The 144,179-nt window shown below is 42.1% G+C and overlaps 3 protein-coding genes across 5 annotated transcripts in view; 2 read left to right on the forward strand and 1 right to left on the reverse strand.

The window, feature by feature from the left end:
* Nucleotides 1–11,936: 11,936 nt before the first annotated feature.
* On the forward strand, nt 11,937–23,073 carry pax10 (paired box 10). 2 transcript variants are annotated; one of them, XM_034194569.1, is made up of 8 exons: nt 11,937–12,083; nt 12,707–12,928; nt 13,047–13,235; nt 15,662–15,744; nt 15,823–15,979; nt 16,233–16,306; nt 19,558–19,690; nt 19,777–23,073. In XM_034194569.1, exons 2-8 carry the CDS (start codon nt 12,823–12,825, stop codon nt 19,875–19,877), a joined length of 843 nt encoding a protein of 280 aa, XP_034050460.1. In that variant the 5' UTR covers nt 11,937–12,083; nt 12,707–12,822; the 3' UTR covers nt 19,878–23,073. The 2 variants fall into 2 exon arrangements, with proteins under 2 accessions (XP_034050460.1, XP_034050461.1); XM_034194570.1 differs by having other exon boundaries at nt 19,573–19,690.
* Nucleotides 23,074–38,351: 15,278 nt separating this feature from the next.
* Nucleotides 38,352–69,576, forward strand: mmp25b (matrix metallopeptidase 25b). 2 transcript variants are annotated; one of them, XM_034194562.1, is made up of 11 exons: nt 38,352–38,382; nt 38,500–38,588; nt 44,572–44,704; nt 45,644–45,788; nt 52,838–53,136; nt 53,225–53,404; nt 60,079–60,166; nt 62,730–62,812; nt 62,925–63,077; nt 63,993–64,286; nt 69,307–69,576. In XM_034194562.1, the coding sequence occupies exons 2-11, from the start codon at nt 38,508–38,510 to the stop codon at nt 69,543–69,545; spliced, it is 1,695 nt and encodes a 564-aa protein (XP_034050453.1). In that variant the 5' UTR covers nt 38,352–38,382; nt 38,500–38,507; the 3' UTR covers nt 69,546–69,576. The 2 variants fall into 2 exon arrangements, with proteins under 2 accessions (XP_034050453.1, XP_034050452.1); XM_034194561.1 differs by lacking the exon at nt 38,352–38,382 and having other exon boundaries at nt 38,402–38,588.
* Nucleotides 69,577–108,914: 39,338 nt separating this feature from the next.
* Nucleotides 108,915–144,179, reverse strand: part of LOC117530597 — a 93,338-nt gene continuing 58,073 nt past the window's right edge. Inside the window, exons 4-19 of the mRNA XM_034193485.1 lie at nt 143,791–143,994; nt 143,593–143,688; nt 140,896–140,940; nt 140,708–140,780; nt 140,462–140,625; nt 133,419–133,574; nt 123,985–124,174; nt 122,385–122,476; nt 122,055–122,127; nt 121,928–121,954; nt 121,674–121,844; nt 120,289–120,437; nt 120,108–120,200; nt 110,184–110,262; nt 109,736–109,899; nt 108,915–109,649 (exon numbers count right to left, since the gene is read on the reverse strand). Coding sequence (XP_034049376.1) covers nt 109,464–109,649; nt 109,736–109,899; nt 110,184–110,262; nt 120,108–120,200; nt 120,289–120,437; nt 121,674–121,844; nt 121,928–121,954; nt 122,055–122,127; nt 122,385–122,476; nt 123,985–124,174; nt 133,419–133,574; nt 140,462–140,625; nt 140,708–140,780; nt 140,896–140,940; nt 143,593–143,688; nt 143,791–143,994 — 1,962 coding nt within the window. The 3' untranslated portion in view covers nt 108,915–109,463. The remainder of the gene's footprint in view (nt 109,650–109,735; nt 109,900–110,183; nt 110,263–120,107; nt 120,201–120,288; nt 120,438–121,673; nt 121,845–121,927; nt 121,955–122,054; nt 122,128–122,384; nt 122,477–123,984; nt 124,175–133,418; nt 133,575–140,461; nt 140,626–140,707; nt 140,781–140,895; nt 140,941–143,592; nt 143,689–143,790; nt 143,995–144,179) is intronic.

Raw genomic sequence — 144,179 nt, forward strand, 5'->3', positions numbered from 1 at the left:
CCGGACGAGAGGCTCACGGTGGCCCCCAGTTCCCTACAGAAACTCCTCCAGACTTGCAAGGAGAACTGGGGACCACGGTCAGAGACGACGTCGGATGGGATCCCATGCAGACGTACGACGTGGTGGACCAGGAGGTCTGCAGTCTCCTGGGCCGTCGGGAGCTTCGGGAGGGCCACGAAGTGGGCCGCCTTGGAGAACCAGTCCGCTATCATGAGGATGGTGGTCATGCCCTGGGACGGCGGGAGGCCCGTGACGAAGTCCAGGCCGATGTGGGACCAGGGGCGGTGAGGCACAGGTAACGGCTGGAGGAGTCCCTGTGCCTGTTGGTGGTCAGCCTTTTCCCTGGCGCAAGTGGTGCAGGCCTGGACGTACTCCCGGATGTCGGCTTCCATAGACACCCACCAGAAGCGCTGCCGGACCACTGCCACAGTTCTTCACACCCCTGGATGACAGGAGAGCTTAGAACCATGACAGAAGTCCAGGACTGCAGCTCTGGCCTCTGGTGGGACGTACAGTCTGTTCTTTGGGCCAGTCCCCGGGTCTGGGTTCTGTGCCAGGGCATCCCGGATGGTCTTCTCCACGTCCCAGGTGAGGGCAGCCACGATAGTGGACTCGGGGATGATGGGTTCCCGTGGATCTGACAGCTCGACCTTGACTTCCTCTTCATGGACCCGGGACAGGGCGTCAGATCGCTGGTTTTTGGTCCCGGGGCGGTAGGTGATCCGGAAGTCATAACGCCCAAAGAACAGTGACCAGCGGGCTTGTCTGGGGTTCAGACGCTTGGCGGTCCGGATGTATTCCAGGTTCCGATGGTCCGTGAAAACCGTGAAGGGCACCGTAGCTCCCTCCAACAGGTGTCTCCACTCCTCAAGAGCCTCTTTCACCGCTAGGAGTTCCCGATTGCCGACGTCGTAGTTCCGCTCTGCCGGGGTCAACCTACGGGAAAAATAGGCACAAGGCTGGAGAACCTTATCGGACTCTCCGCTCTGGGACAGCACAGCTCCTATCCCTGAGTCAGAGGCATCCACTTTGACTACAAACTGGCGATTGGGATCGGGCTGCACCAGAACGGGTGCAGACGAGAACCAGCATTTCAACTCCTTAAACGCGGCTTCGCACCGATCCGACCAGGTGAAGGGGACTTTAGTGGAGGTTAGGGCCGTCAGGGGGCTAACTACCTGGCTATAGCCCTTAATAAACCTCCGGTAGAAATCCGCAAAGCCGAGGAACTGTTGCAGCTTCCTACAGCTTGTCGGTTGGGGCCAATCTCTCACCGCCGCTACCTTGGCCGGATCAGGTGCGACGGAGTTGGAGGAGATGATGAACCCCAGGAAGGACAAAGAAGTACAGTGGAACTCGCACTTCTCGCCCTTCACAAACAGCCGGTTCTCCAACAACCGCTGCAGGACCTGACGTACATGCTGCACATGAGTCTCAGGATCCGGGGAGAAGATGAGGATATCGTCCAGGTATACGAAGACGAACCGGTGCAGGAAGTCCCGCAAGACGTCATTAATGAATGCCTGGAACGTCGCAGGCTCATTGGTGAGGCCGAACGGCATGACCAGGTACTCAAAGTGACCTAACGGGGTGTTAAATGCCGTCTTCCACTCGTCTCCCTTCCGGATCCGAACCAGGTGATACGCATTCCTAAGATCCAACTTTGTGAAGATTTGGGCTCCATGCAAGGGCGTGAACACAGAATCTAGCAGAGGCAGCGGGTATCGATTGCGAACCGTGACTTCGTTCAGCCCTCTGTAGTCTATGCATGGACGGAGTCCGCCGTCCTTTTTGCCCATGAAAAAGAAACCTGCACCCATTGGGGAGGTGGAGTTCCGGATCAACCCGGCAGCTAAGGAGTCCCGGATGTAGGTCTCCATTGATTCGCGTTCCGGACGTGAGAGGTTGTACAACCTGCTGGTTGGGTACTCAGCGCCCGGGATCAAATCAATGGCACAATCATACGGACAGTGCGGGGGAAGAGTGAGTGCCAGGTCTTTGCTGAAGATGTCAGCAAGATCATGGTACTCCTCCGGCACCCCCGACAGATTGGGGGGGACTTTAACCTCCTCATTAGGTGTCACACCGGGTGGAACCGAGGATCCTAAACATTCCCGGTGGCAGGTGTCGCTCCACTGCATCACTACCCCAGACGGCCAATCAATCCGGGGATTGTGCTTAATCATCCATGGAAATCCCAAAATCACTCGGGAGGTAGAAGATGTCACATAGAACACAATCTCCTCCCTGTGATTCCCAGACACCACCAAAGTCACGGGTGGTGTCTGGTGTGTTGGGAAAGTGTAGTGACATGGACCCACAACAGGGGGCGCAAATGAACGGCCAATAGATGAGCCAAAAAGTAACAATTTAATGTTGTGAAATGTGCACAACGAATATACAGACAATCTCAGAATATCATTACAGTCAATCCACAAAGGTGACGTGTGGGCAGGCTCGAGGATAGAAGACGTCAGTCCTGAGAAGAGCCGGAACCACACGATTTCCGCCGCCACAGAACCTGGTGAATACTGGAGCCGCCAAGTCCCGAATTCCCAGGTGATCACCGTCCCCGACTGTCGGATCTGGTACTGCTGGCGAGAACAAAGACAGTCAAGTGTGGGTGTGTGTACACCCAGTAACAACAACGGTGGGAATGCCACCTCCACCTCTCACTCAATAAGTAGCAGAGTACCGCAGTGATTCCTCAGGGAAAAAGAGTGCCGTCCTGCACTCACTCAGCTCCACTGACAGAGGTACCGGTACTCCTGCAAACACTCACAATATACAGATATATTGTAAAACAAATGGCTGAGGATATTACCTCCAATGAAGTATGATATCTCGGCAATGAGGTGGAGATGACGTCTGGGTTTTATGGAGTAAGATGATGAAGAATGAGTGACAGCTGTCAGGAAGTAATGAGTAACAGCTGTCACTCCCGGCTGTGTCCGTGGCGGCAGCGCCCTCTCGTGCATGAAGCCCGCACTTCAGACAGGGCGCCCTCTGATGGTGGGCCAGCAGTACCTCCTCTTCTGGCGGCCCACACACAACATGGTGTGTGATTAATGGGAGAAGGGTGCCATCTAGTGCCCGTACCTTCAATGGTGACGGTAGAGCCACTAGAGGGAGCCCTACCTCCCTGGCCCATCTGCTGTCCAGCAGATTCCCTACAGACCCCGTGTCCACCAGTGCTGGAGCGTGAAGGGTAAGATCCCCACAAAGGATCATCACTGGGATGCGTGCTGATCTACGGGCTTTCCCCGCGTGGATGTTATGACCCACCCTTAACCCAGTCTCTAAGGGCAGGCGTTGAAGTTTAACCGTTTGGGGAAGTTTCTTTGTATGTGCTCATTAGAACCACAGAAAAAACATTGTCCGCGAGCCACCCTCCGTTGTCTGTCATGTGATTTTACTTTAGCCCTGCTCGTGTCCATAGCTTCGTCAGCAGGGGGAGCTGTGGCTCCACGGAGCTCTCTGACTGTGGAGCGTGCGGACGGTGGCACCCTTTCGGACCCCGAAGGAAGAGGGACGGCTCGCGCCCAGCCATGCCCTTCGCCCCGCTACCAACGGTGTTCTTCCAACCGGTTGTCTAACCGTATAACCAGGTCGACAAGCCCGTCAAAATCCCGCGGCTCATCCTTAGCCAGCAGGTGCTCCTTCAGGACCGGAGACAGTCCATTTACGAAGGCGGCGTGGAGTGCAAAGTTATTCCAGCCGGACCTTGCAGCCGCGATGCGGAAGTCGACTGCATACTCGGCTGCACTCCGACGTCCCTGTCTCATTGACAGCAGCACGGTCAAAGTGGTCTCGCCTCTGTTGGGATGATTAAACACCTGTTTAAACTCCCTCACAAACCCAGTATATGTCGTTAGGAGCCATGAATATTGCTCCCAGAGCGCCGTAGCCCAGGCGCGTGCCTCTCCTCGAAGCAAATTAATAACATAAGCCACCCGGCTGGCATCTGATGCATACATGACAGGACGTTGTGCAAAGACGAGCGAACACTGCATTAAGAAGTCCGCGCACGTCTCGACACAACCTCCGTACGGCTCCGGAGGGCTTATGTATGCTTCAGGGGATGGGGGGGAGGGGGGTTCGTTGAGTCACCACTGGAATGTCTGTATTCAGTGCTTGGTCGGCTGGAGGAGGTGCTGCAGCAGCGCCCTGAGTGCGTGCTTCCACCTGGGCGGTGAGGGCCTCCATCCTCCGATTGAGTATAACGTTCTGCTCGGTTACCAAGTCCAACCGAGCAGTGAAGGCGGTTAAGATGTGCTGCGGTTCACCTAACACGCCTCCTGCCGATGCCTGTGCACCCTGTGTTTCCATTGGCGGTTCAAACGATGGTTGATGCCCCTCGGGATCCATGACGCTGGCCGAGAAATCCTGTTGTGAAAGTGTAGGGACACGGACACCACAACAGGGCGCGCAAATGAACGGACAATGGAATAAGCCAAAATATAACAATTTAATGTTGTGAATGTGCACAACAGAGCAACAGACAACACAATTGGGATCAACAGTCAATAAGTTACGGTGACATGTGGGTAGGCTCGAGGATAGAAGACGCCCGTCCAGGAAAGAGCCGGATCACACACTTTCCACTGCCACCGGATCTGAAGCACCCCGGAGTCACCAAGCAAGCGCTGAGTCCCCAGGTGGCCACTGCCTCCGGCTGTCAGATCGGGTACTGCTGGCAGGAAGAACAGACAGGTGATGGTGGGTGCGTGAACACCCAGCAAACAGTCAGAACGGGTGGGAAACACCTCCACCTCTCAATCACAGTCACAGAGGAACAAAAACGTGCAGCGCCTGAAAGACTACTTATCCGAGGAACGAAGATGTCGCCTCCTCCCAGCTTCCAGTTGCTGACCAGTCAAACAGGTACGTCTGCAAATGTTCAGAAAATTGTATGACACCAAAACCACGGCTGAGTGTTTACCTGATAGGTAGACGATTTCTCGGCAGTGAGGTGAAGATGCTGCCCAGCTTTTATGGAGATGTGGATAGTGGTGATGATGAGTGACAGCTGGTGCTTGTTGATGAGTGACAGCTGCCACTCCCGGTTGCTCCGGCGCCCTCTCGTGCCTGAAGCCCGCACTTCAGGCAGGGCACCCTCTGGTGGTGGGCCAGCAGTACCTCCTCTTCAGCGGCCCACACAACAACAATATTCTTATAAAATGCACAAGACCACCAAAAATAAATCATCACATGAAGGAAATGCATTTATGTAGCAGCTTTTCATTATTATTTTATATTTTTTAAATCATTGTTTCATTAATTTTCCATTATTTTAAAAAGCTTTAAGTATAGTAAATGTGCAGGTTTTTTAGCACATTACTGTACATAGTACATTGTATTGCTTGATTAATGATATATTGTGACATCAGTTTATTTTTTAATATAAATCCCAAGATCAACGAGAAGGGCAAGACGTACAATGTCCCATTATTTAAAATGTCACGGTTCTTTCCCTTTTTATGGCTCTATCCTGAAATCTAAATCGTCTGTTTGAAGCCTGGACCAAACCTTCCACCATTACTTGTGAAAGTCACTCTATTAATAAAACAGCACATTATGCAATAAATAAAGCTATTTATACATTTTCTGTCCTTTTGTCCACATCCAGCAAAATATATTATTTCTGTGGAGGCCCAATATTTGTACAACATTTTTTGAAAATACCTTCTGTGAACAGTTATTGTTGTTGTTACAATATTTACAATTATTCTGACTGCACCCCATTTCAAAGATTTAGTCCAAAGTCTAATAGTTTGTAGTCTATCTTAGTTTCAGCTTTCTCACAAATGTGACAGTTACAGCTCATATATTTACATCTGCCAACAATGAAATAAAATTATCGTCTATCTGTCTGTGAGCAGGATTCCATCAAAAGTACTGCACAGATTTTGACAAAATTATCACCACAAATAGATATTGGTCTAACCCTAACCCATTACATTTTTGAGGTGATCCGGATCCGCATTCTGGATCAAGAATTCAGTTTATATAGGCTGAAGGGTTACGTAAAAAAAAAAAAAAAAAAAACTACATCACGGATTCTGACCAAATTTGCACCACAGATTGATATTAGGTCATGGAAGACTCCATTAAAGTTTGGAGGTGATCCAGATCTGGATCTGGATTCTGGATCAAGATTTCACTTTGTATAGGCTTTTAAGGATTACATCAAAGGATTACATTTTAAGGATTACGCTTTGTTGGATTTTAAGGATTACGTCAAAACTACTTAACGGATTTTCACCAAATTTTTGCCACACATTGGTGTTAGGCCTCGGCAGACTCCATTAAATTCTGGATGTGATCTGGATCCGGATCTGGATTCTGGATCAGGATTTCATTTTGTAGACTTTTAAGGATTACATCAAAACTGCTTCATGGATACTACATCACAATGAAAAACCAAAGACATTATTTTGTTTCATCTTGTGTATTAAATATTATATTGCAACATCTAGATCAGTCGGACCATTTTGGCAATTATTGCATTGTGTTGTAGAATCTGGATTCAGGTAAAGTCCAGGTCACAGTCACCAACCCTTGGCGAATGTCAGAAATCTCAGATTGCTGTTGTTTTATCGGTCACAATTCCTCCCCATATCTGGAGCCACATCAGAATGGGACGGACCAGAACCAGTGTTGTATTTGTAACACGCTGTATTTTATGAATTTTTTTTAAAGACATTGCTGGCTCCGCCCCTTCATGTACTAATTGTACCTTCATGTACAATTTTTTTCACCTAATATTGTGAAAACTAGTCTATGTTAACAGATTAATGTGGGTGAAAACATACTTTGGCTTATTGACAGAGGTTATTATCGACTACAGTATTTTAACGTGGATTTTTAGATTTTAGTTATTCATTTGATATCTCTGTATTATTAGTAGATTAAAATGTTTTTATCATCTCACTGTTATTATTTTTTTCAGCTTGCACATAACTGCTTTTTATCTGATACATACTATATCATATTTTATTAATTATCTGCTAAATTATAAAAGCTGATAAAATGTTTTTATCATCTCACTTTTATTATAATTTTTTCAGATTATACCTCATTATACCTAATATATGTTTATATCTGATACATACTATATCATAAAAGATAAAAATAACTGGTGCAACACAGAAATAAGTGCCAGACAATTTCATAAGGTGCTGAAAGCAAAAATGTACACGGGACTAACGTTTCAATGTGAGACTCACATCTTGCTCAGAGTCCTGCAAAGACAGAGATGGTACAGCTTAAATACTAATAAGAAGCAGGTGTCCTGATGCTTCCAAAGGGGCATGACCATCCGTCAGACACAACACTCACTCAATTAGTAATCAATTCATGATTAGAAACACACTGTCCCAAAACACACAAAACTAAAACCAGACTAAAAAAACAATTATTAAAGAAAACAAGTAAATTTTAGATCTTCATTCAGACCAAAAGGTTCCAAAGTGCCTAAAGTGTAAATCCAAAATACTTCTCTACATAAGAGTTTTTTAATAATATTACCACCTCTGGGTGGAGCTATGATTCTCTCAATCCCCCAAAATTTTAAAGATGCTGGAGAGCCATGACTGGCCTGTTTATAGTGCCTTGCCATGGCATAGGTTAAATTCTGAGTATGGATTGCTGTTTTATGTTCAGCTATCCGTAATTTAAGTTGACATTTTGTTTGGCCAATATATGCCAATCCACAAGGGCATTTTAAAATATATACTACATGAGTAATATCACAATTGATAAATGAAGAAATAAGATATTGCTTACCAGTGCGAGGATGAGAGAAACATGAAGCGTTAGTGGAATTTGAACAATGTGCACAATTACTACATCTGAAGAAACCTTTTGGTGGGCTGGAGGGCCAGGCAGCTGAGACGGGACTGATCATATCTGAATGAACAAGTCTATCACGAATATTTCGGGCACGCCTAAATATAAATTTAAGCAGTTCGGCACAGATGTCTTTAAGTGTGGGATCACTCTTCAAAATGTGCCAATATTTATAAATTATGTTTTTTATTCTTCCCGCAAATGGAGTATAGCAGGTAGAAAAAAACAATTTAGATGTTTTTCTTAAGTAAAGAGGCACGATCAGTATTTAGAGCTGTGTCCTATGCTTTACCAATATCAATTTTACTATAACCACGTTGTTCAAACAGAGTTGCTAGATAGGCTGCTTTTGACATGAAGTCCGTGATAGAACTACAGTTTCTTCTAACTCGCAAGAACTGACCCAGTGGTATGTTACGAACTAAATGGGGCGGATGATTACTATCTGCTCTCAATAAAGTATTTCTGCTAAGGGGTTTGTGGTAAATAGTTGATTGCAAAAAATGATTGACATCCTTATAAATAGTGAGATCTAAAAAATCTATGGAATGAGGATTATAGTTCATAGTAAAAGATAAATAATCCATAGTGGAATTAATATAGTTCAAAAATTGATGTAATTCATCAGATGTGCCCCTCCAAATTAAGAGGATGTCATCAATGTATCTGCGCCATAGTGATATTTTTGAGTGAAAAGGGTTATTTTCAGTACTAAAGATATGTTTCTCTTCCCAAAAACCCATCACTATAAGCAGGCATATGATGAAGCAAAAGCACTCCCCATAGCAGTCCCCTGTAGTTGTAGATAATATTTGTCTGAATATTTAAAAAAATTATTCAATAAGACAATCTCAACCAATTTAATCAAAAAATCTGAAGGTGGCAGCACATCAATAGGACATTTGGCAAGATAGAAGTAAATGGCTTCTAAGCCTGTATGGTGAGGTATGCACGTTTATAGACTTTGTACATCCAAAGACACAAGGATATCATCACCTGCACAATTCCGATTATTGATAAGATTTAGAACATCAGTGGTATCCTCAAGATACGAAGGTAATTTATGAACAAACTTTGCCAGAAAGAAGTCAACAAATTGTGAAAGGGGCTCAGTAAGACTCCCTATTCCAGAAACAATAGGCCGTAATGGAGGATCATCCAATTGTTTGTGAATTTTGGGTACACCATAAAATACTGGACAACGAGGGTATTCACTTAAAAGGAAGGCCTTCTCTTTTTCTGTTATCCAGCCTTTCTTATGAGATGAGTCAATAAATTTGTGAATCATACTATTAATATTGGAGGTGGGATTGGAAGATAAAAGTTGATAGTGTTTGATATTATTCAACAGTTTCAATATACCATTTTCATACTTCTCCAACCCCATAACAACAACAGTACCCCACTTATCGGCAGGGTGAATGATGATATCCAGTCTGGATTCCAAAGATCGTAATACAACTAATTCACATCCAATTCACTCTTTGGCATATTGTTATTTTTAGATGGACATAAAGCCCCTAATTTAGCAAGTTGTTATTTTTCTCTTTTACAAATTAGTCCTATCTGGTTGCACCAGATTTGTTTGTGCTATACAGAAGCGCTGTGAACTCTTTGTTTTTGCTCTATACACTACATCATATTTTATTAATTATCATTATATTACATCAGCAACTCAAATTGCTGAGTTCGCTAAATTATAATAGCTGATAAAATGTTTTTTTATCATCTCACTGTATTACAAATTTTTCAGATTATACCTAAATATGTTTATATCTGATATGTATATATCATATTTTATTAATTACCATTATATTACATCAGCAACTCAAATTGTTGAGTTCTGCTAAATTATAAAAACTGATAAAATGTTTTATCATCTCACTGTTATTACAAATTTTTCATATTATACCTAAATATGTTTATATCTGATGCATACTATATCATATTTTATTAATTACCATTATATTACATCAGCAACCCAAATTGTTGAGTTCTGCTAAATTATAATAGCTGATAAAATGTTTTTTATCATCTCACTGTTATTACAAATTTTTCAGATTATACCTAAATATGTTTATATCTGATACTCGTACTATATCATATTTTATTAATTACCATTATATTACATCAGCAACTCAAATAGTTGAGTTCTACAAAATTATAAAAGCTGATAAAATGTTTTTTATCATCTCACTGTTATTGCAAATTTTTCAGATTATACTTAAATATGTTTATATCTGATACATACTATATTATATTTTATTAATTACCATTATATTACATCAGCAACTCAAATTGTTGAGTTCTGCTAAATTATAAAAGCTGATAAAATGTTTTTTTATCATCTCACTGTTATTACAATTTTTTCAGATTATACTTAAATGTGTCTATATCTGATACATACTATATTATATTTTATTCATTACTGTTATATTGCATTAGCAACTGAAATTGTTGACTTCTGCTAAATTATAATAGCTGTATTTTAAGATAGTTCATAAACACAATCATTATTTTTATGGACAGAATTTCTAGGCGCAGCCAGGGTGTAGAGGGGATCTGGTTTGGGAACCACAGAATCTCGTCTCTGCTGTTTGCGGATGATGTGGTTCTGTTGGCTTCGTCAAATCAGGACCTTCAGCGTGCACTGGGGTGGTTTGCAGCCGAGTGTGAAGCGTCCGGGATGAAAATCAGCACCTCCAAATCCGAGGCCATGGTTCTCGACCGGAAAAAGGTGCTTTGCCCTCTTCAGGTCAGTGGAGTGTCCTTGTCTCAAGTGGAGCAGTTTAAGTATTTAAGTGTCTTGTTCACCAGTGAGGGACGGATGGAGCGTGAGATCGATAGAAGGATCGGTGCAGCATCTGCAGTGATGCGTTCGCTGTATCGGACCGTCATGGTGAAGAGAGAGCTGAGTAGGGGGGCAAAGCTCTCGATTTACCGATCGATCTACATTCCGATCCTCACCTATGGTCATGAGATTTGGCTCATGACCGAAAGAACGAGATCGTGAGTACAAGCGGTCGAGATGAGTTTCCTCTGCAGGGTGGCTGGGCTCTCCCTTAGAGATAGGGTGAGGAGCTCGGTCACTCGGGAGGAGCTCGGAGTCAAGCCGCTGCTCCTCCACGTCGAAAGAAGTCAGTTGAGGTGGCTCGGGCATCTTTTCCGGATGCCCCCTGGATGCCTCGCTGGAGAGGTGTTCCGGGCACGTCCCATTGGGAGGAGGCCCCGGGGAAGACCCAGGACACGCTGGAGGGACTACATCTCTCGGCTGGCTTGGGAACGCCTTGGGGTTCCCCCGGTGGAGCTGGGGGAGGTGTGTGTGGATCGGGAGGTCCGGGCGGCTTTGCTTGAGCTGCTGCCCCCGCAACCCGACTCCGGATAAAATTGAAGAAAATGGATGGATGGATGGATAAACACAATCATGATTAAAACAAATAACTTAAAGCCTATTTGATAATTAAAGAAATCCCCAGTTGTAACCCTGAATAATGTGTTTTAAAATGTAAATTGCTGCCTACCTAATAAGAAATATCTGAGGATTTTTAATTTTTATTTTTGCAATATGACATTAGCGGTTGAAATGGGTCAAAAAGTCAAATTAACGATCCGTCATATGTTTCTTTATGCAGCCACAGAAAATGTGAACTTGCAGAGTGAGAGTCATCAAAGTTCCTCACTTTAATGTGGATCAAGAAAAATGAACACGTGTGATCGTTGACGTTATTCTGACAGCGTGTGGCTGCACACACACATACGTATGCAAAGATTGAAACACTGCCAATTATTCTCAATATTAACATGCGTTTTTATGGCTATAATTGAACACATCTTCTGTGTCTCCATTATCTGTGCTTCATGCTCTGCTCCTCCTCCCCTCCTCCTCTTGCTGGCATTAAGTTCAAACTTGACACTGATGTTGACTCACTTTGTCACCCCTCCATGCCTCTCTCTCTCTCTCTCTCTCTCTCTCTCTCTCTCTCTCAAGAGTGCCCGCAGACGCATTTCTCTCCCGCTCCCCCCCACTCTCCTCTCTCACCCTGTCTAACTCCCTCCATTTCTCGCTCACTCGTTCCTTTACACACACATACACACACATAGTATTGTCAACAAAGCCGGACAAGGGACGTGTGGGAATAACAAGAGCAATACACAGGACCCTTCATCTTTTTTCCTTTTCTTCTTCTTCTTTTTGTTTTTGTTTTGTTTTTGTTTTTTACCCCAGACTCTTGGTAAGTTTGCGATAAATTCTAAGTGTGATAAGATCAGCTTGTTGGGATCTACAAGTTACAAAGCTGCCCATTTTAAAATAACTCAAAGTGGATGAACTGGAACGACCTCTTTCAAAGGCATGCAGGTTTGACCTTTGACACCATGCTGCTGAAGTCATATGTGAGATTTTCTGGCGCGACATTCCTTCGTAGGATTTCACAACATCCCAGATAGCAATGGGAGAAGATATTCACGAGCCCTTGCGCGCTGATTTAAACTGATAACACAGACAGATTTTTGCATGTGCACGTGCATGTGCATGTGCACGTGCACATGCTGTGATATTATCTTGAGCTTGTATGTAATATATATGTCTTTCTATATAGAAATGCCTCCATGCTTGGGGTTTACCTGCTAAAACCACCTAGCGTAATAAGTGTCATGAGTTTCAGAGTGGGTTCTAATGTACCTCGGCTCCCCGCGGTATACTAGCGTAGCGATGTATAACACACACGCGTTACGACAGCGGGCATGTAACTAACTCCATTTCTATCTGTCACGGTGAAGCTAATTCGCCACAATACCGACCATGTGTGAACTCATGCGATATGAACCCCCTCCTTCTTGTGTCCGCTCCTCTCAGAGCTCCGCCAGCAGGAGGAAGAAGTAGCGCACAATTGGAGGAGGGACGCAGGAGCCAGAGGTGACAGCAAGCAGGACTCGTCCGTTTCTCTTCATGGTGGTTCAGATCCTCGTAGCATGTATGAGAAGTTAACCATGCTGAACCTGCAGAGCGGCTCAAACTGGAGCGGGCCCAACAACTGGTACCACGACCCCACCGGGGTTCAGACGCAACACAGCACAGGTGAGAGGGCAAACTTTCACCTCCAGAAATGCTGATGGAGGATTATCAGTTCCTGACATCAGCAGATTATAGTTGCTCTACAGTAACCCGTCTCTTTTGTCACATCCCGCTCTGTCAGTAACCGAGGGCTGTCTTCTGGATGGCGGCATGGGGGGAGACGCAGGGGGAGGAGGAGTGGGCAGAGGAGGAGGCGTCCCCGTGGAGCGAGACGATGGCGAGGAGTCTCAGCTGAGGCTTCAGCTGAAGAGGAAGCTGCAGAGGAACAGGACCAGCTTCACACAGGAGCAGATCGAGGCCTTGGAGAAAGGTCAGGTCGCGCGTGCATGCTGAGCGCGCAGCTGCTTCAGGCAGTCGTGAGCGTCATATATCACATCCTCATGCAGTCTCAACAGTTAGAGTCCACACATAAGTCAATCCGTGCATCACCGCCTGCTGTATTTTTGTAAAACATATCTCCAGAAATATTTCTGATCCGTCGGCAGCATGCATGGTGGAGTTTGTTTCACAACTCATTGCTGTGGTTGCATATGTGAGCGAGCTCCGGCCCTCGGAAACTGAACTCCAGTGAGGGGGATCAGGGAGGCACCCCTGAGTGGATGTGGCTGCAGCAGCCCCTCGAGCTAAATAAGGACTCAGTGTCCACCGTGCAGCCGAGTGGAAATGCATCACTGCGCTCAGTCTGTGCAAATGACATTAATGAGGTACACTGACCTTGGTGCAGGGCCACGGCGCAATAACAATCATGTGTTGACACTTGTGTACCAATTAGCACAATTTGTGGGACGGAGTTAATTTTAACACCTTTGAGATGTTTTACTGACTTCTTGTACCTTTTTAGTCTTTAACTTCTTAAAGTTTATGCACAAAATGAGAAAAGCTGAGTTTCCTGCACTGCTGCCATGATGTCCCTCTTACATAAAACAACATATGGTTTTTTTGGCTGACATGTTTTTCACACACTGATCTGACATTCTGCAGCTCAAAATACTCAACCTGAAATTTCTTTGAGTTTGTTAGGATGAGTCACCTTGTCGGTTAAAGGGTGAGGCGGATTCTGGTTTTGACTTGTAAACAGGCCGAATGTCAGCAGTTTGTCTGCTACAAATTAACTGCCACACTGAAAAAAGCCTCATCCAGCTGAACACTGCTTTATTCAAGCAGTCGCTGAGACAACAGACACCTACAGTGAATTATTAAAAGGGTGACGTGCAAATATTTAAGCATATTGTTATTAATTAATGAAAAGTTGCAAACAATGTAATCTTTATATATATATATATATATATATATATATATAAACCAAAATGTGTAGCTGTTATCACAATGTACAGTAGTAAAATTGATGCAGAATATAGTGTGCATGCAACTGTACAAAGGTCTTTTAGGTACATTTGCAGTGCCTAAAACCTTTTTTAAAGAAAATAATACAAATCTGTCATATTCAAGTCATATTCAAAAATACAGATATAAATAAGTAAAATGAGTTCTTACTCTCTCTCTCTCTCTCTCGCCCTCTCTCTTTCTGTGTGTATATATATATATATATATATATATATATATATATATATATATATATATATATATATATATATATATATATATATATATATATATATAAGTAAATAGTGTGTGTCTATATCTAATATTTATAGGTAAATACAATGTGTAATAATAACTTGTATAGGAATATAGCATATGCAGTACTGTTCAAAAGTATGAGGCATATTTATTGTGTGTAAATCCACTTCAAAATGAGGGTAAAAAATAAGAAAGATAATGAAAAAAAAAACTGCTAAATATCTAATATTTGTAAACAAATTTTTAAAAAGTAAGTAAAATGTCTGGCTGGTTTTTACTTTTTAAAAAAAGTATTATTATTTAGAAAATGCACTCAATAAAACCTTGTAAGGTATGTAATTTATAAGATTAGTTTGTATTCAGATGTTTACTGCAGTTTGAATGTTGACTGATCATCAGCAACTATCTTTGTGTTGTCATCTACCAAGGAGTACACATGCAAAGATTGTGATTATTATTATTTTATTTATTTATTCTTTTGAAAGTGATGTTCACAAACTTGATAATTGTGTAATTTCTTTAATTAAAAATGATTTTATTTATTTATTTATTTATTTTTGAAGTGGAATGGTTAAGTATTTCAAAATAGAATGGATTGTTGTTGATGGCCAATGAAGAAGACACACACACACACACACACACACACACACACACACTAAAAGCTGGGTTTTTATTACACATTTTTATAAAATTAAATAAAAATTCTAGGTTACCTAAAACTTTTGTACACTGCTTTATATACCATTAAATAATGTTTTTAAAGAAGTTTTACTTTTGTTTAAAAGAGGAAGATAATATTTAATATTTCTTTTTTATTCATTTTGTTTTCATCATCCTATTTTGAAATAAAGTGCTTCCACAGCTTAAATTTTTCCATTTGAACTTTCTGTTCATTCCATAACTATGAATAATTCATATAAAGTGCAACAGATAAATATTTCAAATATGGTTGTTAAGTACACATCTTAACTTGATGGATTTGGATATTCCATGGGAACATAATTAGTGATGCTAATGCTAAATACTACAAGTCTGGGTAAAGTAAACTGGCCATTTTTTCACCCCCAATAATATTTATGATGTTTCCCTTGCAGGAATGTGAAATTGATGAGTCCAGTAAATATTGATGATGACATGAGCTCATTTCCTCCGCAGAATTCGAAAGGACGCATTACCCAGATGTCTTTGCCAGGGAGAGACTGGCGAACAAGATCGACCTACCAGAGGCCAGGATACAGGTAAGACAGCGATAACAAATGGCGTTTCTCATGTGCAAACACTGTTCGTAAAACACATCATGTGTGTGTGATTGACAGGTGTGGTTTTCCAACCGAAGAGCCAAGTGGAGGAGGGAGGAGAAGCTGCGCAACCAAAGGAGATCAGGGGGAGTGAACTCCTGCTCGCAGAGCCAAGCGCCGCTGACCACCTCCTTCAACACGTCCGTGTATCATCAGCAGCATGGCGGCGGTTCAGGTAACGTCATCACATCTTCAGCTGGATCAGAATTACAGACCACAGAGCTCCACTGCCTCACAGCACAGGAAAACCAGTGGTTTGTGCATTATGTTGCATTTATATTCCAGCATCAGTCTGTGTGTGTGTGTGTGTGTGTGTGTGTGTGTGTGTGTGTGTGTGTGTGTGTGTGTGTGTGTGTGTGTGTGTGTGTGTGTGTGTGTGTGTGTGTGTGTGTGTGTGTGTGTGTGTGTGTGTGTGTGTGTGTGTGCAGGGTCCATGTTGAGTCAGGCTGAGTCGTCTCTGCCCAGCTACAGTTCCCTGTCAGTTTTCTCATCCGGAGTCCAGGTTGGATCATCATCATCACTCATCACTCATCATTTAACAGTAGCATACACACACACACACACACACACACACACACACACACACACACACACACACACACACACACACACACACACACCCTTTATGAGAGTATGTATTTGAACCTGATCACTCACATCTTTGCTGCACCTTTAGAAAGACCCAGCACTATGCAGCTTTTCAATCCTGCTGATGTTGCAAAAATTTTTTAAAGTGGAAGGTAAATGAAAAGCTGGCATGAAAACCTGCAGACAATTTACGCTCCACCTTCTTAATCAGTGACTTTGTATCCCAAACTAGAATGCACTCAGAAAATCTACATATTTCTGAAAATGTCATCTGGATCCAGAATCCAAAATATGTTTCAGATCTCATTCACCAAATTTCATCAGCATCCTCTCACAGCGTTTTGCGTTAAATGTTGCTATGTACCAAACATTCTTCTGGATCTCAGTTCCAGACTATATTTTAGCTCGCCTTCAAAATTAAACCACTTACTTTCTGGAATGTTATCGACCTGCTCACCAAGGTTTTTTGGAACCTGTTTGTTTCTTTTTGAGTTATAATCACAAAACAATTTTTCAGTTTGTGATAAAAGCATGGAATTTGGCAAACATATTCTAAATGAACTAATGTTTATGTTCAGATATAGAGCCATCCTGGAGCTGACCTCTAAAGAACTACAAGGGTCAATAAAGAATTACACAGGGGTCAAAATTGAAAAATGCTCCAATCATGTTGAAAACTATACGACATTATTTGTCTGATTATAACAATTCCAAAAAGGTATAGTTTGGACTATCTATGACTGAATGTTTTGGAGTTATGGGGTAAAAATAGCAAAAATGGTGACAAAGATCAGTTTCAGTTTGTACAGGGGTCAAAAGATAAAGTTGCTCCAATTTTGGTAAAAAGTGATGCAAATTATTAGTTGAAATAAAAGGATTAATAAATGGAATTGTTTTGACGGTGTTGAATGCTTGGTCTCCAAAGTAAAGGTCAAACAAGGTCGACAGATTGACAGATGGTGCAAACTATTCCTTTTTAAAATGCTATTAACTCAACCAATAATTTGCATAATTTTTTACCAAAATTGGAGCAACTTTAATTTTTGACCTCTGTACAAACTGAAACTGACCTTTGTCACCATTTTTGCTGTTTTTATCCCATAACTCCATGGAATTCAGTCATAGATAGTCCAAACTATACCTTTTTCGAATCGTTCTGATCAGACAAATAATGTTTTATAGTTTTCAACATGATTAGAGCATTTAAAATTTTTCACCCCTGTGTAATTCTTTATTGACCCCTGTAGCTCATTAGAGGTCATCTCCAGGATGAAAATCCTGAAAATAAATATTAGTTAATTTAGAATATGTGTGTCAAATTCCATGCTTTTATCACAAACTGAACAATTTTTATGGAAATTTTAGCTAAGCTGCACAGACAAGCACTAGTGAAAATTTTACCTTCTTTGCAGAGGTAATACACTAAAACTCTATAGGGGTACTTCTCCCTTACTATGAAGGGTTCACTCTACTTTTCATAGAACAAAAACATGACATGGAGGTCCAGCAGTTTGCAGGTTTTCAATCGCTTCAACAGCACATTTCTTTGACTTTTTTGTCTGTTTATATGGCGCTTTTAGGAGATTTCAAAGTGCTGTCCATGATAATTCACGGAAATACAGTAATTACCTGAACACATTTAAACATCCACATGAGCAGATTAAAATTTGATACCAAATAACAACATCTCACAATTTTCCAGATTAGAAGTCACAGTATTTTTATTTATTTATTTACTTGTTTGGGAGGTCCTGCAATTTATGCTCCAGTGTGATTTATGTGTTTAAAGGTTAATCCCAGAATTGCATGGGGGAGGGCGAGTGTGTCTAAATGACTGGTGTTACAGGGGTTAAAGGTCAATGGGTGCACATGTGTTACTCATCTTGTACTCACCACAGTTTGTCCACAAATGCAACTTCGCCGAACAAAATGATGCAATGTGATGCTTTTTAAAGGTCAAGGTCAGTGAGGTTCAACATCACCAAGAACAAAATTCGCCACAGTGTCAATATTATTCATCAAAGCAGATTTAATTCCAAAATGCTTTAGAGTACAAACAGAATTGACATCATCCCATAAATATCAAAATCCAAGACAACTTACTTTTTGTAGTTATTGATAAAAAAATATCCAGAATATACAAAGTAATCATACACTCTTGAATTATTTGATTGGTTCTTATAACAAATAGTTCAATAAAAAAAAAACAGGAAAGGACGGTACTCTGTTCTATTTCTCTTTGAGAATCAAACATCCACTAAATAGATGGAAGAGAAATTAGAATTTCGTGCGTTCCTCTTAATTTTAATTTATGAGGTTTCAGAACACAAATTGCACCTTGCTTTTTTAAGCAATATTCCTACCAAATTGAATAAAAATCACATGGATAGTTTAACTGTGGTCCCGAAAGTAACTGCAAAATAGCACAAGGCCAAATAAATAAATTAAGCCCTGAAATATGCTGTGTGTATTGGAATTAGAAATATGAGTGCCTGTTTTGAAGACTCCAAAAAGTGTCTCCTCATCTCTAAAACCTGTAATGTCTTTCATCAGTGCACAGAGTCCAAATGTGAGGGTGAAAATATCTCCTTTATAGTCCAAAGTCAATTTGATTAACACACAAGATATAAAGCAGCTTGTTTAAGGGAATATTTTATTTATCAAGATTTTTTTTTTTTTTTTTTTTTACATTTTTATTCAAATCACCCAGAAACAAAATTGGAGAAACAAAATTGTTAGCTCTGTTTTTTTTTTGTTTGTTTGTTTGTTTTTTTTTAAGTAAACATTCATCACATCATTTTCTGTTAAATCTGGTAATTCCAGGGGTGGGTTGCAGTGATGTACAGACAGGTGCTGTGAGGTCAAAAGGTCAACTTCACCTGTGGTTTTACAGTGTTTCTCACTCACAGCAGAGCTCTGCACAACCTGGAGACGTTTGTAACCGAATAAGCGCTTAAAATCAAGATCAAAAGTCATGCAGATATACCCTGTAAAAATCAAACTAAAAGCTTGAGGCTGTGGCCTCTTAATACATCCAGCTGTATTCTAGCACCTCCATGTGGTCAAATGAATCAATGATCCTGGGTGCAGCTCGGCATCATCCCCTAATAAACTTTTAATCCTCTTGCTCCTCTTCTCCTCACATGCCCGTGTGCCCACGCTCAGTCTATTCCTCCACAGTCTGCCTCCACCTACTCCTGCATGTTGCCTCCATCTCCTTCTGCCCCACGCAGCTTTGACTCGTCCGCGTACTCCTCCCCTCACCTGCAGACTCCACCCTCAGCCAACACTAACACCGGTAAGTGTTATTCAAGAAAACGTGCACACTAAGGTCACTCCTATGTCACACACTGATGTTTGTTCTCTCCCCTCCACCCTTTCCAGGACTCATATCACCTGGAGTTTCAGTGCCGGTGCAGGTTCCAGGAACTGAACAGCAGAGCATGAGTCAGAACCTGAGTCAGTACTGGGCCAGATTACAGTGAACAACAGACAATTGCTGACATCACAATAAGGGGACGGGGCATTTAATAAATTAAAACAAACTGAAGAAAAAAACATATGGGACACAGTGGTTTAAGGAAGCACAGGACTGAGCGATGGAGGGGCCATGCTACACTGCAGACCCTGACATGCATTAAATGTTTACAGATTCAACCAAGATCAGCTTTGGTTGCACTTAACGATATTCTGGTCACGCTGCTGTTTGCTTAGTATTAATATGTAGTAGGACAGCATGTTTGTTGGACGCAGGACTAAGGTTTGTGTTAGAAATAGGATCAGTTTGAGGTGTATTTAGGATTAAAACTAAGGGCCCTATCTTGACAATCAATAGCACACAGTAAAATGCATAACACTAGTGCATTTAGGGCATGTGCAGCTCCACTTTCCTATTTGCGAGGTGCATAATCTAAATTATTAAGAGATGAAATACATCTCTTAATAATTTATGGGTGTGTTTTGGGCATAACTAGAAATCAACCAATCAAATTATCATCTGTTATCCCCTTTAAGAGCCAGGGTGTGACAGAAAGTGATGCAGTGCTATGTAGATGGTGTGCTGGAGGTTCTTCTAGTGAATTAACAGATCTGAAAATCAGTCAGGAGGGAAACAGCCACCAAAGCTCCCTGAGGTGAAGCACTGAAGCACAAAGATCTTTGTTTGTTTGTTTTGTCTCAGTTAGTGTCTGTGTGAGCTTAGAAAGCGACATACGGTTCTATTCATCACCTTATGTTTGAGACTCTTTAATTCAGTTATTTTAAGACCTGAAGTGGTACACAATAAATTTTGCAGAGTACATTTTGCCTCACTCAAAGTAACTAAACTCTGTTATAGCATTAAATCAGATATATCAGAGTGTTAAATCAAGATGTTCACCTCAAGTAAGACCCATTTATATTATGATGCAGTTGATTTTTACGCTGTGGTAGAGTTAATTTAACTCTGATTGCGATGACACCAAATTACGTACAGGCAGCGTCCACTTTACTTTGCAAAATTTATTGCTGTAATAGTCCAAAAAATAAAATGAGCAAGATATCATGAAATTGGCAAATAACTTTTTACAAATTTCTACTGAGCTCAAAATTCTCATGTGCACAATACATGCAGTGTACACCAAAAAGTATTGGCATCAAATTGGATGACACCAGCTGGCTAAATTTATGTTATAAAAATTTATGTTATGTTATGTGTTTGTAATCGGATTTAAAAATCATCATGTTTGGACAAAGTTGCTCACAGAGCAGAGACTGGAGAAACGAGGCACAGATAGAAGCAGAAATACTGTACCTGCTCATTGAGGCCCCCCCCCCCCCCACACACACACCTTTTATGAAAATTGATTAAATGGTCATCTTAAATTAAGTGAATTTCATGACCCACATCCTAAAAGCCAAAAATTAATCAGCTTTGACACAGTTGGAGTTGCTGCCGCATCTTACCCGTGACAGCATCAATAGTTTTTCAGAGTTTCGTAAATGTATGTATGGGGTGACCAACCAAATTTTTTGTTTTTCATGGGGATATTTTTTAATTCATTAATTACTTGCCTTTTTTTTATGTTTTTGTTGTTGTTGCTTTTTTCATCAGTACCTCAGTCTGAGAGTTTGCAGTCCAAGGTGGAACAAATCTGGCAGTAAACGTGTGAGCTATTTGTTATGAAAGCAAACATTTTTTTTTTTTAATTTTAAATCTATGGCGGGGTGGACATTCTGTGAGCATAATATTGGTGCTCGGGCATCTGCCCACCCCTTTTTCAGACAGAATTTTGAGCGGCATGCCCAGGGGTTCTAATGTGAGAATACGGTACTAACCTCTTACTTTTTTGTTTGTGTATTTTTTCTTGTTCTTCTTCTTGTTGTTGCCCCAAATTTTTGACACGTGTTGGAAATCTGTTGCCCCCTGGTGGCAGTATGCATGCAGTGACAAGATTCGGGCCTTGATGTGACACTAAACTTCATCAGCTCCTCGTACATAAAATACCTGTTTGTTTTGCTAGTTTATCTTCCAAATACAGACTTAGAATGAATAATAATGTAATATTTTTACAACTGTAACCTTGAAAATAATCAGATCCAGCGGAAAAGCTAAAACTCTTTTTATTTTTTCACACTTGAATGCCGGGTTTGATATGCTGTTGTATCACACAGAAGACAGGCTTTTTATAGTTTGTTATTAATGCTAAGTAAATAGCAGCTGGTGACATCACTGTGAAGTATAACCACAGTTTCCTGTTACTTGAGCGGCTCAGTGACGTTGTGATAATTTTATTGTTCCCTTAACTACAAGCCGTGTCAGGCTGTATTCTACTGTGAACGTTTTAGACCCGCTTACGACAATCACTTTTGCTAAAAAGAAAAAAGAAAAGAAAGAAATTCAACCAGTGTAAATCCTGCCAGCAAGACTCGACTGAGCCTAATTGCGTATTTTTGTACAGATAACTGTGGAATATATCACTGTTCATGGAGGGAGGAATGTAGCAAAATTTGGAGTCACATTATTCTCAAACTTAATGTGTCAGTACAAGCTTTCGCTGATGACCCTTCGATATATTATCCTACTGGTCTTATAGATTCTCTCCCCAAAACGTTTCTTTTTGAGACAGTTTTCTATTGAATGAAAAGTCAAATACTAGTAAAGCAGTTTATATGGTTTTGTGCTTTAGTTTTAATGTGTGGACTGAAGATTAGTGGTGATACTGGGATTAGCAGTACCTCATGATAAATAATCAGCCAATGACAATCAAGCATCATTACAGTACAAACCAAACAGAGAGTATGCTGCCTTCTGTCAAAAGCTTTAAAAAAATGAGAATCAAAGCTGGAGGAAAAGTTGTGCAATTGTTTCAACACTGTCTGTACAACAGCAATCGCTTAACTGTGCATGACCAACGACAAGACAATCAGTGATGTGGACCTAACCATATTTTGCGGAGTTTCACCTTCTGCTTGCTTTCTTCTGATGATCGGATTCAGTGAAGCATCTCGGTTGAAGCTAAATGTCTTTCAGCACCTCTTAATTTGTCATTTCACTCGTTCACATAAGTCCTCTGTGTGGTTTCGGTTGTTGTGTGACTTTGTTGTGTTAGTACTGTATAGCTAACAAGAGTCAACCCTGTTGTGAAGGCATTGGATCCCTTTAATGAAAATAAAACTATGCGTAAGCAAATACAACTTTGAGTTTTTGTGGAGGTTTTTTTAAGACGTGGCACATTTCACTCATCAAATGTTTCGTTGAGGAAACTGACGCCATAATTCCATCTGGGTCAGGTCACCCTTACCAAAAAATAGTACTAATAAGTATATAAAAAGTAAACTGGAAGTATACTTGAAACATACTTGCATGTACTACTTTTTGGTAAGGGCAGGGCTGGTGCCATGTGCTCGTGTGGAACCGGCTTGGGTCCTGAATGGCAACCAGTCCCCATCACCAATTCTCCAGCCAGATGAAACGTGCATGTCATCTTGGTCTTGTACAGTTGCTGCACTCCTCAACACTGAAGATCCACATAGATGCTGAGAATGACAGCCTCAACACTGCATTTAATCTATTGTTAGACTCGATTGGCTTTGCTCAAAATGTAAATGAGTCCACCCACCACTTTAATCATACCTTAGATCTTGTTCTGACTTATGGTATGGAAATTGAAGACTTAACAGTATTCCCTGAAAACCCCCTTCTGTCTGATCATTTCTTAATAACATTTACATTTACTCTGATGGACTACCCAGCAGTGGGGAATAAGTTTCATTACAGTAGAAGTCTTTCAGAAAGCGCTGTAACTAGGTTTAAGGATATGATTCCTTCTTATGTTCTCCAATGCCATATACCAACACAGGGCAGAGTAGCTACCTAAACTCTGTGAGTGAGATAGATTATCTCGTCAATAGTTTTATATCCTCATTGAGGACAACTTTGGATGCTGTAGCTCCTCTGAAAAAGACAGCCTTAAATCAGAAGTGCCTGACTCCGTGGTATAACTCACAAACTCGCAGCTTAAAGCAGATAACCCGTAAGTTGGAGAGGAAATGGCATCTCACTAATTTAGAAGAGCTTCACTTAGCCTGGAAAAAGAGTCTGTTGCTCTATAAAAAAGCCCTCCGTAAAGCTAGGACATCTTACTACTCATCACTAATTGAAGAAAATAAGAACAACCCCAGGTTTTTTTTTTCAGGACTGTAGCCAGGCTGAGAAAGAGTGAGAGCTCTATTGAGCCGAGTATTCCTTTAACTTTAACTAGTAATGACTTCATGACTTTCTTTGCTAATAAAATTTTAACTATTAGAGAAAAAATTACTCATAACCATCCCAAAGACATATCGTTCTCTTTGGCTGCTTTCAGTGATGCTGGTATTTGGTTAGACTCTTTCTCTCTGATTGTTCTGTCTGAGTTATTTTCATTAGTTACTTCCTCCAAACCATCAACATGTCTATTAGACCCCATTCCTACCAGGCTGCTCAAGGAAGCCCTACCATTAATTAATGCTTTGATCTTAAATATGATCAATCTGTCTTTATTAGTTGGCTATGTACCACAGGCGTTTAAGGTGGCAGTAATTAAACCATTACTTAAAAAGCCATCACTTGACCCAGCTATCTTAGCTAATTATAGGCCAATCTCCAACCTTCCTTTTCTCTCAAAAATTCTTGAAAGGGTAGTTGTAAAACAGCTAACTGATCATCTGCAGAGGAATGGTCTATTTGAAGAGTTTCAGTCAGGGTTTAGAATTCATCATAGTACAGAAACAGCATTAGTGAAGGTTACAAATGATCTTCTTATGGCCTCAGACAGTGGACTCATCTCTGTGCTTGTTCTGTTAGACCTCAGTGCTGCTTTTGATACTGTTGACCATAAAATTTTATTACAGAGATTAGAGCATGCCATAGGTATTAAAGGCACTGCGCTGCAGTGGTTTGAATCATATTTATCTAATAGATTACAATTTGTTCATGTAAATGGGGAATCTTCTTCACAGACTAAGGTTAATTATGGAGTTCCACAAGGTTCTGTGCTAGGACCAATTTTATTCACTTTATACATGCTTCCCTTAGGCAGTATTATTAGACGGCATTGCTTAAATTTTCATTGTTACGCAGATGATACCCAGCTTTATCTATCCATGAAGCCAGAGGACACACTCCAATTAGCTAAACTGCAGGAATGTCTTACAGACATAAAGACATGGATGACCTCTAATTTCCTGCTTTTAAACTCAGATAAAACTGAAGTTATTGTACTTGGCCCCACAAATCTTAGAAACATGGTGTCTAATCAGATCCTTACTCTGGATGGCATTACCCTGACCTCTAGTAATACTGTGAGAAATCTTGGAGTCATTTTTGATCCGGATATGTCATTCAATGCGCATATTAAACAAATATGTAGGACTGCTTTTTTGCATTTGCGCAATATCTCTAAAATTAGAAAGGTCTTGTCTCAGAGTGATGCTGAAAAACTAATTCCTGCATTTATTTCCTCTAGGCTGGACTATTGTAATTCATTATTATCAGGTTGTCCTAAAAGTTCCCTGAAAACCCTTCAGTTAATTCAAAATGCTGCAGCTAGAGTACTGACAGGGACTAGGAGAGAGCATATTTCACCCATATTGGCCTCTCTTCATTGGCTTCCTGTTAATTCCAATTACTTATAAGGTTTTGAATAATCAGGTCCCATCTTATCTTAGGGACCTCATAGTACCATATCACCCCAATAGAGCGCTTCGCTCTCAGACTGCAGGCTTACTTGTAGTTCCTAGGGTTTGTAAGAGTAGAATGGGAGGCAGAGCCTTCAGCTTTCAGGCTCCTCTCCTCTGGAACCAGCTCCCAATTCAGATCAGGGAGACAGACACCCTCTCTACTTTTAAGATTAGGCTTAAAACTTTCCTTTTTGCTAAAGCTTATAGTTAGGGCTGGATCAGGTGACCCTGAACCATCCCTTAGTTATGCTGCTATAGACTTAGACTGCTGGGGGGTTCCCATGATGCACTGAGTGTTTCTTTCTCTTTTTGCTCTGTATGCACCACTCTGCATTTAATCATTAGTGATTGATCTCTGCTCTCTTCCACAACATGTCTTTTTCCTGGCTCTCTCCCTCAGCCCCAACCAGTCCCAGCAGAAGACTGCCCCTCCCTGAGCCTGGTTCTGCTGGAGGTTTCTTCCTGTTAAAAGGGAGTTTTTCCTTCCCACTGTCACCAAGTGCTTGCTCACAGGGGGGTCATTTTGACCGTTGGGGTTTTTCTGTAATTATTGTATGGCTTTGCCTTACAATATAAAGCGCCTTGGGGCAACTGTTTGTTGTGATTTGGCGCTATATAAATAAAATTGATTTGATTTGATTTGAAGCACTTATGTGTTGGATCACGCAAAGGGAAGAGCACCACATGGTCTAACTGTTGAAGCTGAAGTAGTTCACCTCCAATGAGATTCCCCAACAGTAATTCCAGTGGCACTCATGGATTAGTACCAAAGATGCCCAGTCATCGCCTTCAAAAGTTAGTGTCCTGGTCTTACAATCACACAGTCCAACTGAAAGCAGTCAAACACTTCGACCATCGTTCTTCTGCAAAGATATAACCATCACCAAACACCTCTGTCCAGCAATGTCATGATTCCAAAACTTCTTCCATTCTCTCGATGTCAAATGCGAAGCTCCTCAGGCGCTGAAGTGTTTTAGCCATGCTAATGTTCCCCAGCAGAACCATTTTACTTAAAAAAAAGTCTGAAGGTCCTCAATGACATGGTGAGATGATGAGTTTCGCTCATTAGTGTCAGCGACATGAAACATATTATTTACTGTTATTATTTATTGTTGTAAATTACATTGATCAATCAGTAAATCTATCAATCTCGAGAATACAGAAGTTTCTGTTCTTGATATTCTACTTAGCAATGATATTTTCATGAATGCCTTTAATAAACCCATATATATAACATATACCTTTAATAAACCCATATATATAACATATATATGGGTTTATTAACGGTATTCATGAAAATATATATAACCCATATATACTCAACAAAAATATAAACGCAACACTTTTGGTTTTGCTCCCATTTTGTATGAGATGAACTCAAAGATCTAAAACTTTTTCCACATACACAATATCACCATTTCCCTCAAATATTGTTCACAAACCAGTCGAAATCTGTGATAGTGAGCACTTCTCCTTTGCTGAGATAATCCATCCCACTTCATAGGTGTGCCATATCAAGATGATGATTAGACACCATGATTAGTGCACAGGTGTGCCTTAGACTGCCCACAATAAAAGGCCACTCTGAAAGGTGCAGTTTTGTTTTATTGGGGGGGGATAACAGTCAGTATCTGGTGTGACCACCATATGCCTCATGCAGTGCAACACATCTCCTTCGCATCATCCGTGAAGAGAACACCTCTCCAACGTGCCAAATGCCAGTGAATGTGAGCATTTGCCCACTCAAGTCGGTTACGACGACGAACTGGAGTCAGGTCGAGACCCCGATGAGGACCACGAGCATGCAGATGAGCTTCCCTGAGACGGTTTCTGACAGTTTGTGCAGACATTCTTTGGTTATGCAAACCGATTGTTTCAGCAGCTGTCCGAGTGGCTGGTCTCAGACGATCTTGGAGGTGAACATGCTGGATGTGGAGGTCCTGGGCTGGTGTGGTTACACGTGGTCTGCGGTTGTGAGGCTGGTTGGATGTACTGCCAAATTCTCTGAAACGCCTTTGGAGACGGCTTATGGTAGAGAAATGAACATTCAGTACACGAGCAACAGCTCTGGTTGACATTCCTGCTGTCAGCATGCCAATTGCATGCTCCCTCAAATCTTGCGACATCTGTGGCATTGTGCTGTGTGATAAAACTGCATCTTTCAGAGTGGCCTTTTATTGTGGGCAGTCTAAGGCACACCTGTGCACTAATCATGGTGTCTAATCAGCATCTTGGTATGGCACACCTGTGAGGTGGGATGGATTATCTCAGCAAAGGAGAAGTGCTCACTATCACAGATTTAGACTGGTTTGTGAACAATATTTGAGGGAAATGGTGATATTGTGTATGTGGAAAAAGTTTTAGATCTTTGAGTTCATCTCATACAAAATGGGAGCAAAACCAAAAGTGTTGCGTTTATATTTTTGTTGAGTAACATTAAAGCCTACAATAGTTTATCATTAACAAATCGTGTCAGTCTGTTTACAGTACCTTCATCTCAAGACCTTCATACACTCAAACAATTTTGAACTATGGTGTATCACATACAATCGACATGATATATTGACATCAACCTACGCTGATGTTCGGTACAAGGCTTTGCCTTAGTTATATTATTAATAATGATACACAGTTTTCCAGTATGATCATACTGTAATGTGAGATGAATATGCTTTCATTAAAAATAAAATAAAATCCTCAAAGCAAATTATTTCAGCTATTATAGATAACCAGGTATTTCAAAAATGGATATTAAAATTTATAGGCTAAAATTTAACAAGAAGGAGTGCTAGTCCTCCCTGATTTCTTTTTTTTTAAAGTTTGAATTCTGTTTGTTTAATGCAAAATTTCAACCCTACTAACATATGAGAAGAAAAAAGTAATTTTGCACAATATCACCCTCATAAAATAAAGATTACAATGATGAATAGAAATGGAAAAAGGTGCAATAAGAGGATGGGATGTCCAGCTTCTTCACCACCACTCGTTCCTAGACGACTGTTTTCGGTTGCTGCACAGACGCGCATGCAGACAAACTAACCATTGGCACAACAGCATTTTGTGTTAATGGTATGACTCACTTGGACTGTGGAAAACGGATAGAGAGAAATTAATGTAGTGGAGGAAAAAGGGAGGCAGAGGGAAAGATAATGCCTGTGTTGATTTGCTGATGCGTGGCCGTAATGGGTCTGTAACATGGTGTGAGAGATGCCTGTGCACTTCATCTTAATGCAGTGTCATCAGTTTCCTGTAGAAGCTCAAATACATCACAAGGACCTTTGGTGGAACACCAACACAAAACAGCCTCATGTCACAAGCCTTTGTCATTCAAGACGATTTCACTGAATTGTGTGTAAACTCTGCATTCATGTACGTTTTAGTTCTTTTGTTTTCATCAAATGCCTTTTTCTTCATCTTCATCCTTATTTTGTTCTCCTCTTAAAGTCTCTCTGATCAGTTCCTCTTTAATTGTGTGCAGCAGTTTGCATTTCTGGGGCAGCACAGTGGCTTAGTGGTTAGCACTGTTGTCTCACAGCAAGAAGGTCATGGGATTGATTCCCGCCTGTGGCCTTTCTGTGTGCAGTTTGCATGTTCTCCCCGTGTTTGCATGGGTTCTCTCTGGGTGCTCCAGCTTCCTCCTACATCCAAAGACATGCAGGTTAGGTGGATTGGAAACTTTAAATTGTCCGTAGGTGTGCGTGTGGTTGTGAATGTGTTAGTTTGTCTATATGTGGCCCTGTGACAGACTGGTGTCCTGTTAACGGTGTACCCCACCTCACACCCTATGACTGCTGGGATATGCTTTTTTAAGATGTGCACAAGATGATTGACAATATTTCACATAACTCTGAGTAACTGAAAAAGTCTGAATAACTCTGTTCATTATGTATTCATCTTGCAGAAGGAGGAGGAATTATACCATTTGATTGCCACAGGTAAGAAAGAACTCCTACAGCGTTCTGTGATGCACCTGAGTGCTCTCAGTCTGTGGCTGAAGGTACTCTGATAGGATGTCAGTGTGGTATGCAGGGGTGGGAGGTGCGTTCCCATATGCTGAGCAGTTTCCTCAGCATCCTCCTCTCTGACACCTCCACCATAGACTCTAGCTCACCCCCCAGGACAGAGCCAGCTCTCCTGATGAGCTTGTTGAGTCTGCTCATGTCAGCTGTCTTCAGTCTGCTGCCCCACCACACTACAGCGTAAAGGATGATGCTGGAGACCACCGAGTGGTAAAACATCTGCAACATATTTCTGCAGACACTGAAAGATCTGACCTTTGTGAGGAAGTACATAGTACAGAAGTACCTATGTGTTGGATCATGACCAGAGAACTGCACCATATGATGTAATCAATTATTTGTAATCAAATAATTCCAATGGTGCCCAAGAATCCTCCAAAGAGACCAAGTACCAAAGATGTACAGTTGTTGCCTTAGGTCCCTGGCTAGCATCCATGTCTCACAACCATACAGTAAGACAGGAATCGTCAGGATCCTAAAGACTTGGGGCTTCATTCTGCCACAAATGTACCTACATCACCAAACACCTCTATCCAGCAGCCTCATGCCTCCATAATGCTTTCCCAGGTGTCTCCTGGCTTCAAATTGGCCCAGAGATATGCGTCTCTACAAGTTCAACATTCTCAGGGCACATAGAAACACTTTTAATGACTAAGTCCAGAAAGTCACAGAAACTGTGGATCTGAAAAATGTAAACAATTTCTGACAAAATAGGATGTTCCGCCATCTGCTCTGTTGGCTTTGAAGGACCTATCTCCAAAGGAAGTCCATGAAAAAGGATAAAGTGTGTCTTCTTGCAACACGGCAAAGAAGTAAATTACTGGATGCCAATGAGGCTGAGTGGCTTTGGAAGGTGATGCCAGTCCAGATTTTGAAATGTAATGTTTTCCTCAAAGTTTTCGAAAGAAATGTTTAGTTCTGCAAAGGAGACACCTTCACGACAGACTAAAGAATGCTAAAGACAACCTGGAGAAAGAAGGGAGAGGCGTATAGCTCAAAGAACATCGTCTCCACAGTGAAACACGGTGGTGGGAGTATTGTGTTGTGGGTATGCTTCAGCGTGTCTGGAACTGGGAATCTTCTCAAGGTGGAAGGAATCATGAAGAAAGAAGCATATGTGAAGATTTTAAAAGAAAACCTCAAGCAGTCAGCATAAAAACGTGGTCTAGGTCCTCATTTTGTCTTCCAACATGACAACAACCAAAACATACGTCTCTCCTGGTGAGGAACTACCTCCAGAAAACCAAAGTGAATGTTACTGAGTGGCCTGCACAAAGCCCTGACTTGAATCCCATAGAAAATCTGTGGGGGTGAACCGAAGACCAAGGTCCATACCAGAAGATCATCAAATCTGGATGACCTTGAGAGATTCACCAAAGAAGAATGGGCTGGGATTCCTCAGGAGACATGTCCGAGACGTTGAAAAGTTCAACAAACAACTGCAGGCTGTTATCCAGCAAAAAGGACACACAAGTGACTTTGAGCATCTGGATGGCTAGTAATTTTGACCATGTTAGTTTTGGGTTTTGTGAAATAATTTTGTTTCTGTGTGCAGAATAAAATAATGTAAGTGTTCACAATAAAGCAAAGATGTTGATGTCCCTATATATATATATATATATATATATATATATATATATATATATATATATATATATATATATATATATATACAGTAGTGTCCAGGTTTTTTAATCCAGGTTTTGAGTATATTTCTTATTGTTACATGGAAACAAGGTACCAGTAGATTCAGTAGATTCTCACAAATCCAACAAGACCAAACATTCATGATATGCACACTCTTAAGGCTATGAAATTGGGATATTAGTAAAAAAAAATAGAAAAGGGGGTGTTCACAATAATAGTAGTGTGGCATTCAGTCAGTGAGTTCGTCAATTTTGTGGAACAGCAGGTGTGAATTAGGTGTCCTGTTGTGTGGGCCGCCAGAAGAGGAGGTACTGCTGGCCCGCCACCAGAGGGCGCCCTGCCTGAAGTGCGGGCTTCAGGCACCAGAGGGCGCTGCCGCCAAGGACACAGCCGGGGTGACAACTGTCACTCATTATTTCAGGACAGCTGTCACCCATCTACACTTCATCAGTCCACACCATAATACCGGACGTCATCTCCACCTCGTTGCCGAGATATCATCTACCAGTAAAGGTAAAACTCTCAGCCGTTGCTTTTGTCTTTTCTGACAAGTGTTTGTTACACAGTGTTTGCAGTCAGTTCCGTGAGTGCTCGCAGCCGGAGGCTGAGTGTGAGAGACGTGGAGAGCTGACGTCTTCGCTCCCCACGCTATTCTGTGATAAGTACTCTCAACTGCTGCACGTACCTGTTTTCTGGATAGGAGGTGGAGGTGGGATCTCCACCAGCGTTGTTACTGGGTGCACACACCCCCACCGCTGATTGTTTCTGCTCCTCGCCAGCAGTACCAGATCTGACGCTCGGAGACGGTGGCCACCTGGGGATTCGGGACTTGGCGGCTCCAGTATTCTCCTGATTCGGTGGCGGAGGAAATCGTGTGGTTCCGGTTCTTCTCAGGACAGACGTCTTCTATCCTCGAGCCTGCCCACACGTCCCCTTTGTTGATTGACTATTATCTGACATTCTGTAATCTGCTGTACTTGGTTGTGCTCATTCACAACAGTAAAAGTGTTCATATTTGACTCTTTCATTGTCCATTCATTTACTCCCCCTGTTGTGGGTCCGTGTCATGACACTTTCCCAACAGGATATCTCGGCCACGTCATGGATCCCGAGGGGCGTCACCCATCTGTTGGACAGCCAATGGAAGAGCAGGGTGCACAGGCGTCTGCAGGAGGCGTGATTGGTGAGTTGCAGCAAATCCTCACCGCCTTTACTGCTCGGGTTGGATCAGGTGACCGAGCAAAACATCATCCTCAATCGCAGGATGGAGGCTCTCACCGCTCAGGTGGAAGCGCGCGCTTCAGGGCGCTGCTGCAGCTCCTCCTCCTGCCGACCCGGTGCAGAATATAGACGTTCCACTGGTCGTCAATGACCCCCCCCCCACCTTCCCTGAAGCATACATAAGCCCCCCAGAGCCATACAGGGTTGTGTGGAGACGTGCGCAGACTTTCTTATGCAGTGTTCGCTCGTCTTTGCACAACGTCCCGTAATGTACGCGTCTGCGCCAGTAAGGGGCTTATGTCATTACTTGCTTCATGGTGAGGCACGCGCTTGGGCTACGGCGCTTTGGGAGCAAATTCACGGCTCCTTCTCCGTATGCTGGGTTTGTGAGGGAATTCAAAACGGTTTTTGATCACCCTAATAGAGGAGAGACCGCTTCAACAGTGCTGCTGTCAATGAGACAGGGGCGCCGGAGCGCAGCTGCTTATGCAGTCGACTTCCACATCGCGGCTGCGAGGTCCGGCTGGAGTAACGCTGCGCACCGCGCCGCCTTCGGTCCTGAAGGAGCACCTGGTAGCTAAGGACGAACCGCGAGATTTAGATGGGCTTATTGATCTCGTTATACGGTTAGACAATCGGTTAGAGGAACGCCGTCAGGAGCGAGACGAAGGACGTGGCCAGGCACGCGTCGTCCCTCTCCCTTCCGGTTCCGAACGGGTTCCGCCCTCCCCACGCTCCACGGCCTCAATGCTTCGTGGGGTCACAGCTCCCCCTGCTGACAAAGCTATGGACACGAGCAGGGCCACATTTCGACCACCTAACAGACAGAGGAGGATGGCCCGCGGGGCGTGTTTTGTCTGCGGCTCGATTGAGCATCAATTACGAGATTGCCCCAATCGGTTAAACACCAACGCCCACCCCTAGAAATTGGGCTTAGGGTGGGCCAAGACATTCACGTGGGACACACACATATTTCCACATGACTCCAGTTACAATCCTGAGCGGGGATTTAACCCTTCAAGCCCCAGCACTGGTGGACACGGGGTCAGAAGGGAATCTGCTAGACAGCAGATGGGCTAGGGAGGTAGGGCTCCCTCTGGTGGCGCTTCCTTCGCCATTGCAGGTGCGGGCGCTAGATGGCACCCTTCTCCCTTTAATCACACACAAGACACATCCTGTAACTCTGGTAGTGTCTGGGAACCACCGGGAGGAGATCGAGTTTTTTGTGACACCTTCTACCTCCCGCGTGATTTTGGGCTTCCCGTGGATGTTGAAACACAATCCCCGGATTGATTGGCCGTCTGGGGTGGTGGTTCAGTGGAGCGAAACCTGCCATCGGGTGTGTTTAGGATCCTCGGTTCCTCCCGCTTTACTGGCTAAGGAGGAGGTCAAAACACCCCCCAATCTGACAGCGGTGCCGGTGGAGTACCATGATCTTGCTGACGTTTTCAGCAAGGATCTGGCACTCATCCTTCCCCCGCACCATCCGTATGATTGTGCCATTGATTTGATTCCAGGCGTGGAGTTCCCGTCCAGCAGGCTGTACAACCTCTCATGACCTGAGCGCGAATCAATGGAGACCTACATCCAGGACTCATTAGCCGCTGGGCTGATCCGGAATTCCACCTCCCCGATGGGTGCAGGTTTCTTTTTTGTGGGCAAGAAAGATGGCGGACTCTGTCCATGCATTGATTACAGGGGGCTGAATGAGATTACGGTTCGCAATCGATACCTGTTACCCTTGTTGGATTCCGTGTTCACCCCCCTGCATGGAGCCAAAATCTTTACAAAGTTGGATCTTAGGAATGCGTATCACCTGGTTCGGATCCGGAAGGGAGACGAGTGGAAGACAGCATTCACCACCCCGTTAGGCCATTTTGAGTACCTGGTCATGCTGTTCGGCCTCCCTAACGCCCCCACGACGTTCCAAGCTTTGGTAAATGACGTCTTGCGGGACTTCCTGCACCGATTCGTCTTCGTATATCTGGACGATATACTAATTTTTTCTCCGGATCCTGAGACCCATGTCCAGCATGTACGTCAGGTCCTGCAGCGGTTGTTGGAGAACCGGCTGTTTGTGAAGGGCGAGAAGTGCGAGTTCCACCGCACCTCTTTGTCCTTCTTGGGGTTTATCATCTCCTCCAACTCCGTCGCCCCTGATCCGGCCAAGGTTGCGGCGGTGAGAGACTGGCCCCAACCAACAAGCCGTAGGAAACTGCAACAGTTCCTCGGCTTTGCAAATTTCTACAGGAGGTTCATTAAGGGCTACAGTCAGGTAGTTAGCCCCCTGACGGCCCTGACCTCCTCCAAAATCCCCTTCACCTGGTCGGATCGGTGTGAAGCCGCGTTCAAGGAGTTGAAACGACGGTTCTCGACTGCACCAGTTCTGGTGCAGCCCGACCCTAGCCGCCAGTTCGTGGTTGAAGTGGACACCTCAGACTCAGGGATAGGAGCCGTGCTTTCCCAGAGCGGAGAGACCAATAAGGTTCTTCACCCGTGTGCCTACTTTTCCCGCAGGTTGACCCCGGCTGAAAGGAACTATGACGTCGGCAATCGGGAACTCCTTGCAGTGAAAGAGGCTCTTGAGGAGTGGAGACGCCTGTTGGAGGGAGCGTCTGTGCCGTTCACGGTTTTCACTGACCATCGGAACCTGGAGTATATCAGGACCGCCAAGCGGCTGAACCCCAGGCAAGCCCGCTGGTCACTGTTCTTCGGCCGTTTTGACTTCCGGATCACCTATCGCCCCGGGACCAAAAACCAGAGATCGGATGCCTTGTCCCGGGTGCATGAAGATGAAGTCAAAACAGAGCTGTTGGATCCACCGGAGCCCATCATTCCAGAGTCCACTATCGTGGCAACCCTCACCTGGGACGTGGAGAAGACCATCCGGGAGGCCCTGGAACGGAGCCCGGACCCTGGAACCGGGCCGAGGAACAGACTCTACGTCCCACCAAAAGCCAGAGCTGCGGTTTTGGACTTCTGTCACGGGTCCAAGCTCTCCTGCCATCCAGGGGTGCGAAGGATCGTGGCAGTGGTCCGGCAGCGCTTCTGGTGGGCGTCTATGGAGGCCGACGTCCGGGAGTATATCCAGTCCTGCACCACCTGTGCCAGGGGCAAGGCTGACCATAGGAAGACCCAAGGGCTTCTCCAGCCACTGCCTGTGCCTCATCGCCCCTGGTCCCACATCGGTCTGGATTTCGTCACGGGCCTCTCACCGTCCCAGGGCACCACCACCATCCTCACGATAGTGGACAGGTTCTCCAAGGTGGCCCACTTCGTGGCCCTCCCGAAGCTCCCAACAGCCCAGGAGACTGCTGACCTCCTGGTCCACCACGTCGTCCGTCTGCATGGGATACCAACAGACATTGTCTCAGATCGTGGTCCCCAGTTTTCCTCTCAAGTCTGGAGGAGTTTCTGCAGAGAACTGGGGGCCACCGTGAGCCTCTCGTCTGGGTACCATCCACAGACAAACGGACAGGTAGAGCGGGCCAACCAAGAGCTGGAACAGACCCTTCGCTGTGTGACATCCGTGCATCCGACGGCCTGGAGTAACCATCTGGCCTGGATCGAGTATGCCCATAACAGCCAGGTGTCTTCTGCCACCGGCCTCTCCCCGTTTGAGGTATGTCTGGGGTACCAGCCCCCATTGTTTCCCATAGTAGAGGGGGAGGTCGGTGTGCCCTCGGTCCAGGCCCACCTGCGGAGGTGCCGTCGGGTGTGGCGCACCGCCCGTTCTGCCTTGTTGAAGGCCCGGACGAAGGCTAAGGCCCATGCAGACCGCCGGTGGTCCCCGGCCTCTGCATACCAGCCCGGGCAGGAGGTGTGGCTATCCACAAAGGACATCCCCCTCCAAGTGGACTCACCCAAGTTAAAGGACCGATACATAGGACCATTCAAGATCCTCAAGATCCTCAGTCCTGCCGCAGCGAAGCTCCAACTCCCGGCTTCGCTGCGGATCCACCCCGTTTTCCACGTCTCCAGACTGAAACCGTACCACACCTCACCCCTCTGTGCTCCCGGTCCGGTGCCGCCTCCTGCCCGCATCATTGACGGGGAGCCGGCTTGGACCGTGCACCGGCTCCTGGACGTCCGCTGGATGGGCCGGGGGTCCAGTATCTGGTGGACTGGGAGGGGTATGGACCCGAAGAATGCTCCTGGGTAAAAAGGAGCTTCATCCTGGACCCAGCCCTTCTGGCCGATTTCTACCGCCGCCACCTGGACAAACCTGGTCGGGAGGAAACCTGGTGGCGGAGGAAATCGTGTGGTTCCGGTTCTTCTCAGGACAGACGTCTTCTATCCTCGAGCCTGCCCACACTTCCCCTTTGTTGATTGACTATTATCTGACATTCTGTAATCTGCTGTACTTGGTTGTGCTCATTCACAACAGTAAAAGTGTCCATATTTGACTCTTTCATTGTCCGTTCATTTACGCCCCCTGTTGTGGGTCCGTGTCACGACACTTTCCCAACATGTCCCCTATGTAAGGATGAAGCCAGCACCTGTTGAACATGCTTTTCTCTTTGAAAGCCTGAGGAAATGGAACTCAAGACATTGTTCAGAAGAACAGCGTAGTTTGATTAAAAAGTTGATTGGAGAGGGGAAATCTTATACGCAGGTGCAAAAAATTATAGGCTGTTCATCTTCAATGATCTCCAATGCTTTAAAATGGACAAAAAAAACACAGACGCATGGAAGAAAACAGAAAACAACCATCAAAATGGATAGAAGAATAACCAGAATGGCAAAGGCTCACCCACTGATCAGCTCCAGGATGATCAAAGACAGTCTAGAGTTACCTGTAAGTGCTGTGACAGTTAGAAGACACCTGTGTGAAGATAATTTATTTGCAAGAATCCCCCGCAAAGGCCCTCTCTTAAATAAAAGTCATGTGCAGAAGAGGTTACAATTTGCCAAAGAACACATCACCTGGCCTAAAGAGAAATGGAGGAATATTTTGAGGACTGATGAGAGTAAAATTGTTCTTTTTGGGTCCAAGGGCCACAGACAGTTTGTGAGACGACCCCCAAACTCTGAATTCAAGCCACAGTTCACAGTGAAGACAGTGAAGCATGGTGGTGCAAGCATCATGATATGGGCATGTTTCTCCTACTATGGTGTTGGGCCTATATATCGCATACCAGGTATCATGGATCAGTTTGGATATGTCAAAATACTTGAAGAGGTCATGTTGCCTTATGCTGAAGAGGACATGCCCTTGAAATGGGTGTTTCAACAAGACAATGACCCCAAGCACACTAGTAAACGAGCAAAATCTTGGTTCCAAACCAACAAAATGAATGCCTCGCAGATGTGAAGAAATCATGAAAAACTGTGGTTATACAACTAAATACTAGTTTAGTGATTCACAGGATTGCTAAAAAAGCAGTTTGAACATAATAGTTTTGAGTTTGTAGCGTCAACAGCAGATGCTACTATTATTGTGAACACCCCCTTTTCTACATTTTTTTTACTAATAGCCCAATTTCATAGCCTTAAGAGTGTGCATATCATGAATGCTTGGTCTTGTTGGATTTGTGAGAATCTACTGAATCTGCTGGTACCTTGTTTCCCATGTAACAATAAGAAATATACTCAAAACCTGGATTAATCTTTTTAGTCACATAGCACTACTATTATTCTGAACACTACTGTGTGTGTATATACATAGAATTAAAGTCTAATATTTTCTAAAGCTATTTTTTTTATGAAGATATAACTGAACATAGGAAGGCAATGATAAGTATAATACTTGTATCATCCTACATTCTGCACATACCAATGACAGAGAGAGAGAGAGAGAGCGGGGGGGGGGGGGGGGGGGGGGGGGGGTGCTTTGATTGATCTGCCCTGCCTAGTCCCCAGAGGACGCACTGAGGCTCCACACAAGAAGAAGAAACGCTTAAGGGTGAGAGCTTTGTTTCAGTTCCCTTGCGCTGACAGAGGTTTACTATAATTCCTGAATAAAAATGTCACTGTTTTCTCAAGCTGCTGAAGGTGTTAACAGTGATGCGTGTTTGTGCAGAGGTTGGAATGGAGTTTAGGTTTGTGATCTGGATGCTTTTGACTGCAGCCTCCTCAGCTCCAGTACCGGACCAGTACAGCAGAGCAGTGGTGAGTGGATTATGTTTCCCACACAGCCATGATAATTCAATGTTTCAATAATGGAATGTGGGATTGATGGTACTTTTATGCATTTGGAGACATTAACCACATACAGACTGTGTTGACAGTGGCGTGTACACTCTTGGGTTCTAGGACTGGGGTGACCTGGAGAGCACTGATTGTGTGCACACAGTAGATTTTGATCTGGAGAGTTTTTAGTTTCCCATGTGAAGAGCTGATGGAAAACTTGGAGAATGTACCGGTATTATGAAACCTTAATTTTTTTATGAATGAATTTCAAACCCACTTGGTTGACAATGTGAAAAAAGGGGTAGGATCAAAAAAGTGAAACCTTCTTCCTGGCTCTTTTCAAGCATGTCATTTGTTATAATTAAATGTAACTTTGTTATTATTATTTTTGTATGCCTTTTGTAAAATTTTCTTATAAAATTGTGTATTTTATTTTTTCTTTTCTATTGTTTATGTGTTCTAATAAACCTCAATTCACTCATTCGTTCATAAATTTTCATACAAATCTGATACAGAGTTTTAAATTTAAAGTTTTTAAAATTTTGTTTCCTTCTCGTTTTCATGACTCGTTGACGTTCAGGCAGAATTATGCAAATGTGATGTGGCTGCTGATGACTCGTGATAATAATCATCACAATAAGACACAATATTTGATAGTTTTTACTTCAGTCATTTCAAATTGGAAGAAGTATCTGCATCAACAGATATTTACAGTATTACTGAAATGTTGAAACACAGGGTTCATACTCCCCCCCAAAAAAAGTTACAAATACTTTTGGCTTATTCCTCATTTATTTTTCTTTCTTTAAGAGTGAGAAATATCTTCCAATTGTAATCAGTTATTCCTAATCCATCCAATTTCAAATCTAGAAAAGAATATGAATAAATGTATAACTTATGTTTTGGAAGTGAATTGTGCAAGTAGATTTTACTGTTTCAAATGAAAAGGTTTAACAGAGAACAAAAAAAAAAAAAAAAAAAAAAAAAAAAATCCAAAAGAACAGCAACCGCTGTGGCTTTGAGCCAACACCTTGCCTTTTAACTGCTGCTGTGGTAGAAGGTTCGAGGAGAGCAGGAAGTGCCGCTTTCAAAACCACAATGAAGCAACAGATTTTACTTGTTTTGTCAGACTGATAATAATATCAATAATAAACTCTGTTCTGGGGCTTTTGCATCATGCAACTTTTCCATGTTACTGTTTCCACATTAGTTCCATAAAGATCAAGTTGGACCGTATGAGTATAACTTACAAATATTGTTGGCCCTGTCAACTTTCAGTTCTTTTTTCACTCATTTGTTCATTGTTTGGGTGTGTGACCAGAAATACTCAAAGCTAAACAACTGAGTCAGATCAGTTAAATTTTCTCCGCAAAGCATCTAGAACTATCAGTAAAGCTGCATTCACATTACTGCAGAACAGCACGTTTTCAACTAAATTTAATTCATTTAATTTAAATTTATTTAATTTCTATAGTGCCAAATCATAACAAAGGTGCCCCAAGGCCTAAGATCTAATCTTACCAACCCCAAGAGCAAACACATAGGTGAAAGTGGTAAGAAAAAACTCCCTCTGATGATATTGAGGAAGAAACCTCAAGCAGACCAGACTCAGAGGGGTGACCCAGTGCTTAGGCCATTCTAACAGTTACAAGGCTTTTACAAAGTTTTTACCAAGCTGAAGAAACAGAAAACAGGAAATCTAAACAACATGACATAATAACAAAGAATATGTATTTGATGAGAAGTCCGCACAGGTGGTTATGCCACAAGCAGGGGTCATCCAGCAGTCCTCATGCTGTCAGTGGGCCTGTTCCCGCGGCAACGTTCATTCCAAATGCAGACTGCAGTGTGTTTTCTATGTGATGTGTTTTGACAAAGCAGTAAATGTATTTTGACACTTTTTGGAAGTCAAATGTATTGCAGTTCCTTGATCGGCCACTTGAGGCTGGCTTCAAAATGCAACACATTCCCATAGGACTCCATGTTAAAATGTCCAACACACACACACACACACACACACACACACACACACACACACACACACACACACACACACACACACACACACACACACTCATCTTCATCTGCTTATCCAAGATGGGGTCGGGTCACGGGGGTCTCGAGCCTATCTCAGCAGTCATAGGGCGTGAGGCGGACTACACCCTGGGTGGTAAAATTTAAAAGTGGCCTTAAAAGTGGCTGTTTTTGATTTTTTTTAATTTATTTTTATTTTTTACATTTTGTCAGGGCGTGGCACAAATTGAGTGGACACAAATGCGAACTCTCATAGCAGATGCAGTTAGAATAAGGTTTAATGATAGTAACAGGCAGAGATTCGGTACACAGATGGTCCAGCAGTGAAGTAAAGGTACAGACAGACGTAAGGCTGAGGCTTGGTCGAATAAACAGGCTGAAGTCAAAATACACGGAGTGCTGGCAATCAGAGGCAGAGACAAAAAACGTGGTCAAAGGCAAAACAAGGTCAAATACCGACAGGCAGATCAACAAGCAAAACAAGGCAGGACGTGAAAGCTGGAAAGTGAAATACATTCAACAATCGAGCAAGGGACTGTGAGGGCTTATATAACTGGTGATGTAATTAGTGGAACAAGACACAGGTGTAGGTGAAGGATCTGGAAGGGGGCGTGACCAGGGAAGACAAAGGTTAAGCATGATCAAGATAATGGGGAAGGGAGTGCACAAAGTGGAGTGATGTCAGATACAAAGATGCGTGAGCAGGTGCAAGAGCGGGAGTGAATGAAAATGCAAAAGACAATCAAAGTGTGGGAGACAAAGACACAAGGCGGGTGCAGGAAGTGGAATGAACACAAACAAATGAGGATGACGTGAGAACAGAGCAAAAACAGAACACGACACTAGGGACCAGGACAGAGCAAGAATCATGGGAACTAAAAGCAAACCAAGATATAATATGTACAAAAGAAAAACTACATTACAACTGATCAGAAAATCAATACTGAAGCAAAGCTCAACAGGAACTGGCTAATTAACAGAAAGCAAAACCCGATATAAAAGTACAAAAGAAATGAGAACAGCAGATAAACAAACTGGTGACTACAGAATAGTGCAATAAATAAAAAGAACTAACTGATGAAAGTGACAAATAGAACATAATCAGAAGAAACACTTTAAGATAAATAATAACCAAAACCTGTGACTAAAGCATAATACAAAAATGTGATAAACAGAACTAAGCTATGAATACAAAATGTTCAAAAGAAAACTGAACCAGTGACCAAAGCATAATACAAGAAATGAAGTAAACAGAATCAAACTAAGACTGGAAGAACTAAGTGACCAAGAGAGAACAAATACAAGGTTAACTGACAAAAACAAAACCAAAGATAACATAAAAACCTGACAAGAACAAGAAACAAGACCAGCTGAAGCATGACTAAGATACATGGCATGCAGAGCCGGCCCAAGGCATACGCCAACTACGCAGTCGCTTAGGACCTCCACGCCACCAGGGGGCCCCGAGAGCACCGAGACGTTGTGATAAAAAAGTAAATATATGCATGAAATTAAAATAATATTGAATAATTTAAACGAAATTGTATTACACCCGAAAAAATTAATTCATTTTGACAAAATACCAATACTAGGTTAATTGATGCCTCCTGTTGGCTGCTGCCACCGTTGGGCAAATTTAGATGCACCGCTTGGGTCAGGTGATCGATGACTAATCGTGAGGAAAGAAGTGAGTGTAAGTCATGTCTCAGAAAAGAAATTATCCCTCTGGAGCGGAGAAAGAAAAAAAGAAGTTGGAAGACAAGAAAAACAACAAGACAAAGGCCGGTTTGCATGTCCAATATTACAATTTTTGTTGTCATTATTTGCGAAATGCTCCGTTCGTTTAGTGTCAAGTGCTTGAGGTGTCTTAAAGTCAGAGGCGATTGGTCTAAGACTGCAAGTGAAGCTCAGCTTCCCCTAAAATGTCAAAAAAAAATACATGTACATGTCATTGACTAAATATGCGCTACAACGCGCTCAACTTTTGTTCAGAATCAGCTTCTTATCAGTGGTAACGACGCGGCTTTCCTCTCACTCAAACCCGCAGCTTCACAGTGCTTTAAACTGTGGACGCTGATCACACACTTCAATAGCGACACAAAGCATGCAGCGAAACGAGACGAGTCATTGGATAAATGCTGGGCTTTGTCCCGCCCATCGCACGCTCAGCGTGTCTGGGGGTCTATGGGGCAGTGGGCTGGCCCTGGCTGGCTCCGGCTGGCCCGGACGCTCAGCTTCTGCATGATGATTGGATGATCTGTCTGAGGCTGAATGCCTTTTTGATTGACAGCGAAATCAGCGAATCAGCGATCTTTTGGTGTAAACATCCGTGGGAGCATTTTCATTGTTCTGAGTTGAACCGGAGACTTGCCTAATCCTCTTAGCGGCATTTTCTTTGTTTAAAAACGACTAGCGACAAATCGAGCTTCTATTTCTGGTGTTTTGTTTTTTTTTGTAGCTGCTTGTGTTTGGAGACTGACTTCTATCACTCTTTCTGACTTCTATCGCAGTTTCTGTCCCTACCGAGCAGCGGGTGCTGCTGAGCTCCTCCACCGTCACAAAGCACTCACAGGCGGATACACTTAACACGAGCCTCCCGCCAGTCCCAGCTAGCGAGCTAGCTAGGTAGCAAGCTGCACATAATGGAAGACAATTTGGATGTTGTGGACCGGATTTTGGCGAAGCCATTTGATAGTCTTCCTTACGAAGAAAAACTTAGAGTTAAACAGCAGGGCAGATCAACTCCTCAGATTAATTTGGTGCAAAAGGTGGGGAAAAGTAGCTCAGCTCTCAATGGTTTGCAGCCAAAGTTAAAGCAATAGCCCCCAGTGCAATGTTTGTGCATTGCTATGCACACACATTGCTGTAATGTGGATTTCTATGTTCATTTTGGAGATTATTTAAGTATTGTATTTATTTATTTTATTTTTCTGTAAGATAATGTGAATGTCATTTGATTCTATTTTGTATTTGGATATTGAACATTTTGCACACCATTGCACATCTGAAAGAAATTAAACTATTTAACGTGTTTACTATAAATGTAGTCCATACCTATACATCACTCTGTATGTAGACGTTAATTAAAACATATTTATGAGTTTGCTACCCCTTTGAGGTTAAAAACAAGAATGACACCTGTATGATGTAAGATAATTACAAATAATGCTAATGATTGTGGGTACGTTACACACATAACAGTGTAGCCTATGGAATAATGAGGCATCTGGTGCTGAGGTGATGGTAGGGGGCCCCCAAATTAAATTCTGCTTAAGGCCCCATAAAGGCTCGGGCCGGCCCTGATGGCATGATTAAAAAATACAAAAGGCTCAGAACACAAATGTGAAAAAAGAGTTCAAAATAGTAACAGCCGGGCCCAACAGGGCTGGATCATGACACATTTAAGTGATTACATGAATATTTGTTTAAAATAGAGCTACATTATGACAAACTGAAAAACTCCAGCATCTCATCTGAGGGTGACACAGCGCTGTTACGCTACATATGCTACTGTTAGCCTCATGGGGCTGAAGATATGTGACTGGAAGTGACCAAAAAAAAAAGACATAAAATGGAAAGACACGGCCAAAGATCCCGTTGGGATGACCAGATAAAATCTTGACATATTTCACACATGAGATTTGATGGATATCTGCTGAAAAGATAAAAACGGTTCACATTTTTTAAACGCTTGAGACCCAATCAACCAATTGCTTCATAAAATGATTCAGTGGTTTAAAATTCTTGAAACACTACAATGGGAGCATTTAGTGGACAGCAAGAACCCCCAACTCATCTTGAAAGAATGATGTCATTGTCACACCACTCCCTCAAGCCACAAATAAAAAACAAAAATAAATCATCAAAGTTATCATTTCCTGTGGAAATCGCAGATGACTAATTCTCGTTTTTCTTCTTCTGCATTCAGGATTGGTTGAGCAGGTATGGCTACCTCCCTCCTCCAGACCCACGTACAAGTAAGCTGCAAACCAAAGATGGAATTGAAAAAGCCATCCGTGTCATGCAAAGATTTGGAGGCGTGAAAGAAACCGGAGTGCTCGGTAACCAACTCTCAGCTCCATCACAACAACAAAGCTGTCAGCTCTATTAATGACTGTGAATCATTACAAGCTGATTTATTAAGGATACAAGAATGGGCCACTAGTTGGCAACTAAAACTTAATGCAAACAAAACCAAGTATTTACGGATTGGCAATGTGAAATATCCATACCGCTATAAGATGGGCAATGGCGTTACTGATAACTTTGACAGTATTTGTGATGTTGGGGTTGTTATACAATCTAATTTGAAATTCTCATACCACTGTAATTCTATTATTCGAAAAGCTCAGTTTGTAATTAGAAATATTTTTAACACATTCAAGGGGCACAATTATACGTTTTATGTATCTTTGTCTAAAAGTTATGTTCGGCCTATCCTGGAAACTTCCAATTGTGTATGGTCACCTAGGCTGAAAACAAATGTAGACAACTTTGAAGCAGTCCAGCGGTATTTCACTCGTAGATTAAATGTCTGTACAGGGTTCTCTTACCCAGATAGACTTAGACTTTTGAAGTTGGAATCCTTGCATTGCAGATGCACTAAAGCAGATTTGTTATTGTATTTTAAGGTGTTGAATGGTCTCATTACACTAAACTACAACAATTATATAAAACCTTACAGAAGTAGTAGAGGTCATGAACACAATTTGTTCCATTTTTATAGTAGAACTGATATTCGTAAACATTTTTGGGCTAATAGGATTGTAAAAATCTGGAAGTCTTTAGACAGAAATATTGTGAATTGTAATAATGTCATTTCATTTAAGAATGCTTTAAGAAAGTTACATTTATGAGGTAGGGGGAGTTACATGTCAATACACCCCTCGATTTTATATTGTTTTTTATGGTAAATAAAGTATCTATCTTCTATGGTGAACCTACAAGTTCTCCACCCATTCTGCATATTTTAAGAGATACGAGTATGTTCTCATTTCCAGACAGTGAAACCCTGAAACTCATGTCAACACCACGCTGCTCCCTGCCCGATATTGTCGGGGATGAGGACATGCTGAAGAAGAGGAGGAGGAGGAAGAGATACGCACTGTCTGGCCTCAAGTGGCACAAGACAGACCTCACATGGAGGTGTGTTTCCTGTCATGCTGCGCTGCGGTTTCATCCATGTCTTGTGTCAGTCACATGAACTATATCTCAATTCTTTTATGATGAATGTTTCCCGTCTTCATTTTGCTCCCATGATACACCATGACGTACTTGTAAACCTATGCAGTAATAGACTTTTAATAATAGACTTTAATTTTATGTTCACACACACACACACACACACACACACACACACACACACACACACACACACACATATATATACAGTAGTGTTCAGAATAATAGTAGTGCTATGTGACTAAAAAGATTAAACCAGGTTTTGAGTATGTTCCTTATTGTTTCATGGGAAACAAGGTACCAGTAGATTCAGTAGATTCTCACAAATCCAACAAGACCAAGCATTCATGATATGCACACTCTTAAGGCTATGAAATTGGGCTATTAGTAAAAAAAAAAGTAGAAAAGGGGGTGTTCACAATAATAGTAACATCTGCTGTTGATGCCACAAACTCAAAACTATTATGTTCAAACTGCTTTTTTAGCAATCCTGTGAATCACTGAACTAGTATTTAGTTGTATAACCACAGTTTTTCATGATTTCTTCACATCTGCGAGGCATTCATTTTGTTGGTTTGGAACCAAGATTTTGCTCATTTACTAGTGTGCTTGGGGTCATTGTCTTGTTGAAACACCCATTTCAAGGGCATGTCCTCTTCAGCATAAGGCAATATGACCTCTTCAAGTATTCTGACATATCCAAACTGATCCATGATACCTGGTATGTGATATATAGGCCCAACACCATAGTAGGAGAAACATGCCCATATCATGATGCTTGCACCACCATGCTTCACTGTCTTCACTGTGAACTGTGGCTTGAATTCAGAGTTGGGGGGTCGTCTCACAAACTGTCTGCGGCCCTTGGACCCAAAAAGAACAATTTTACTCTCATCAGTCCACAAAATATTCCTCCATTTCTCTTTAGGCCAGTTGATGTGTTCTTTGGCAAATTGTAACCTCTTCTGCAAATGTCTTTATTTAACAGAGGGACTTTGCGGGGGATTCTTGCAAATAAATTAGCTTCACACAGGTGTCTTCTAACTGTCACAGCACTTACAGGTAACTCCAGACTGTCTTTGATCATCCTGGAGCTGATCAATGGGTGAGCCTTTACCATTCTGGTTATTCTTCTATCCATTTTGATGGTTGTTTTCCATTTTCTTCCACATGTCTGTTTTTTTTTTTTTTTTTTTTTCTTTTTCCATTTTAAAGCATTGGAGATCATTGTAGATGAACAGCCTATAATTTTTTGCACCTGCGTATAAGTTTTCCCCTCTCCAATCAACTTTTTAATCAAACTATGCTGTTCTTCTGAACAATGTCTTGAACATCTCATTTTCCTCAGGCTTTCAAAGAGAAAAGCATGTTCAACAGGTGCTGGCTTCATCCTTAAATAGGGGACACCTGATTCACACCTGTTTGTTCCACAAACCTGACAAACTCACTGACTGAATGCCACACTACTATTATTGTGAACACCCCCTTTTCTACTTTTTTTTACTAATAGCCCAATTTCATAGCCTTAAGAGTGTGCATATCATGAAAGCTTGGTCTTGTTGGATTTGTGAGAATCTACTGAATCTACTGGTACCTTGTTTCCCACGTAACAATAAGAAATATACTCAAAACCTGGATTAATCTTAGTCACGTAGCACTGCTATTATTCTGAACACTACTGTATGTGTGTGTGTGTGAGAGAGAGACAGTATCACTGAGTCCCCCTTCTTATTTTTATTCAGAAACGCATGTGCTTTCACACCCACACCCACTAGAACATGCACATATTAATGCTGATTAGTTGCACAATCAGGATCAAAGCACATGGTTCAGCCCTCGATTCTTATTCCTTTCACCCTTATTACAGGATCAAAGCAAAACAGACAAATGATGACAAAAGGATAAACGTCTTGTGAAGGTTCAAAGTCCAAAGATCAGAGATGAGGGCCAAAAATGACTGATCAGGATTAAAGGTCAGGATCAAAGTCCAGCTTCAAAGATTAGTGACCAAAAATAAGTGATCAGCTCATCAACTTGGGATTGATTTGATGGATTCAACTTGGGATTGATTTCTTTGAGCCAGGATCAAAGCAAAACAGACAGACAAATAACAACAACAACAAAAAAACCTCCTTGGTAAGTCCTAACAGCAGAGATGATGGTAAAAAAAAATACTATTCAGGAATAAAGATCAGGATCAAAGGCCAGTATCAAAGATTAGCAATTAAAACATGAATGATCATAAACAAAAATCAGGATCCCAGGCCAGCAATCAGAAACAAATCTCAGCATTCAGGATTTAATAATGCCAAAGATTACATCAAGGGAATGAAAATAAATAAATAAATAAAAAATAATAATGTTAAAAAAAACAGAAGGTAAACTTTCTGAGTTCCCTTCCTGTAATCTATAAATTTCTAGAATGTTTTCTAATTTAACTTTATATTGTGATCTATTTTGGCAGAATAAAATATTGTCCCATGAAAAATTGTTATAGCACCTTGTATGAGGTCTATTAGAAAAGTATCCGACCTTATTATTTTTTTCAAAAACCATATGGATTTGAATCACGTGTGATTACATCAGACATGCTTGAACCCTTGTGGGCATGCAAGAGTTTTTTCACGCCTGTCGGTTACGTCATTTGCCTGTGGGCAGTCTTTGAGTGAGGAGTCGCCCACCCTCTCGTCGTTTTTTCATTGTTTAGGAATGGCTCAGAGACTGCTGCTTTGTTTGATCAAAATTTTTTCAAAACTGTAAGGCGCAACTGAGTGGACACCATTCGATAAATTCAGCTGGTTTTCGGTAAAAATTTTAACGGCTGATGAGAGATTTTGGTCTGGTAGTGTCGCCGTAAGGATGGCCCACGGCGCCTGATGGCGATCTGCGCTTCGAGGCAGCAGCGTCTCGCCGTTTCAAGTTGAAAACTTCCACATTTCAGGCTCTGTTGACCCAGGAAGTCGTCAGAGAACAGAGAACTTTCAGAAGAAGTCGGCATGAGGAGTTTATTCGGACATTCCATTGTTAACGGACATTTTGTAATGAAAGAACATGCGGGCAGAGTCGCATGTCGGGCCGGACCCGACCGCGGGGGGTTGCGACAGGAAAAACACCTCCGTTGGAAACCTTAATGGGCAAGTTGGAACATGCCCAAGCTGTTAAACAATTTCTCAGTTACTCACTTGTTGAAAGCCATCAAAAGCCGCCTGAATTTTACAAATGGTTTTCAACACGGAGGTGTTTTTCCTGTCGCGGCGCACACAGATTTGCCGAGTCGTCACGGAAACGACTCGGCAAATTTGCGCGCACGTCTTTCATTAAAAAATGTCCTTAAACAGTGGAATGTCCGCATAAAGTCCTCATGCCGGCCTCTTCTGAATTTTCTCTGTTCTCTCACGACGTCCTGGGTGAATTAAGCCTTAAATTAGGATGTTTTCAGGTCGAAACAGGCCGACGACGGCGCCTGGAAGCGCTGCAGGACGTCCCGCTCCATGGGAAGTCCTTACACCGACAGAAACACCCCATAATCTCTCATCAGCCGTTAAACTTTTCACCGAAAACCAGCTTAATTTCTCAAATAGTGTCCACTCGGATATTCCTCACAGGTCCAGAAAAAATTTTGATAAAGCAACGCGCGCGGTCTCGAGCAGCGTGTGAAGCAAAGGAATTCAGCCGAGAGGGCGGGACCACATCTCACTCAAGGCCTGCCCACAGGGAAATGACGTCACCGACACGCGTGAAAAAACTCACGCATGCGCACGAGGGATCAAGCATGATTGGTGTAATCGCACGTCATTCAAATCCATATAGTTAAAAAAAAAATAAAATCAAAGGGTCGGTTTATTATCTAATAGACCACGTATTTCATCTTTTTTAACTCACATTTTTAAAATAATGTGTAATAGAAGTATTTTCATATCTTATTATTTAAATTTATTCAACATTGTAAACATTTTTAGTCTGTTCTGCCCTTCTCATTTACGAGGTCTGTCCATAAAGTATCGTACCTTTTTATTTTATTTTTTTAAACTATATGGATTTGATTCATGTGCGCATGCGTGAGTTTTACCACGCCTGTCGGTGACATCATTCGCCTGTGAGCACGCCTTGTGGAAGGAGTGGTCCCGCCCCATCGTCGGATTTTCATTGTCTGGAAATGGCGGAATGATTTGGGTTTTTCTTCCATCAGAATTTTTTCAGATGCTGTTAGATACTGGCACCTGGAAACTATTCAAAAAATTTATCTGGCTTTCGGTGAAAATTTTACGGGCTTCACAGAGAATACGGTCTGTTAGTACAGCTTTAAGGACCCCTTTAAGGACGCTCAGCGCGCCGCGCTCCGAGCTGCGACGACGTGGCACAAGCCACCGGACCATTTCTGAGCTGATGGCTCTGTGGATACGAGACCGTCGTGTGCTCTCTCTGGTTATCACAAGAGCTGGACATCAGCCATTTTCCCGGCAGATTTCACTTTTAACAAGAGATTTTGTCATGGAAAGCCACGCAGAGGCTTCGCGCGTAAAGACCGATTTGCTTTGGAAGTGAGACAAAGGAACACCTCCGTTTCGGTGTGTCAGAGGACAAGTTTGGACATGTCCAGCTCTCCACAATTTCACTGATACTTACTGGACTGGTAAGCATTGAAAGCCGAGATAGACATGTCCAAACTTGTCCTCTGACACGCCGAAACGGAGGTGTTCCTTTGTCTCGCTTCCACAGTGAATCCGTTGTGACACGCGAAGCCTCCGCGCGGCTTTCCATGACAAAATCGCTTGTTAAAAGTGAAATCTGCCGGAAAATGGCTGATGTCCAGTTCTTGTGATAACCAGAGAAAGAGCACACGACGGTCTCGTATCCATAGAGCCATCCGTTTAGAAATGGTCTGGTGGCTTGTGCCATGTCGTCACAGCTCGGAGCGCGGCGCGCTGAGCGTCCTTAAAGGGGTCCATAAAGCTGTACTAACAGACCTTATTCTCTGTGAAGCCTGTAAAATTTTCACCGAAAGCCAGATAAATTTTTCGAATAGTTTCCAGGTGCCAGTCTCTAACAGCTTCTGAAAAAATTCTGATGGAAAAAAACCCCAAATCATTCCGCCATTTCCAGACAATGAAAATCCGACGACGGGGCGGGACCACTCCTTCCACAAGGCGTGCTCACAGGCGAATGACGTCAACGACAGGCGTGGAAAAACTCACGCATGCGCACAAGGGTTCAAGCTTGTCTGACGTGAAAACATATGAATCAAATCAATATAGTTTAAAAAAAAATAAAAAGGTACGATACTTTATGGACAGACCTCGTATTTTGTGTATTATGTGACATGTTGTGCTTCCCTCTACTACACATTTGTATGTCGACACTTATTTTTGGTTATAACTGCACTTTTAGTCTCATGCTTCTTCTTAGAACTTTATTCATGGACAAAGTTCTTGAACAAAGAATGTATTTCATTTGCAGATGGTGTGTGTGCGTATAGTGCAGACTGGCTCATTGAGCGTGTCAAACACAAGGTCACATATGGACTTCTGGGACATACATCACAGAAATGTAAAATGTAAAAAGAGGACTCCCTGTATGGATAGACCCAGATGTATGAGATTCTAATGATGTTTAGTATAAATCCCAACTACATCTAACTGTACAAGGGAGATTTTAAAGTTGTTGTTTTTTTAATATAACCCCTTTAACTTGTGTTCTGAGGAATCCCTCCTGCTGTCTGTCACGGAATGTATTCCTTTCAAATCCTCCACAGCTTCCTTCCCTTTTGCTTCCAGTTATTAAAAGTTTCACATCCGCTATTTCCATGATTAACATGCCTTCTTAGCGTCAACAATGCTCTTCCTTTTTTCTTTGTAATTTTTTTTTTTTTTTTTTTTTTGAGAAACATTGCTGTTTTCTGAGTGTCCATTTAAAAAGTCTGACTTAAGTGGCGAGAATATGATACCAACATTGGAATCTTCAGCATCTGATCATATAGATTCCAATCCAATATTTTCCCCATCTTAAAACAATTTACCTATTAATAATTCATTTGTCTGGATTAATTTTGCTAACCTCAAGATCAACATCATAACTGGAGACTAGGATCTGACTGTTTTGTTTTGTTTTGTTTTTGTTTGTTTTTTTTAGAAACATTGCTGTTTTCTGAGTGTCAGTTTAAAGAGTCTGACTTAAGTGGTGAAAATATACCTTACCACATCTAAATTCCACTAAGATGCTCCTGTCTTTTTCAATTCTAATCATGTTTATGTATGCATATGTACTTATATATATATATATATATATATATATATATATATATATATATATATATATATATATATATATATATATATATATATAAAATACATATTCTATTTTTACCTCATTTTCTTATTTTATTGTATTGTTACAAGTATTATTATTGCTTATCCTTGCACACGCTGTTTGATGCACATTTTCCTCTACTCGCACCCATCTTGTGTGTTTTCTTAAGAGCTGACGTAACGTGAATTTCTCTACTGTGAGATCAATAAAGTCTTATCTTAAGTGGCAAAAATATGATACCAACACTGGTATCATACTGGGTTTTTTTGTTTGTTTGTTTTGTTTTGGTTTTTTGTTTTTGTTTTTGTTTTTTTGAGAAACATTGCTGTTTTCTGAGTGTCAGTTTAAAAAGTCTGACTTACAAGTGGCGAAAATATGATACCAACATTGGAATCTGCAGCATCTGATCATATAGATTCCAATCCATTTTCTCATCTTAAAACAATTTACCTATTAATAATTAATTTCTCTGGATTAATTTAGCTAACCTCAGTCTCAACATCATAATTGGAGACTAGGATCTGACTTTTTTTATTTTTATTTATCATATCCAATCCAGTTATTTTGGCCAGTATTGGATCGCACTCCTACCAAAAAGCAAGGCAGCCCTTATCTTTTAAAACTGGTCATAATCTGGAACGTCATACAGATTCAAATATTAATGAGGATGTAATGTGCGCTGATAACTAATGGAATCCTGTCTGCAGTGTCCACAGTTACCCGTCTCCTTCCCAGTCACGCTCCCTGCCTTCCCACTTGGTGGACAACATCCTGGTACATGCCTTCAAAGCCTGGAGTGACGCGACCCCATTACGTTTCCGTCTCATTCCGTCTCGAGGGGTCGAGGCTGGAGGCGACATCAGAGTGTCTTTTTCCCGCTTGTTGCATGAAGATGGGTACCCATTTGACGGGCCCGGAGGCACCCTGGCCCACGCTTTTTTCCCTGGCATGGCTGAAGTGTCAGGCGACACACACTTTGATGATGATGAGACGTGGAGCTTTCGAGGTATTTGAAATGGTGATGATGGATAGGTGATGGGGTCCAATCCCTTTTTTAAGTAATGGAGTAACACTGTTGCTTCACACTTCCTCAGGTGATGGCAGCACTACAGACTTATTCACAGTTGCGGTGCACGAGTTTGGCCACGCGCTTGGCCTGTCCCATTCCTCCTCTGATCCATCCATCATGAGGCCGTACTACCAGGGTTCTGTGGGTGATATTGTCAACTACCGCCTGCCTCTGGATGATAAATTGGCCATCCAGCAGCTGTACGGTGAGTGAGCAGCTGGACTCAGGCTGACTGTTTTTCATGCCTGTTTGTGTTTGTCTGCCAAGACACTTTAACGTGGTGGAAGCATAAAATCAGAGAAGACAACAGGATCGCAGGAGAAACACCAGCTCCTGTATGAAAACTAGAAAATCATACAGGAGTCATATTATACACTTTTTCTCTAAATAAACAGAAGGGCATTCACAGAATGCATGTGTCCGCCAAAACCCCAGAGTTCAAGTTAGGACCCAAACCAAATCCCAATCCCTAGTCCACTCTAGTGGACCACCTCTGTCAGAAAATAAGATCTGGATCATTACTTGGATTTAGACCAAGGTACACTGATGGGTACATAATCATCCTGATTGCTGACTTTGGATTCTGATTAGGTTTGGATATTAATTGTTGAACTTTGATCATAACTTTTGTTACTGATGGCCTACTTGTGATCCTAATGCTAATCTTGGTTCTTCATCACTCATCCTCAATCCTGATAATTCATCTGTGATCCTTACTGTTGACTATTATCCCACATTACTAAACATATGTCTACACTGTTGAACTTTGATTCATATCCCTTATCTTTGATCCAGGTTATTTATCTGTGATCCTGATCCCTGCCCCTCATCGATCCTGACCTCTTATCTTGATCTTTGATCCTAGTCACTCATCTTTGATCTTCATAACTCAACTTTAAGCCTTACTGCTGACTGTCATTTACACTCACTAAGTGTAAATTGATTGCTTGATTGCTGAAGTTTGATTTGATTTAAAGTTTGATGTTGATCATTTGGGTTGACCTCTTATCTTTGTTCAGAGAGTGCTGGCCTTTGATTTTGATCACTGACCACTGAACCTAATGACAAAGCCTTGATCCTGATTGCTGACCTCTTACCTTGAACTTTGAGCCTGTTCGTGTGATGGAGGCCAGCAAGATTGTAATTCACGTCGGCAGTAATGACACTCGGTTACGCCAATCGGAGGTCACTAAAATTAACATTAAATCGGTGTGTAACTTTGCAAAAACAATGTCGGACTCTGTTGTTTTCTCTGGGCCCCTCCCCAATCAGACTGGGAGTGACATGTTTAGCCGCATGTTCTCCTTGAATTGCTGGCTGTCTGAGTGGTATCCAAAAAATGAGGTGGGCTTCATTGATAATTGGCAAAGCTTCTGGGGAAAACCTGGTCTTGTTAGGAGAGACGGCATCCATCCCACTTTAGAGGGAGCAGCTCTCATTTCTAGAAATCTGGCCAATTTTTTTGGATCCTCCAAACTGTGACTGTCTAGCGTTGGGACCAGGAGGCAGAGCGGTGGTCTTACACACCTCTCTGCAGCTTCTCTCCCCCTGCCATCCCCTCATTACCCCATCCCCGTACAGACGGTGCCTGCTCCCAGACTACCAATAACCAGCAAAAATCTATTTAAGCATAAAAATTCAAAAAGAAAAAATAATATAGCACCTTCAACTGCACCACAGACTAAAACAGTTAAATGTGGTCTATTAAACATTAGGTCTCTCTCTTCTAAGTCCCTGTTGGTAAATGATATAATAATTGATCAACGTATTGATTTATTCTGCCTAACAGAAACCTGGTTACAGCAGGATGAATATGTTAGTTTAAATGAGTCAACACCCCCGAGTCACACTAACTGTCAGAATGCTCGTAGCACGGGCCGGGGCGGAGGATTAGCAGCAATCTTCCATTCCAGCTTATTAATTAATCAAAAACCTAGACAGAGCTTTAATTCATTTGAAAGCTTGTCTCTTAGTCTTGTCCATCCAAATTGGAAGTCCCAAAAAACAGTTTTATTTGTTATTATCTATCGTCCACCTGGTCGTTACTGTGAGTTTCTCTGTGAATTTTCAGACCTTTTGTCTGACTTAGTGCTTAGCTCAGATAAGATAATTATAGTGGGCGATTTTAACATCCACACAGATGCTGAGAATGACAGCCTCAACACTGCATTTAATCTATTATTAGACTCTATGGGCTTTGCTCAAAAAGTAAATGAGTCCACCCACCACTTTAATCATATTTTAGATCTTGTTCTGACTTATGGTATGGAAATAGAAGACTTAACAGTATTCCCTGAAAACTCCCTTCTGTCTGATCATTTTTTAATAACATTTACATTTACCCTGATGGACCACCCTGCAGTGGGGAATAAGTTTCATTACACTAGAAGTCTTTCAGAAAGCGCTGTAACTAGGTTTAAGGATATGATTCCTTCTTTATGTTCTCTAATGTCATATACCAACACAGAGCAGAGTAGCTACCTAACTCTGTAAGGGAGTTAGAGTATCTCGTCAATAGTTTTACATCCTCATTGAAGACAACTTTGGATGCTGTAGCTCCTCTGAAAAAGAGAGCTTTAAATCAGAAGTGTCTGACTCCGTGGTATAACGCACAAACTCGTAGCTTAAAGCAGATAACCCGTAAGTTGGAGAGGAAATGGCGTCTCACTAATTTAGAAGATCTTCACTTAGCCTGGAAAAAGAGTTTGTTGCTCTATAAAAAAGCCCTCCGTAAAGCTAGGACATCTTTCTACTCATCACTAATTGAAGAAAATAAGAACAACCCCAGGTTTCTTTTCAGCACTGTAGCCAGGCTGACAAAGAGTCAGAGCTCTATTGAGCTGAGTATTCCATTAACTTTAACTAGTAATGACTTCATGACTTTCTTTGCTAACAAAAATTTTGACTATTAGAGAAAAAATTACTCATAACCATCCCAAGATGTATCGTTATCTTTGGCTGCTTTCAGTGATGCCGGTATTTGGTTAGACTCTTTCTCTCCGATTGTTCTGTCTGAGTTATTTTCATTAGTTACTTCATCCAAACCATCAACATGTTTATTAGACCCATTCCTGCCAGGCTGCTCAAGGAAGTCCTACCATTATTTAATGCTTCAATCTTAAATATGATCAATCTATCTTTGTTAGTTGGTTATGTACCACAGGCCTTTAAGGTGGCAGTAATTAAACCATTACTTAAAAAGCCATCACTTGACCCAGCTATCTTAGCTAATTATAGGCCAATCTCCAACCTTCCTTTCTCTCAAAGATTCTTGAGAGGGTAGTTGTAAAACAGCTATCTGATCACCTGCAGAGGAATGGTCTATTTGAAGAGTTTCAGTCAGGTTTTAGAATTCATCATAGTACAGAAACAGCATTAGTGAAGGTTACAAATTATCTTCTTATGGCTTCGGACAGTGGACTTATCTCTGTGCTTGTTCTGTTGGACCTCAGTGCTGCTTTTGATACTGTTGACCATAAATTTTATTACAGAGATTAGAGCATGTCATAGGTATTAAAGGCACTGCGCTGCGGTGGTTTGAATCATATTTGTCTAATAGATTACAGTTTGTTCATGTAAATGGGGAATCTTCTTCACAGACTAAAGTTAATTATGGAGTTCCACAAGGTTCTGTGCTAGGACCAATTTTATTCACTTTATACATGCTTCCCTTAGGCAGTATTATTAGACGGTATTGCTTAAATTTTCATTGTTACGCAGATGATACCCAGCTTTATCTATCCATGAAGCCAGAGGATACACACCAATTAGCTAAACTGCAGGATTGTCTTACAGACATAAAGACATGGATGACCTCTAATTTCCTGCTTTTAAACTCAGATAAAACTGAAGTTATTGTACTTGGCCCCACAAATCTTAGAAGCATGGTGTCTAACCAGATCGTTACTCTGGATGGCATTTCCCTGATCTCTAGTGATACTGTGAGAAATCTTGGAGTCATTTTTGATCAGGATATGTCATTCAAAGCGCATATTAAACAAATATGTAGGACTGCCTTTTTGCATTTACGCAATATCTCTAAAATCAGAAAGGTCTTGTCTCAGAGTGATGCTGAAAAACTAATTCATGCATTTATTTCCTCTAGGCTGGACTATTGTAATTCATTATTATCAGGTTGTCCTAAAAGTTCCCTAAAAAGCCTTCAGTTGGTTCAGAATGCTGCAGCTAGAGTACTGACGGGGACTAGCAGGAGAGAGCATATCTCACCCGTGTTGGCCTCTCTTCATTGGCTTCCTGTTAATTCTAGAATAGAATTTAAAATTCTTCTTCTTACTTATAAGGTTTTGAATAATCAGGTCCCATCTTATCTTAGGGACCTCGTAGTACCATATTACCCCATTAGAGCGCTTCGCTCTCAGACTGCGGGCTTACTTGTAGTTCCTAGGGTTTGTAAGAGTAGAATGGGAGGCAGAGCCTTCAGCTTTCAGGCTCCTCTCCTGTGGAACCAGCTCCCAATTCAGATCAGGGAGACAGATACCCTCTCTACTTTTAAGATTAGGCTTAAAACATTCCTTTTCGCTAAGGCTTATAGTTAGGGCTGGATCGGGTGACCCTGGACCATCCCTTGGTTATGTTGCTTTAGACGTAGACTGTGGGGGGTTCCCATGATGCACTGTTTCTTTCTCTTTTTGCTCCGTATGCATCACTCTGCATTTAATCATTAGTGATCGATCTCTGCCCCCCTTCTCGGCATGTCTTTTTCCTGGTTCTTTCCCTCAGCCCCAACCAGTCTCAGCAGAAGACTGCCCCTCCCTGAGCCTGGTTCTGCTGGAGGTTTCTTCCTGTTAAAAGGGAGTTTTTCCTTCCCACTGTGGCCAAGTGCTTGCTCATAGGGGGTCGTTTTGACCGTTGGGGTTTTTGTATGGCCTTGCCTTACAATATGGAGCGCCTTGGGGCAACTGTTTGTTGTGATTTGGCGCTATATAAGAAAAAAGTTGATTGATTGATTGATTGAGTCACTGTGCAACAGTAGTCAGTAAACCTGACTACCCAACAGCTGAAATGATTTTGTGGCCACAAGGCCAGAGCCATAGTTTTTGGCCATCTGGTTAGAAAGTCTGCCTCCCATGCCAGCAATCATGAGTTTGCATCCTGAGGGGAGCGAGTGGGAGGTGTTAATCAGAAAAATACAATGCAGAGCATACTCCTACATTCGCTCATCTTTGATACTTATTGCTGACTGTCATTCCAAATAGCTGAAATTAGATCTTGATTGCTACACTTTAATCTTGATCTTTGACCCTGATGCCTCATCTTTGATCCTCATTGCTGAGCTTTGATCCTTTGACTAAATAGAGTATGTTCACATGCACAGTCTCAGTGCCACAGCAGTTCCATCCATTTTCATAATTTCATATGGTTCTCAACATTCCAGCAGGTGTCAATGCTGAGACTTTAACCAAACACCAACCCTGAGTCAGTGATGCAGGGGGTTGAAAGAAAACAAACAAGGAACACATAAATAATGGAACATTTGCTTATTTCTTTTCATGTTTACTTCATGTGATGGCAAGCCACTCACTTGTGTTTTATTATGTTACAACACCAGATGGAGAAAATGAACTGGAACATTTTGAAACATTTGTTTTGAAATAGTTGGTGATGTAATGAGGACCCACTTAGCACAACATGTGCTTCCTTCCTTTACATACGTATTCCAAAACACAGGTGTCACAAAGATTTCAAAATGTTGCAAGAGACTGGTTTGAGTTTGCAATCATCTACAGGTCAGGTCAAGTATTGGATCGTGCACCGGTGTTGCACGGCGGTGCATCTACCACACTACGGAACCACCTTAAGTCTTTGATGGCAAGCGCCCAGGTAAAATACGGCCATCGTCATGGCCTTCTTCAACTCTTGAGGTCTTCAACACAGAGGCACCTTCATGCTGGATCGAAAACATAGAAATGCGCCACATGGCCAAATTGTCATCATCACCTTAGGCTCCCAGTATAACCGTTCGTTTGACACAGTCATTGCAGAGGTACCCAAGGATCCTCCAAAGACACCAAGGTCTAATTCTCTACATCTCGTGGACCTAGCTCTAGGTTTCTTCTCTCTTTTGACTGATTTTATTCATTAATAGAGGATTTACAGCACAAACTGAAGGTGGGCTGATGGTTAATCTGAGACAAATCTGGCAGAGTTTGTGTGGACTTGTCCATAGCTAATGCCACGCCTCAGGCCTGAAGGGCTGTGAGAACATGCAAAGCCAGTGTTCTGTCGAGATGATCTCCCCCGCTGAGTTGATCTCCCCGGCATCTAACGACAGTGTGTACATGCAAGTCTTTACTTTTTAAATTGGAAAAAACACTTATTACTGTATTTTTATGTAAATACAAAACTTACATGGGTTTTCTTCGGTAGTGGAGCTCAGCTCATCTCAACGGGTGACCGTGTCCCCTCGAGATGAGCTCCACTGCGCAACTGCGCATGCGCACCTCACCCACCGAATTAAAGTAGAAAACCCACGTAAGTTGTGTCTTTACATAAAAATACAGTAATATATCTTTTCAATTTAAAAAAGTAAGAACTTGCCTTTAAAGGAGAATATTGTCGATAGATGATGAGGAGATCGTCTCGACAGGGAGATGTGCGTGTGCATTTGCACGGTAAAGAGGAGGTAGATAAACTTGACGGGTGTAGGTGTTAATGTCCGGGGTAGAGAGAACTGCGCATGTGTGTGCATACGCAGTTGCACGGTGGAGATCCTCTCGATGGGTAGATCATCTTGTTGGCACACCGGAACCCAACAAGGATTCAAAGGTTTTGTGCGTTAGATAGGTGCTAACTAGTGTGTGCCTTGACTCTGTGGCATTAGCTTCTGGAGTGTCATCACATGTCGTTCTATTGTTCTAGGTGTGAACCACGGTGATGTGAGACCAGGTGGTGAAGATCCATACAAGCCACATCTGCCCAGTCCCCCACCTCCAAGACCAACACAACAGTGAGTTGACCTTGAGGCATTGGAGGCCTCAAGAAAAACAACATTAGTAGAAAATGTATCAAACATTCCACTTTAAAGTAAATTGTGAATTCCTACCGCACAGATATTAATGAGTGCTGGATCACACCCATTAGTGCAGCAAATAAATGAAACAATACTTCACATGGTGATACAAGCACCAAATCCAACACAAATTCTCCTTAGTCATTCTTCTATTGAAAAAACCGACGGGCCACTTGAATTTTCAATAGGCGGCCACGTAGGGGTCAATTGAAGAACTACACAGGGATTAAAATCTAAAAATGCTCCAATCATATGAAAACTATACCACATTATTTGCCTGATCATAAAGATTCCAGAAAGGTATAGTTTGGACTATCTATGACTGAATGTTATGGAGTTATGGGGCAAAAACCTTAAGAATGGTGACAAAGGCCAATTTCAGTTTGTACAGGGGTCAAAAGTTAATGTTGCTCCAATTTTAGTAAAAAATGGTGCACATTGTTGATTGAGCTACTTGGATTAATAAATGGAATAGTTTTGACTGTGTTGAATGCTTGGTCTCTAAAGTAAAGGTCAAATAATTCTATGACATGTGACATATGTTACCCCGTAACGTGATAACTAAGCATGATACATGGTGCAAACTATTCCTTTTTGAAACCCTATTAACTCAACCAATAATATGCATCACCTTTGAACAAAATTGGAGCAACTCTAACTTTTGACCCCTGTACAAACTGAAACTGAACTTTGTCACCATTCTTGTTTTTACCCCATAACTCAATAGAATTCAGTCATAGATAGTCCAAACTATACCTTTTTGGACTCTTTACAATCAGACAAATAATGTGGTATAATTTTCAATATGACTGGAGCATGTTTATATTTTGACTCCTATGTAATTCTTCAGTTGACCCCTACATGGCTGCCTATTGAAAATTCAAGTGGTCCATCAGTTTTTTCAAAAGAGTAATATCTAAGTTGTACTTTGCCAGATTTGATGCTTGTATCACCATTTGAAGGATTCCTCTGTAAATATTCTGTTATCTGCTGCACTACATGGTAATATACCACATGGCCAGTGTATCATAAGTGGTGACAGCGGTCACTCTGTCCTTTCAGTGTGTAATTCTCGTGTAGGAAGCTTTGTGATTGATGGAATAAATACGTAAGAATAACTGACTTTATTGGTTTAATCCATCAATAATGTCCACAAGGATGGAAAAAGTCCACACATTGCACTCAGATTTGTCTTCACAGCATAAGATGGCAAGTGTGGAAAGATCATGTAGAAAGACAGTTATGGATACATGAAGTCACACTTAGGTACTTTGTAGCTAGGGTTAGGGTTAGGGTTAGGGCTATCACTCCCTCACAATCCAAGTGATTCTCCTCCGCTGAGTCTCCATAAGTAACAGCTTGTTTGACACAAAGTCATTCCAGCGCTACCCAAGGATCCTTCGATGAGACCTAGTACTAAAGACATCCAGTTGTCACCTTTGGCCAGTGGTTAGCATCCAAGTCTCACAAACACCAGAACCCTAAACACTGGACCTTCATTCTCTTGCAAAAAAATATTGACATTGGCAAACATCTCTGTTGAGAAGCTTCATGAAACTATTAAGTTCTTCCCAGGTGTCTCTCATTCTCAAAAGCAGAAGACCCCAAGACATAAACGTCATTGCCAAGATAAGTGAATGTACATGTTATAAGGTGAAGTCCAGATTGAAAAGATGTTCCTGCTACCTTGGCTAGTGGGGAATTCACCTTGGCTGAACTGGTAGAGCCTTGGTCTCAAGTGCGAGCGATCTGGTGTTCAAACCCCACTGTGGCCACCAAGATATGTCATCCGGTTATGTACAAGAAGTCATGAAAGTCTGGAACTTCATCTTGATCCAGAACAATAGCACACTCAATGTCTCAAGTACTGCAATCAGGACATCCATTGATTGATATTAACATTCACAAGTGTTTAAGAATCTTAATTCCCCTCTGACAGTACACAGATATTAACAAGACACAGTCAGGATAGAAGCTGCTGTCCTTTAGGTGGAGCTATTGTTCTTCAGTGTTTCTGAATGTTGGCCTGTTGTTCTGGATTCTCCAGAGTTGTTGAAACGGAACAATGACAAAAAAAAAAAAACATCCTGTGTTGTGTGTGTGATACGTCAGTTGATGCCCGTGCAGTGCGTATAACAATATCTCAAGGCTTCTGTGGAAACTGGAGCTGCTACAGGATCAGATCTGTCAGAGATTTTGAGAAAGAGCAACTTCGATCCCACTTTAAAGCCACTGGAGGAAACAAATAAAGAAAACCAACATCTATCTAACAATGAGCACCTGTTTGTCTCTTTCACTTACAAATCATGAAGTCGCAATGCGGCGCTCACTTTTTTGAAATACACGTTGAGTAACTTTTAGAACAGCAGATGGCTTTGTATGAAATCCCGACTCTTCCTTTGTCTCATAGTGTTCAATTGTCCTGCTCCCTCTAGTGGCCGTCTGGTCGACCTACTTCCTCTGTAAATACAATTGGAGCTTTTTTTTTTTTTTGTTCCAGATCTGATCCCTCAATCCAGGATCGCTGTCAGGGAAGTTTTGATGCAGTGGCCAATATCAGGGGCGAAGTTTTCTTTTTTAAAGGTGAGACATTGGTTACCCCCCACCCCCTTTCCCACCACCACTAAAATAAAGGACCAGGGCCATCATTTTTGTTCTGTCTGTATATGTGTGTCACTCCTATGTCTCATTAAAGGTGCACAGTTCTGGAGGACCAAGCAGGACAGATCTTTGGTGTCCCTCAGCCCAGCTCTGATTAAAAACTTCTGGATGGGCCTCCCCTCCGGGACGAACAAAATCGATGCTGTATACGAGAGGAAGAGTGACAGCCGTATCATCTTCTTCATTGGTGAGAAAATAACACATCAACAATACTGCGTGTTTATGGCCAAAGAAAATTTTTGTTAGATATGAAGAACGTCATGCAAGTGGTGGACCTAGTGTGGGCTAAAGAGTAGGCGCTCCACCCACCCACCATTTGACAATTGGGTTGGGGTGGGGGGGGGTTGAACATATTATATCAATTAATAATCAATTAATAATATGATGTTATATATTACAAAGCATACAATAAAAATTGGATTTTGTCTGCTTCTTGTTAGAAATACGAGTAATAATAATAATGTGAGCATTCAGACAATGCTAATGTGACAACAGAACTAGCAGTAAGTTTGAGCTAATAGCTAATGTTAGCATTCAAACAATGCTAATGTGATAACAGAACTAACAGTAAGTTTGAAGCTAATAGCTAATGTTAGCATTCAAACAATGCTAATGTGATAACAGAAGTAACAGTAAGTTTGAAGTGATCGTAGCAACAATTATTCAACTTCAAAGCACACAAAAACCATTCTTGGAATGACTTACCTCATGTAGAGTTGAAGGCGATTAAATAGGTAATTTATAATAATTGAGTGTCAATTTTAAACAATAACACACAGAAAATTCTAGGTAGGCTACTTACATACCATTTCTTCAACTATTTCTTTCAACTATTTCTTTTTGCTGGGAATTTAGCCAGGTCCGCCAATCAACATAATAATAATAATAATAATAATGTATGCATAAACAACTTATTGAATTAAAGTACTGGGGTGAAAAAAGCTTCAAAATGCAACATTTAACAGAGCAAATTACAAAATTTCCTGATGAGAAATCCCCCCCCCCATATCGGACAACTGAATTCCGCCAATGCAAAATGCCTCTCTGCCATACAACATAAATGGCAAAACTCTCACTGACACGTTTTCTTCTGAATGTGCAGGATCTCAGTACTGGGTGTTCAGGGACACGGTGGCCATGGATGGTTACCCGCGGCCTCTGTCCGACTGGGGCATGAAGACAGGGAGCGGGAAGATGGTGGAAAGAGTCGATGCAGCCTTTGTCTGGGCCCACAATGGCAAGACTTACCTGTTCAGTGGTGGAGAGTTCTGGAGGTTTGACGAGAGTCGTATTGGCCAAGAGGCGAGCAGGCAGCCAGAGCCAGGCTATCCACGGGACAGCAGCCTCTGGAAAGGTGTTCCTGCCAACGTGGATGACATCATCAGCTGGGGGGAAGGTAACGTTATTGTATTGCCACAGGCAAAATTCTGGTTTTGACTGGTTTCTAACATACGTACCTAGGAGAAGCCAGAAGTCACACATCTGAGACAGCACTCATGCCACTAATGTGCTGTCAAAACATTAAATCATTTGTCTAACCGGAAAAACGTACACGTCTGTGCCAAGAAAATGTCTGTGAAAGAACAGTTCTGGTTTTTGCAACTTTAATCATGTTAAACCATTTTTAGCAGTCAATCACTTGAGTGCTCGGCTCATCTTTGACAAAAGAGACATATGAGATAAATCTCTTTTCCAACAACCTTCTAAAAACTAATGCATGTTTCCATGTTCTTTCATTTTTATGTATGTATGTAGAGATAGATAGATCCTTCCTCTCCCAATAGTTATAATAAAAACTCAAAAAACAACAGTCATTATGGTTGGATGGTTATTGGTTGCTGTGTTGATGATGGATTAGGAGCAGGTGTGGTTGTCAGTGAGCTAGAAAGACCATTTCCATATAGACATAATTATTTTCTGTTACATTCTGAAACTCAAATGATATTGTCACAAGTCCACACAACCTTGCAGAAAGGATTTGATATGAATGTAGCTGACGCAGACACTTCTTCATTCTCTCCATGTCTGTCTTGATATAGGGGTGGTTTTGGAGTTACATGTTACTTGAAATGACGTTGCTTGAACTCTAGGTCTAGTGGCCACTTACTGTTAGTGGTGGCTATATGAGGCCTCATGAAGCATTTGCTTTCTTTCCTGACTCCACTAGATGGCAGTATTTTATCTTAAAAGTTTTAAGGCAAATAGAAGCACAGGGGGCAGCATGGTGGCTTTGTGGTTAGCACTGTTGCCTCACAGCAAGAAGGTCATGGGTCTGATTCCCACCTGTGGCTTTTCTGTGTGGAGTTTGCATGTTCTCCCCATGTTTGCGTGGGTTCACTCCCAGTGCTCTGGCTTCCTCTCACATCCAAAGGACACACGTTGGTGGATTGGAAACTTTAAATTGTCCGTAGGTGAGTGTGCAGGGGTGAATGTGTTTGTTTGTCTATATGTGGCCCTGCGACAAACTGGTGTCCTGTCCAGGGTGTACGTCATGTACGCCCCTCATGGTCTATGACTGCTGGGATAGGCTTGAAGCTCCTTTGGTAATTCAGTGTCCACTTTTGTTCTCCATTGAGCAGTTTCTTTTTAAATAGAGCAGTTTCTTTGCCAATTTGGTGAATATAAACCCACGTCACACCTTTATCTTAGATTAGAATCAGACCGGGAGTGACATGTTTAGCCGCATGTTCTCCTTGAATTGCTGGCTGTCTGAGTGGTGTCCAAAAAATGAGGTGGGCTTCATAGATAATGGCAAGCTTTCTGGGGAAAACCTGGTCTTGTTAGGAGAGACGGCATCCATCCCACTTTGGATGGAGCAGCTCTCATTTCTAGAAATCTGGCTAATTTCTTAATCCTCCAACCGTGACTATCAGGGTTGGGACCAGGAAGCAGAGTTTGTAGTCTTACACACCTCTCTGCAGCTTCTCTCCCCCTGCCATCCCCTCATTACCCCATCCCCGTAGAGACGGTGCCTGCCTCCCAGACTACCAATAACCAGCAAAAATCTATTTAAGCATAAAATTCAAAAGAAAAATAATATAGCACCTTCTACTGCACCACAGACTAAAACAGTTAAATGTGGTCTATTAAACATTAGGTCTCTCTCTTCTAAGTCCCTGTTGGTAAATGATATAATAATTGATCAACATATTGATTTATTCTGCCTAACAGAAACCTGGTTACAGCAGGATGAATATGTTAGTTTAAATGAGTCAACACCCCGAGTCACACTAACTGTCAGAATGCTCGTAGCACGGGCCGGGGCGGTGGATTAGCAGCAATCTTCCATTCCAGCTTATTAATTAATCAAAAACCCAGACAGAGCTTTAATTCATTTGAAAGCTTGTCTCTTAGTCTTGTCCATCCAAATTGGAAGTCCCAAAAACCAGTTTTATTTGTTATTATCTATCGTCCACCTGGTCGTTACTGTGAGTTTCTCTGTGAATTTTCAGACCTTTTGTCTGACTTAGTGCTTAGCTCAGATAAGATAATTATAGTGGGCGATTTTAACATCCACACAGATGCTGAGAATGACAGCCTCAACACTGCATTTAATCTATTATTAGACTCTATTGGCTTTGCTCAAAAAGTAAATGAGTCCACCCACCACTTTAATCATATCTTAGATCTTGTTCTGACTTATGGTATGGAAATAGAAGACTTAACAGTATTCCCTGAAAACTCCCTTCTGTCTGATCATTTTTTAATAACATTTACATTTACTCTGATGGACTACCCAGCAGTAGGGAATAAGTTTCATTACACTAGAAGTCTTTCAGAAAGCGCTGTAACTAGGTTTAAGGATATGATTCCTTCTTTATGTTCTCTAATGCCATATAACAACACAGTGCAGAGTAGCTACCTAAACTCTGTAAGGGAGATAGAGTATCTCGTCAATAGTTTTACATCCTCATTGAAGACAACTTTGGATGCTGTAGCTCCTCTGAAAAAGAGAGCTTTAAATCAGAAGTGTCTGACTCCATGGTATAACTCTCAAACTCGTAGCTTAAAGCAGATAACCCGTAAGTTGGAGAGGAAATGGCGTCTCACTAATTTAGAAGATCTTCACTTAGCCTGGAAAAAGAGTCTGTTGCTCTATAAAAAAGCCCTCCGTAAAGCTAGGACATCTTTCTACTCATCACTAATTGAAGAAATAAGAACAACCCCAGGTTTCTTTTCAGCACTGTAGCCAGGCTGACAAAGAGTCAGAGCTCTATTGAGCTGAGTATTCCATTATCTTTAACTAGTAATGAGTTCATGACTTTCTTTGCTAACAAAATTTTAACTATTAGAGAAAAAATTACTCATAACCATCCCAAAGACGTATCGTTATCTTTGGCTGCTTTCAGTGATGCCGGTATTTGGTTAGACTCTTTCCCTCCGATTGTTCTGTCTGAGTTATTTTCATTAGTTACTTCATCCAAACCATCAACATGTTTATTAGACCCATTCCTACCAGGCTGCTCAAGGAAGCCCTACCATTATTTAATGCTTCGATCTTAAATATGATCAATCTATCTTTGTTAGTTGGCTATGTACACAGGCTTTTAAGGTGGCAGTAATTAAACCATTACTTAAAAAGCCATCACTTGACCCAGCTATCTTAGCTAATTATAGGCCAATCTCCAACCTTCCTTTTCTCTCAAAAATTCTTGAAAGGGTAGTTGTAAAACAGCTAACTGATCATCTGCAGAGGAATGGTCTATTTGAAGAGTTTCAGTCAGGTTTTAGAATTCATCATAGTACAGAAACAGCATTAGTGAAGGTTACAAATGATCTTCTTATGGCCTCGGACAGTGGACTCATCTCTGTGCTTGTTCTGTTAGACCTCAGTGCTGCTTTTGATACTGTTGACCATAAAATTTTATTACAGAGATTAGAGCATGCCATAGGTATTAAAGGCACTGCGCTGCGGTGGTTTGAATCATATTTGTCTAATAGATTACAATTTGTTCATGTAAATGGGAATCTTCTTCACAGACTAAAGTTAATTATGGAGTTCCACAAGGTTCTGTGCTAGGACCAATTTTATTCACTTTATATATGCTTCCCTTAGGCAGTATTATTAGACGGTATTGCTTAAATTTTCATTGTTACGCAGATGATACCCAGCTTTATCTATCCATGAAGCCAGAGGACACACACCAATTAGCTAAACTGCAGGATTGTCTTACAGACATAAAGACATGGATGACCTCTAATTTCCTGCTTTTAAACTCAGATAAAACTGAAGTTATTGTTCTTGGCCCCACAAATCTTAGAAACATGGTGTCTAACCAGATCCTTACTCTGGATGGCATTACCCTGACCTCTAGTAATACTGTGAGAAATCTTGGAGTCATTTTTGATCAGGATATGTCATTCAAAGCGCATATTAAACAAATATGTAGGACTGCTTTTTTGCATTTACGCAATATCTAAAATCAGAAAGGTCTTGTCTCAGAGTGATGCTGAAAAACTAATTCATGCATTTATTTCCTCTAGGCTGGACTATTGTAATTCATTATTATCAGGTTGTCCTAAAAGTTCCCTAAAAAGCCTTCAGTTAATTCAAAATGCTGCAGCTAGAGTGCTGACGGGGACTAGAAGGAGAGAGCATATCTCACCCATATTGGCCTCTCTTCATTGGCTTCCTGTTAATTCTAGAATAGAATTTAAAATTCTTCTTCTTACTTATAAGGTTTTGAATAATCAGGTCCCATCTTATCTTAGGGACCTCGTAGTACCATATCACCCCAATAGAGCGCTTCGCTCTCAGACTGCAGGCTTACTTGTAGTTCCTAGGGTTTGTAAGAGTAGAATGGGAGGCAGAGCCTTCAGCTTTCAGGCTCCTCTCCTGTGGAACCAGCTCCCAATTCAGATCAGGGAGACAGACACCCTCTCTACTTTTAAGATTAGGCTTAAAACTTTCCTTTTTGCTAAAGCTTATAGTTAGGGCTGGATCAGGTGACCCTGAACCATCCCTTAGTTATGCTGCTATAGACGTAGACTGCTGGGGGGTTCCCATGATGCACTGTTTCTTTCTCTTTTTGCTCTGTATGCACCACTCTGCATTTAATCATTAGTGATCGATCTCTGCTCCCCTCCACAGCATGTCTTTTTCCTGGTTCTCTCCCTCAGCCCCAACCAGTCCCAGCAGAAGACTGCCCCTCCCTGAGCCTGGTTCTGCTGGAGGTTTCTTCCTGTTAAAAGGGAGTTTTTCCTTCCCACTGTAGCCAAGTGCTTGCTCACAGGGGGTCGTTTTGACCGTTGGGGTTTTACATCATTATTGTATGGCCTTGCCTTACAATATAAAGCGCCTTGGGGCAACTGTTTGTTGTGATTTGGCGCTATATAAAAAAAAAAAATTGAATTGAATTTGTTGCTCAGTGTGTGACAAGGAAAAGCACGAATGTAACACTGTTGTTACTCCTCAGGGGACGCCTACTTTTTTAAGGACAATCTCTACTGGGTACTGAACAGAGGAGGACTGGACCAAGACGACGTGTCTCCTAAATCCATCGCTGTGGATTGGCTCAGATGTCCGGCTCCAGACAAACCTAAAATCCCGAAAGACTGCAACTGCTCCTTACGTGGCTCATCTACAGTTCCCTCGAGCAGTTTGCACATTTGGTTCTCTGTTATATTTTGCATTTATATATTAATTAGGAAATAAAAGCTCTGTTTTGTTTTGATTTAAACTGAGAGGACTTGCAGGCTGTGTAGTACCATTGGCAGTTGTACTTTTATCATGTATGATACATGATTTATCATGTATGCAATGTATGATTGCAATCATGTATGATTGCAATCCACAAACTGGTTTTAACTGTTTCAGGAAGCACTTAATAAAACCTTTTGGTCCCATTCATATTTACATTTACTGGAACATATTGTGAAATATTACACTAGATTTTCTTCTTCCTGCCCCTGTAAGAATGTCCTTTGTTGTCTCATTGCAGCTATTGAATGGCAGTGCTGTAAATCTGATACACATAACTTTCATGTAGGCTTATTTGCCTGAAATGACACTATTTACACCTGCATGCAGTGGTCATATTACTGTCAGTCCCATGTGTCTGTCTGTGGAACATTTGGGGAGCGGTCAAACACGCAGTGATTTCATTTTGACAAAAGGTGCCTTAAGAAATTGAGGTCACAGAGTTCGAGGAAAATGGAAAGCAATTAGCCAGTGATGATACTGATGCCAGAAATAGGACATCCCCCAGTTTCCACCCCCCAACCATGATGCATGACCACCCCCAACAACAAGATGCCATCATGCTCCACAAGCCAGTTTCTGGACTTCAAAAGGTTCACGTATGGGCTCAGGGCAGAAGAGTCACATTCAGACACAAAGCAACGTGAGTTCATCCCGCACGACTTAATATTCTGGAATTCACTCTTATCAGGAGCTCGAGCGCTCGGAATGTTAGAGACAAGATCACGTGTGTGCTGTCACTCCAGTTCAAAAGAAACCACAGACACACATTCACCGATGATGATGATTCTTCTTATTCTTATTCTTATTCTTCTTATTATTATTATTTCATTTTATCGCGTATTGTAGATTTTGGTCTTCAAATGAATAATTTACACTGGACCATTTTTTAAAACCATACAAATAGAAGGAGATAAGCAAAAACTAATCACTTCTAAAGAAAATATATTTCATAATTTATTTTCGGAGAGCCAGTTATTACTGTTATTATGAAATGGCAGAATTTCCCATGGTTTGAAAAATTTGTTTATTTTTTAAAGAGAGAAACTGCTCATGAAAAAAAATGTGGTGAAACTGGAATTTATCATCTCAAGCCTTCCCTGGTCGGGGGACTGCCCTGCGTGGTGGCTCATCCTTCTCCGGCTGGGCCGCCCCCTGTCCCCCCTGTTGGTTTGTTCTCCCCCTGGGCTTCCAGTGCTCCGCCGCCTCCCCGTCTCGTGGTTGCCCTGGTGCCTCCCTAGGGTCTTGGGGTATGGCACGCTCCCTGCACCCTGCCTCTCCCTTCTGCCGGCTGCTTGGGGTTAGGCCTCACGTGTCACACCCTTTGAATGCACATCACTAGCTCAGTACTTGACACACATTATATTGGGTTTTAAGTACCACATTATAGGGTTCATATAGGTTCGCGGTCAGGTGTTGGTGATGGGCTTGCAGGGCAGGCTGTGGTGCAGCAGTGCCATTTATATACATTCTCTGTGTTTTTAAAGATGGCCTGCCACACAAACATCACATATCACATCCAAGACCCTGGAACTGTTGCTGGTACATCTCCTTAGAAGTGAAATCTGTGATGCAGAAGATTTCAGATGACACTGCAGTTGCAGGATGTGTTGAAAGTGGACAGGAGAGGGATGATAGGACTCTGGTGGAGGACTGTATGATATGGCTTGTTGTGCGGTTCATTGTCCAAACAGATCATTTTAGGTGCTTGTGCTCTAGTATTTCCATCAAGAGAAATTTCCATGTTATGCAATTTTGTATGCTAACAGCATTAGTACATTCACCAGCTATCGGTAGCTGGATAATATCAGCTTCAGTTAGTCCAGGATTACTGAGGTAATAAGTGGGTCAAAATTTTTAATGCCCCCACCAAAGCCATCTGTTATGAAAACCAACAGCCAGTCCCAAAAGAATGACTTAATAAACACCCGAACCAAGGTTAGCCTGTTAGCTTAGCTTGTTAAGTAACTCAAAGATGGGGGCGTGTTTGAGCTTCATTAATTCCGCCCAGTTCACAGGGTCTCGACCACACTCCACCTCTTTACCCATTCATTGACAGGCTATGTTGTGGGCATAGCAACCACTGCTAACACGGGGACTCTCAGAACAGCACTTTCTGGGCTTCAAAACAGCTCACCCAGATCGCTATAGAAAACCTAAGGGTGACGCCATGCAGGGTTTGTCCAGTATATATGCAGTCTATGATAACCCTCTGTGTAAATGGCAAAATGGTGTTGCACTATGTACTTTCAGTTGCGTTCTAGATTGTCAAGAAAGGGCCAATAAAGTAGTTATATATATATATATATATATATATATATATATATATAGGTTAATCAAATAACCATTAAGACAAACATTTTAAGGTAGAATTACAACAATATAACAATAAAATGACAGGTTTTAATGGTACAATCCATAATGGCTTAATGACTGGACATAATGACTGGTTGTCTGCCTAGGTGGTTGCTGTCCTGGACCCCAAAGTGGTTCCGTGGTGTGGTGCATGTGGCAATATGTGACAGCAGTGTATGCTCCCTAGACCTGACCTTAACTACAACCCCAATTCCAATGAAGTTGGGACGTTGTGTAAAATGTAAAAAAACAAAAACAAAACCAGAATACAATGATTTGCAAATCCTCTTCAACCTATATTCAACTGAATACACCGTAAAGGCAAGATATTTAATGTTCAAACTGATAAACTTTATTGTTTTTGTGCAAATATTTGCTCATTTTGAAATGGATGCCTGCAACATGTTTCAAAAAAGCTGGGAGAGTGGTATGTTTACTACTGTGTTACATTACCTTTCTTTCTAACAACACTCAATAAGTGGTGGGAACTGAGGACACTAATTGTGAGTGTCATGATTGGGTATACAAGGAGCATCCCCAAAGGTCTCAGCCATTCGCAAGCAAAGATGGGGCAAGGATCACCACTTTGTGAACAACTGCGTGAAAAAATAGTCCAACAGTTTAAGAACAACGTTTCTCAATGTTCAGTTGCAAGGAATTTAGGGAATCCATCATCTACAGTCCATAATATAATTAGAAGATTCAGAGAATCTGGAGAACTTTCTACGCATAAGAGGCAAGGCCGAAAACCAGCATTAAATGCCCATAACCTTCGATCCCTCAGGCGGCACTGCATTAAAAACCGACATCATTATGTAAAGGATCTTACCGCATGAGCTCAGGAACACTTCAGAAAACCACTGTCAGCTAACACAGTTCGTCGCTACTGCTACAAGTGCAAGTTAAAACTCTACCATGCAAAGCAAAAGCTAAACATCAACATCATCTAGAAACGCCGCCGCCTTCTCTGGGCCCGAGCTCATTTGAAATGGACAGATGCAAAGTGGAAAAATGTGCTGTGGTCTGATGAGTCCACATTTCAAATTGTTTTTGGAAATCATGGACGTCGTGTCCTCTGGACAAAACAGGAAAAAGACCATCCAGATTATTCCCAGCACAAAGTTCAAAAGCCAGCATTTGTGATGGTGTGGGGGTGTGTTAGTGCCCATGGCATGGGCAACTTACACATCTGTGATGGCACCATCAATGCTGAAAGGTACATCCAGGTTTTGGAGCAACACATGCTGCCATCCAAGCAACGTCTTTTTGAGGGACGTACCTACTTACGAGGGCTGTCAATAAAGTAACGGTCCTTTTTATTTTTTTCAAAAACTATATGGATTTCATTCATATGTTTTTACGTCAGACATGCTTGAACCCTCGTGCGCATGTGTGAGTTTTTCCATGCCTGTCGGTGACGTCATTCGCCTGTGAGCACTCCTTGTGGGAGGAGTCGTCCAGCCCCTCGTCGGAATTCCTTTGTCTGAGAAGTTGCTGAGAGACTGGCGCGTTGTTTGATCAAAATTTTTTCTAAACCTGTGAGACACATCGAAGTGGACACGGTTCGAAAAATTAAGCTGGTTTTCAGTGAAAATTTTAACGGCTGATGAGAGATTTTGAGGTGATTCTGTCGCTTTAAGGACTTCCCACGGAGCGAGACGTCGCGCAGCGCTCTCAGCCGCCGTCGTCAGCCTGTTCAAGCTGAAAACCTCCACATTTCAGGCTCTATTGATCCAGGACGTCGTGAGAGAACAGAGAAGTTTCAGAAGAAGTCGGTTTCAGCATTTTATCCGGATATTCCACTGTTAAAGGAGATTTTTTTAATGAAAGACGTGCGGACGGGTCCGCGCGTCGGGACGCAGCCACCGCGATGCTCCGCCACAGGAAAAACACCTCTGTTGAAAGCCTTAAGGACAAGTTGGAACATGTCCTGCCTGTTAAACAATTTCTCATATACTCACTCCACTGAAAGCCATCAAAAGCCGCCTGGATTTTACAAATGGTTATCAACACGGAGGTGTTTTTCCTGTGCCGCCGCAGCGCGTCGGCTGCGTCCCGACGCGCGGACCCGTCCGCACGTCTTTCATTAAAAAAATCTCCTTTAACAGTGGAATATCCGGATAAAATGCTGAAACCGACTTCTTCTGAAACTTCTCTGTTCTCTCACGACGTCCTGGATCAATAGAGCCTGAAATGTGGAGGTTTTCAGCTTGAACAGGCTGACGACGGCGGCTGAGAGCGCTGCGCGACGTCTCGCTCCGTGGGAAGTCCTTAAAGCGACAGAATCACCTCAAAATCTCTCATCAGCCGTTAAAATTTTCACTGAAAACCAGCTTAATTTTTCGAACCGTGTCCACTTCGATGTGTCTCACAGGTTTCGAAAAAATTTTGATCAAACAACGCGCCAGTCTCTCAGCAACTTCTCAGACAAAGGAATTCCGACGAGGGGCTGGACGACTCCTCCCACAAGGAGTGCTCACAGGCGAATGACGTCACCGACAGGCGTGGAAAAACTCACGCATGCGCACGAGGGTTCAAGCATGTCTGACGTAAAAACATATGAATGAAATCCATATAGTTTTTGAAAAAAATAAAAAGGGCCGTTACTTTATTGACAGCCCTCGTATTTCAGCAACAAAATGCCAAGCCACATTCTGCACGTGCTACAACAGCGTGGCTTCGTAGTAAAAGAGTGCAGGTACTAGACTGGCCTGCCTGCAGTCCTGACCTGTTGCCCATTGAAAATGTGGCACATTATGAAGCACAAAATACGACAACCGAGACCCCGGACTGTTGAACAACTGAAGTCGTACATCAAGCAAGAATAGGAAAGAATTCCACCTACAAAGCTTCAACAATTAGTGTCCTCAGTTCCCAAACGCTTATTGTTGTTAGAAGGAAAGGTGATGTAACACACTGGTAAACATACCGCTGTCCCAGCTTTTTTGAAACATGTTGCAGGGATCCATTTCAAAATGAGCAAATATTTGCACAAAAACAGTAAAGTTTATCAGTTTGAACATTAAATATCTTGTCTTTGTGGTGTATTCCATTGAATATAGGTTGAAGAGGATTAGCAAATCATTGTATTCTGTTTTTATTTACATTTTACACAACGTCCCAACTTTATTGGAATTGGGGTTGTATAATAACTGGGGCAGGCCCTAGTTCTCAGAAACTACTTCTCAGCCCTGGGGTGATACAAAACAATACCACCAAGAATTGGCAGGCATTTTTAGTGTGAACAGTTATGGAGGATTAGCTTGAACAATGTGCGACAGTCTGGCAAACATCCTGTGATAAGTGACACGGCAGAAACTCTTAACTTCTGCTCAGTCTGTTCTGTGATCTTATCTCATGACTCAGGGTGTGAAGAACATGGCACCACTAGTGACACAAAATGTGTCATTCATGCCTCAGATGCATATCTCTCTTAATAGGAAGATCTCTTCAAGTGGGTCATGGCCTTTTCACCTCAGTGACTTCAAAAGAATGTTACAAACAGATCACTGGCACATTTTTTTTTTTATGTTTTCTAAGAAATGACATCATTTATCATCATCACTTTTTTCCCACATTTTATGTTGCAACCTTATTCTAAATGGATGAAATACATTTTTCCTCAAAATTCTTCGCACAATACCCCATAATGACAATGTTAAAATAGGTTTATTTAAAAAAAATGTACAGCACTCGCAAAGTCAAGTGAGGCATTGGAGTGTCTGGCTTTGCTATTTTCCTGGATCAAGACTAAGATCCAGGCTTTCATTGATTTCCAGGACTCAGCCATCACAAGTGTATCTACTATATATGCAAAGAAAGTGTTGAACTTGGAGAGACATTCGCTTACATATCTCGGCAGTGGCATTCATGTCTCTGGGTCCTCAGCTCTGGGTCCTCAGCCATTGAGATCAAGAGACACTTGGGAAGAGCTTATGGAGTGATGATGTCGCTGGACAGAGGTGTGTGGCGATACTCATATCTTTGCAGAAGAACGAAGGTCTAAGTCTTTAAGGTCCTGGTGTTTCCTATCTTACTGTATGGCTGTGAAACTCAGATGCACAAGATGTCTCTGGTACAAGGGCTCATCAGAGGATCCTTGGATAGCACAAACAAGTGGTTACTTAGGGAGACTCAGATGACGAGTATCACGTGCATTGTGAGGAAACTTCACCGTCAACATTTTGGACATGTGAAACATTTCTCTGTGCATGATCCAGCACATAGGCACCTCAGTACCAAGGCACTCAGCAGCTGGAAAATGCCAAGGGACGCCCATATTTCACCAGGTTGTGACAGACAGATTGTTACTTTCAGGAGGTCAGAAGAGATCAGCTGTCTGTCTGAGTGGTTATTATCCAGGATCGGGGCCGTTCTGTGATGTAGTGGATGTGGGATTGTCCGCAACAATCTTCCCTGTACTCTGATTTGCCCTGTACTCTGATCTTCCATCTACTCTGATTTGCCCTGTACTCTGACCTTCCATGTACTCTGATTTGTCCTGTACTCTGATCTTCCATGTACTCTGATTTGCCCTGTACTCTGATCTTCCCTGTACTCTGATTTGCCGTGTACTCTGATCTTCCATGTACTCTGATTTGCCCTGTACTCTGATCTTCCATGTACTCTGATCTTCCCTGTACTCTGATTTGCCCTGTAGTCTGATCTTCCCAGTACTTTAATTTGCACTGTACTAACATCTTCCCTGTACACTGATCTTCCCGGTACTCTGATTTGCCCTGTACTCTGATCTTCCCTGTACTCTGATCTTCCCTGTACTCTGATTTGTCCTGTACTCCCTGTACTAAATATTTAGCACATAATGTCTTTCTGCAACTTACAACATTACCACATTTATTGTGTAACCGTCACCAGTTTTCTAATTACACAGAGGTTATCCTTAAGGTCCTTCACACTAGAGCACAAATGAGCCTGAATGCCGTACGAATGAGAACTCAAGCCACATTTGGGAAAATATGAGCTGCATTCCAAACAGTTGTCCAACTTTGTGTGGCCGGCCCAAATGTGTAGCTCATGTCCAAAACAGATGAAGTGCAGTCGAGGTGGAAAAACATCGTGCAGTAGTCGAGGTGGACTCTAACTACAATCTGACTGCGTTCTAAAAATTCTCACAGTGTCAAAACAGAATTTGAAAAACAGTCTGATCGCGTCTGAGGGAAATCCTCCATGGGCGGGTACGTCTAATCTAATGTCCTGCACTGCACCCCATGCATCTCGTTCAGGATGCACAAAAGAAATACAGTGGTCCCTCACGGACCTCCTTTCGTGGCCTCGCAGTTTCACGGATTTTTTTTGTGCAATTTTGCATGCTTTTTTTTTAACAGCGCATTGTGTTCTGCATCCTTATCAGGCGGGCCGGTCGCGGCACCGGTCGGCATTACCGCGATTGCTCTCACTGCCTCCGATGCACTTACTGAGTCTGCGGGCTCGGTAAACGCAGCAGCGGGCCACTAACACCACCCTCCGGTCTGCTGTGCGGAGCTGCGCCAAATCTGGCAACAGTTCCAGAGACTACGCTCGCTGTTTTGATGCGGATGTTGACTGCAGCCGCAGAGCTCTGTGGCAGCAAGGGAGGACTTGGATTCTTTGCGGGTCCTGCATCCATACCTCCGGAGGCAGTGAGCGAAGGGAGAGCATGCGCATTGTGTTCTGCGTGTGTCTGTTTATAATCTTCTCACCCAGAAGAAAAAAGAGTGTTTACACAGGAGAGAAAAGTGAGAAAATGTTAATGCCTGTTTGAGAAAAGTGTATAAAGTGTGTAGTGAGGGGTTTTACAGCCTTAAAACATCTATAATAATTGCAAAAAATAGCGCTGACTACTTCACGGATTTCGCTTATCGTGGGTTATTTTTAGAACGTATCTCCCGCGATAAACAAGGAACCACTGTATTGCAATGTGCAATGTCTGTAGCACACATTAATTTTATGAACTATGAATGAATCAAACCAAAAACACTGTGTGTCACTGCAAGTCAGTGCGTACCTGAGCGGCAGAGCAGCACGCACAGCTGAACATCCAGAATGAGCATGATATCACAGATCTATTGTCAGTCCACCTCATGTGGCAGAGGATGTATCTGTAATATTATGTTCTCATAGCTGGTAGACCCCGTCCAGACGGCCGCACTGTGCATTAGTGCATCATGCAGATGTGCTGATGTGCAGCACTTGTGGATGCGGTGTCACAGCTCTAATAAACATAAAATGACTGATACATCTTCCAAATCATTAGAAGGCCTGACGATGCAACCGTTTACCAAGACACTCCAATGTAAATAAAATAAGTAATCACCTTTGGACCGGCTCCAGATGCGCTTCCCACCTAACGGCGACCACCTGCCATGCCCAGCCATCAGCTGTCATGTCATCTGTGTGACATGGGTGTGAAGTAGGATGGTGACATCTGCCATGATCGCAGGGCAGATGCGCCGGCCACTACGAATCAGTTATTCTATATTACACGTTGGCGTTCCTGCGTGGGCCCACATCATCTAATTGCTTCAGTGGGTGTGGCCGGATTATCTGATCACCTCAGCTCTCCTGCTTGGGGTCACATCATTGCTTCGGTGCATGTGCGTGAGCCCGTCTGGACAGTGTGACGGGGTCCATTCATTTATATCAAACAAGGGTCCAACTAATAACTAATAAGACCAACTAATAAGAGAGATCAAAAGATATGTTAATCCATGTAAAAACAAAAACAACCGTGATAAATAATGTATATTTCTACTGTTTATTTTTTCTTACTGTATTGTGATTTACAGCAAAAATATATTTACTGCACAATTCAGCCACCAATGAATTTTGACCATGATGCTTTGCAAATCTACAATAAGGGTTTCTTTATTTTACAGTAATAATGCTGTGAAAACAACTTCTTACAGTGTATGCACATACACATATGCACAGTGTCCACACTGTATGTGCAAAAATTAAAAAACAAAATTTTTTCATGTTGTCATTATGGGGTTCTGTGAGTAGAATTTTGAGGGAAAATGAATTTATTCCATTTTGGAATAAGGTTGTAACATCACAAAATGTGGAAAAAGTGAAGTGCTGTGAAGCACCAAATGTATTTCCATGTTTATAGGCATTAAAAAAAACTAATTTCTGATTAATACAATACCCCAGATGTCAATAGTCACATATGCACAGTTTATGCACTGTATGTGCAAAAATTAAAAAAACGAAAAAATTTTCATGCTGTCATTATGGGGTGTTGTGAGGTCCTTCTGGTCCTTCTGCTAGTTCTGCACTGGTAGCATTTCATTCTTTCACTGGCTGTGATACAACTTCTTCATTCTCAAAACACTGCCTGGGATTCATGGGGTGTGTATCCAGAGGTTCTAGAGGCTTTCCATGAAATGCTGCAGATGCCACAAGAGTTGAGTGATCTTTCCTATGTCAAACTGAAGGTTTTGTTCTGCTGATCTATGAAAGAACAAGTGAATGCTTAGATGTTAATGAGGCAAGGAAACGTCTTTTCACCCAGAGGTCAAGATCACTGGAAAACATCCCCCCTACACTTGACACATCAAAACCAGCAATGTACCAGGCTAACCTTGCCTTGGTTCCTACACCACATTTGCCCAGTCCTTCAGTCCACTTTGGACAGCAGTCCCTGAGACATCACGATGTGCACTGTGGTTGCAAAAAGGGTTGTACTGGGCACTGTAAATGCAAAAGGGCAGTATTAAAGTGCACAGCACTGTGCACATGTTCTGGTAACTACAGTGACTAAAACAGTGTTCTGATTATACAAGTTGTAGGCCTTGTTGCAATCCCAGGTCAAGGCTGTTACAACAAATTTCACTTTACTACAGTGATTTACGTTGCATTGGGAGTTTCTCATTGGAGTTCTGCTTGGGAAGTTCTGATGAGTCAAGTTTGGAGTTTCACATGGGTTCAACAAGGTCTACATTTTTGTCATGTCCATATTGACATGGAATTGTTTGCTAAAATTCAAAGGAGCTGTAAATTTTGTATTTAGAGTTACAAAAATGTGGGATCTTCTCAAGCGACCTTGACTGTTCTCCATGATGTTGACCTCTAAGAGTGATATTAAAGTCGAACTGAGAATGCCACCACATCTTCTGGCTCACATCATCAAGCTCTTCAGCATCTCACCATGTCATTTAGGTCCTCCAGAGGTGGGTTTTTTTTCAGTAAATGCTTCTGGGGAGCATTAGCATGGCTAAAAACCTTCAGTTTCCAGATCCCCCAACTATGGCCCTCTTAACCTCCCACCATTTTAGCCATTTTACTTTATTTGCCTCTCACATGCCTGGAAAAGTCCTCACTATCTTTAGTTCCTTCAGGCTTTATTTTCCATAAATGCTTCTGGGGAGCATTAGCATGGCTAAAAAACTTCATGCAATTTACACACTAAATAGTCACCAACTGACCTCGTGTGCTGTCAAGGTGCGCGCTGCCTCTCACTTTAGCGTTCCCGGATTCAATGTTGACTCAACATTTAGCATTTCCTGTTTCAGTGTTGACTGTGCACTGAATTCCTGCGAGGTCTCCTTTATTCATGCAAGATCTCCCCTTTCTTTTTTTTATTTTCTTCTTTTTTTTTAAATTAAGACAAACAAAAAGTTACACAAAAACAGACGATAAATATACCAGGGCAAAAACAACATAATGAAAAACATTCAATCAATTATAGAGCGCTTTACAGCACCAACTGGTGTCCAAACAGGTTAATATCCTCTGCTGTAGCTCCAGGAAGTTCAAAATTTGGCACTTCCTGCTGCTTTGTCAATTTGCCACTGAATTCCTGTGAGCTCCCACAACATCTCCTCTATTGTCAATCCAGGAAGTGTTCAACATTTGACATTTCCTGTTTCACTGTGGACTTTGGCACTTTCTGTTTGGGGCCCCTCTGTACCATGAGCGAGCTTGTGTCACTTTCGCGGCCCTTCACTCATATCAAGAACAAACACTGAAAGTTTCATGTTTCTTTCATTCATGTGCACAATAGTAAGAGCTTAACAGTCTCACTTCAAAGAATGTTGGAGAGTGACAGCAGTTTAAATATTTATTCAACATTCCATATATTGGTTACATGTACAAGTACTGCAAGAGGACCGAAGGAATTCATGGTGTTTGTTGGACTTTGTAACACAACAATCCTTCATTACACCGACAGAGGCAGATTGCATATAAGTCTTACGACATCCCATGATGTTATTTTAGCGCTCAAACACTAAAAACCCAAAAAGATACACACCCACTGTATTGCAACAGACCTCCAGGAAAATACTTGGACTGGTTGCATCATCTTGATTTTGGTGTCAAATTAACGCCAAAATACAAAAGCATTCACTTCTGCATTCAAATATGTGTAACATTGTATCTATTTTTCTTCAAGTGAAACAGTTTTGACCTAAAACAATTCGCTCAGATCATCAGGGTCCTGAAAAAATGGGTATTTCCAGTCATTTTTGGGCAAAGGGATTGAAGTACATCAAATAAAACCTTAAACTCTGCATAATTTGAAGACTGCAATAGGTTCTACAACCTCATTATTCACATATGTAGGGTGATTATTCAAAATGGGCAATTCCTGTCATTTAGTTGGAAGAAACAGAACCTTCTCTGGAGCTGAATACAAGTACTAGCTTACTATATAGTAGACAAAAAGCAGCACATCACAATACGTAAGGTGTTTGAATACTCAGCCTAAACATCTAGTGATGATCTACTACCTCCATAGTTTGCAAATAGACTACATTATCTTATCCTATGAAGCAGCTGGAGTCCAGTAACTGAATAAGAATGTCTTGGGAAAATTCAAATATGACAGCAGACATACACCAAAATGGTAGTGGGTACAAATTTATGAAGTATAAAAAGGAGGAACCAGTTTCCTCCCGCTCCGGACAATTTTCACTCTTCTAAAAAAAAAAATTGACATCATGTGTGCTCATAGGGACATGCTACTGACTGACAGTTGCTATTCAGTTAAATGATGCAGTGGGAAAAAAAAATGTGCCCTTACATGCACACACATACACACACAAAATCCCAAAGTAACCTGTAAAAGTTTGTACACACACACACACACACTCAAAAACACTGTCACAGAAGCCACAGTGTGGAATCCTGTAAAAATCATATCAAAGACAAATTATGTTATTATGTGCATGTCCGACACGATGCTTGCAATAAAATATGCCACTTCACACACTGCCCACATACCACCCACTACTGTGCACTATGTCATTACTATAGCAACCAATGTGGATAAGATAGAAAATGGGAATTGCTGCACAGACACACAATGCAAATCTGGTCACTTGCACTATCTATCTAGCCATTCACCTATATACAACCCCTGGCAAAAATTATGGCCTCGGAGGATGTTCATTCAGTTGTTTAATTTTGTAGAAAAAAAAGCAGATCACAGACATGACACAAAACTAAAGTCATTTCAAATGGCAACTTTCTGGCTTTAAGAAACACTATAAGAAATCAGGAAAAAAAATTGTGGCAGTCAGTAACGGTTACTTTTTTAGACCAAGCAGAGGGAAAAAAAATATGGAATCACTCAATTCTGAGGAAAAAATTATGGAATCATGAAAAACAAAAGAACGCTTAAACACATCACTAGTATTTTGTTGCACCACCTCTGGCTTTTATAACAGCTTGCAGTCTCTGAGGCATGGACTTAATGAGTGACAAACAGTACTCTTCATCAATCTGGCTCCAACTTTCTCTGATTGCTGTTGCCAGATCAGCTTTGCAGGTTGGAGCCTTGTCATGGACCATTTTCTTCAACTTCCACCAAAGATTTTCAATTGGATTAAGATCCGGACTATTTGCAGGTCATGACATTGACCCTATGTGTCTTTTTGCAAGGAATGTTTTCACAGTTTTTGCACTATGGCAAGATGCATTATCATCTTGAAAAATGATTTCATCATCCCCAAACATCCTTTCAATTGATGGGATAAGAAAAGTGTCCAAAATATCAACGTAAACTTGTGCATTTATTGATGATGTAATGACAGCCATCTCCCCAGTGCCTTTACCTGACATGCAGCCCCATATCATCAATGACTGTGGAAATTTACATGTTTTCTTCAGGCAGTCATCTTTATAAATCTCATTGGAACGGCACCAAACAAAAGTTCCAGCATCATCACCTTGCCCAATGCAGATTCGAGATTCATCACTGAATATGACTTTCATCCAGTCATCCACAGTCCACGATTGCTTTTCCTTAGCCCGTTGTAACCTTGTTTTTTTCTGTTTAGGTGTTAATGATGGCTTTCGTTTAGCTTTTCTGTATGTAAATCTCATTTCCTTTAGGCAGTTTCTTACAGTTCGGTCATAGACGCTGACTCCAGTTTCCTCCCATTCGTTCCTCATTTGTTTTGTTGTGCATTTTTGATTTTTGAGACATATTGCTTTATGTTTTCTGTCTTGACGCTTTGATGTCTTCCTTGGTCTACCAGTATGTTTGCCTTTAACAACCTTCCCATGTTGTTTGTATTTGGTCCAGAGACACAGCTGACTGTGAACAACCAACATCTTTTGCAACACTGAGTGATGATTTACCCTCTTTTAAGAGTTTGATAATCCTCTCCTTTGTTTCAATTGACATCTCTCGTGTTCGAGCCATGATTCATGTCAGTCCACTTGGTGCAACAGCTCTCCAAGGTGTGATCACTCCTTTTTAGATGCAGACTAACGAGCAGATCTGATTTGATGCAGGTGTTAGTTTTGGGGATGAAAATTTACAGGGTGATTCCATAATTTATTCCTCAGAATTGAGTGAGTCCATATTTTTTCCCTCTGCTTGGTCTAAAAAAGTAACCGTTACTGACTGCCACAATTATTTTTCCTGATTTCTTATAGTGTTTCTTAAAGCCAGAAAGTTGCCATTTGAAATGACTTTAGTTTCGTGTCATGTCTGTGATCTGCTTTTTAACTACAAAATTAAACAACTGAATGAACATCCTCCGAGGCCAGTGATTCCATAATTATTGCCAGGGGTTGTATATACGAGGTCTATTAGAAAAGTATCCGACCTTTTTATTTTTTTCAAAAACTATATGGATTTGAATCACGTGCGATTACATCAGCCAACCTTGAACCCTCGTGCGCATGCATGAGTTTTTTCACGCCTGTCGGTTGCGTCATTCACCTCTGGGCAAGCTTTGAGTGAGGAGTGGTCCACCCCTCTCGTCGGATTTCTTTTGTCTGGGAACTTCCTGAGAGACTGCCGCTTTGCTTGATCAAAATTTTTGATCAGCAGTTTATCCGGACATTCCACTGTTAAAGGAGATTTTGTAATGAAAGACGTGCGGACGGATTGGCGCGTCGGCAGGCAGCTGGCGCGGCGCACCGCCACAGGAAAAACACCTCCGTGTTGATAACCATTTGTAAAAACCAGGCGGCTTTTGATGGCTTTCAGTTGAGTGAGTATCTGAGAAATTGTTTAACAGCTGGACATGTTCCAACTTGTCCTTAAGGCTTCCAACGGAGGTGTTTTTCCTGTGGCGGCACGCCGCACCGGCTGCCTGCCGACGCACCAATCCGTCCGCACGTCTTTCATTACAAAATCTCCTTTAACAGTGGAATGTCCAGATAAACTGCTGATCCCGACCTCTTCTGAAAGTTCTCTGTTCTCTCACGACGTCCTGGGTCAACAGAGGCTTAAATTTGGAGGTTTTCAGCTCGAAACAGGCTGACGACGGCGCCTCAGAGCACTGTGCGACGTCCCGCTCCGTGGGAAGTCCTTAAAGCGACAGTAACACTCCATAATCTCTCATCAGCCGTTAAAATTTTCACCGAAAACCAGCTGAATTTATCGAATGGTGTCCACTTCGATGTGCCTCACAGGTTCTGAAAAAAATTTGATCAAGCAAAGCGCCAGTCTCTCAACAACTTCTCAGACAAAGGAATTCCGACAGGAGGGGTGGACCACTCCTCACTCAAAGCCTGCCCACAGGCGAATGACGTAACCGACAGGCGTGAAAAAACTCACGCATGCGCACGAGGGTTCAAGTTTGGCTGATGTAATCGCACGTGATTCAAATCCATATAGTTTTTGAAAAAAATAAAAAGGTAGGATACTTTTCTAATAGAACTCGTATTATGGACAGTCAGTGAGATCAGATATGCAATAAATCCAATCTGAACAGGCCGCCTGAACAAAGTCTTACTTCATGTGGCTTTAGAAAAGGTGTAGTGATTCTTTACATAATAACCTGAAGAGGATCTAATGGCAGCTTGTTAAATCACCTTCAAAAACATAAACATTGTATAATCATAGCAAGAGGGAACTGCACACCAGTCCACTGAGTAGTGGATCAAGCATAAGATAATACAGTATGTAGTGCACCAAAACAGACAAGATTATAACTGGAATATGTGTGCTTATAGAGGTAAAATTATAAATATGCATGTAGAGTGGCTATTAAAAAGTTTAAAGTAATTTTGCAAAACACGACTAGTAAGAGCCACTGATTCAGAGTACTGTGAATACTCTGGAATGTAATTCCTTCAGCCGGTTGCTCAAGTTATATTTGGTTAAATGTGGCACATATGTGGATAAGTTGGTGGCATTTCTTCATTTGCCTGATTTGTAAGTTTGCTACATGTACCATCAGAAAATGCTGAGCCACTAGAGCACGTTCAGCTCAGTATGACGAGCTGCCGGCTCTAGTGCCAGCAAGGCTGAGGACCATCAGCCCCACAGAGTAGCAGGTGGTGGTGGGGCCACCGCTGGAGCTGCCAATGGTGGTGGTAGTAGTGGTGGTAGGGGTGCCAGTGGTGGTAGTGGTAGGGGTGACAGTGGTGGTAGTGGTGACAGTGGTGGTAGTGGTGGTAAGGGTGACAGTGGTGGTAGTGGTGACAGTGGTGGTAGTGGTAGGGGTGACAGTGGTGGTAGTGGTAGGGGTGCCAGTGGTTGTAGGGGTGGTAGTGCTGGTAGTGCTGACAGTGGTGGTAGTGGTAGTGGTAGGGGTGACAGTGGTGGTAGTGTTGACAGTGGTGGTAGTGGTAGGGGTGACAGTGGTGGTAGGGGTGACAGTGACAGTGGTGGTAGTGGTAGCAGTGGTGACAGTGGTGGTAGTGGTAGGGGTGACAGTGGTGGTAGTGGTGCCAGTAGTGGTAGGGATGACAGTGGTGGTAGTGGCGGCAGCTGGTGTTGTTGTGACATTCTGCCATGGCTGGATGCTTCTGTAATTATTGAGCATCAATGCAGACGAGTTGGTGGTGTTGACGTGAAGGCATCGATCTGGACAGAAGACACCGATCACATCCATAGCGTTACATGTAGCAAAGCTAGAGGGCGGAGTCATGCCTGGCAGTGTGCCGTCAAGGAACATGCCATTACCACAGAGGGCATAAAGCGATGTTTGAATTGACCGTTTACTGCACAGTTCAGTGCTACAAACAGGGGTGCCGAAAAGGGGAGAATAAGGAGAAGGATTGTAGGGGCCCATGATTGACAGGGGCCTAGAGATGCCCCTAATGCAATTATAATACTGACAAAACAGTAAGGGGGGCGGCCCAATAAGATTTATTTTCATGGGGCCCAAAAGCCCTGGCGCCACCCCTTGCTACAAGCGACACAGTGTAATCGTGCTGTCATGTTTTCAGACAAATTTTGCTTGGATTTGGACTTTGACTTGGATGGATTTACTTAAATGCATGTTTGCATTCACTCGCTTTAATCCCTACAGTCAACTCCAGACTGTGCAGTGAGCACTCTTTTGTGCCAAGCTAAATCAGTTAATATCATTAGGATTTTGGGTACAATGACATCACGAGAATTTATCTGTGGATTTATTTACATTGCATGATGCACCGCGCTGTGTTTACTGATGATCGAGTCACGAGTGTGTTTCCACGTCAGTGTGTTATGATCCTGAAGCCCCACTGTTTCTGCCAGGAAGGCAAGAAATTGAACTCTTTTGAAGTAGGGGTGGTGGCCAAGTGGTTAATGCACCTGATTTAAGTGTGGAAGGTTCCCAGTTCGAATCCCCCCCCTACGACATTTCTCCATGTAAGGTAGAGTTGCGTCAGGAAGGGCATCAGGTGTAAAACCTGTGCCAATTCAACATGCAGATCCACCATGGATTTGCTGTGGCGACCCCGAGTACAAAAACAAAGGAGCAGCCGAAGGGACTTACTTTTTTTACTTTATTTAAAAAGCAAACCAAAAACTGGTAGGCACCGCATTTAAGGTCCATGTAAACCCATGTTTTTTATGTGTCAACTACAAACAAAAATGGTACTGTACAAAATCTTGAAATAGCTGCACACATAAAATTAAAAAGTAAAGAAAAACATAAGGGGCTTATTGTGTATTATTTATATATAATAAAGTAAAATAAAATATAGGGCAACCAAACATTTACAGATCAAATTTGTCTATAAAACAAATTTGCTTTGAAGCATTACTGGATTCAATCAATGATAAAGACTCCAACTCAACACGGAGGCGGCATTGCACATCCGGGTACTTTGCGTCCTTTTTGGCCTCTTTGATAGTGGCAGCCATGTCCCCATGTTGGCACAGCAGTGTTACGTTAGCGCTATAGGGAGTCCACACTCTAGTGCCAACTCACCAGATTTTTGCTGACTTTGATCGGTTCCTTGAAAACAGTCCAAACTATGGCTTCTTCGCACTTCGGAGTCGTTAAGGAGCCAAGGTAGCGATAATACTGAGTCAAATCCACTCCAGACAGGAGAGCATTCAGAGAAATGTTATGCTGGATTGAAGCGTACTGACCTAAAAACACAAACATACCGTCAGGATCTATATGGAGAATGGGGCATAGGTGGGTTTGAACCTGGGACCTTCTGTTTTAGAAGAGCAATTTTTGCAATGACCCAAAAATGGCTTTCCATACCTTTGAAAGAGATGTTTTTCAAGTAGGAAGCCAGGTTTTTCCAGCTTTCAGGTAAATCAGTTTCATTGGTTGGCTTTTCCTGGGAACGAAAACATTCAGTTAGGCTTTTCCTTCACATCAAACTTTTCAAGGTTCTTTTTTTTTTCTTTTGGGAGATTTTTTAAAACAGTCTTTAAAACATTGTTTAGGGCCACATCACACATAGTACGAATAAGTACAACTCAGGGCGACTCACGGTGGTACAGCTCGTATGAGTGAACCACGAAAACATCACGCCAACGGGCAGGCAACTTTCCAACAGCTCTGATTGCCAGCCTGAAACTTTACCACTGAGCTACCATCGCTGGCCTGTAATCAGTGTGAAAAAATGGCTGAAATCAACACAGACATGGACAAAGTGCCTGCAGCCCAGCAGAAAGGCAAAAAATGTTTTATATATTTCCATGTGAGGACAGCAGGCAGAGACACGAGCCTCATGGAGAAATATTGTAAGCTCATGTCCTTCCAAACACAGTAGGTGTCCTCCATCTGGGACATCCTGGAGCAGAGATCTTTAAGACCAACGTGTCACTTTGTGTTATGTGGTCATTCATTTTCGTTATTTGTTATGTACTTGCGTATGTGGGGATTGTCGTAATCATTTATACAACTGTCCTCGCTGTGTTTTTAATGCGGGCACTGAACCGTCATCCAGTTGTCAGTGTTCTGCGATCAGCTGACAGCCACCTCCCCGTGCTGTGTACACTCAGACCTGCCTGTCCAGCCCCCATGTGATCAGATCTGTACATACATATAAGCATTTTATGCAAGTGTGCTCCCCACCCCTGGCACGCCAGATGTGTTAGGGGGAGTGGGGGGAACACAACACGTGCACATGTGCGAGACACATGTGCCATGTGTGTGGCTCTTTGCAAAGCCACACCCGTGGGGCACTTAGACAAATTTCACATCCAGCTCGACAGTGATCATCAGCTGACTGTTTTCGTGATGATAGTGTGAATGTCCACACATTTTCTAAGTGCCATGTGAGCAGTGTTACATGTCAGTTTTCTTGAACCATATGTTATTTTAGTGATTTTATTCTGCCACATCATTTTTGAAGTTATTATTAACATACAAGGTGAACTAAAATGTTAATACTCCCAATTAAACAGCATTTTTAACAAGACACATGTACAAAAGCATCACAAATACTAGAGTTCTGGAGCACCAGAATGGATATTTTGCTCACCTCAATGAAGAAACCAAGAGCGGCCAGTCCAATGGAGTCCTTGACGGCATCACTCGTGTTATTAAAAGCATCACTCCTGCTTACAATGTGCAACTGGGGAAAGCAAGATAAGAATTTAATAATTAATTTACTGGTTCGTCTTTAATTTAAAGCTCATAGTTGATATTATGTAGTTTGATACCTCCATGGCGTAACGTTTGCCATTCACAGTGTGCTCAGAGCCGGGGTGCTCGGTGCCATTACCCCAGAGCAAGTAGAACTGCAGGCTGTTGTACTTGGTAGGCAAACCTCTTCCACTAACTGCAACACCGCTGTTAAAGACCACTTTGACTGGCAAAACATGAACGCATAGAGTCAAAAATCACAACACATTTCACTTTACAGTAGATATGTGGTTGACTTTTTCGGCAGTTAACCGTTCCATTAAGACAGGCCGAGTGAGGAATAGCTTCAGGGGGTAAATGCCACCAAGCGGTTCCTTACGCTTTAGTAAACTATAGTCGACTGTTCAAAAAGGTTAGCTAAGTTCTGCACTCAAAAATCTTGGAGTGCCATGAGATAACATGCCCACACCTGAGGTTCAACCCCATAACCTTCTTTATTATATGGTAAGCAATTTTGCCAACTTCTGATTGGCCCATTCACCACTTTCTGAGCTGTACCACATGCTGAGTTGACTGCTGGTGGAGCCGAGTAGACCGCGCATGCGAAACGAGTACACCTCACGTGCAGCGTAGCGCTAGCTAATCAAGCGACGCATTCTATCGATAACGACCAATCAGATAACATGATACAACACCTACTTTGGCTGTTGGTTTGTTGACAAGATGGCAGAAGACAGGTTTGTGTGTGTTAGCGACGCTGACTTAAAATGAATTTTACATGAAAAAGATGCGAAGAACAACCGCACAAATACACAGTCAGCAGCCAACCAGTTTCGCAAGTACATCACTGAAAAGGGACATGTGCCCAACTTTGAAACTTATGATGGATGCTTGACGGAGTACTCGTCGATTTTACGCGGAAGCTAGACAGGCGAATGGTGAACTTTACAAGAAAACAAGCCTGATGAATCTTTGTCACGGACCTAACAGGCATCTCCAGTCGATCGATGGGATGTCAGTTGGTGCAGTATGACAGTAATAATAAAGAGCTGAAACTTGAGATTGATTTTTCAGTTTTAGTATGTTTGACACTACTACTACGAGGATTTTAGAGGCATGGTTGTGGTGAGGACGAGGCTGTTAAAGTCCGTTATCCAAGCACCTGGCAGCTACAAAGACAGGCTATTTTGGCTCTGCCCTCTCCCGCACTTCATCATGACAATCCCACCTGCTTTGTGCGCCTGACACTGTATATAAAGTAATTATTTTGTAGTGGATGAATCATTTTCTGTCAGAGCTTAGCAGGTGAAAACACCTCTAATTGCTTCTGGAATCACAGAGGACTGTTTGATCTTGACCCTTTTTTTCTCTCTCTGTCTCATGTACTGAGGTGGAGAACATATTTGGAACAGTTGAAAAGATAATGTTTTTATTGTAACAGCTTGGTAAAACAGCTGCTTGTTCATTCCTTCTTCATAAGCAACTGTAAAAGTATGTTTATGGTAGATTTAACATCTTGTTATGGATCAGATGAGCTCCGCTTTGACGCAATGACTCACACCCAAGACGAGCATTTACGCATAATGCGAGCGCACAAGAGAGCGATTTTGGAGACAATAACGGATGAACACAAAGTTAAAAGTTGGATCACCAGTGAGCCGCGGAAGAAATAAAGTCAGCGAGAAGAAGCACATTTAATGACTCTGGAACACAGGTGAACTGCAGCCTGGTGCACAGATGCGCACACAGGTTGGACTGTGCAGGAGTGTCTTTTTTTGGACTGTGTTTAAAAAATGTGACATCTTGAATATATGCTGTGAATTGAAAGCCCACACTTTAAAGAGACCACGTGTGGGAGGACTGGAGGTTTGGACTAAACCCATACCTAAACGTGCACCAATGTCACATTACATGGCACTACATGGATCATATGTGGCTTGACGTGGATCATGCCACTCGAGGCTGGACGGGGCTCAAATGACAGGTCGGTCGTGGCTGAGTAGAGCCTGATACCTGGCACATGCGAGGTACTTAGAGGCACATAGAGGCTACGGATGTACGGATACATGATAGATTTATATGTGGATCAATATTCAAATAATCACTAAAATTTCTGGCAAATTCATAAATGGCTCATTATTCATGGCTTTATTATTCGGTGGGACTGAGGCTTTATGCCACAGTTCTTGAGAAGTACTCACCCTCTCACCCTCATAATGCTTTTTTTTTGGCAGGGGTGGGGGGTGGGGGGTGGAAATCATTACTTCTAAACATTGTCTCTTACATTATTTTGCCCTCGTGAGGTGGCTGCTGGAATGATGAGAAACTTTTTTTAAGGTGCACCTATAATTAGTGACGCATTAACGATGTAGGATACTGGTATAAGTGAAACTAGTTATTTGGCTGTAAAATGTAAAGTAATTTCAAATGCTTCAGTATGCAGTGAAACAATGAAAGGACCCCACCTTGCAAACACTGACTCTAAATAATTACCGCTCTCATTGCCGACCGATATCACTTGCAGATTCCTAATAGTTCCGTAAGGTCACGGTGTGAACTGAATCAAGTCAGTTATTAAAAACATTTCAAAAGATGGAATATTCTCACAAGAAATGTTCACTTAGCTTCACCATCTACACTTCTTACATCCTATACTTTCTTCTTGAAGTTTTTACATTGCATTTTGTAGACCAGAGGATATTTTTTAATATTTAACAATAGACCCTTTATTGTCATTGTATGTACATAAAAGGAAATTTGTCCTCTGTATTTAACCCATCCTAATTACAGTGTGGCACCCGGGGACCAACTCCAGATGTACAGACTTTGCCTTAGTCAGGGGCAGAGAGCAGATCTTAAATAAGCATGTTTTTGATTGTGGGAGGAAACCGGAATGCCTGGAGGAAACCCACACAGACACAGGGAGAACATGCAAACTCCACACAGAAAGGGTGGGAAGCGATCCCACGACCTTCTTGCTGTGTGGTAACAGTGCTAACCGCTAAGACACCATGTCGCCAATATACATATATAGGACACAGCTGTGGTGGTTTGTCAATAGGGGGCGCTGGTGTGCCTCCCCCTCTGAAATTTGACAGAGAAAAATCTACATAAACATAGCAAACCTGTCATCACATATCAAAATAGAACTCAATGCTAAAATATCCTTACCCGTCTGAGCATCATCTTCTTTATAATTTGCAGTTGTTTAATTAATTAAGATCCTATTGTCATACGTACAATTTGTACATCTTTAATAAAGCCCCTCTATAATCAATAATAAACAATATTTATGTTTTAGCAGCATCTGCAGTATGGCATGCGTGTATGTGTACATGAGCTTTTGATAAGAGCAGAAGTTAGCTTTGGGCTAGCGGACGTTAGCGTGCACACTGACATCCGTGAAACATCTTGTAAATCACTCCAGAGGTGTTACTGGGTTACAAAAACAGTGTTTTCAGTTTTAGAAGCTAGCTTTTACTTAATATATGAGAAAGGTGTTATATTTAGTCAAAAACAAAGCGAAGTTAGCAGCTAGCCAGGAAGTGATGTCACCACACTTACATTCGTGAGATCATACCATAAGGACAGAATGTGAATTGTTAACCTCTTAAAATACCTCTTAAAATACATCAAGGTTAATCATCTTTGAACTTGTCCAAGGTCTGTGTCTCAAGAATGTTCCCTGTGAATTTGAAGACTCTGGCAGTAATAGGACTGGAGTTATGCTGAGCACAGACAGACAGACGGATGGATGGACGCAAAGACTTTGCCAATACCAGATGGCCATATTTGATGGCCTTGTGTAAAAATGGAAATAAGCATTTACTTTTACCATAAAATGATAGCGTGCCACGCTAACTTCCGCTAACTCAAAGCTAACTTCCGCTCTTGTCAAAAGCTCATAAATGTAAATATTGTTTATCACTGATTGATTGATAGAGGGGCTTTATTGAACACATGTAAATTGTAAGTCAGACAAATAGGATCTTAATAATTAATGTAAATAACAATAAATGTATATTTATATATACGAGGTCTATGATGAAAAAAGCGGTCCTTTTTATTTTTTTCAAAAAATAAATGGACGTCGTGAGAGAACAGAGAAGATTCAGAAGAGGCCGGCATGTGGACTTTATGCGGACATTCCACTGTTTAAGGACATTTTTTAATGAAAGACGTGCGCGCAAATTCGCTGAGTCGTTTCCGTGACGACTCGGCGAATCTGTGTGCGCCGCGACAGGAAAAACACCTTCGTGTTGAAAAACCATTTGTAAAATTCAGGCGGCTTTTGATGGCTTTCAACAAGTGAGTAACTGAGAAATTGTTTAACAGCTTGGGCATGTTCCAACTTGTCCGTTAAGGTTTCCAACGGAGGTGTTTTTCCTGTCGCGACCCCCCACAGTCGGGTCCGGCCCGACATGCGACTCTACCCGCACGTTCTTTCATTACAAAATGTCCATTAACAATGGAATGTCCGAATAAACTCCTCATGCCGACTTCTGAAAGTTCTCTGTTCTCTGACGACTTACTGGGTCAACAGAGCCTGAAATGTGGAAGTTTTCAACTTGAAACGGCGAGACGCTGCCGCCTCGAAGCGCAGATCGCCGTCAGGCGCCGTGGGCCGTCCTTAAAGTGACACTACCAGACCAAAATCTCTCATCAACCGTTAAAATTTTTACCGAAAACCAGCTGAATTTATCGAATGGTGTCCACTCAGTTGTGCCTTACAGTTTTTGAAAAAATTTTTATCAAACAAAGCAGCAGTCTCTGAGCCAAAATCAACGAGAGGGTGGGCCACTCCTCACTCAAAGACTGCCCACAGGCGAATGACGTAGCCGACAGGCGTGAAAAAACTCTCGCATGCCCACGAGGGTTCAAGCATGTCTGATGTAATCACACGTGATTCAAATCCATATGGTTTTTGAAAAAATTAATAAGGTCCGTTACTTTTATCACAGACCTCGTATATGTATACTTTGTACTGGGATACCTATTAAACAACTGCAAATTATAAAGAAGACAATGCTCATATGGCTGAGGGTATTTTAGGATTGCATTATATTTTTAATTATTTATGTATTTGTTTCTGTATTTATTTAATTTATTCATTTTCTTAGTTTTAAGGTGGACAGTGGTTTTAAATTGGACAGCCAAATTAAAGCTGTGGTTAAGTCCAGTTTTTATCAACGATGGCAGTAAGCAACTGTGAAATCTTTTCTGTTGAGGCAGCACTTTGAGTCAGTGATCCATGCTTTCATTTCATCTCGGCTGGATTATTGTAATTCACTTTATGTGGGAGTCAATCAGTCACTACTTTCGCGTCTGCAGTTAGTTCAAAATGCTGCTGCATGACTTTTGAGAGGAACTCGAAAGTAAGATCATAGAACTCCTGTATTGGCCTCACTTCATTGACTGCCTGTATATTTTAGGGTACATTTTAAAATTCCTATGTTCGTTATAAAATCTCTTCACAGTGTCGTCCCGCCTTACCTCTCTGAGCTTCTTCATCCTTATGTACCGTGTTGGTCTCTTTTCTATTGCTGCTCCTAAATTATGGAACAGTTTCACTGCCCATTTTTAAAGTTCATTTAAAAATCTATTTTTTTCTCCTTGGCTTTCGGCCCCAGTGAGACATAGTTTTTAAGTTGTATTTCTTATTCATTTACTCAAATGTATGTTTTAATGAATGTTTTAGTGTACAGCACTTTGTGTCATCAGTGGTTGTGTTAAAGTGCTTTATAAATAAAGTTGGTATGGTATGGTCCTCCTTTGGACCTTATGCATAGTAGGTGATTTAAAAAAATAATGTACTGACTTGTCTTTCCAGTGTTTTCAATTTTCTTCAAGGCTGAGGTGCTGCTGAAGTTGTAAACAGTGAAGGCGGTCAGGCTGGGATCCACTGTGGCATTTGCGGTCACAATATTAATCGGAGACTGGCGAGTGCCGTTACAGTATGGAGCATTTCTGAATGGCCATGTGGAATCATCTAAAAAAGGACCAAATAAAGATCTGACTGTCTGGAGATAATCACTGAGACTGAATGATGAAAGAAAGAGAGAAAGAAGTTACTCACTGCAGTTTGGCAGGTGATAACACCAATCTGGAAAAGAGGGTTAGAAAAAGTGACTTTTGTAATAATCAACATTTAACCCCCAGTTTTAGCAGAGAGTAAAATTAAAATGATTTACCAGAAGCTGAGTCACAGTGCACACTGGGGGCGAGGGCGCACGCTGCCAACACAGCCAGGATCACCTGCTTCATCTAAAATAAATAAACACCTAAATTCTGTGCAGTTTCAAATTGTGGACAATAAATAGAAATAGAATAGGTAGAAATAAGATTTCAAACTATTTGGAGATGACACAACCTTGTAAAATGAATTTAAAAAAATAAGATCAACTTTATTTATCCCGAAGGAAATTATTTCACCAGAGTACAGAAACAGTAAACAGTAATACCTCAGTATTACTATTATTATTTGTATTATAGTATTATTATTTGTACTGTGTTACAGTATTAACACAGTACAAATATATGTGGAACTGCTCTGAGAATGCTGTCCGACGTTTTCGAGTGCACCTCAACTCTCCCCGAATGTAGGTTGAATTTTCATTCGGACATGATTTAGACTCATTTGGCCTCGAGTGTGACAGGGGTATAAACAGTGAACGATGTTTGTTTTTTTTTTTTTTTCACAAGTACCATAAATTTACTCTGAATAACTGAATAATTCTGAATAGCGCTGTCCGTTATGAATTCATCCTGCAGAAGGGGGAGGCATTATACATAATTACATAACAACCTAAAACATTTAAAACATTTTGAACTAATAAATGCCAGAATGTGTGGCCTTGATGTGAAGACTGGGAATGGCTTATCTTTGCTTTGACACACCTCTAGTCTTCTTTAACAGGTGCACACACTCGTCCTCCCGCTTTTTTATCCCTGTGATCACTCCGTTTGAACCCGCCTCCCTCTGAGGGACCAATCTCTTGAATATTTTCAGTGTTGTTCTCCAAAACATGTTATGAGAGGAAGTGTCAACCTCCACTTCCTGCTGCATGTGTTTCTGCAACCAAAGAGTAACTTTATTTCATTTAACATAGTCATGAAAAATTTTTTAACTTGTCAGACTATGTTTTTCAGACTGCATGATGTGTGGTCTGATAACTGCATACAGTACTGTTCAGAATAATAGTAGTGCTATGTGACTAAAAAGATTAATCCAGGTTTTGAGTATATTTCTTATTGTTACATGGGAAACAAGGTACCAGTAGATTCAGTAGATTCTCACAAATCCAACAAGACCAAGCATTCATGATATGCACACTCTTAAGGCTATGAAATTGGGCTATTAGTAAAAAAAAATATCAGAATCACCTTTATTGTCATTGTAATCTGCATTGCAATGAGATTTGAGTGCAACTCCAAAAAGGTGCTTTCCGTGGTGCGAGTAATTTTTAGCCAAATAAAAGATAGTGAAATTTAACGGTGAATTATTCAGAGTATATGTACAACTAATATAAACATAAGGTAAAATAAAATAAAATAAAATAAAATGGGGACCAAGTAAGATGTAAAACGAGAATTATATACAACTGTGGAATCATATTGCACGGGAAAATTGCACATGGTTTACAGATATTGCACAAGAAACTTGAAAGGTGCAGATTAGAATGATTTGTTATTGTTCAGTGCAGTGATCGCTTTGGGGAGAAAGCTGTCCCTGAGTCTGTTTGTCCTAGTTTTGATTGACCTATACCGTCGGTCGGAGGGTAGTAGGTCAAACAGGTGGTTGCTGGGGTGGATGTGTCGTTGCTGATGCTGGCAGCTCTGCTGAGGTAGCGAGAGCTGGCAATGTCTTCCAGGCTGGGCAGAGAGCAACCACTGATCCCCTGGGCTGTTTTGATCACCCTCTGCAGCGCTCTCCTGTCTGCTGCTGTGCACCCCCCGTACCACACTGTGATGCAGTACATCAGGATGCTCTCGATGGTGGCTCTGCAGAACAACACCAGCAGCTTCTCCTCCAGATTGTTTCTCCTGAGTACCCTCAGGAAGTGGAGTTGCTGCTGGGCTTTCTTCACCACCACTGTGGTGTTGGCAGTGCAGGAGAGGCTGTCAGAGAGCTGCACTCCCAGGAACCTGATGGAGCTGACCCTTTCCACACAGTCCCCTTGGATGTAGAGTGGGGCTGGGTCAGCCCTGTTCTTCCTGAAGTCAAGGATTATTTCATTTGTTTTTGTGGTGTTCAGCGGCAGGTTGTTAGCTGAACACCTTGCTGTCAGTCAATTGACCTCGTCTCTGTAGTCAGTCTCATCCCCCCCCTGAGGTGAGCTCAATCACGGTGGTATCATCCGCAAACTTTATGACTGTGTTTGAGAGATGGGTCGGAGAGCAGAAAGGTGGGGGCCAAGTTTCACGGACTGGGGCGGTTTGTGAGGAAGTCCTTGATCCACTGGCGGATGGGGGTGGAGATGCCCAGATGTATCAGTTTCTGGACCAGGATCTCCGGGATGATGTGGTTGAAGGCTGAGCTGAAGTCCAGAAAGAGCATCCTCACATAGCTCCCCTGGTGCTCCAGGTGGCTCAGCGCGGTGTGGAGAGAGCTGTGGTGATAGTGTCCTCTGTGGAGCGGTGGAGTGGACAGGCTCTGATGTGCTGATATATATACAGTGTGTGTGTGTTTGTGTGTGTGTCAAAGTAGAGTCTGCGATTTGGTAGAATTGGAGAGTCTGCTAGTAGGGACTCCAATCTGAGAATCTACTGGCAGAATCACAGTAGAGACACTGATCAGACATCTACTAGTAGAGTTTCCATTAATTACAAGTTCTTACTTTCTTACTGTGATCACTTCAGCAAAGTGTGGCTCTAATGTGAAGCTGATATGACAGATATTTTTCTAATTTCCATAGTAAGGTGTTGCTGTCATTCTATGTCTAGATGTCATCTTGTCATGATAATGAACGGCTTGGTAGAAATGGAGTCTCTGCTAGTAGAGTTTCCAGTCAGAGATTCAACTAGTAGAATCTCCAGTTCTACAAAATCGCAGACTCTAATTTGACATACAACCCTAATTCCAATGAAGTTGGAACGTTGTGTAAAATATAAATAACAGAATACGATTTGCAAAAATCCTCTTCAACCTACAACCCCTGGCAAAAATTATGGAATCACCAGCCTCGGAGGATGTTCATTCAGTTGTTTAATTTTGTAGAAAAAAAGCAGATCACAGACATGACACAAAACTAAAGTCATTTCAAATGGCAACTTTCTGGCTTTAAGAAACACTATAAGAAATCAAGAAAAAAAGATTGTGGCAGTCAGTAACGGTTACTTTGTATATTCAACTGAATACACCACAAAGACAAGATATTTAATGTTCAAACTGATAAACGTTTTTGTTTTTGTGCAAATATTTGCTCATTTTGAAATGGATGCCTGCAACATATTTCAAAAAAGTTGGGAGTATATTTCTTATTGTTACATGGGAAACAAGGTACAAGTAGATGCAGTAGATTCTCACAAATCCAACAAGACCAATCATTCATGATATGCACACTCTTAAGGCTATGAAATTGGGCTATTAGTAAAAAAAAAAAAAAGTAGAAAAGGGGGTGTTCACAATAATAGTATAATAATAGTATTCAGTCAGTCAGTTCGTCAATTTTGTGGAACAAACAGGTGTGAATCAGGTGTCCCCTATGTAAGGATGAAGCCAGCACCTGTTGAACATGCTTTTCTCTTTGAAAGCCTGAGGAAAATGGGATGTTCAAGACATTGTTCAGAAGAACAGCGTAGTTTGATTAAAACGTTGATTGGAGAGGGGAAAACTTATATGCAGATGCAAAAAAAGTATAGACTGTTCATTCTACAATGATCTCAAATGCTTTAAAATTGACAAAAAAAAAAAAAAAAAGAGACATGTGGAAGAAAATGGAAAACAACCATCAAAATGGATAGAAGAATAACCAGAATGGCAAAGGCTCACCCATTGATCAGCTCCAGGATGATCAAAGACAGTCTGGAGTTACCTGTAAGTGCTGTGACAGAAGACGCCTGTGTGAAGCTAATTTATTTGCAAGAATCCCCTGCAAAGTCCCTCTGTTAAATAAAAGACGTGCAGAAGAGGTTACAATTTGCCAAAGAACACATCAACTGGCCTAAAGAGAAATGGAGGAATATTTTGTGGACTCTGATGAGAGTAAAATTGTTCTTTTTGGGTCCAAGGGCCACAGACAGTTTGTGAGACGACCCCCAAACTCTGAATTCAAGCCACAGTTCACAGTGAAGACAGTGAATCATGGTGGTGCAAGCATCATGATATGGGCATGTTTCTCCTACTATGGTGTTGGGCCTTTATATCGTATACCAGGTATCATGGATCAGTTTGGATATGTCAAAATACTTGAAGAGGTCATTTTGCCTTATGCTGAAGAGGACATGCCCTTGAAATGGGTGTTTCAACAAGACAGTGTCCCCAAGCACACTAGTAAATGAGCAAAATCTTGGTTCCAAACCAACAAAGTTAATGCCTTGCAGATGTGTAGAAATCATGAAAAACTGTGGTTATACAACTAAATACTAGTTTAGTGATTCACAGGATTGCTAAAAAAGCAGTTTGAACATAATAGTTTTGAGTTTGTAGCATCAACAGCAGATGATACTATTATTGTGAACACCCCTTTTTTACTAATAGCCCAATTTCATAGCCTTAAGAGTGTGTATATCATGAATGCTTGGCCTTGTTGGATTTGTGAGAATCTACTGGTACCTCGTTCCCCATGTAACAATAAGAAATATACTCAAAACCTGGATTAATCTTTTTAGTTCCATAGCACTACTGTTATTATGAACACTACTGTACATTCAAGTCTGCTTAAAATCACATCTCCCGCCCAAGTGGAACAGTAGAGTTAAATCATTGGTCAGTTCATGAGTTCATGTGAGGGACAAACAGAGAGGAACGGACACCAGATTCAATATTTATTCAACATTTCATATAATTAATGTGCAAATAAGCATGCCAAAGGAATTCACAGTGTTCAATGGACTTCACAACCCGTCAAGCCTTCATTACACTGGCAGATTGCACAAATGTCTCACTGCTTTTCATGCTATAACATTATACAAGTGCACATATAGAAAAAGCTCCAAACAGGAATGCCCCCCCCCCTTCCCTTACAGTACACCATACCACTTAAGTAAATACTTTGGTTATATGGCCATAATTATGTCAATATCAACATTTCAATCACTGCAAGCCAAAAGATCTACATTCAGTTGTTTGGCACTTCTTTCTTCTCCCCTTTCAAGTGGAATATAACACTGGTACAAAAAAAAACAAAAAAAATAAAAAAAAATTCTTTCCAAGTCTTTGAGAACTGATTTAGGGTAATTTTTGAGTGCTGAATCCGAATCTGAGCTCAGAATTCCTCTCTCACATCATGTTTTCTCCAATACACATGTTCCGTATTTATGGATTACGCAAAATTTGCTCATTCACTCATGGGTTTGACACTGCTAAGCACTGAAGCTTTTGCTTCAATGCTTGATACGAGAAATATGTTTTCATATCTCAAAAATGTGATGCAATTGGTAAAAACTAACACCAAATTTGGATTCAGCACCCCCAGATCACCCAAAATCTATTGAAAAACTCAATGCAAGAAAAATTGTGTTGACCAGTTTAATCGCATTTCCTCATATCGTCACGGTCAAAACGGGAGGCAAAGTTGATCGACTATAAAGTTGAGATCTCTCCTTGATTTGAAGTCTAAAATGCTCTCCATCCTTAGCCATTATTCACAAATGTAGAATGATTTCACTGTGATAAACTGTCAAAAGGGATCATTTCTGTCTATTTCAGCAAACGATTGTACTAGCTTATGATACAGGAGGCAAAAAGCAGGTTATCACAATTGATAACATGCCCCAAATACTCATTTAGTAGTAATCAGAAGGTACCTGGATGATCTACTACTTCCATGGTGTGCAAACAGGCTACACTATGCTACACTAGCACATGAGCCAACTAGATGACATTGGCCATATGGCTAAATCGTAGCTGTAAAGTGGCACTGTGGCAGTTTATAAATTAAATATCAGAACAAGATTTTAAAAAGTCAGATGTTGGGAAATGGTAATTTTCACCTACAAACATCCAGGTCAAAGGACAGGATAGATCGCTGTATCGGACATCTAAACTAGGTCCACTGCTAAGTTCTTATTTTAACAAAATGTGCAGAAGTTCTTTAATGTAATAACTTGATGTAACTGCGGTTTGTCAAAACACCTTAATATAAACAATCACATTGATGCAAACCGCTGTAAAAACCGCATCAACGGGGAACCTCACATAAATAGATTTATGCGTCAAGCATAAAATATGAAGAGTTTCGATGCAAAACATCAAGTCCAAAACTACACATTTTTAGCTGAAGCCAACATGCACCTGCTTAGGTCATGACCAGTGTGAAAAATAAAGAATTTGAACAGCATTTTATTTATGTAACTTGCACATTTTCTAATGTGTTTTGCTGTGAATTCACATTTCCAGTTGCATTTTTCCTAAAAGTGGGCTTATAACATTTTGCATCTTAACTCTAAGTATACAGTACAACATTAAAGATCAGTTTGTCAGAATCAGAATTTCTTTATTGTCCCGTAAGGGGAAATTAATGTTGCAGCAGGAGCACACAAAAGACAAGGTACACAAAGATAACAATATTAACAGTGAAAAGAAGACCCAATTAAAAGTGTAGAATCAAACATAATAAAAACAATACCCATACAATGTCAAATATTCAATTCAGAGTCCATGCCAAAAACAAAGTACGAGGTAACTTATAAAACTAACCGGCAGTTTTATAAAAAAAAAAAAAAACTATATGGATTTGATTGACATGCGATTACACCAACCATGCTTGAACCCTCGTGCGCATGCGTGAGTTTTTTCACGCGTGTCGGTGACGTCATTTCCCTGTGGGCAGGCCTTGAGTGAGATGCGGTCCCGCCCTCTCGGCTGAATTCCTTTGTTTCACACGCTGCTCGAGACAGCGCGCGTTGCTTTATCAAACTTTTTTCTGGACCTGTGAGGAATATCTGAGTGGACACTATTCAAGAAATTCAGCTGGTTTTCGGTGAAAGGTTTAACGGCTGATGAGAGATTATGGGGTGTTTGTCACTGTAAGGACTTCCCACGGAGCGGGACGTCCTGCAGCGCTTCCACGCGCCGTCGTCGGCCTGTTTCAAGCTGAAATCATCCTAATTTAAGGCTCTGTTTACCCAGGACATCGTGAGAGAACAGAGAAGATTCAGAAGAGGCCGGCATGAGGAGTTTATGCGGACATTCCACTGTTTAAGGACATTTTGTAATGAAAGACGTGCGCGCAAATTCGTTGAGTCGTTTCCGTGACGACTCGGTGAATCTGTGTGCGCCGCGACAGGAAAAACACCTCCGTGTTGAAAACCATTTGTAAAATTCAGGCGGCTTTTGATGGCTTTCAACAAGTGAGTAACTGAGAAATTGTTTAACAGCTTGGGCATGTTCCAACTTGCCCATTAAGGTTTCCAACGGAGGTGTTTTTCTGGTCGCGACCCCCCGCGGTCGGGTCCGGCCCGACATGCGACTCTGCCCGCACGTTCTTTCATTACAAAATGTCCGTTAACAATGGAATGTCCGAATAAACTCCTCATGCCGACTTCTTCTGAAAGTTTTATGTTCTCTGATGACTTACTGGGTCAACAGAGCCTGAAATGTGGAAGTTTTCAACTTGAAACGGCGAGACGCTGCCGCCTCGAAGCGCAGATCGCCGTCAGGCACCGTGGGCCATCCTTACGGCGACATTAACAGACCAAAATCTCTCAGCCGTTAAAATTTTTACCAAAAACCAGCTGAATTTATCGAATGGTGTCCATTCAGTTGTGCCTTACAGTTTTGAAAAAATTTTGATCAAACAAAGCAGCAGTCTCTGAGCCATTCCTAAACAATGAAAAAACGATGAGAGGGTGGGCCACTCCTCACTCAAAGACTGCCCACAGGCGAATGACATAACCGACAGGCGTGAAAAAACTCTCGCATGCCCACGAGGGTTCAAGCATGTCTGATGTAATCACACGTGATTCAAATCCATATGGTTTTTGAAAAAAAAATATAAGGTCGGATACTTTTCTAATAGACCTCATATTGCAGAAGTGCAATGTGCAAATAAGCAATAGTGGCGCAAAATAAACAAGAACATCAAAGGCTAATTGCCATTAAGTAATAAAATTGCACTAGGGATAAACGAGACCTGAAATCTTTTAGTCCTCCTCATAGGAGCCCTAAAACAATGGCCTGAGGGCAGAAGCTCAAACTCTCTTTTCAGTGGGTGATTAGGACGATCCAGAATAGCATTAGCCTTTCTCAGGACCTGTCTGTTATAAATAGACATTACCCCGGCCTGCTGACTTCCTGAGATTTTTCCAGCAGTTTTGACAAGACTGCCAAGACGACTCTTATTGGAACAATTCAAATTTCCAAACCATGCAAAAAGTCAAAACCAATTCAATAAAACTTCTATAAAAAAGAGTCATCTCAGAAGAAACCTGGAAGGTTCTCATCTTCCTCAAAAAGAACAATCTTTCAAATCAAATCAATTTTATTTATATAGCGCCAAATCACAACAAACAGTTGCCCCAAGGCGCTTTATATTGTAAGGGAAAAGCCATACAATAATTACAGAAAAACCCCAACGGTCAAAACGACCCCCTATGAGCAAGGTCCACAATCTTTGCTGAACCTTTTTGGAGATAACATCAACATGAGGTTCGAAGCAAAGTTTATTATCAAGGACCACACCCAAATATTTGTACTTGTAGCTCTCCACCATCTCAACATCAGCATCTTTAATAACAGTTGGTGATGGAAAACAGGTAGACTTCCTAAAATCAATAATCATATCTTTAGTTTTTGACACATTCAATTCCAGAAAAGACTCCTCACACCAAGAGACAAAGTCATCAACAGCAGGCCCATGGTCCTGCTCATCTCCCTGAAGAAGACTTACAATAACTGTATCATCAGCAAACTTTAAGATGTGTCTGTTACTGACACTGCTACTGCACTCAGTGTACAAAATATCAAGCAGGGGTGACAAGCAGCAACCCTGAGGAGAGCCAGTAGAAGAGGAGAGAACACAAAGAACACCGTTGACTCTCACACACTGTGACCTGTGAATTAAAAAGTCAGTTATCAATCAATCAATCAATTTTATTTATATAGCGCCAAATCACAACAAACAGTTGCCCCAAGGCGCTTTATATTGTAAGGCAAGGCCATACAATAATTATGTAAAACCCCAACAGTCAAAACGACCCCCTGTGAGCAAGCACTTGGCGACAGTGGGAAGGAAAAACTCCCTTTTAACAGGAAGAAACCTCCAGCAGAACCAGGCTCAGGGAGGGGCAGTCTTCTGCTGGGACTGGTTGGGGCTGAAGGAGAGAACCAGGAAAAAGACATGCTGTGGAGGGGAGCAGAGATCAATCACTAATGATTAAATGTAGAGTGGTGCATACAGAGCAAAAGAGAAAGAAACACTCAGTGCATCATGGGAACCCCCCAGCAGTCTAAGTCTATAGCAGCATAACTAAGGGATGGTTCAGGGTCACCTGATCCAGCCCTAACTATAAGCTTTAGCAAAAAGGAAAGTTTTAAGCCTAATCTTAAAAGTAGAGAGGGTGTCTGTCTCCCTGATCTGAATTGGGAGCTGGTTCCACAGGAGAGGAGCCTGAAAGCTGAAGGCTCTGCCTCCCATTCTACTCTTACAAACCCTAGGAACTACAAGTAAGCCTGCAGTCTGAGAGCGAAGCGCTCTATTGGGGTGATATGGTACTATGAGGTCCCTAAGATAAGATGGGACCTGATCATTCAAAACCTTATAAGTAAGAAGAAGAATTTTAAATTCTATTGTAGAATTAACAGGAAGCCAATGAAGAGAGGCCAATATGGGTGAGATATGCTCTCTCCTTCTAGTCCCCATTAGTACTCTAGCTGCAGCATTTTGAATTAACTGAAGGCTTTTCATGGAACCTTTAGGACAACCTGATAATAATGAATTACAATAGTCCAGCCTAGAGGAAATAAATGCATGAATTAGTTTTTCAGCATCACTCTGAGACAAGACCTTTCTAATTTTAGAGATATTGCGTAAATGCAAAAAAGCAGTCCTACATATTTGTTTAATATGCGCATTGAATGACATATCCTGATCAAAAATGACTCCAAGATTTCTCACAGTATTACTAGAGGTCAGGGTAATGCCATCCAGAGTAAGGATCTGGTTAGACACCATGTTTCTAAGATTTGTGGGGCCAAGTACAATAACTTCAGTTTTATCTGAGTTTAAAAGCAGGAAATTAGAGGTCATCCATGTCTTTATGTCTGTAAGACAATCCTGCAGTTTAGCTAATTGGTGTGTGTCCTCTGGCTTCATGGATAGATAAAGCTGGGTATCATCTGCGTAACAATGAAAATTTAAGCAATGCCGTCTAATAATACTGCCTAAGGGAAGCATGTATAAAGTGAATAAAATTGGTCCTAGCACAGAACCTTGTGGAACTCCATAATTAACCTTAGTCTGTGAAGAAGATTCCCCATTTACATGAACAAATTGTAATCTATTAGATAAATATGATTCAAACCACCACAGCGCAGTGCCTTTAATACCTATGGCATGCTCTAATCTCTGTAATAAACTTTTATGGTCAACAGTATCAAAAGCAGCACTGAGGTCTAACAGAACAAGCACAGAGATGTGTCCACTGTCCGAGGCCATAAGAAGATCATTTGTAACCTTCACTAATGCTGTTTCTGTACTATGATGAATTCTAAAACCTGACTGAAACTCTTCAAATAGACCATTCCTCTGCAGATGATCAGTTAGCTGTTTTACAACTACCCTTTCAAGAATTTTTGAGAGAAAAGGAAGGTTGGAGATTGGCCTATAATTAGCTAAGATAGCTGGGTCAAGTGATGGCTTTTTAAGTAATGGTTTAATTACTGCCACCTTAAAAGCCTGTGGTACATAGCCAACTAATAAAGATAGATTGATCATATTTAAGATCGAAGCATTAAATAATGGTAGGGCTTCCTTGAGCAGCCTGGTAGGAATGGGGTCTAATAGACATGTTGATGGTTTGGATGAAGTAACTAATGAAAATAACTCAGACAGAACAATCAGAGAAAGAGTCTAACCAAATACCGGCATCACTGAAAGCAGCCAAAGATAACGATACGTCTTTGGGATGGTTATGAGTAATTTTTTCTCTAATAGTTAAAATTTTATTAGCAAAGAAAGTCATGAAGTCATTACTAGTTAAAGTTAAAGGAATACTCAGCTCAATAGAGCTCTGACTCTTTGTCAGCCTGGCTACAGTGCTGAAAAGAAACCTGGGGTTGTTCTTATTTTCTTCCATTAGTGATGAGTAGTAAGATGTCCTAGCTTTACGGAGTGCTTTTTTATAGAGCAACAGACTCTTTTTCCAGGCTAAGTGAAGATCTTCTAAATTAGTGAGACGCCATTTCCTCTCCAACTTACGGGTTATCTGCTTTAAGCTACGAGTTTGTGAGTTATACCACGGAGTCAGGCACTTCTGATTTAAAGCTCTCTTTTTCAGAGGAGCTACAGCATCCAAAGTTGTCTTCAATGAGGATGTAAAACTATTGACGAGATACTCTATCTCACTTACAGAGTTTAGGTAGCTACTCTGCACTGTGTTGGTATATGGCATTAGAGAACATAAAGAAGGAATCATATCCTTAAACCTAGTTACAGCACTTTCTGAAAGACTTCTAGTGTAATGAAACTTATTCCCCACTGCTGGGTAGTCCATCAGAGTAAATGTAAATGTTATTAAGAAATGATCAGACAGAAGGGAGTTTTCAGGGAATACTGTTAAGTCTTCAATTTCCATACCATAAGTCAGAACAAGATCTAAGATAGTGGTGGGTGGACTCATTTACATTTTGAGCAAAGCCAATTGAGTCTAATAATAGATTAAATGCAGTGTTGAGGCTGTCATTCTCAGCATCTGTGTGGATGTTAAAATCGCCCACTATAATTATCTTATCTGAGCTAAGCACTAACTCAGACAAAAGGTCTGAAAATTCACAGAGAAACTCACAGTAACGACCAGGTGGACGATAGATAACAAATAAAACTGGTTTTTGGACTTCCAATTTGGATGGACAAGACTAAGTCAAGCTTTCAAATGAATTAAAGCTCTGTCTGGGTTTTTGATTAATTAATAAGCTGGAATGGGAGATTGCTGCTAATCCTCCGCCTCGGCCCATGCTACGAGCATTCTGGCAGTTAGTGTGACTTGGGGGTGTTGACTCATTTAAACTAACATATTCATCCTGCTGTAACCAGGTTTCTGTAAGGCAGAATAAATCAATATGTTGATCAATTATTATATCATTTACTAACAGGGACTTAGAAGAGAGAGACCTAATGTTTAATAGACCACATTTAACTGTTTTAGTCTGTGGTGCAGTTGAAGGTGCTATATTAGTTTTTCTTTTTGAATTTTTATGCTTAAATAGATTTTTTGCTGGTTATTGGTGGTCTGGGAGCAGGCACCATCTCTATGGGGATGGGGTAATGAGGGGATGGCAGGGGGAGAGAAGCTGCAGAGAGGTGTGTAAGACTACAACTCTGCTTCCTGGTCCCAACCCTGGATAGTCACGATTTGGTGGATTTAAGAAAATTGGCCAGATTTCTAGAAATGAGAGCTGCTCCATCCAAAGTGGGATGGATGCCGTCTCTCCTAACAAGACCAGGTTTTCCCCAGAAGCTTTGCCAATTATCTACGAAGCCCACCTCATTTTTTGGACACCACTCAGACAGCCAGCAATTCAAGGAGAATATGCGGCTAAACATGTCACTCCCGGTCCGATTGGGGAGGGGCCCAGAGAAAACTACAGAGTCCGACATTATTTTTGCAAAGTTACACACCGATTCAATGTTAATTTTAGCGACCTCCGATTGGCGTAACCGGGTGTCATTACTGCCGACGTGAATTACAATCTTACCAAATTTACGCTTAGCCTTAGCCAGCAGTTTCTATTTTCCTTCAATGTCGCCTGCTCTGGCCCCCGGAAGACAATTGACTATGGTTGCTGGTGTCGCTAACTTCACATTTCACAAAACAGAGTCGCCAATAACCAGAGTTTGATCCTCGGCGGGTGTGTCGTCGAGTGGGGAAAAACGGTTAGAAATGTGAACGGGTTGGCGGTGTACACGGGGCTTCTGTTTAGAACTACGCTTCCTTCTCACAATCACCCAGTCAGCCTGCTTTCCCGGCTGCTCGGGATCTGCCAGAGGGAAACTAACGGCGGCTAAGCTACCTTGGTCCGCACCGACTACAGGGGCCTGGCTAGCTGTAGAATTTTCCACGGTGCGGAGCCGAGTCTCCAATTCGCCCAGCCTGGCCTCCAAAGCTACGAATAAGCTACACTTATTACAAGTACCATTACTGCTAAAGGAGGCCGAGGAATAACTAAACATTTCACACCCAGAGCAGAAAAGTGCGGGAGAGACAGGAGAAGCCGCCATGCTAAACCGGCTAAGAGCTAGTAGCTGCGCTAAGCTAGCGCATTCCTAAAAACACACAAAGTGAATAATGTGTAAATAATTTAGAGGTGATTCAGCAGAGGGAGTGCTTTAGTTAAGGCACGTGAAGATTACACTGTGAAACAAATCGTTATCTAGGTAACTAGATCAATCTAACTGTGCAGATTAAACAGCTAACAGATACAGCAAAACACCGCTGTGCTCCGGAACAGGAAGTGATACAATACCGCAGTGAGAGCCAACCACCAGTTATCCAACTAATCAGGTGAGGATCAAGTTTAAAATGATGGAGGAGCCTATCAGCAAGCAGAAAGGGTTGGATGGTATTGAATGCTGAGGAAAAGTCTATAAATAAGAGTTTGGCATGTGTCTTCTGCCCCTCCAAATGCCTAAGCAAAAAGTGCAATAATGTTACCACTTGTGCAAGTGCATTTATAGTTAAAATGATAAATCTGCATGTAGAATAGCTGTAAAAAGGTTCAATTTGCAAGACATGATTGTGCTGCAAGCTATAGAACTTTAATTCTTCAACCAGTTATATAACTTATATTTGACCAAACATGACCTATGTGTGGATACATTTCTTCATTTGAGTGATTTGTAAGTTTTCTGCATGCACCATCACAAACTGAGAAGGTGGAGCAAGTTCAGATCAGCGTTATGTGCTACAAGCTCTAGTACCAACAAAGTGCAAGGCCGAGGACCATCAGGCCCACAGAGTAGCAGGTGGAGGCAGGGCCGCCGCTGGACTGATTTGCTGTTGTTGTGACCATTTGCCATGGCTGGATGCGTCTGTAAACATCGATCATCAGTGCAGACGAGTTGGTGGTGTTGATGTGCAGTGTGCTGAAGATATTGATCTGGACAAAGACACAGATCATGTTAGTTTCAGTTGGACAGGATGAGTTGAACATTCCATTCCATGCAGGACCAGGTGCCAACTCACCAAGTTTCTGCTGACTTTGATCGGTTCCTTGAACACAGTCCAAATTACGGCTTCGTTGCAGTCCGGAGTGGTTAAGGAGCCGAGGTAGCGATAATACTGAGTCAAATCCACTCCAGACAGGAGATCATTCAAAGAAATCTCATGCTGGATGGTTGCAGACTGACCTAAAAACAAACATACCATCAGGATTGTGGCTGGGAATTTCTTTTCACTTCTCAATCTTTCCATGACGTGGGGTAGGTAGTGTCAGATACAGATCTCCACTTTGATTTGGCACAACTTTTATGCCAAATGCAAGTTCTGACAACTCCAGATGTACATGGAGAAAAGGGGGACAGGTGAACACGGGGCTCATTTGGGAAGCAAGTGCGCTCGGCGCTTGCAGATCGGTACAGACTGATTTGTTTTAAGTGAATTTATTTTAATCATGCATAAATGGCCGTCGTACCTTTCAAGGAGATGCTTGCTAAGTAGGAGGACAGGTTTTTCCAGCTCACAGGCAAATCAGTCTCACTGGTGGATTTTGCCTGAGAAAGAACACACAATCAGTTAGGGTTTTTTCCTCCACTACAAACCTTTCAGGTTTTAGCAAAAGATCCACCCTTCTGAACTTTTCTGTTTCTTCTGTTTGCCACGCCCCCTTCCTGATTCTTCCGACACACCTGTTCTCACTTTCCTCATTTCCTCCTTGGTTATTTAACTCCTCTGTTTTCACTCAAGCCCCGCCAGTTTGTTGATTTTCACAGTCCTCGTACCAGCCTTTTCATAGCTTTGCCTAGTCTTGCTGTGTACCGACCTAGCTCTGTTTTGTGACCTCGTCTTGCTTCTGCCTACGAACTTTGTCTGCCTGTGTAAAAGATCTAAGCCTGCCTTTTTTGATGACACCTTTGCCTGCCAACTATCTGTACCTCTGCATCCTTGACTGTCTAACTGTGTACCGAATCCAAGCTCGCTTTGACGCTTTGAGTTCCAGTGTCTGTGAGTTTTTGCATTTGGGTTCCACAACCTTCTGTGCCACATCACCTCAAGTTCCTGACAGAATGAACTGGACATAAACGGTACTCAGCAAGCTCACTCCCAGTCATGTCTGTCAGCTCTCTCTCTGCCATGGACCCGGACTTGGCCCTCATCAAGGACATTTTTTCTGAGGTAAATTTTTCTTTAACTGTTTTCACACCTGTTACACTCCAAAGAAAAAAATGTGAGTTTTTGGACAAAGCGTGGAACGTGGTGGAGGAGAACCCCTGGCTGTACGACCTGCGTGAAGTTAGACAGTAGTTCATTATTCAGACAGTAATTCGCGATGAAGCAATTCCCGTTGTATTATGGGCAAAAACTGTTTTTAAAATGGAAATAAATGTGCCCTGTTGAATTCTACCTTTAAAAAATCCAAAATAAAACTGATTTGGTTTTGATGCTTAAACCAAAAATACAACAGAATATGGAAAGCGTAAACAGACACTCATTTATTAGGCTTGTGCTTTGAATTAAATCTGTCAACTCCTTACACCTCACTCTAGTCACAGCTTTAGTTTCAAAAAAAAGTGCTGCAAAAACAATTATGAAAAGAACTGACAGTTGCACATAAAAAAGTAGAAATAAAAGTGACAATTTAAAAATTAAAAAATAGTCAAGATGACAAGTGACTACTGTACAAATATTTCAAAAATTCTGATTTTCTGCTCTGAATAACTGTCCACATTTAAGAAGTAATAGCTTTTACATGGGTATGTGAATTTTGGCGCCACCTGCCCAGATCTGTCAAGTGTAGTGATAGGGATGATGATACGTCAAGGAGTGTATTGACGCACTACACAAACTGTCGGCACTGTGTTGGTCGCTCATTAGTGACCCCTGCAGTAGTTATAAAATCATTGTAGGTAAATAAGATGGAAAAGCTAAGGTGCTGCAAACCCAACATCAGCCTGTGAAATAGTTAATTTATCCTTTTTCTTAATTTAATTTCTTCTTTATTTAAGATATGATCTCATCATTGCATAACTTCATGTGCTCAATTTGTGTCGAGTTAAGCTGGTCATGAGAAGAGTTTAAAATTTGTTTAAAACCTTGTTTGTGTAAATGCTAAACTGAGTTGGTTTGTAAAATATAGCAAATTTAAAATTCAGAGTTAAAATTTGTAACTTATGTATGGAAATTTGTTAACTTATGTGTTAAAGCATACAAAATAAAAGACTAAAAATAGATTCATTTATGCATTTTATTGAGGAACAAAGGTTTCTGAAGTGTCTTTGCTCCAAGGCGATTTCTCCTCTTACACACCAGTTCCCCTGCCTTAGAAAAAACTCTTTCACAGGGTACAGATGAAGATGGTGAGCATAAAAATTTCAGTGCAAGTTGATAAAGGTGTGGATATGTTTTCTGGTTATTCTTCCAGTATTGTAAAGGAGTACAAACTTATCTAATTGGGAAAAATAACAGTAAACAAAGATGTACCTTATTTGGCGCCAAAAGATCAAAATTATTCCAGACTGGAGAAATGTCTGAACGATCGATGAAGTCAGTGGAACGAGGTGAGGGCAAGCAAAAATCCAACAGCAAAACTCCATCCAACAAATCCGCAACATGTCGATACAGTTTGTTTCCTTATAAACACAATTTGGCGCGGCGCAGTCGAATGACACAGTTCCTGTATTGGTCACGTTGTTTTTTTTTTTCTTAACGCGATACACGCACCAATACAGGGTTTCACTCTTGTGTGCTCGGCACAGTGTTGACGCACCAGTGTTGTTCGTCCCATCACTAGTCAAGTGCCTTTGCCCCAAGCCCACCAACCTCCATTTCACCTCCTCCCACCCCTCAATTTCACTGTATTTAATGATATGACGAACTACTGTCTGAAATCTGAATAACTGTCCACACTTAAGCAGTAATAGCTTTTACATGGGAAAGTGCATTTTGGCACCACCTGCCCAGATATGTCGAGTGCCCTTGCCCCATGCCCGCCAACCTGTGGCACCAAAATGGACAACCCTGAGGCTGACGGGTGTCTGGTTTCTGAAGGGTGTATAAAGCCATATTCATTGGTGAACAACTTGATAACTGATAATATGTCTGTTTACGCTTTCCATATTCTGTCGTATTTTTGGTTTAAGCATCAAAACCAAATCAGTTTTATTTTGGATTTTTTTTAAAGGTAAAATTCAACAGGACACATTTATTTCCATTTTAAAAACATTTTTTGGCCATAATACAACCAAAACTGCTTCATCACGAATTTCTGTCTGAATAATGGTCTACTGTCTAATTTCACGTCAGCGGCTGTATGATCTCTTTCCAGAATTAGAAGCTCTGGACAACTTGTTTGCGGCAGGAAGCCTCCCGGCCTGGATACGCCAGCCAGAAATGCACCTGCCGCCCACACACCAGCTCCTTGACAGCGAGTCTGAGTGGATCGACTTGAACGATGATTACACATCAGAGACAGAAGGGTCACATCTACAGGACACGGCCACTGTCTTCTTTAAGATTCAAGACTTATTTTATGAATTTTTGGACAGCACAGGTCGGCAGGAATGACAACGGATCCTGTAGGATGCGGTCTAATTGCCGAATTGCCATCCTGTCATGAATCATGTTGTCTTATCCAGAACTCGCCAACATTAAGTCTCTGTTCATGCAAGGTCAGATTCCCACCTACATCGACGACCCCATGACGTTTTTGTTTGAAGCCGACATTCTAGAGTCCTGCTCGGACACGCCCCAATCTATCACGCTGTCCAACGCTGCAGTCTTGCTGCCTCAGTCTTATGCACCAGTCCTCCACCAGCAATCGACGTCGACACCAGTCACGACGCTTCCTTCACCGTCACTGGGTAACCAACAGACTGTCACACCCCATCCTTCCTGCCTCCTCAGCTACCCACACCTGCGCCTCGGCGCGTAACGCTGAAGCTGGCTGAGAAATGTCAGCCAAAAGGTTCGGTCCCGCAGCCGAGTGCGGCACCACCACAAGCCACACCTCGTCGAATCCCTGTTCCGATTCCACGAAAGCGCTGAATTGACTCAATGCGCACGCCACCAGATCACATGAACATCGCATACACCGCGTCCTGTCTGCCGAGTGCACGCCGCAGGAGGAAGCAGGCCCACTCACGTTCCCCGTGCTGCCGGCAGTGGAAGGAGCGTCTGCGCTCGTCTCCTTGATGGAAGCAGCAGCGCAACCTTTACCGGACTCCTCTGCAGCAAAGACATTCCCAAGGTCAAGAGAAGCACTCTCGTCTCCAGAGTCACCAGGAGAAGTCATGCAACCCGACTGCCCCACAAAGTCCACTGATCCTGAATCAGCAGAAATATTGAAGCCATTACAACTCGCTGAAGCGCGCCTGTGTCAGCAGTCATCCACAATGCGCAAATCCTTCCAGTCCTCAGCAGCGCTCATGCCCGCCGACTTAATTCCACCATGCCCGCCACCTAAGTTTGCTGTCATGCACTCATCTCCGAGGACACCGCTGCTCCCAGCAACTCACATGCAACAGGATCCTCCCACGGCGAGTACGACGCTCCAGAACCCAGCAGCATGTGGTGTTTCTGCTGCGCGCCCACGTTCAGATTCATCAGAGCATCTCCCGTCCCAGGAAGCCGCGACTGAACTACAGGAGAAGGTCACACCCTGCATAAGACGTCAATTACGCATTCATCTCCAAAGTCTTCAGCGACGTTTCTGTGTACACTCACAGCGCGCACCACTATTGAAAGCACAGACATGTCCACGACCTCCACACTACATCTGAACCGATCATCAGCGCCACCTTCAAAGGTGACCTTGGGGATTACGATCTGCAGAACTGAGTTTTTTGTTATTTAATTTCTTGAACATGCTTTTCTGGATGTTTCTCCATAGTTTTCGTTTAGTGGCAGGTTTGTATAGAACCTTTTTCCAAAATGTATTGCTCTTGTATTGTTACGGTGCTAAGCTAATAGTAACCTTGTCTTTTGATATGTGTTTAAGAGAGATCCTGTTGGTCTGGTCCTTTCATTGTTTGCTTTTTTGTTGGGAACTGGTTGGCACTCCATCTTTGAGCTCAATTAAGATACCCCCCTGGTCCATCCTGGAGTGGTTGGTTCCTGTTTGCCCCCCTAATCATTTGTCGGTTTATTTACTTTTTGCACACTGCAGCTAAGCAGTTTTTTGCTGCTTCTAACTCTTTTGATGACATCATGTATTTCAGTGGCTCCCATAGCCTTTTATCTTGGTGGTCTATTCACTGTTATGCTGTATCTGATTCATTCGCTGGGTTTGTTAGTCCTCTTACTGCGGCATTTTTGTTTATGTCCGGTGTCAGAATTATCAGACGTAGGCGCCCAGATTTGGCTGTTTGTCTGTCAATTTCCCTGTTGTTTTTTGGACTTCTTTGCATAGTAATATGGGGTTTGGGCATTTATTCACAGCCTTCCCTATTCTGGGGGCCCGGTACTATGTTTGGTCTCTGGTTCCTTGGTTCTGGGGTAAGGTTGTCTCTTCCTTCCTGCCCTTTTGCTCGCGGGGGTTTTTGTGTTTTCAGGGGTTTATGTCATGCACCTGATCCAGGTCCACTTGCGACCTCCGACACAAGGCCCTGTCTCCCTTCTGGCCGACCTCCTGCTTATCGTCATTGGCTTCACTGTCGTCCCCCGGACTCCACGTTTGTTTGCCTGACTGCATGCATGTTCCTCGTTTTTTGCTTAGTCACCCTCCTGCAGGGCTTTTTGTCCCTCCATGGTTTTTTGGCCACCCGCTCGATGTTTCTCTTTTTGTAGGCGGTTCCCTTGGGTTCTGGCCCATTCTCTCTTTTGTCTGTGCCCTCCAACCCTTCCCCCAACCTCCCTCCCATGGTCAGCTTGTGCCTTGGTTCTTGGGAGGTGGGCCCCTGGGGGAGGGGTGCTGTCATGATCCTGCCCTTGATGGGCTTCCGGTCATGAATTTTTCATTGATCTTTGCTTTCTTGTTCTGTACATCTGTATTTGTATTCCTGCCATGTTCATGTTTTCATTGGTTTTGTTTTCTGTTCATCTTTCATGTACTGTGTAGTTTTGTCTTGGTAGCTGTTTTGCCATATTGTTTTCATTTATAGGTACCTTAGTCACTTCAGTCTTAGTTTGGTTCTGTTTATTTCATTTCTTGTTATGCTTTAGTCTGGCTTTCTGTCCCCTGGCAAAAATTATGGAATCACCGGCCTCGGAGGATGTTCATTCAGTTGTTTAATTTTGTAGAAAAAAAAGCAGATCACAGACATGACACAAAACTAAAGTCATTTCAAATGGCAACTTTCTGGCTTTAAGAAACACTATAAGAAATCAGAAAAAAAATTGTGGCAGTCACTAATGGTTACTTTTTTAGACCAAGCAGAGGGAAAAAAAATATGGACTCAGTCAATTCTAAGGAAAAAATTATGGAATCATGAAAAACAAAAGACCGCTCCAACACATCACTAGTATTTTGTTGCACCACCTCTGGCTTTTATAACAGCTTGCAGTCTCTGAGGCATGGACTTAATGAATGACAAACAGTACTCTTCAATCTGGCTCCAACTTTCTCTGATTGCTGTTGCCAGATCAGCTTTGCAGGTTGGAGCCTTGTCATGGACCATTTTCTTCAACTTCCACCAAAGATTTTCAATTTGATAAGATCTGGACTATTTGCAGGCCATGACATTGACCCTATGTGTCTTTTTGCAAGGAATGTTTTCACAGTTTTTGCTCTGGCAAGATGCATTATCATCTTGAAAAATGATTTCATCATCCCCAAACATCCTTTCAATTGATGGGATAAGAAAAGTGTCCAAAATAAACGTAAACTTGTGCATTTATTGATAATGTAATGACAGCCATCTCCCCAGTACCTTTACCTGACATGCAGCCCCATATCATCAATGACTGTGGAAATTTACATGTTCTCTTCAGGCAGTCATCTTTATAAATCTCATTGGAACGGCACCAAACAAAAGTTCCAGCATCATCACCTTGCCCAATGCAGATTAGAGATTCATCACTGAATATGACTTTCATCCAGTTGTCCACGATTGCTTTTCCTTAGCCCATTGTAACCTTGTTTTTTTTCTGTTTAGGTGTTAATGATGGCTTTCATTTAGCTTTTCTGTATGTAAATCCCATTTCCTTTAGCGGTTTCTTACAGTTCAGTCAGACGTTGACTCCAGTTTTCCTCCCATTTGTTTGTTGTGCATTTTCGATTTTTGAGACATATACTTTACGTTTTCTGTCTTGACGCTTTGATGTCTTCCTTGGTCTACCAGTATGTTTGCCTTTAACAACCTTCCCATGTTTGTATTTGGTCCAGAGTTTAGACACAGCTGACTGAACAACCAACATCTTTTGCAACATTGCATGATGATTTACCCTCTTTTAAGAGTTTGATAATCCTCTCCTTTGTTTCAATTGACATCTCTCGTGTTGGAGCCATGATTCATGTCAGTCCACTTGGTGCAACAGCTCTCCAAGGTGTGATCACTCCTTTTTAGATCATCTGATGTGATGCGGATGTTAGTTTTGGGGATGAAAATTTACAGGGTGATTCCATAATTTTTCAGAATTGAGTGAGTCCATATTTTTTTCCCTCTGCTTGGTCTAAAAAAGTAACCGTTACTGACTGCCACAATTATTTTTCCTGATTTCTTATAGTGTTTCTTAAAGCCAGAAAGTTGCCATTTGAAATGACTTTAGTTTTGTGTCATGTCTGTGATCTGCTTTTTTTCTACAAAATGAAACAACTGAATGAACATCCTCCGAGGCCGGTGATTCCATAATTATTGCCAGGGGTTGTACTTTTGTCTCTGGTTTTGTTTTCAGTTCATGACTTTTCTGTTTAGTCATTTTAGGCATTATCTGTTATGTAGTCTGTAGGTTTGTTTGCCATTTGTTCTTAGTTTTTATTCTTTAGCCATGGTCAGTTCCGTTCTAGTTTTGTCTTAGTCTTATTTTCTGGCTGGTCTGTTCACTTCAATATTTACTAAGTTTTGGGGTCATTTCTTTTCCGTTAGCATGTTATGTGGTTTTTTTTTCTGTTTTCTTTTGTCTCTCTCATTACACTTGTCTATATTTTGTCATTTGTTTTTTCTTCATCAGTATTACCTTTTGGTTTTTGCTGTTCAGTATTTTTGCACTTAGTCACACACCCTCCTGAACTTTTCTGTTTCTTCTGTTTGTCACGCCCCCTTCCTGATTCTTCCGACACACCTGTTCTCACTTTCGTCATTTCCTCCTTGGTTATTTAACCCCTCTGTTTTCACTCAAGCCCCGCCAGTTCGTTGATTTTCACAGTCCTCGTACCAGCCTTTTCATAGCTCTGCCTAGTCTTGCCGTGTACCAGCCTAGCTCTGTTTTGTGACCTCGTCTTGCTTCTGCCCATGTACTTTGTCTGCCTGTGTAAAAGATCTGAGCCTGCCTTTTTTGACGACACCTTTGCCTGCCGACAGTGGTGGGCACAGATAACTAAAAAATTAACTTCGATATCAGATAACTGAAAAGTTATCTTTGATAAAGAGAAAACAATGAACCACCCAAAAATGTATTGGAAGTTACAGATAACAATAACAGATAAATTCCAAGATTGTCTCTTGTACAACGACTAATAAACTGAATTTGAGTTTTAACGCCAAAACAGCTTCTAGTAATATTAAAAGTAACAACAGACCCAAACAATGAAACCACGCTTTTGTCTTTGAACATCCTGCCCTTGCTGGAAGCTCTTGTTTACTGCACAGCTTCCAGCACAGAGGCACCCTGAGAGCAGCCATAAAGCCAGCTCTCTATCAATTAGAACGCTCCAGTCAGGCGGAGGTCTTGAAAAATAGTCATGCTGACTTATTGTTTTGATTTATAAATAACATTAATACCGATAGAATAACTCCATTAATGTCAGTTCTGTCATTTGTACAAAGTTAAAATATAACATATCTTTTAATGTTGAATAATGCACTAATTCTGAGGTTTTGTAACAAACAGATCGCAAAAGATTCTGGGTAAAAGTGCCTCCGCTAAATATTGATTGGTCCCGTCATTCATTATGTAAACCAACACGTTAATGTGACGTGTGTCATGTGTTGGTGTTTAAAGATAAATGTGCTTTTGTAAAATACTCCCTTTTTATTTGTAATGAAAATCAAACCTGTTTGATATTATTCTGGTCGGCCGTCGTGAGGTTATCCTGCTGCTGAGGGGCTACAAGCATCCAACCGCTCGCATTGTGCATGTGCAAACACCGCAGAGCTGTCTTGTAATGTTTTTTTTGTTGTTTTGTTTTTAAACTTAATTTGTAAAAACAAAAAAGCCAAAAAGTTGATTTGACAACCATCTGATATAACCGGGGTCAAAATAAATAGAACACTGCAGTCTACTGGTGCCCAGACGCTTAGTACTTAGAGCGAATACTGCCATGAACACTACTGGCCAGTAGATGGCAGTAGAGGCCTTGAAAACTTGCAAAACAAAATCCCAGATAATCCATGTCTGCTACATTTAAGATGCGTGGAATTTAACAAACGCAAATACAACAACTATAAACCCAGAGAATATATTCACGAGAGTTTTAGGCACTAGAGTTTAATGCTGTTGTCCGTGGAGCTTGAACAGAGTGTCTGAAATGCATTTGTCCTGTCGTGAACATACTGAGATTACCCTATCACCCATAATGCACTGCTGGGCACAGCATGTGCTCACTAAACCTTAAAATTAGCACATTACTTTAAACTAAAACATATCTGATATTTTCACTTTATAAAACTTCAGACATGACAGTAATTTTAAATAACTTGTCCAAAATTAGTTTGGTTAAAATTTGAACCATAAGTTAAACGTATGTCTCTGGATGACTTGGGTGATACTGCCACTGTCAGTATGGTGTTAAAGGGAACGATTTTTTTTTTTTTTTTTGTGAGACTAGTTCATTTTTGCCTGCAGAGGGTAGGTGTGCATCTGTTAGGAAACTTAACAGGTAGGTGCTCAAGTGACTTTAAATTTTAAGTGTTTATCACTGTTCATCTTTGTTTACTATGTTATCAGTCTAAAAGTTATTGGACAAAAATGTATCGGAAGACAATTATCTGTTATTGGATTATCGGAACGCCCACCACTGCCTGCCGACTATCTGTACTCTGCATCCTTGACTGTCTAATTGTGTACCGAATCCAAGTTCGTTTTGACCAATAAAGCCTTTCAATTTCAATTCCACTGTCTGAGTTTTTGCATTTGGGTCCCACAACCTTCTGTGCCATATCACCTCGAGTTCCTGACAAAACCTGAATGAATTAAGTTGTTTGAACTCTCCCCTCATCACTAATGTAACAGCATGTAATGGGACATGCACACAAACATCACAAGTGCTAAAATTTTGGCGCACCAAACTTAATATTTTGCTCACTTCAATGAAGAAACCAAGAGCAGCCAGTCCAGTGGAGTTCTTGATGGCGTCACTCGTGTTAGTAAAGGCATCACTCATGCTTACAATGTGCAACTGGGGAAAGCAAGACAAGAATTGAATAATTAATTTACTGGTCCACCTTTAATTTAAAGCTCATAGTTAGGATTATGTAGTCCGATACCTCCATGGCATAACGTTTGCCATTCACAGTGTGCTCAGAGCCGGGGTGCTCGGTGCCGTTACCCCAGTGCAAGTGGAACTGTAGGCTGTTGTACTTGGTAGGCAAACCCCCTCCACTAACTGCAACACCGCTGTTAAAGACCACTTTGACTGGTGAAACATGAACACAGAGTCAAATCACATTTACTTAATTTTACAGTAGATATGTGATCATCTTATTTGGTAGTTAACCAGTTGAGTAAGGAGTTGTTGGGCAGGGACATCACACAGCAAGCATCACGCTCTTGTCAGTTGTGTTGCATGGCGTTTTTCATTTGGGCACCATTGTTAACAGATTATATCTTGCATGACATCAACCTCAGGAACACTTTCCAGAAGCTCATGTTACATTGCGTCTAAATGTATCCCTGAAAAGAATAGACTCCGTGCCCATTGTTCAACTAAAGACAAAAATTATGATTGTGCACAGTCAGCCTTTTGACATACTTGCAACATTAAATAATCAGGGTTCCCCAAATACCCACAACAGTGCATATTTCATATATATATATATGAAAGGGGATTTTTGTTTGTTTTGTTTTAGTAGTTGACTCGTCAAGAATTTAGAAGCACCATAAAATAGCTACACTGGGAAAAAAATAGTTAAACCAACTTAAATTGTTTTAATTGGTAACATCTAAATGAATTAAGTTGTTTGAACTTAATGTTGCAAGTTAGAGTTGATCTAACTTATTAACTTAAGTTCAAAGAACTTACCAGTTGAAAACAACTTTAAGTTGGTTCTTTTAATGTGCCAAGCAAACACACGCATTAGGACATACAGTTCTAATATGGTGAAAATCCAGTAAGATTTGTTTGACTTATGAGCACAAGGATCAGTTGTATGCGTAGGAAAGTGGGCGGTCCTTAGCGGATTTTGGAAAAACCCAATCATATGCAATTCAAACTCATTTGTGATGTCCAGTTTAGATTTAGCAAAACATGTACATTTTGTTCAAGTAACCATGAGCACAAGACTAAATACTGCCTCAGTGAAGTGGGCGGTTTTAAAAGACCTTTGTGAACCCAGTCACGGTTGAATTCAGACTTCTTTAAGACACACTCATTTAGAATGTCCAGTTCAAATATGGTGAGTTTTCTTCAAGTTATCACATGCACAAAAAACAGTACTCAGTAGAACTTAGAGAATCTTGGTGAAACCCACTCATGCTCAAATTTTAACTCATCTGAGATACACATTTTGGATGTACAGTTCCAATTAGACAAAAATCTGGAATTTTGTTCCAAGTTATCTGAAATTGAAAGTTTAAGTGATGCGCATGCGTTTCTGTCAATCTAACCTTATAGCTGATTGATTTTAAAAAATAATAATGATCAAGTGCTCACTTGTCTTTCCAGTGTTTTCAATTTTCTTCAGGGCTGAGGTGCTGCTGAAGTTGTAAAAGGTGAAGGCGGTCAGGCTGGAATCCACTGTGGCATTTGCAGTCACAATATTAATCGGAGACTGGCGAGTGCCATTACAGTGTGAAGCATTTCTGATTGGCCACGTGGAATCATCTAAAAAAGGACCAAACAAAGATCTGACTATCTGGAGAGAAATCTGTCAAACTGAATAATGAAAGAAAGAAAAAGTTACTCACTGCAGCTTGGCAGGTGATAACACCAGTCTGGAAGAGAAACAGAAAACAAAGTTAAAAAAGAGTGACTTTTTGAATAATCACCATTTAACTCCCAATTTTAGCAGAGAGAAAGATTAAAAAGATATACCCTCAGCTGAGTCGCAGTGCGCGCTGTGGATGAGGGCGCACGCAGCCAGCACAGCCAGGATCACCTGCTTCATCTAAAACGTCAAAAATAAATAAATAACAATAAAATAATAATGATAACCTAACCCGGTGGCGCTGCAAATTATGGGCAAAAAAAGAACCGTTTAATGACTAAATGCATGCCATAAGGTGAGATAAGGATAAACTTTGTAAAAACAAATATACTACACAACAAAGTAACATATTTAAAACGTTTTCTTTTTAACTATTAAATAAAAACCCTTAAATGCCCGAGGGTGCACACCTGATATAAAAGCTGGGAGTGGCTTACCTTCAGTACACCTGTAGTCGTCTTTAACAGCTGCGCGCGCTCATCCTCCTGGTTTTTATGCTTATGAGCACTCCGTTCGAACCCGCCTCCTTCTGAGGGCCAGTCTCAAATATTTTTACTGCCTTGCTCCTGCTAAGCAAGGTATGCGAGGAAGCGTCCACATCCACCCCCAGCTGGAAAATAAAAAAATAAAATAAATAAAAAAATTCTTGATTTAAGATGTTAGATTATTTTTCCATACTGCATGGTGTGTGTGTGTGTGTGTGTGTGTGTGTGTGCTTTTATGTTATAATTGTATGGGTAGTTGCAGTGAATCGAGGGTGCGTGTGCGCGCGCGCGCACACGCACCCGCCTTCTTCCTTCCATAACTATTGGCCTTGTTACTTTATGACGTTTCTGGTTTCATCCCCACCCCTCAAAAAAAAAAAAAAAAAAAAAAGGAATTTGATAAGCACCTTCCCCCAGTAGAATAAGTATTTGCATTATTTTAATTAAAGATTGGGGGGGGGGTGCAACCTTTTCTACCTTGTCAGTTTGTTTTCTCAGATTCCATTATGTAGGCATTTATGGTGTAATTGCATATGCGGCTCTAAGGAATAAAGAGTAGGGTTTAACCCACCACCACCAAGAATTTGAGTAACTCACCCCCCGGTATAGATATTGCTTTTATTTCACTTAAAGATGGAAAAAACTTATTTAACCTGTCAGATTTTTATTCCACACTACATGATGCATGGTACACACCCTGAGATAACGTATCCCAGAAGGACTCTTTTTTTCAGTCGGACGGCTTCCATGGTGTTCGAGGGTTGCTGCGCCTTGAGGCATCTAAGACCTTCAGGCCATAGCTCCCCACTGCAGCTTCAGCAATGGAAGATTTGAACATTGCCCATTCTGGTTCAATGTCCCAACTTCCACAGAGATGCCAGAAAAGCTCCGCTGGAGGTGTGAGTTGAAGATCTGTTGGACAGTCGGCTCCTCCATTCATCACCCACACTATCCACTTGGGCTTACCAGGTCTGTCCAAAGTCCTCCCCCACCCTATGATCCAACTCACCACCAGATGGTGATCAGTTGACAGCTCTGCCCCTCTCTTCACTCGAGTGTACAGAACATGCAGCCTCAGATCAGATGATACAATCACAAAATTGATCATCAGCCTTCGGCCTAGAGTGATCTGGTACCATGTACACTTATGAGCATCCTTATGTTGGAACCTGGTGTTTGTTATGGACAGTCCATGATTAGCACAGAAATCCAACAACAAATGACTGCTCAGGTTTAGATCAAGGAGCCCGTTCCTCCAAATCATGCCTCTCCTGGTGTTCCTGTCATTGCCCATGTGTGCGTTGAAGTCCCCCAGCAGAACAAAGAGTCCCCCCTGGAGCCCTATACAGGACTCCATTCAGGGACTCCAAGAAGACAGAATACTCCAAAATGCTGTTTGGTGCATATGCACAACAGTCTGCATCCTCCCCCCACCCAACCACCACCCAAACGCGCAGCATGGCAACCCTGTCATCTGCTGGGGTAAAGTCCAATGTAGCAGCGCTCAGCCGGGGGCTCGTTAGTATCCCCACACTCGTCCGACGCCTCACACCCTGGGCAACCTCAGAGAAGAATAAGGTCCAACCCTTATCAAATAGAATGGTTCCAGAGCCAAGGCTGTGCGTGGAGGCGAGGCCCACCAGATCAAGCTGGTAGCACTCCACCTCCCGCACAAGCTCCAACTCCTTTCCCCACAGCGATGTGATGTTCCACGCTCCCAGAGCTAGCATCTGCCACTTGGTCTGTCAAGGCCCTCAACTTTCACTGCCACCCATGGGACAACACACTCAACCCCAGCGGTGATGAGCCCACAGGGTGGAGATGGAAAGTCCACGTTGCCTTTTCAGCCTGTGCCTGACCAGGCTCCGTGGCAAGCCCAGCCACCAGGCACTCGCTGACTGGCCCACTGTGCAGGCCAGGCTCCAGACAGGGGCCCCAGGCCTCCCCTGTGTCACGTTTCCTCTGCCTCATTCTGTCATGGTGTCTTGTCAACGATTCTTAGGGCCCCTTCGCACATAGTGCAAAGTTTAGTCAAATACAGCAAAACAGCGCCAAACAGTTCGAATTAGCGCACCATGAAACATCGCACTGACGGGCAGGCATGCACAATCCTGGTGCGAGAGATCGTGCACGCAACAGTGTCTTTCGAGCAGGAACAGTGTGCAATGGGTTTGCACAGCGCACACTCTGTCTTTCAGCCACTGTTGTGCGCAAATAATTGTAGCAACAGGTGTACGAGGCATTAGAGGCAGGTACGATTCTACACGTTTTGCATACAATTCCTGCTTTGTGCGCACTTCGACCAAACTTTGCACGCTGTGAAGGAGTTCTTAGTCTGGCCCTCGCCTGAGACCAATTTGCCAAGGGAGACCCTACCAGGAGCACGAACGCTCCAGAAAACACAGCTCTCAGGTTCAGAGAGGCACACAAACCTCTCCACCTCAACGAAGTGATCCGTCTAGTGATTAAGTGTTGGCGTCAGGCCGGAGGATCCTCAGTTCAAAACCCAGCTAGACTGGAAAATCACTAAGGTCCCTTGGGCAAGGCCTTTAATCCACTAATTGCTCTCGGTGTGTGTGTCTGTGTGAATGTGAGGCATTACTGTAAAGTGTTTTGAGCTTCTGACGCAGACGGAAAATGTCTATATATAAATGCCGTCCATTTAAGTCTCTGCTGTGTAAAAAATGTATTATTATTGTCACATCCATCCATCTTCTTACAACGTGGTCTTAGATTTTAAGATGTCAACTAAACTGTGACGACGCCTCTTCACTTGAACAAGAAAGACAGATGAGTACAGCAGATTGACAGGATGGAACACATTCCATCTGAGATAGTATCTTTAATTGCATGAAACTTTAGTCCTTACGTTCTTGCGAACACCTGATATCAAACCAGCTCTTCTGTGAGCCAAGGAAATGATCGGTTTTTGTTTTTGTTTTGTTTATTACCATATTTATTCATTATTTACGACGCTGTTTTAAGGCCACATTTTTATTTTTTTAGACTTCGAGAATAAAGTTGTAATTTTATGAGAAAAATTTGTAATATTACAAGAATAAAGCCGCAATTTCAGGAGAATAAAGCTTGTAATATTACGAGAATAAAGTCATAATATTACAAGAATAATGTCAGTATTTTAAATGGTAAATGGACTGCATTTATATAGTGCTTTTCCATCTGCATCAGATGCTCAAAGCACTTTACAATAATGCCTCATATTCACCCCGATGTGAGGGTGCTGCCATACAAGGTACTCACTACACACTGGGAGCTACTAGGGGATTAAGGACCTTGCCCAAGGGCACTTAGTGATTTTCCAGTCAAGCTGGGATTTGAAACGAGAAGCCTCTGGTCTCAAGCCCAACGCTTAACCACTAGACCATCACCTCCCCTTTATTTTATGAGAAAAAAAACTTGTAATATTACAAGAATAAAGTCAAAATATTATGAGTATAAAGTTGTAATATTATGAGAATAAAGTCAGAATTTTATGAGAAAAAAAACTTATATTACGAGAACAAAGTCATAAAGTTGAATAACGAGAATAAAGTTTATACGAGTAGCAATAACCCTGCAGACTGCCAGTTCCAGCCATCAGCTCCTCCATGAAAGAGGCGATTTCAGGAGCTACTAATCGCCGGAACTACAGGTGAAGTCCGTGTGGTTCCTCCTCCAGAACAGACATAGTTTCTTGCTTATTCTTTTCAAAGTTCTCGTGAGGTCTCGTGAGACTCTCGCCTGTGTGTCCTATCCCTTGAGGGGGACAGGGGCGCGTCCACTTCGGACGTGTTTCATGTCCCTCGTCTCGCGAGACTCTCGCACGTGTCGTGTCCCTCAAGGGGGCTCGGTGGAGCTCTATGTGACAGTTGGCCCCACTGGCAACATCGTGTCCTGGCACATGTGCATCCCACGTCCTCCGTGGCCCGCCCAGGCCATTCGGCCACGGTCAGTGGTCACATGGGCAGGTGCGACGTCATTGTGACAGCTGTCGGGGTTTGGTGGGTGCGTCCGTTTGGATGCCAGTGAGGCCACATTTGCACTTCCCCCTCAGTTTGTATTGTGAAGTCGCACAAGCAGCCACATGTATTATCAGTTATCAAGTTGTTCGCCAATGAATATGGCTTTATACACCCTGAAGAAAACCATACACCCTGGGGCCGAAGGCCGAAGGGTGTATGGTTTTCTGAAGGGTGTAAAAAGCCATATTCATTGGTGAATAACTTGATAATGATTTTATCATATACCTATAAATGATAAATGTTGTATGGTTTTCTGAAGGGTGTAAAAAGCCATATTCATTGGTGAATAACTTGATAATGATTTTATCATATACAGTGGTCCCTCGTTTATCGCGGGAGTTAGGCTCTAAAAATAACCACAATAGGCGAAATCCGCAAAGTAGTCAGCGTTATTTTTTACAATTATTATAGATGTTTTAAGGCTGTAAAACCCCTCACTACACACTTTATACACTTTTCTCAAACAGGCATTAACATTTTCTCACTTTTCTCTCCTGTGTAAACACTCAAAGTTCAAACCTAAGTAGAAAAAAAAGAACGTTTTCCTATAAATAATTATGATGGCTTTTAGAACTAACAAATTTAATTTTAACGATCAACCTATGAGATTGGACACGTAAGAAATTATTACTAGTGACTCACCAGTATTTCACAGTTCCTCTGACTGCGCCTCTTTGTAGTGGCGCCGCTCTGCTGTCCGGATTGGCTGATTACTTGGGTGGTATGAAAAATATTACCCGTCCGCGAAAATGATGTATTGTTATTTATTCTTTAGTGTTTTATCCATTCATTTTGGCATATCATTTATAGGTATATGATAATATGTTTTATGTTTTCTACAGGTGCCCCTGATATTGAACTTTGACAATGACATCATTGGACCAGAGGCCACTACAGTATAAACCTGTGATACAGAACATCCATGATTTATACAAATGTGAATAAACATGCCCTTACATGGTACATGTCGCTAGAGTGCCAGGAAGCATATTGAAACTGAGATGATTGTTAGAATTTTGATGGGGACCAAAGTAATTTTGTTCGTTAGTGTGAATATAAAGGATTCCCAAAATATTCATCCGTATTGAAACAAATTCTGAATTATTGGCACGTGCCAAAAATTTGAAAGCCAGGACGCCATCGGGGTGACGTCACAGGTCACATGGGGGGGTTTCACCCCAAGCTGCAGCGACAGAAGACTGGCGATCGAACTCACGAAGATTTTGCAGCGCTGCTTTTGGACAGGTGAGTTGCCTGGTGACTGGTGTCTGATGGTGTACAGTTATGGTTATTATCCGAATCTGTTATTATCGGATTATCTGAGTTAAGTGCATCTGCGCAAGCGCAGACGCACTTCCGACTTGAATTCATTTGCAGGTTTTGGCGTTCGCTGGGGCGAAATACACTATGGATTTCCATCAAATTATGTATGTTCCCACAAATTAAAAATCCCCCCAAAATTTTAATGGGTTCTAAATATGATGTAGCTTATATATATTAAACTTCAGACTATATTTTATCTATTGAAGATTGCCGGCATTCTAGCTTTAATCTGTCTTTCAGGGTGGGACAATGAAGTGTTTCAGTATGGTACATATTTGTGCCAACACACATGTGACTTGCTGTTTAGCAACTATCAAGTGAACTGTGTCAATATGTAGCAGAAATTCCTCTGCTGTACTTTGAGGTTTGACAGATACAGTAGTGTTCAGAATAATAGTAGTGTTATGTGACTAAAAAGATTAATCCAGGTTTTGAGTATATTTCTTATTGTTACATGGGAAACAAGGTACCAGTAGATACAGTAGATTCTCACAAATCCAACAAGACCAATCATTCATGATATGCACACTCTTAAGGCTATGAAATTGGGCTATTAGTTAAAAAAAAAAAAAAGTAGAAAAGGGGGTGTTCACAATAATAGTAGTGTGGCATTCAGTCAGTGAGTTTGTCAATTTTGTGGAACAAACAGGTGTGAATCAGGTGTCCCCTATTTAAGGATGAAGCCAGCACCTGTTGAACATGCTTTTCTCTCTGAAAGCCTGAGGAAAATGGGATGTTGAAGACATTGCTCAGAACAACAGCGAGTTTGATTAAAAAGTTGAATGGAGAGGGGAAAACTTATACACAGGTGCAAAACATTATAGGCTGTTCATCTACAATGATCTCCAATGCTTTAAAATGGACAAAAAACGAGAGACGCGTGGAAGAAAACAGAAAACAACCATCAAAATGGATAGAAGAATAACCAGAATGGCAAAGGCTCACCCATTGATCAGCTCCAGGATGATCAAAGACAGTCTGGAGTTACCTTTAAGTGCTGTGACAGTTAGAAGACGCCTGTGTGAAGCTACTTTATTTGCAAGAATCCCCCACAAAGTCCCTCTGTTAAATAAAAGACATGCAGAAGAGGTTACAATTTGCCGAAGAACACATCACCTGGCCTAAAGAGAAATGGAGGAATATTTTGAGGACTGATGAGAGTAAAATTGTTCTTTTTGGGTCCAAGGGCCACAGACAGTTTGTGAGACGACCCCCAAACTCTGAATTCAAGCCACAGTTCACAATGAAGACAGTGAAGCATAGTGATGCAAGCATCGTGATATGGGCATGTTTCTCCTACTATGGTGTTGGGCCTATATATCACATACCAGGTATCATGGATCAGTTTGGATATGTCAAAATACTTGAAGAGGTCATGTTGCCTTATGCTGAAGAGGGCATGTCCTTGAAATGGGTGTTTCAACAAGACAATGACCCCAAGCACACTAGTAAACGAGCAAAATCTTGGTTCCAAACCAACAAAATTAATGCTTCGCAGATGTGAAGAAATCATGAAAAACTGTGGTTATACAACTAAATACTAGTTTAGTGATTCACAGGATTGCTAAAAAGCAGTTTGAACATAATAGTTTTGAGATTGTAGTGTCAACTCTTTTCTTTTTTTTTACTAATAGCCCATTTTCATAGACTTAAGTGTGCATATCGTGAATGCTTGGTCTTGTTGGATTTGTGAGAATCTACTGAATCTACTGGTACCTTGTTTCCCATGTAACAATAAGAAATATACTCAAAACCTGGATTTGAGTGACGGAGTAATAATAAGAAATATACTCAAAACCTGGATTAATTTTTTTAGTCACATAGCACTACTATTATTCTGAACACTACTGTATGTGAGAATGTGATATTTGCCATTCCCATGACTATGACGCAACCCGGTCTCATGGGATGCTGTGATTCAGCAGCACGAAATATACATTAATCTATTGGTTCGTTATATTATCACGAAAAGTGCAAAATTTTCATCATGGGAGCACAAATTTATTCTAATTCATTCCGTGATGGGTGCACGTAATTCAAAGTGCAGCGGGGGGGGGGGGGGGGGGGGGGTCGTGATGGTTATGGTTAGGGTTGGGGGCAGGAGTAGGGTTAGTAATAGTGAGTTAAAAAATAAACTCCGTCACGAAAATTTGATTCATTTCATGATGGGAGGATGAACGAAAAACATGAGACTGGGATGGACGTGACATGTGATTATTGTCCATGAGATGAGCTAATGAATTATGGAGATATACCTCATTTTATAATTATAATTGTAAATATTATGAATATTGTTGTTATTGCTACTGCTATGATGATGATGATGATTAATATTATGATTATTATTAATGTTGTTGTTCTGGTTTTTATTTTGTCTGTGTACATGTAATCAGGGTTAGTTTCCAGCTGATGGCAATGTAATCTACTTATTGGATGACACACAGTCTTGCAGGCACACAATAGATGTTCAGAATCACATCACGTCAAGTGGTAATGTGAACGGAGCTCCTGTCACGTCTGGTGAGATTCCAACCCGTTGTTCCACCTTGTTTGTCCACTTTCAGATGTTTTTTTATTTTGTAGAGTGGCTGCCAGCATCATTCACTGGAGTTCCACGACTGCAGAGTTCTGGTTCTGCTCAGCTGCAAAAAATAACACCCGGGCGGAGTATGGGGGGGACCATCTTAAAGCTCAATATATTGTTGTGGCATCACGGAAAATCACAGTACATTTCATATAAGCATAATGATTGCTCCTGGATGGTTTTGAAAACAAATGTATTTTTTAGGATTACACCAAGATCACATTAAACTGACTGTATTTTCGAGTTTTAGCAGTGTCCAATAAAAAGCTTATAAAATGCATTTGTTAGATGAAATTAAATACTGAAAGAAGGAATGTGTGGTAAGTTTGGAAATTATTGAAAAGAGGAATGGAAATATGCAAACTTCCTTGTAGAAATAAAGGAAATGTATAGAAAAAGAAATGTGTTTAATAGAATTTAAAATACACCATTCTTTACCTCTGGTTATGCAATACCTGTATATATGGTCAGTGCATAAAGCACATTTTAAAATGTTTCACTGCAAAGCAGTCTTAAAGACAATTGGTGACACTTAATTGACATAAATTGCTTAAAATGGTTTCCACTGAAACCCCATACTCCGTTCGGGCGTAACCTTTTTCGGACTGTGGAGTGGGGGGGGTGTTCAGGCGTTTTCCGTCACACACACAGAGCCACCCATGCTCCGCCCCTGTATGTATTAATGAGTTCATCATGAATCAGTGCGGGTAGGGCTCTCAACATGGCAAAGCCCAGAAAAAGGGGTCATTTCGGCTGTTCCAGGTTGATATAGAAAACCAATGGATGACATCACACAGGCATCCAGTATATATACACAGTTTATACAAGTAACACAATTTTGAAAATTAGCCATAAATTAGAAACAGGCATACAATTTTCCATCCATTCAAGATTAAGGCTGTTTTAAAATAAATATTTAATCACAGCTGTTTTAAAACCAGCAGGGTCAATAGCAATGGTGACCGATCAACCATAGATAAACCATCCTAACAACAAATAGTACCATTAACATTATTCAGCTATATAAAATATCTTAATAAAACAAATATCAAATTCAGACATATTCAGTTTTGTGTTAGGATTGCCATATTATTTTAAATCTAGGATATCCTGATATAGATAGAAAGCCTTAGGTATGTTACGTATTTCTAATGTCCTCCATTCTATTCTGTTTTGAACAAATCATGGGTTGTGACAGTGATTTTGTCGACCATCATGCAACAATACCACAAAAGGCATAAAAAATTAAATGTCCTATCTCAAGCAGTCCTATTTGCTTGGAAAACTCTTACATTTGCGCCTGAGATCTTGCAAAATCAGGATGTCATGTTTTCTGCTTTCCCCTTCCAGCAGGTTTGATCATACTCCATTCACTTGTGTGAACTGTTAACTCTGCCCTTAGATAAAAAGGCTTTAATGTCAAGTTTTACAACTGGCAAGGTTGAGATATTTCATTTGTTCAGCACTTGTGTGGTTACCAGGGACTGATTAATCGTGATTGTTCACTGTTATTACCTAATGTCCCTAATTTATCCAAAAAATATTAGTTCTATCAACCTTCCGTTTTTGCGGCGTTCATCCTTGACCCAAAATACATAAGCATACCAAATGGGGAATGTTAACTCTCCCCAGTTTGTCTGTGATTGAAGTTACACACACACACACACACACACACACATATACATATGCATACATGTACTCAGAGTCTACTTGGCTTTTAATATACAGATGGCATCAAGAGTAGAGAAGCTTGAATCTTTGACTGGACTGGGTTGCTTGACGCGAGGACGTCGCGTCAAGCAACCCAGTCCAGTCCAGCAAGCTGAAAATGCAATGGTACTAATCAGTGGGGGTGGTCTGGGTCTGGAGCCTATTCCAGCAATCATAGGGCAGGAGGCAGAGTATACCCTGGACAGGACACCAGTCTATCGCAGGGCCATATGTAGACATCCATCTTTCCATTTTCTATAGGGGTTGCTGGGGCACAGTGGATCAGAAATGTTGTTTTGTGGCAGCATAAACACATTATGCATAGGTTTAGGTCATTCTATTGTGGATTTAATACAGCAAGTTATTGTTTATAAGGTTGTGTTATTTATGTCTCCCCAAGTGTAATTAACAGGTGTTTAAAATCAATTTTAAAATTTTTGATTCACTGTGCCCCAGACAGTAATTCACAGCGGGGCACAGTGAATCAACTTAGAATATAATGAAAAAAAAAAAAACCACATGATTATAAAGATTTCTTCAAAATTATTAAATATATACTGATGCACATACAAACTATAATCCAGCAAACCAGCTATGTAATGTGTGAGTGTCTTATATAGTGATATAAGTCCTTTAGAAACTATTATAATACAACTGTCATAATTTCTGTTCAAATGTGAAAACAGTTGTTTATACACACAGATTATAGAAATAATTCATGGAAAAATACATGTATAAGCTTCAACAAGTAATATTTGTCATCCACTTGATACTGGGGCTTAGTAAATCACTTTCTAGACTGATTCACTGTGCTACGGCTGATATCAGTTTGTACGGGCTCAAAAATTAAAGTTGCTCCAGTTCTGGTTAAAAAGAAAACCCAAAAAGCTTAACAAATGATTGGTTATCCTCATGGGATTTTAAAAAGGGATGGTTTGCACCATCTATTATGCTTAGTTATCATATTATATATGGTGTATGTCATAGGATCCAATAGACATTGGACTTGTTCAATTATTGCTTTGGTGACCAAGCATTCAAACCAGTCAGAACTACTGAAATTGGCGTTTGTCCTCGTTTTAGCTGTTTTAGCCCATATCTCAAAACGTTTTGGACATAGATAATCCAAAGTGTACTTTTAAGGAACAAATCCTTATGATCACACAAATGATGTTATACTTTCCAATATGATTGGAGCACAGTGTATTCTTTCATTCACCCCTACCTCGCTATTTCTGTCACTCTAGGATGGTTACACTTTTTGTGTATAATGATTGTGTTGGAAGTGTTGTTTCATCAATATTGGTCATATTTAGGATCAACATGGGCTGCGGGCACGGGTGTCTATTCAACTGTAAGGCCATACAAACATGCCAGCAACATAAGCATCGTCACTGATTCAGAGGGGCTGGATGCTGCCGAAATGTAGACATTCCTTGTATGAAGGGACTGCATGGGCCGATACACATCTTGATATCCGGCGTACATTGGAAACATCTCTATCTGGTGGAGAAAAAGATACATGGGTTGTTTTTCTTTCCTAGAAGCTCTGGCCTTGAGCCACATATTTTTTGAAAAGTCAGCTGCACTTATTGGAAGTGTTCCAAAAGCGAGTGAGATTAAAATGTCTGGGATTTTTTGAGCTTGATATGTATCTTACTTAATGAAAACATGCCACCGTCATCAAATGTTATCAACTAGAATTTTTTTCATTGATGCGTGAAGGGTTCAAGCCTTTTTTTGATGGGCTCAGTCACATGTTCATCCGTGATTGCTCGTCAGATACAGTATGACACTGAATTCAGAAACTCCACAAGGTTTCTAAATACTGCAAATGTCACAGTTAAAAAAAAACAAATGTTTATCACCATGTTTACCCTGTAGACAAGGGCTTTTATGGCCAAACAGTTGGCCAAAGAGTTAAGACCCCTTTTCACTTTGATGGATGTGCATCCCAAAGTTCATGGTTTGAAACCTTGTCAATGCTTTGGAAAATGACATAACCCATTGTTTCCTTTTCTTTCTGAATTTTTAAGATGTTCAAAAATCTCTTATTTTGACACAACGTGGTAATGTCGAGCATTTTGGTGCAGCCAATAATTTAGTTGTACATGACGTAACACTACCACTGGTCATGCTAAACTTGTACTATGGGTGGGTTATGGTTGTTTTTGCACACATTGCATGGTATAGTCCCAATGTGTCACATCCAGCAACTGCTTGACCGGTGTGTTAATTTAGTAAACCACACACTAGATCACATTCATGGGCAGCCATCATCTTCACATACTGGATTGTTACAGTTATAGACCATGACCTTCCAAGATGTATATCCATGAAAGTGAACATTGGATTTTATGAATCAGTCAGATTTATCACCTAATTACCTGACGTAAAAGTTGCACAAGACCAGAAGAACAAAAACCCTGCGGCCTAGTGGTATTGGTATTTATTGCCAGATTCTGTAGTGTGAACTTAGCAGATGAGAGTTTACCAATCCCCCTGGCCCGAGTAACTGTCCAATGTAGGTCACTTCCCCACCCAAGGGCGTTTGTAGCTGAGTGAACTGGAACAATGGTGATGATGTTTCTTGTCCAATAGATAGTAGTAGGTAGGTAGTATAACTGGAAATCAAACCCAGGTCTACCTATTGGTAGCCCAGCTTGTTATCCCAGTGAGCACAAGACCAGAATGAAGCAAAAATTCTTGCTGTACTATTATAAAATTTAGTGAGTATGTACAGAACAGGTTAAAAGTCCCAATCAAAGCTGAGAATCTGTATTTTTACTGGTTTAGTTTGTGTTCACAACCAAAAACATTTCTCTCGACACTCTGACTGCACATGTTGATATCAAACTCTGGTGCTCCCGCACGCTGTGTCACTGGTTTTTGTTCACGGGTGTACATTGTGTACAGAGATGCTGACCTATTACCTCATCAGAAAAATGTGAAAGTACTGCATGTCTGTGCAATGTCCTCCCAAGATCGCTGCATTCATGTTCCATTATGCAGCTAAACTGGAAGAACGCTTGTATTCAACTTACGATTAACAAGACATGTTGCTTTAATTACATTTCAAGAGAAAGTTAGATTTTTGAAATTGTTACGGAAATGATACCACTTGTAGTCCTGTATTCACATTTCCCAACTCACTTATTGTGCTTCCAAATAAATAAATGTATGGAAATTTGCATATAATGTTGGGAAAGTGTAGTGACACGGACCCACAACAGGGGGCGCAAATTAATGGTCAATAGATGAGCCAAAATATAACAATTTAATGTTGTGAATGTGCACAACGAACATACAGACAATCTCAGAATATCATAACAGTCAATACACAAAGGTGACGTGTGGGCAGGCTCGAGGATAGAAGACGTCTGTCCTAAGAAGAGCCGGAACCACACGATTTCTGCCGCCCCAGAACCTGGTGAATACTGGAGCCGCCAAGTCCCGAATTCCCAGGTGATCACCGTCCCCGACTGTCGGATCTGGTACTGCTGGCGAAGAACAAAGACAGTCAAGTGTGGGTGTGTGTACACCCAGTAACAACAACGGTGGGAATGCCACCTCCACCTCACACTCAGCGCGTTGCAGCGGTCTCAGCTGAAAAGGAGCGCCGTCTTGCACAGCCTCCTCAAAAACGACCGGTTCTCCTGCAAACACTCACAATAAACAGATTTACAAAGGCTGAGGATATTACCTCCAAAGAAGTATGATATCTCGGCGATGAGGTGGAGATGACGTCTGGTCTTTATGGAGTGCGATGATGAAGAATGTGTGACAGCTGTCAGGAATTAATGAGTGACAGCTGTCACTCCCGGCTGTGTCCGTGGTGGCAGTGCCCTCTCGTGCCTGAAGCCCGCACTTCAGGCAGGGCGCCCTTTGGTGGTGGGCCAGCAGTACATCCTCTTCTGGCGGCCCACACAACAGGACCCCCCCCCTCAACGGGCGCCTCCTGGCGCCCGACCAGGCTTGTCCGGGTGTCTGCGGTAGAAATCGGCCAGGAGGGCCGGGTCCAGGACGAAGCTCCTCTTCACCCAGGAGCGTTCTTCGGGTCCATACCCTTCCCAGTCCACCAAATACTGGAACCCCCGGCCCATTCGATGGACGTCCAGGAGCCGGCGCACCGTCCAAGCCGGCTCCCCGTCAATGATCCGGGCAGGAGGCGGCGCCGGACCGGGAACACAGAGGGGTGAGGTGTGGTGAGGCTTGAGTCTGGACACATGAAAAACCGGGTGGATCTGCAGTGAAGCTGGGAGTCGGAGCTTCACTGCGGCAGGACTGAGGATTTTGAGGATCTTGAAAGGTCCAATGTACCGGTCCTTCAACTTGGGGGAGTCCACTTGGAGGGGGATGTCCTTTGTGGACAGCCACACCTCCTGCCCGGGCTGGTAAGCAGGGACCGGGGATCGCCGGCGGTCTGCATGGGTCTTCGCTCTCGTCCGGGCCTTCAACAAGGCAGAACGGGCGGAGTGCCACACCCGACGGCACTTCCGCAGGTGGGCCTGGACCGAGGGCACACCGACCTCTCCCTCCACCACGGGGAACAACGGGGGCTGATACCCCAAACACACCTCAAATGGGGAGAGGCCGGTGGCAGAAGACACCTGACTGTTATGCGCATACTCGATCCAGGCCAGATGGTTACTCCAGGCCGTCGGGTGCGCGGATGTGACGCAGCGGAGGGTCTGTTCCAGTTCCTGGTTGGCCCGCTCTGCCTGTCCGTTCGTCTGTGGATGGTACCCGGACGAGAGGCTCACGGTGGCCCCCAGTTCCCTTCAGAAGCTCCTCCAGACATGTGAGGAGAACTGGGGACCACGATCTGAGACGATGTCGGTAGGTATCCCATGCAGACGGACAACATGGTGGACCAGGAGGTCTGCTGTCTCCTGGGCTGTTGGGAGCTTCGGGAGGGCCACGAAGTGGGCCGCTTTGGAGAATCGGTCCACTATCGTGAAGATGGTGGTGTTGCCCTGGGACGGCGGGAGGCCCGTGACGAAATCCAGGCCGATGTGGGACCAGGGGCGATGAGGTACAGGAAGCGGTTGGAGTAGTCCTTGGGCCTTCCTGTGGTCAGCCTTGCCCCTGGCACAGGTGGTGCAGGCCTGGATATACTCCCGGACGTCGGCCCACCAGAAGCGCTGCCGGACAACTGCCACGGTCCTTCGCACCCCTGGATGACAGGAGAGCTTGGAACCATGACAGAAGTCCAAGACTGCAGCTCTGGCCTCTGGTGGGACGAATAAACGGTTCTTTGGACCTGTACCTGGGTCCGGGCTCCGTGCCAGGGCCTCCCGGACGAACTTCTCCACGTCCCAGGTGAGGGTGGCCACGATAGTGGACTCAGGCAGGATGGGCTCCGGTGGATCCGACAGTGCAGTTTTGACCTCCTCTTCGTGTACCCGGGACAAGGCATCCAACCTCTGGTTCTTGGTCCCGGGGCGATAGGTGATCCAGAAGTCAAAGCGCCCGAAGAACAGTGACCAGCGGGCTTGCCTGGGGTTCAGCCGCTTGGCGGTCCTGATATACTCCAGGTTCCGATGGTCAGTGAAAACCGTGAATGGCACAGACGCTCCCTCCAACAGGTGTCTCCACTCCTCAAGAGCCTCTTTCACCGCAAGGAGTTCTCGATTGCCGACGTCATAGTTCCGTTCAGCCGGGGTCAACCTGCGTGAAAAGTAGGCACACGGGTGAAGAACCTTATCGGTCTCTCCGCTCTGGGACAGCACGGCTCCTATCCCTGAGTCAGAGGCGTCCACTTCAACCATGAACTGGCGGCTAGGGTCGGGCTGCACCAAAACTGGCGCAGTAGAGAACCGTCGTTTCAACTCCTTGAACGCGGCTTCGCACCGATCCGACCAGGTGAAGGGGACTTTTGGAGAGGTCAGGGCTGTCAGGGGGCTAACTACCTGACTGTAGCCCTTAATGAACCTCCTATAGAAATTAGCGAAGCCGAGGAACTGTTGCAGCTTCCTACGGCTTATTGGTTGGGGCCAATCTCTCACCGCCGCAACCTTGGCCGGATCAGGGGCGACGGAGTTAGAGGAGATGATAAACCCCAGGAAGGACAAAGACGTGCGGTGAAACTCGCACTTCTCGCCCTTCACAAACATTCGGTTCTCTAACAACCGCTGCAGGACCTGACGTACATGCTGGACATGGGTCTCAGGATCCGGAGAAAAGATGAGAATATCGTCCAGATATACGAAGACGAATCGGTGCAGGAAGTCCCGCAAGACGTCGTTAACCAAGGCTTGGAACGTCGCGGGGGCGTTGGTGAGGCCGAACGGCATGACCAGGTACTCAAAGTGACCTAATGGGGTGTTAAATGCCGTCTTCCATTCGTCTCCCTTCCGGATCCGAACCAGGTGATACGCATTTCTAAGATCCAGCTTAGTAAAGATTTTGGCTCCATGCAGGGGGGTGAACACGGAATCTAACAATGGCAACGGGTATCGGTTGCGAACCGTAATCTCATTCAGCCTCCTGTAATCAATACATGGATGAAGTCCGCCATCTTTCTTGCCCACAAAAAAGAAACCTGCCCCCATCGGGGAGGTGGAGTTCCGGATCAGCCGGGGCAGGGGCAGTTTTTCTGTGTGTGCTCCTTTGAGCTGCAGAGAAAATACTCTCCACGGATCAGCCTCCCCATTTTGGCCCTGTGCGTTTCCCTAACAACGTCAGCAGGGGGAGCTGTTGCCCCACAAAGCGCTGCGGCTGTGGAGCGTGGGGAGGGCGGCCCCTTTTCGAACCCGGAAGGGAGAGGGGCGGCGCGTATCCGGTCACGTCCTTCGCCTCGCTCCCGACGGCATTCCTCCAACCGATTGTTTAACCGTATAACGAGATCGATAAGCCCATCTAAATCCCGCGGTTCCTCCTTAGCTACCAGCTGCTCCTTCAGAACCAACGACAGTCCGTTTATGAAGGCGGCGCGGAGCGCAACGTTATTCCAGCCGGACCTCGCAGCCGCGATGCGGAAGTTGACTGCATAAGCGGCTGCGCTCTCGCGTCCCTGTCTCATTGACAGCAGCACGGTTGAAGCGGTCTCTCCTCTGTTAGGGTGATCAAACACTGTTCTGAACTCCCCCACAAACCCAGTGTATGCTGATAACAACCGTGAGTTCTGTTCCCAGAGCGCCGTAGCCCAGGCGCGTGCTTTACCCCGAAGCAGAGCAATCACATAAACTATTTTACTAGCATCTGACGCGTACATGACGGGACGTTGTGCGAAGACGAGCGAACACTGCATAAGAAAATCCACGCACGTCTCCACACAACCTCCGTACGGCTCAGGAGGGCTTATGTATGCTTCAGGGGATGGTGGGAGGGGTTATTGAACCACCACTGGAACGTTTATATCCTGCACAGGGTCGACAGGAGGACGAGCTGCAGCAGCGCCCTGAGCGCTCGCCGCCATCTGTGCGGAGAGAGCCTCCACCCTGCGGTTCAGGAGGATGCTTTGCTCAGTCATTTGATCCAACCGAGCCGTAAAGGCGGTGAGAATGTGCTGCAGCTCACCAATCACGTCTCCTGCAGACGCCTGCGCTCCCTGCTCTCCCATTGGTCGTTCAACAGCCGGGTGACGCCCCTCGGAGTCCATGACGCTGGCCGAGATATCCTGTTGGGAAAGTGTAGTGACACGGACCCACAACAGGGGGCGCAAATGAACGGTCAATAGATGAGCCAAAATATAACAATTTAATGTTGTGAATGTGCACAACGAACATACAGACAATCTCAGAAAATCACAACAGTCAATACACAAAGGTGACGTGTGGGCAGGCTCGAGGATAGAAGACGTCTGTCCTAAGAAGAGCCGGAACCACACGATTTCCGCCGCCCCAGAACCTGGTGAATACTGGAGCCGCCAAGTCCCGAATTCCCAGGTGATCACCGTCCCCGACTGTCGGATCTGGTACTGCTGGCGAAGAACAAAGACAGTCAAGTGTGGGTGTGTGTACACCCAGTAACAACAATGGTGGGAATGCCACCTCCACCTCACACTCAGCGCGTTGCAGCGGTCTCAGCTGAAAAGGAGCGCCGTCTTGCACAGCCTCCTCAAAAACGACCGGTTCTCCTGCAAACACTCACAATAAACAGATTTACAAAGGCTGAGGATATTACCTCCAAAGAAGTATGATATCTCGGCGATGAGGTGGAGATGACGTCTGGTCTTTATGGAGTGCGATGATGAAGAATGTGTGACAGCTGTCAGGAATGAATGAGTGACAGCTGTCACTCCCGGCTGTGTCCGTGGTGGCAGCGCCCTCTCGTGCCTGAAGCCCGCACTTCAGGCAGGGCGCCCTTTGGTGGTGGGCCAGCAGTACATCCTCTTCTGGCGGCCCACACAACATATAAACAATAATGAGATAAGAAGGTGCACATACCAGGCTTTGGTCAATCTTGATAGAATCTTTAAACACAGACCAAACCACTGCTTCATTACATGATGGGGTGGTTAAGGAACCTTTGTAGTGGTAGTACACAGCAAGATTCACGTCACCGAGCAAGTCATTGAGAGAGAGTCCTCCTACAGCTTTCACTTTACAGCCTGGACAAAAGCAAGGATAGAGGGTTACATCTTACTGGTGTCCTTTGTTTGGGTTGGGCTGTGAATACTAATGTGTGTTTACCGGTGTCACTAATGTGTGGCAGGTAGTTGGTCAGATTTTTCCAAGGGTGCCACTCAGCTGTGGTCTGCGTCTGCTGAAACAAGAACATGGAATAATGGAGCAACATGATGTTTGTATTGTACTTCATTTTACTGGACTAGTTATATACATACATTTAGGCTACAGTTTAATCAAGCTTCACCATTTACCTCTTCATCATGGGAACTATTCGTGTGTTCACTTTTTGTAGAGGTCTGGAAAATATAAAAAAATATTTCACACTGTTAGAACCATTTGCAGATATCAAAAAACAAGAGCAATCAGACATTTCTGACGTCTGCCAATCCGGATCACCTCCAAAATTCAGTGGAGTCTTCCATGCCATAATATCTGTCTGTGTAAATTTGGTGAGAATCTGTGAAGTAGTTTTGACGTCATCCTTCAAAGCCTATACAAAGTGAAATCTCGATCCAGAATCCAGATCCAGATCTGGATCACCTCCAAATTCAGTGTGGAGTCTTCCGTGCTCTGATATGTAATTGTGTTGAAAATTTCATCAAAATCCATGCAGTAGTTTAGATGTAATCATGCTAACAGTAAAGTGAAACTTGATCCAGAATCTGGATCCAGATCCAGATCACCTCCAAAATTTAAAGGAGTCTTCCATGCCCTACTATCCATCTGTGGTGCAAATTTGGTGAGAATCTGTGAAGTAGTTTTGACGTCATCCTTCAAAGCCTATATAAAGGGAAATCTTGATCCAGAATCTGGATCCGGATCAGGATCACCTCCAAAATTCAGTGGAGTCTTCCATGCTCTGATATGGATTTGTGTTGAAAATTTCATTAAAATCCATGCAGTAGTTTAGTCGTAATCATGCTAAAAGTAATCATTCAAAGCCTATACACTCTAAGAAATAAAACATTGAATTTAATTGATAAAGTTAAAGTAAGTTTTTTCACATAACATTGTCAATTAAGTGCAAAACAATATTGTAGTTGAAATTAATTAAATCAAATGAAACATTATTACTTAAATCCCTAAAATGAACAATTGCAAGTATATTTAAAATAATAGTCTTAATTACATTTAAAACCCCTGTGTTTCATTTCTTAGAGTGTATATAAAGTGAAACTTGATCCAGAATCTGAATCTGGAACCAGATCACCTCCAAAATTGAATGGAGTCTTCCATGACCTAATATGTATCTGTTGTGAAAATGTTGTCAAAATCCGTGCAGTAGTTTAGACGTAATCCTGCTAAAAGCCAGACAGACAAATAAATAAATGCTAATGTTTGTATTACATACTTGGTGGATGTAATAAAATAAAACTGGGGAGGGGGGTTCTCCATGGAAAATATGTAATAAATAAATAAAACAAGATGCAGCTATTGCTCAAACTGTGCATTTGTGCATTTCCCCCTTAGATTAGGCTAATTTGACACAAATGTTATAAAACATAATTCACACAATTCTTATTTGGACCTTCATTACATACGTCATACTGTGTATCACATACAGTATGAACCATTCATTTGTCTTTTACAAATAGATCCATTCACACCCTCCAGACACCAAAATGTCTTTCAGCAAGCAGAGGTAAAACTGCACCTGCGTCACTCTCCTGCCATTTGTCTCAGATCTGGAATGTTGCGATCAGTTATGCACCTGTTTGCGTAAGGTTTTTGTTCACTCTCTATCTTCCCGAACACAGTTTCACATTTTGTAGTGGTTTGAATTGCTGTGTAGCAACAAAAGTCATGTTTGATGTTAAATGTGTTGGTCCAATCACTGCTATTTATAATCTGATATATCACACTGTAATAAATAAATAAATTCTGTTTTTATGGTTAAAAACCTGTAGCTGCGGTTGCCAGAATAAATCTGTAAAAAAACAACAACAAAAACATTAAAAATACATAAATACCAGTACAAAACAACTAGTACATTTTAGAGTTTAAAGCTGTTGTAATTTACAAAAATTTATGTTTTCAACCAGTAAATCAAACAGGATTTTTCAACAAAATTAACATTATCATGTTTTTATACAAATTCTTGCTGTAGAATTTGAATGCAGTGGTTACTTATTGGCCACTGAATCCCATATGCTCCAAGCCACCACAAGAGAATTACTGTAGTATGGGATCCACAAATTGATCTGTTTTTCCTCAAGTTGTATCAGGTTCGAGACTTCCCAGGACTCGGGTAGTCTTGAACCTGGGGTATTTCATTCTGGAGTCAGCCTCCTTATTGTTTCCATCACTGTGCTGTCACAAAATAGGAGTTCCTCTGAAACTGTACTGAAAAAAAATTATACTTTGGATCAACTTAAAAAAATTGATGTAATTTGTTGCAGCTAATTTTTTTTAGTTTTTCACAGTGTATATTTATGATTTGGTAAAGTGATTCCAGCAGATTTAAAGTGTGAACCAAAATTTTCCATTAGACCAATGTCAATAAGTACTTTGAATGAAGTGCACTGATGTTTCACTTTTCAGTGTGTAATGAATTGTATATCATATTTTAACATATTTTTTATGTATGTGCACAAAGTATGTTTATATGAAGAGTTCTGAAAAAAAAAATCATACCTCTAGAATTAAGTAGGCTACATATCATTAAGATAAAATGGATTCTGCCCTTGATTACATTTTCAGATTAATTCACACTATGTTAAAAAAAAAATTAAACAGTAGCATGCTTCCTTTATATTGAAAATCTTACAGTATATTTTCAAAAAGTAGTTAAATATTTTTTGGTGCATTTTTGACCCATTTATTCTGGCAACCATATTTATTCTGTTGTTTTCCTGTAAAAACAACAGAATTTTCAAATTCCCCTTCCTTCTTCTGTTACGGAAAATTTGATACAAGACGTTGATTTGATTGTAATCTAACGTGCTAACCTTGACGTCAATAAGGAATCCAAGCACTGCCAGGCCGTCTGGCTCCACTAATGCCTGTGTCAGTGATAAATCCTTCCTCTTGCTGACAATGTGCATCTGTGCATAACAAATAAACAAAACAAAAAAAAAAAAACATTGAGTACACAGTGGCAATAACTACATCTACAAGAAAACACTGCTTTTAATGGCTCAAACTACCTCCATTGGAAATCTTTTTGAATCCACTGTAAGTTCTGAGCCCATAGAATTGTTTAAAATGTTGCCCCAATGGAAATGGAGCTGAAGGACGGAGTAATCATATTGCAAACCTCCATCTGAGATCTCCACTGTGTTTTCCTTAAGTACACATTTCACTGCAAATGAGTGGGTACAAAAAGTATAAATTACAAGCACAAAGGTTGTCTGCCTTAATTGAACAAGAATTAAAGCATTCTTTATGGTCAAATATGGCAGAGAGAAAACTAACCCACCTTATGTCAGATCAAAGGCTTGGGCCCCTTGATTTCCGACCTAAAGGTCAAAGGTGACCCCACCCCCAAGCCCCGCCTCCAAGCTCCGCCCCAAGCTCCGCCTCCAAGCCCCGCCCA

This window comes from Thalassophryne amazonica, chromosome 18 (assembly GCF_902500255.1).
Source record: "Thalassophryne amazonica chromosome 18, fThaAma1.1, whole genome shotgun sequence".
Classification (NCBI taxonomy): domain Eukaryota; kingdom Metazoa; phylum Chordata; class Actinopteri; order Batrachoidiformes; family Batrachoididae; genus Thalassophryne; species Thalassophryne amazonica.

What these genes read in the sequence shown, in the direction of transcription:
- pax10 (XM_034194569.1), top strand. Translation starts at nt 12,823, where the DNA reads ATGTATGAGAAGTTAACCATGCTGAACCTGCAGAGCGGCTCAAACTGG. An exon ending in TCAGACGCAACACAGCACAG is followed by an intron (nt 12,929 to 13,046) that starts GTGAGAGGGCAA and finishes CCGCTCTGTCAG; the next exon opens with TAACCGAGGGCTGTCTTCTG. An exon ending in GCAGCATGGCGGCGGTTCAG is followed by an intron (nt 15,980 to 16,232) that starts GTAACGTCATCA and finishes GTGTGTGTGCAG; the next exon opens with GGTCCATGTTGAGTCAGGCT.
- mmp25b (XM_034194561.1), top strand. Translation starts at nt 38,484, where the DNA reads ATGCGTGTTTGTGCAGAGGTTGGAATGGAGTTTAGGTTTGTGATCTGG. An exon ending in AAGACAGACCTCACATGGAG is followed by an intron (nt 45,789 to 52,837) that starts GTGTGTTTCCTG and finishes TCCTGTCTGCAG; the next exon opens with TGTCCACAGTTACCCGTCTC. An exon ending in TGAGACGTGGAGCTTTCGAG is followed by an intron (nt 53,137 to 53,224) that starts GTATTTGAAATG and finishes ACACTTCCTCAG; the next exon opens with GTGATGGCAGCACTACAGAC.